Source organism: Struthio camelus, chromosome 17 (assembly GCF_040807025.1).
Source record: "Struthio camelus isolate bStrCam1 chromosome 17, bStrCam1.hap1, whole genome shotgun sequence".
NCBI classification, from domain to species: domain Eukaryota; kingdom Metazoa; phylum Chordata; class Aves; order Struthioniformes; family Struthionidae; genus Struthio; species Struthio camelus.
The window spans coordinates 6,801,869-6,941,988 of NC_090958.1; the positions used below are offsets into that span (position 1 = coordinate 6,801,869).

Genomic DNA, 140,120 nt, shown 5'->3' on the forward strand with positions numbered 1-140,120 from the left:
GTCCAGGGTGGATTTTGGCCAAATGGCAATGACTAGGTCTCTTTGGAAGAAAAACAGCTGTTTTCAGAAAACAGCAGCTCCTCAGGGTGTTGAGGCAGCCCTAGCAGGGAAGCATGGAGCACTGGTGGAAGGGGTGTTTTGGAGCAGGAGACGGGGACAGGGAGCTCTTAGCTACAAGCCCTTCTGTGCAAGGAGGTGGGATACCTGGGTTTCTTCTGGAGGCTTCAGAGAAAATGGACTATGTATGGTGCATACTGGGAAGGAAGCACAAGACAGCTCAGCAGCCAGTCTCTGCAGTCCCTGCAGTATGTGCTTAGGGCAAAATGGTAAGCTCTTGTGATCCAGCAGTCAGGGGCTGAGGGACTTCCCAAGCCACAGAAGGCAGCCAGCCCGTCAAGCTCGGGGGCCACAGTGGGCTTGTCCTCCTTGAACTTCTCTAATCTCTCTCTCTCTCTGAGCTCTTTGTTGGTACCTGCATCTTGTGGCAGGGAGTTCCCCAGATGGGTCATGCGCTTAAGGTAAAAGACTGTCTTTCCTGCTTGAAATCTGCATCCCAGTCAGCTCACTGGGGTCCCCTCTTGCACTGTGAGAAACGGCGAAAGCCCTGTTTGCTCTCTCTGATCTGCATGTGCTGTAAATCCAAAGCTAAGGCTCTGCATTTGAACACCAAGATGCAATTGGGGTTGCAAAGCTGGGGCCGCCAGGCAGCCAGTGTCCCGACCCAAGGGAGGGCTTTTAGGTAGGAAATAACTATTTGGCATCTTTGCCCTGTACGGCTCTTCATTGGTTTGTCTCCTGAACTCTGCTGTGGACAAGGGGGAGAGGAAAGGATTAAGCTCTGTTTTTGCAGCAGGCAGGAGAAGCTGTGAATGCAGCGATGGGGCAAAGCCCCTTGAGCGCAGGCCCTGGCTGAACCAGTTGCGTGCAAAGGGCGCAGCCGCTCACTAGCTTATTCCCTTTCTGAGTCAATCAGTGCTCTCTCGAAGAGGCCAACATCCAAAGCGCTTAAACAAGCTCTGCTCCCTCCCTTCCAGCCCTTCTCCTCCTCTGCCTCCCATCGCAGGCAGCGGGATGGAAATCCTGAGGCACCCAGCCTGCTACATGCAGGGCTCAAGGATGGCCTGGCTGTGGCAAAACTCCTCATGAACTTGAACTGGGGAGGGAAAAACCCTCAGTTTGGCCTCTCTGAATCCCCACTGGTTCCCTTCTCTGCAACAGCCGCCCTCAATCCTTGGCTGCTCTTGTTCTCTGCAGCTTGAGCAGATCTTCTCGGCTTTGTGCCTGCCAAGGGGGGCCGTGAGCAGTGCAGGAAGACCTGTGGCCATTTTGCCTTCCCTATGTGCTTCTAGTATTTCACTTTCATGTCAAAATGTTCCCTGCATGTAAACTTTGAATTTGGAAAAGTTTGGGGTTTTTACTTGTTGGGTGGCTTTCTACTTCCTACAAAGGCAGGGAGAGGAAAGGGTGTCACTACAGAAAATGCAGGTTTGTGTACTAAAACTGAGGTTGGTGTGCAGTTTTCATAAGCATTTTTAGTTGGGGGGTGTGGGGAAAAAGGATTAGCTTTATGGGAATGTTCTGGGAATACTGGTCCCTTTGACGTACTGATCTAGGACAATCTGATTCCCCAAAAGTCAAAACTGATCCCCTCTTCATATTTTCAGAACAGTTGTTTCAGAACGTTTCTGTATTGAAGTAATCTTCCCCTTAAATTTGTTTCTTTCTATCTTTAAATTTGAGCTTCAGGTTGTTCATATTAAGTGAATTATTTTGGAACAAAATAGCTGGATCAAGCCTAGCCTAATGCAACTTCCAGTGTGCTTATATTTGCAAAAAAACAGTTTTTTTTCTGAATTGGGATAATACTACACAAAAAAAACTCTGTATTCATTCAGCTTAATGTTTCCTTGGACAGCTGTCCAATTGCATTTCTGAGACTGAAAGCTTATAATTAATAGATTGAAAGCAATTTATTTCACTCACTGGTCATCTAAGAGTTCTGGGTCCCAGGTCTCTGGATGGACAAAAAGTTTAAGCAAAAAAGTCCCAGTTCACAAATGGTTCAGAATTCAAAGTGGCCTCGAGTATGACTATGAGGGCTGGTCCTTTCACCGCAGAGCTCTGCAGCTCCTCTCGCTCACCCGTGTTGGCCGGGGTGGCGGACCCGCGCAGAGCGTCGGGAGCATCCTGCCTGGCTCTGGCCACCCAGCAGGATGCTGTAGCTGGGAGGTTTCCATGGTAACGGTGGGACGATGCTGAGTTTGAGCTGCGGTTTTGTCCTCCTTCCTCGCTATTCCAGGGGCTGAGGCAGCAGGGCCAGGGAGAGCCTTCTCCAGGTGGTTTTTCCCTCCACCTTGGCTCGGGAAAGCAGCCCCATGGGGGCTTTTGGGGGGCTCTGGGCTTTTGGGGAAGGGTGCGGGTGACATCTTGTGGTGACGGCTCTGCTCCAGGCCCATGCAGTGATGCTGCTATAACAGCAGAGGCTGCTCAGCCATTTCAGCTCAAATCCCAGAGCTGGAGACAGGGAGAGCTCCTGTTGCAGCAACCTGGCTTTAACCCAAAGTATGCAATGATGTTGGTGAAGCTTTGTTCCTAGGCTTTGCTCACCTGTGTCAGTGAGCAAAGCTCTCGGTCACCCTAATAAGCACAGACATGGCCAAACTTTCACAGGCCAAAGGGTTTGTGGCTTGACGCAGACACCTTGGTTTAGTCTGTCCTGAAGCTTTACAGTGAGACCTTGTCCTACCTAGTGAACCTGAGAGCCACTGGAGGGTTTGTAATCAGAGATGAACTCCCTGCTGCAAGCTGCCATGAAAGATAAATATAAGTCGGTTCAAAAAGGGGTTAGAAATCTTCAGGAAGAAGAGGTTGGTCTATCAGGAGATGTTAAACATAATAGTTTGGAGGTAATTTCTGCCTTGGGAACTCCTTTGGCCACTGACTGCCAGAAGGTGAGGCAGCAATAACTCTATACATGTGATGTTTCCTATCTGCTTCCTTGAGTATCTGAAGCTGGCTAGTGTGAGAAGGAGGACACTGAGCTATCTGGATGTCTGCCCTGATCTCTTGTTGCTGCTTTTGTGGACTTTGTGTCTCTTGAAATCTATCTCAGTTCCAGGTGTTGAGATATTACATCAAGGCAGAGCTCTGAAAATTCATCACGAACCTGAAATGGCAGCAAGTGCCTGTCCCTGATTTCTGGCCAGCGAAGGACTACCAGACCCTGCTTTCTTAGGAGATGTGGTGCACTTAAGTGTCAGGTTCTTTAGGATTTAGCTCTCATTGCTTATTCTGCCAAGGAAAAGGTTAATCCCCGGGCAGGGGTGATGTCTGGGACTGCGCTACCGCTGAGCAGCTCCAGTATTCTCTCATTCCCCTTGAGAGTGTCTTGTCCCCTGGCTCCCACCAGCCTCCTGCGACCGTCTCTGTACCTGTGAGTGACAGGGAGCAGTTTCCTTTGAGCTGGCGTGGAAAAAGCCTCGACCTTTCCAGTCAGGGATGCCAAACGTGTCCTTGACGTGGCAGCGCTGGGACCCGCGGGGTGGGCAGGGGTTGTCAGATGCTAGGCCATCGCTCCCTCTCACAGGTGGTGACACAAACATTCAAAGCAAGCCTGCAAACAAGGGCAAAAGGAGAGCGAGGAGGGATGTGCGAGGCCTGCAAGGTACCCAAGGCTGACTGGAAGCTTCTCAGCATGTCGCTTGTTCCCAGCTACCTTGGCTCACTGCAGCTGCCAAGGGGCCTGCTTGCCCTTCCTCATATCTCTTGATGATGGAAACAGAAATCCACCTCTGTATGTGCTATTTGCCCTCTTCCAGGCCCAGGCTCAAAGGGCAGGGCTTCAGCAACAAATCAAGTGCCATTATGGGGCTTTTGGTGCCTGGAAGTCACTAGGCACCTGCTCTCTCAGCTCTGGTGTAATTTGGGGCAGCAGGCAGCTGTGGTGCATGGACAGGTGGGCTCTCCTTGAGGAGAGGCAGGCAGCATGTTGCCAAGGGCTAGCTGGGTTGGGGGGGGGGGGTGTGATTGCAAATGCTTTCCCCCTGTTTAGGGATGTTTGGAGATCCCTGGGGTTGGGATGGGGCTAAACCTCACTCCCACAACCTGCCCATCTGAGGGACCCCCTCCATAGGTACCCAAGGGATCAGGTGCTGCAGCCAGCGTTGGTGCTTGCCTGCCCTCCCCAGTAATCCCAGCTTCATCAGGGCACATCTGCTGCCTGCGTTGGCCTGCCTTCGCCCAGCCCTTCTGGGGACACCACCTCCAACCCCTTTCAGCTCCAGCAGAGAGGCTGGAGGTGATGGTAAGAGAGCTGGGGACAGTGCCAGGCTGGAGGCATCCAGCCCAGGTCCCTGTTTGCAGGTCGTTGGGCGTGCTGCAGGCAGCACCTGAGGAAGGTGCCTGGGGTGGGCGTGTGATTTATTGGCGTGAGTGACGATGCTCATGTGGCACAGCTCGGATCCTGCACATCTCCATGGCCTGGGCATTTTCCAGCTTTGGCAAAGGCAGATGTGTTCCTAGTGTCACTCCCCCACCTCAGTTTCCCTTTCCTAGTGTCTCACCTTAGCCATGTGAAGCAGGGCCCCTCTCCCACTCTGCATGTCTCCTCTCAGCTGCATGAGGGACCTGATCCGAGTCCTCACAGCCAGGAGCAATTTGGGGCTTGGACCATCTGGATTCGTGCAGCCTGGAGCACAGCAGGGCTTGGCGGGCAGCTGGGCTTTTGAATGCTGTGAGGGCTGCGGAGGCTGTCAGGCTACAATTAACCAAGTGGGCTTTGCAGTGCTGTAGGAAAGGGAATCTGGGGTGAATCCTTGTTTTGGGGGCCCCACGTAGCCTCCTGGCTGCATGGGCAGCTTTGGAGAGCAACTCTTTAGGTGGCTGAGTTAGCAGAGGGTTAATCGGTTGCGAAGGCCTGCTGCTTCCTTGGTGGTTTGAAAGGTTAACTCTAGCCTGCCTTAGCCACCATTTTTCTGGTCGGGTGGGCAGGAGGCTTAAAATGGCACTTTGGCTGGCAGAAAGATGGAGGCCAAGGGAAGGGTGAAGAAAAAAGCTTTTACTTTCAAAAATAACCCTGGAACAAAATGAAGAGGTCAGAGGGTGAGCAGGGAAAAGGAGCAGTAACTTCCCCAAGGGCCAGCACTGAAGCTTTCTTCCTCCAAATACCCGAGGAAGGAAAGCTCGGCGGTGTTAAAGGCCACCCCCCTGCTGCCAGGGCTAAAACAAGCCATGATGGAGAGCGCAGGCATGCGTGAGAGCAGCCGGGTGATCGTGGCATTGAGGAGCTACCTGTCTTTCCTTCACACTTGCTGTTTGCAATGAGACTCCCTCAGCCCCTTGTTTAAGTGTTTTTTCTCTTCTGCAAGGTCAGAGCAGGAGGGAGACCAAGGGACGGGCTGGCACCTGAGAGACCATGTGTCTCCTCCTGCCCTCCTGCTTCACCAGTCCCTTGCTGGCACGTGAGCTGGTCCGTGCCCAGGTATGCTCACATCTGAGATGCTGGTGGGTCGATTTCTTTACATTGCCACAGCCTTCTTGGGTCTTGGGGCTGGTGTAGGTATTCGGTCAGAAGAAAGGAGCCTGTGGGCAAGACCTGGCTCTGGGCAGAGATGGGTGGGCTGTGTTCACCCATCCACGATTCCTGGCCCGAGCGTTTGCTATTGCTAAAAGGGACTCTGACCCATTTCCCTCTGAAATGAGACCACCTGGCGGCTATGTGCTTCTGGGGCTGCATCAGGCTCTGCCCCCACTGGAGGGGATGAAGGATTTGGGTCTGCTTTGCATAAGCCCGAGCAGATGAGGACATCTGTTCAAATGTTGTCCCTTAGCTGGCATGAAATAACCCATGGTGAATGGGCTCCCAGTCCATCGCAAAGGCAGAGCGAGCCAAGCGGGAGCTTGAGCTGGTCTCTCCTGTGTTGCACTGGGTTGCGAGTCTCTGTGCAGATGGCTTCTCCATCTCCCTCCCGGCTCTGGGTTTCTTATTGCTCTGCTTTCCAGGACAGAAAAGGAGGGGGTGGCCAGACAGACTAAATCTGTGTCATTTTACCCAGGAAATTAAACCAAAGATGCAGAAATACCTTATTCTGAACGACCACCTGAAAAAACAGATATGAGTAAGAGAAACCTATCTGCTCTTCTGCTGTGTGCACAGGCTCTGCAGGGCTCTTGGGCTCTGCTGAGCTTTGGTCTGGTCTCTTGCTGTGTATGGACATTGTGTCTGTATGTTCAGAGCTGGCCAGGTTCCCCTATCTGACTGGTGAGGTTATCTCCCATGTTGCCCTCCTTCCTTGAGGGACAGGAGTGCCAGTCATGTGAACGGGAGTATTTGCCCAGCAGCTAGCAGAGGACACTGGGGGATGAGCCTGGGGGTGTGCTCATCCTCCCCTGGGGACCCCTGCTCCCACCTCCACTTTTCAGAGCGTGACCCAGTTTGGACAGAGCGAGGGGCCAGGGCTGGGTCTCTGCTGGCTACAGGGAAGATCTGGGTGGAAATGCTACAGGTAGTGGAAATAGGAAATAGCTGCTTTGCTGGGTTTTTTCACTCGATATCTAAACACCAACTTCCTATCTTTACACCAAGGGCTGAGTTTCTTGGGTGAGCTGTTCCCTCTGGCTTGGCACTGAGCAGATTGGGGAGATCCAAGAGCTGGCACAGCCCTAGGCTGAGAGGATGTGGGGAAAATGCCACGCTAAAGAAGAAAAAAATCGTGGAATAACACCCTAAAAGATGCTCCCTGGCCAGGGCTGGCCACACAGCATCCCGTGAGCCATCGTGGGCCAGCTGCCCGGGGTTCTTCACCAGCTGGCAACGTGAGTGCAACAGCCGTGTTGTTCTCCACCCTGGCACCTAATTGGTGCGGTGGCACCCAGACCAGCACCCATCCGCTGGTCCCCTGCAGGGCTGCCTGCCTGCAGGTCCCAGCACCTGATGTTGCCAAAGCCACCTCCAGTGAATGCGGCTTTCCCAAAATAAAGGCATTGGCAAAAGAGGAGGCCATCGAGGGTATTTCCTGGAGCAAGTGTTGGGTGGGCATTTTATCGCCAGTGGTGGCCAGCGTGCCAGGAAATACTGTTAGTTCTTCCCTTTGCAAAGCTGAGAGATGATAAACACTAGGATCTGCCTTCATTCAGCTGCTATCCATCAAGGCGGGGGGGCTCTTTGCACCAGAGAGCGGGTGAAGGGAGGTCAGTGATTGTGTAAACAGGCACTTTAGAGTTCACCCCGAGCTGGTATTACTGTAATTCATTAGAGGTGTCAGCCCTCTTTGTAGTTCCTCGCTCGGAGAGCCCCTTGCCTGGCAACTTATAACATCCAGCCTTGCCAGCAGAAAAATAAACAGTGGGAGCAGTCTTAGCGGGAGAAGGGGGCTTCCCTGGAGCTGGGGTGAAGAGCTGTTTTGGGGCCCCCCAAAGCCCCTCCAGCAGCAGGACAGGCCACGTGGGAAATGCCTGCGCGTTGCGGAGCGCGGGAGCCTGCTCCCTGCCTGGGCACCGTCAGCTCCCGTGACCCGCGGCTCGACGCACGCTGCTCGGGCTGTCGTACCGTGCCGTGCGTTGCCTTTCCAGCTCGGACTGAACTTTGCAGTGGGTTTAAAAAAAAAAAGAAAAGCAATTGCTATTCTGCCTGGTCCTGAACCGCTGCAGGTGCCCCCTGCCCGCATGCTGCCCTCCAGGCAGCCGGCCGCGTGTTCCTCGTCGCAAGCTGCCACCCGTACCGCGGCATGGGGCGGTGTTCGTGCCACCGGGCTCCCGCGGCCGCTGGGATCTCCGCGGAGCCTGCGCGCTCCCTCCTGCAGCTCGCCTGGCTGCGGCGGCTCCGCGCGAGCCTCGATTCCTGTTTGCGAGCCTCCGGGGACGGAGCGGCGCTCCGCACGCCGAGCCCCCGCGCCGGGGAAAGCTGCCACGGTTCCCCCAGCTGGAACAGCTCGTTCCCATCCCCTGGCTGGGCTGGGCTGCTGGAACGCTTAACTGGACTTAAAAGGGCACTAAAATTCCCACTACCAGTGGCAGGGAGCCCCGGTGCAGTATATAAACTGCTGGAGGTGTGCAGTGAGCGGTTCGCGTGCTGCCTTACAGGGCTGCAAGCACCAGGGAGGGTGCAGCGCAGCCGAGGGGGGCTGCGGAGGAGCACACGGGAGCGTGGGGAAGGTGCCTGCGGCCGCGGAGCCGGGTCCCGCCGCGGAGCCCGGGCCTTGGGGCTGCCCGATGGCCGCGGGAGGCTGATCAGCTCCCGTAGTGCCAGGCTGAGCTCCTGCACGTGCAGAGTCAGAGCTTGTCTGCAGTAAATCCAGCGAGGTGCTGGGGCGGTTTTGCTTGGTTATGCTGCCCCATCAGTGCCGCAGCAGAGGGAAGCCCCTGCCTGCAGGGCACAGCTTGGCTGAGGTCCCAGATCGTCCCAGCGAGGCCATAGCATTTCACCAGTGCTACCGGTGCCTCCCATAACCCCCTGAGGCAGGGGGCTGTGGGCACCGGCAGCCCGGGGAGATGCCCGTTCGCCCCCGTGGGTGTGCGGAGGGGTTTGTGCAGCTCAGCGGGGAAGCGCGGCAGGCTGCATCGCTGGAGGCTGGTGCTGAGCTGTAGGGAAAGGAGGGAGCCACGCGTTTCGCTCTGCCCGGGGGGGATTAACACCGCCCAGGCAAGATGCAACTGCTCCCTCCCAGGCAAAAACGCGCTTCCAGGTGTGATCTATAAAGCTGAGGGTGCAGCTTTCCAGACGAAAGCGTGCAGAGGGCCGGTCCCACTGCGGCTTCTGTGCTCTCCTCCTGAGGTCTGCCTCCCTGCGCGGGGCCGGCGTCCCACGCGTGCAAGCAACGCGAGTCGCAAACAGGCACGGTACGTGAGAGGGAGTGGGTTTTTGCATCCTTTGTGCGTTGAATGCAAGCCCAGATTGTGGAAAAACTCATCTGTCAGGCCTCAGAAAGTTACAACAGAGCTTTGAAATCTTTTCTTTCGGAAACATAATACACTTTTCTACTTGTAATGAACATTTGAGACTTGCATAACATCAGCAGCTGGTGCCTTACAAAAGGCAGGCCCGTGAAAGGAACCGATGGTAGAAATGGGAGATTTAGTAATTCTGCAAAGCCCAACAGGTCAGAAACTGCATCAGAGAAGCTGCTTTGGGGAGACAAGCTAATGGTCTTAGGCAGTCAATACCCCCCTAAATACTTCAGTTTGAAAATCTTCCAGCAGGTTTCCTGTTTTTTTCTTTTTTTTTTTTTTATTTAATAGTAGCCTTTGTGAATGCAACAAATCAATCTTTTCCATGTGGGCAGCCTGGTGTTGAAGGCCTATTTGCAAGCGTGAGGACAGTGAACACGCTTCGACTTGAGGTGCCTTGACTCTGTGCTGCAGGCCTGTGAAAAAGCCAGTGTTTCATCGCGCCTGGTTGGAGGGGAGGGAGCTGGGCTGACTCGCGGCAGGGAAGAGGCACGCGTTGCCGATGGGGTGGGAGGAAGAAATGACCCTGGATGCCACGGAGCTTGTACCACTAGCGGTCTTCACGTCAAGCCCTGATGCTCCTCTAGAAAACGTGCTCGGGAGGGGCTGAGGCAGCCAGCGGCGGCAGCAAAACAGCCCATTTGGCCTTTAACTCTGCAAACGCGCGATTATTAACTGATACTGTGATTTACACTGCTCCCTTATCTGCCTTGTTAATGCAATAATCTAATTTCATCCCATCCTTTCGCTTGATGAACTCATTCCTGCAGTATCCGAGTGCCGCATTTCAACATAAATCAAACATCTCCTGCCCCTTTGTGTAGTGTGTGTGTGTGTGTGTGTGTGTGCGCGCGCACGCGCTTGCAGGGGCTCTGGGGGGAAACGTGTCCGCGATAGACCCGCTTCTGATACGTTCACGCTGGAACATGAAAGCAAGTGTCGGCCCCCAGCTCTGTAGTCGCTAATAAACCATCTGGCATTGCTTATTTTAATTGCATTGTGCTCCAATTTAGGGCCTGCAAGTAGAGAGGGTGCCCTAAATTCTTGCATCTAGCATTTGGTCCGGGATAATTGTGCTGCGCAACCAGCAGGATCCCAGCGCCGAGGCCTTTGATTGCTGTCCAAGGGAGGCAGGTGCTTTCAATATTCACCCTGCTAAGCCTCCCTGATAGGGAAAAGTGTTTGCAAGATGCATATGGCGCAGGAGGGTCTGAGGAGGAAGTTAAACCTCGTTGGGAGCTGGCAGGGAGTCCTCGGTGCTGCCATGAGTGAGGTCCCCAGCCTGTGCCCGTGGGGGACGGCTGAGGCCGCGTGGGGCACTGCCAACGGCGGTGGCTCCTGAGGCAGGTCCGGGCTGCTCCGTGGCCTCGTGCCACCACAGCTCTCGTTGCGCCTTGCGCTTCTCATGCTGCTCCCCACCGTGCCGAGGCGTCGGCAGGGGACCTGTCCCCCGTGCCACCCAAAGCATCGTGAGTGGTGGGGAGGTGTTTCGGCAGTTCTGGAAACCTCCAGCAGCCTCTGGAAACTATAAGAAACTGAGCATCTCGGCACAGTCCTTGGGCTGCTCCTCGTGCAGGAATGAAAATAGGTAAGCCGCTGAAGGGGGACGGGCGACTGCGGCTCTGGCCCTAGTTGTGTTGCCGGCCACATGATTTCCCGCCTTGTGCCTCCGTTTCCCTTTCTGCTGTTTGCTTTTCATGCTTGGACTTCGAGCACTGAGGCCAGGACTGTGTGTGTGGACAGGACTGTGAACTAGGACTGCGGGTCTTCAGCTTGTTATCGGGTGAAGAACAGCATTTTGTGGCCTGCGGGGTACGTTGGCACGTGGATCCTTTGGGTTGAGACTTGCATTATGTGATGGCGCTCGTGGTGACCTGAGGATGCTGCTCAGGCAGTCCTTCGTTTCCTCCACACCTTGCCAGAGATCTCAGTTTCTTGCAGACCTTTCCCAGTGCTATTCAGCTTCGTTCATGCCCCAGAGCGATGCAGCAACCCCGGCCCGGTGCCGTGCCAGACCCAGCAGTGTGAATAAAGCTGGGCGTTGCACAGCCTGCCTGAACCACCTTGTCCCACCAGTGCAAGATTCGGGTCTGGCTCACATGGAGCTCCCTTTCCAGCTGCCACACCATCCTGGTCCAGAGTAGGACACCTCAGCCACTTACGTTTCCCAAGTGTGTTTTGTGGGGTACCTGTGTTTTCACCGCAGCCTTGCAGCGCTCTGGCCGCAGGGGTTAGCAGCACCAAGGCGCAGAGCATTGCTGCTCTGTAAATAAGCCTGAAGCACAACCCTCGAGCTGCCTGTCTGCTCCTGCTGCTCTCTGCCTCCCACGTAACTCTGTGCTAGCTGCATCAGCTTTTAAGCCCGGAGCCCTCTGTCCATGCACAAAGGCTCGCCCCTTCCAGTTCTCCCCAGCTTGGTGAATTAGCAGATATTTTCACGTCTTAATTTTCCCAGGGTTTGCTGATAAATCCTGTCTCCATAAACTCAGCCTTGATTGACTCATTATCAGGCAATGCGCTGCAAGGAAGCGACCTGTGACCCTGCCCGGGTAGACGGGGGCGACCCTGAGGGAATAGCCCTTATCGAACCTTTAAAAGCTTCCCTTTTTAACATGACAGAGGAGCCTTGTCCAAGCAAAGAAATACCTAAATGGAGCTGGGCTAGAGGAAAGCGCAAGGAGGTGAGGCAGGCATTTGCTTTTCATTCTGTGCAAGTTGCCTGGGTGCGGCAGGGGATGAGGACAAGGGGGCAGCAGGAACGCGGGATGCTCGCAGGAACGCGGGATGCTCGGGGTGGGATGATCTCTGCTGGCAGAGCTTGAGACCACTTGCTGAGTATGGCTGAGGTTAGGAAGAGCAAGTGGCAGTAGGAGAGATCTATCGGCTGGGCAACACAGTGAGGTCATTGGCATGGCAAGGCTGTCCATGCTGGTCCTTGAGTGCGTCCATGTTTGTGTAGGATGCTCCGTGCTCACGTGGTCTTCCCAGGGGTCCGCAGGAGGGAGGCCAGCCCTTCATTGTAGCTCTCCATCTCTACATTTGTGGCAGCTGGAGTTTTGAGTGAGGATTTCCGATTCTACCTTTTCAGCTTGGCCATTATCTATTTGATGTGAATTTGAACTGAAGCCCTGAACCCATGGGTGGATATTTCCATCTCTCAGGGTGAGAAGACCACACAGTTTTGGGGCAATGTTGGGTCTGACCCAGCTGAGAAGGTGGAAATATCTGCCACGGGAGACAAGAGAGCTGGGGTTCCCGGCTGAAGGCAGGGGTAGCAGCATGGGAAATGTCTGCCTGGGTGAAACCACTGACCTGGTTCCCATCGAACAAACCAAGCCCTCCCGGCATCCCTGTAGTTTGCTGCTGTCCCCTGCTGGGGCCAGCCTGTGGCTTAGGAGGGCCAAGAGCTTGCCCTCACCTAACACCTTGCCTGAGTCCACCTGCTCCGGACAGATGGGTTTCCCAGCTTCACACCCAAGGTTATCAAGATAAAGTCGAAAGGGAGATAAGAGTGCCTGTGGGTATAAGGTGACATCAGACAGGCTCACGGGGTTGGATTCAAACCCACAAAGCAGGCAATCTTACACCACTGCCCTATGTGCCTGGGACAGAGGGGAGAACATGAATCGTGTCTTTACTTTCCCTGAACCCCAGCTGTCTATCAGGAGGAGGTTAATTTATCTTCCCTTTGCCTCTGAGTTGTTTTTATAGCAAGTGACCTTTCAACCTGAGCCTCATCTTTATGGAGGTGATAAAAGTGTTAGGACATCACTGCTCCACTTTCCCTTGGGTGTCCCCTCTGCGAGGGAGGCACAGGGCACGCAGGGAGCAGGCCAGACACGCACCGTGCTCCCGTAATGGGGCAGAGCCAACACTCCAGCGCCCTGTCACTCCCTGCCCACCTCCGGGTTTCTCCTCCTCCTCTGAAGGAGTTTGCCCAACAGTGAGGAGTCTGAGTGAAGCTAAATTAATTGCCTCTGCCTCTGCCAGCGTAAAAATGGTGTCAAATCTCCACAGTGAGATTTAAGCCTGGCTTCAGAGCCTGGCATGCTGACCTCAGGCCATGGTGACATGGGAAGGAGTGGGGACGCTGCGGTGCAGTGGTGCAGGAACAAGGGCTACAGGTTTGGGGGAGACTAGGCGGCCTCTGGGCTGCTGCTGGCACAGGGGCTGGCAGGGTGCCGCAGCTGGCATGCGGGTTGGGTGTTGTCACCCTGTTATGGAGGCTAAGGGAGTTTAGGAGCAGGGATGCAGGCTGCTCTTTCAGGTGGCCTCAGTGCCAGGGACCGCTTGGAGTGTGTTTAGCTTAGCACATGCTGGGCTGGTGAAGGCGGCTGGCAGTTAGGCAGGACGGAAGCGAGCTCGCAGCGCCATGTGGGTTGCTTCGTGCGCAGGAACAAGATTGAAGCCACAGAGGACAAAAGAAGAGATGGAAATCCCATTGCAGGCCATTGAGACAGGATAAAGCCCTGATTGGGAGAGAGCCCGGAGCGGTCCCCTGCTGCCCCATGGGGCGGATGGCTGCGACCCTCTACCGTGGCCTCCTGCCCCTCTCCCTGCTTTGGGGGCAGAGCTCTCCCCCTTCGATGGGTCACTAGCCAGCCTGCCAGAGTGAGTTGCTGATCCTACCCCCGCCAGCTCCCAGGCGGGGATTAACCGGGATGGGTTTTTGCCAAGTCCCGGCTGTCACTGTGTTCCCACCTTTGATCAGGAGTCGGCATTCCTGAAGTGCTCCATCTCCCACATGTTGCACTGATCAAAGGCAGCTGTTGCCTAGACCCTCCCCTGAGTCCATTTACACACACAACCAAAAATACAGAAATACAAAGGAAGGAGGTGGAAGGGCTGAGATGGATGGAGGAGAGACCAAGCAAGGGGCAGCAGCAGGCAAAATCCTCCTCCCCAGTCTCCCTGCAAAGGGTCCCTTCCAAAGCCACCAGAAAGGCCAGTGGTGAGATCTTTCACGGGACTGAAGAGAGATGCTGAAGGCTGGCTCAGGGTACTGTGCAAAGGGGCTGGACCTTGCCTGCGACCTGAAAGAAATCGTCTCATTGTGCAAGCCTCTGCTCTGTAAATCTGGGTGACCTCCTGGCCTGCCTGCTCTGGGAGGTGTGAAGGTAGATGAGCTGCTCAGATGTCATGTATAAAATTACCTGGACCAAATACAACAGTATGACCAGCAGAGCACAGCCAACATCTTCCATGACTTATGGTGGGGTAATAAGGGGGACCAGGTGACTCTCTCTTTTTAAGACCACTCTGATCCTGGCGGTTCCTGTGTGCCCAATGTCAAGGTCCACTCAGTTTCCTCTAGAAGACTATGGATGGCTCTGGTAGGAGGAGGTGCATCCACTGTTCCTGAAGCGAGAGTCCCACGGGCTAGAGGGGAATGAATGTTCCTCACCAGCCCATGGGCAGAGTGATGCCATGCAGGGTTTGACCTCATGGACCATCTCCTCTGGCTTGGCCTGCCACCAGCATCAGCCACTTCAATGGGAGAGGAAGGAGGTCTGTGAATTGGTGTGATGGTGGCTCTTCTGTGTGGTGCTGTGATAGTGGCTCTGCTCCATGCAAAGTTTGGTCCTGTTAGCTGTATTTTGGCAGATGCCTGATCGCTCATGCACATGATGTTTTATCTCTGCTCCCCAACTCATGTTACTCAAAGGACTTGTACTATTCGGATTTCCAAGTCCTTTCTGAATCCTTTTCCGTGGCAATCCTAGCTGGTGTCAGTGGCTTTCCCTGGCTAGTTCAAGCTCAGAGACCTGAGGCTCTCCTGTCCTTCCTCAAACACCTGACTGTTTGTTGCTCATCATTGCAATTTAACCTTAAGACTATTTAGCGTGCTAGAAAAGACACATTCTCTACCCCAAAATTGCAGACAGAAAAAGGGCAGAGAACAGGACTATGGGACACAGTTGTGGACCATTTCCTTAGCTGAACTGGGCATACTCATGTGATGGTTTACCTGCTTGAAAGCTGAATTCTGCTACCCATGGTGACACTGCAGCAATCAAATCTGCCCCAAGCAAGGACAAAACATCCTCTCTCTCTAGCAAAGAGTCCTGACAGGTCCAGCTGGGCAGAGTACCAGCTGCCCAAGGGAATGAGGAGCTCAGTAGCCTCCTATCTTGTACTCTGCAGTGAAGTGAAGCCTGGGGATAAGGCCTTTCAGAAAAGTAGCTTGTTCTTCTGCCCCTGCATTTGGCCCCCTCTTGCTATGCAGTGTGAGAGAGGCCAGATGTATCAGGCACCACATTTCCAAGCACCGGCTACCATTAAACAGAGTTTTTTGTTCCCTTTCTCTGGGACAAAGCAGGACAGTTTGCTGATATGAGACAGGTCAGACCCATCTCTGTTCTGAAGGACCAACATCTCCAGCAGCCTGGAGCCGCCTGCAGCAAAAATAAGAGGTTCAGGCAGCATTTCTAATAGTGATGTTAATGCAGCATTACCTGCACATACAGGGCACCTTTTGGGGTGTGAGGGTGCCAAACAAAGCCAGAAGATAGTGCTGGGTCATATTCATCCCTGACCTCACTGGTACCTGTGAGTTAATTTAAGCAGGTGGAAAACACTATTAGTCAGATCATAGCTCTCAGCGGACCCTTGCCCTCCCAGGCTGAATTTTGCCCATTATCTACATGTAACAGAAAAGGGAGGGATCCAAAGCCTGACTGTTAGGGAAGCTAAGCACCTCTAGTGCCTGCTGTCATCGTGGGGCCTGGGTATGCTCAGCACCTCTGCACGGTGTGCAACTCCCCACAGAGCTCAGCAGCATCCCACTGGCACCAGAGCAAGAGCAGAGCTGCCCGGAAAGGTGCTGTGTGTGAGACTGTCCCAGCAAGGGTGACCCCAGCTTAGGCAGTTCCTACCTTCCCTGTTCACCTTCCCAGCTGTCCAGCCGTGGACAAGGCGTTCCTGATCAGACAAGCATGAAGGGCTCCTCGAGGCTGCATTTGCCCTTCTCAGGGAGGGCTGGCAGCGTGTGCCTCCATCCCGGAGGAGTCAAGGACAGGCTGGCTCGGTGTCCCACTTGCAGCAGCAGCCATCCTGATTCAGGGTCACGGCTCTGCCTGCCTGGGATGGCAGGACTGACAGACTGTGCTGTGACACCTAGGTAAATTGGGAGAAAACTTCTGGTTCCCCCTTTGGACACCGCAGGCACCACAAACCAAGAGAAATGTCTCTCCAGATACCTCAGTAGACTTTGCAGCAGGCTCTGACCTCTCTGTTGTCAAACCTACTGATAGAGAGGCTCTGCAGCAGCTTCTTTCCTTCTCTTCTTCTCAACAGTGCCTTATTCCTGGTGTTTCACCTCTCAAAGAACAGCTTTAAGGCCAGCTCTCCCCCTCCACCCGCGCCGCCTTCTCCCTACTGAAAAATGCCCGACACCACAGTCCTTTCTTCTAAACATGCTTTCCAAAGTTCAGCCGCTTGGCTGCAGGCAACCCATAATACTATTTTACAGCAAGGTGACCCCTGCTCTTTTGCGCTGTGCAATTCCCTGTCCGGCCTATGCGATGAACTGGCCACCTAATGCTTTGTGACAGGTCGGCTTGCACTCACAGGGGGACCACGTCTCCCCCCTCCTGTTGGGAGTGAGATTCGACACCAGCATTTGGTCCACCTCATCCAACCACAGAGGAAGGATCTGGAGGAGTAATGGTGAAGGGCCAGTCACCCCTGGGACCCTGGTGGCCAGCCCCATGCTCGTCCCAGCATGGAGCTAACTGGGGGGACAGGAGAGCAAAACCCACCACTCCTGGTGCTCTCTCTGGATGGCACTCAGGCAGTAGGTTGGTGTTTCATTACCTTTGCCAGGAATGTCACCTTCCAGCTGCCTGCTGCCCTTCGCTGTTATGAACCAGTTTAAAAAAAAAAAAGAATTGGTTAAGTGTTGTTTTTCCTTCACCTCCTGATCCATTTTCCAGCCTGGCCTCCTCCATCAATCCCATCTGATGCTGGCGACTCCTTCGCTAGGAGCAGGTCTGGTCTCTGGTGGGTGCCACTATTGCAGGCACGGTTTGTGGTCCGGGGCAGGGGTTTCTCCCATTGTCAAAAGGCAGTACCATCAAACCACGGTGTGTGGCACCCAAGGAGCCTGTTTGAAGGATGAGAGGAGAAGACATGCTCACACTCATAGCCACACACGCATCCCACCTCTCCACAGTAAGCACCTGGTTCAAGAAACGATCGTGTCAACAGCAGCACCATGACATCAGTTTTCCTGTGGCTTTACATCTCATGGTTGGACTCCTGGAAGGGACCTCCATCACTTTGTGGGCCCCAAACACCGTTTGTCTGTGTGGGTTCTCTGCTGTCTAATGTGACTGAGTTCATCCTTCAGCCTCTTCTTCAGTGGGGGTGTTCAACAGATTTATTTCCTTGATTGTGTTGCCTGTTTGCCCCAAACTCCTAAGAATGTGAAACACTCTCAGATTTGGTTAGTGTGCCCAACAGTTCCAAAGCTAATGTGGTGTGGGGACAGCGGGCCAGAAAGACTCCTACACGGACGTGCCCCCATGACTGTCTTAGATATATTTCCACGGGAAAAGAGGCTGAAAACCAATTTATTCAAGCTCTTCAACAACCTCGGCTTTGGGTTTGGGAGTATGGCCTGTTTGACCTACACTCAGTGAGCTATCCAAGCTGGCTGTACAACACCTGGTCTATCCCATACCCATGCTGTTTGTCTTACACCAGCAAAAGGGGTAAAGGATCGTCTTCAGGTCAGATCTGTCAAGCACTGGGAGCTGCTTTTCAAAACAGGTTCCTTTGAGTCTTCTCAAGCAAGGGTCCTCTTGTCTGCCAAGGGCTGGGATCTCTGAGCAGAAACGAGCCTGGCTTGGAGAAGGACCTTCCACTGTGCAGCAGAACCATCTGAAGGAGCAACTCTCTTACCTCTCTGCTGCTCTGGAAATCTCAAGTTTTGCGAGAAAAAAGGATGCTGTTCTATTTCTCACAGTTGCACAGAAAAACCTAAAAATTTGACCCAGAGGTAATTGAAGCAGCAGAAACCACAAAGGAAACCCATCCTAAAGTCAATGTCTTTAAACTTATGTTTCTCCAGCTAGAGTTTTGAGGGGGTGGGCCTAGGCTAAAATATGTCATTGTCAAAGGAGTAGGAGTATCAGTGGTTAGTATCTCCATGGTCTTTCACAAAGGTCATGTCCCCTGATGGACACTGAGGCTTTTCTGCCGGAACTGACAGTCAGCCCAGGCATCTGTCCCAGATTCTGGCTTGGTTAAGCATGTCTCTCTCAAGCTTCAATGGAGAACCAGTTCTTCTGTCTGCTACCAGGCACCCCTAGAGGATACAGCCTCAGCAGTAAAGTGCTGGGGCCAAGCTCTCAGCTGGAGTAAATCAGCCCCAATTGCAGGAGATGCTATTAGGAGACTGCAAGGTGGCAGAGGGAAATTGCTGCCCCATGTGATATCGTGGTTGGGATAGGTGAGGATGTATTGCAGGGCAGAATGGCTGGCTATGACTGGGGTATGTCTCTGTCCTTGCTGTCCCAGCTGCCTGGTTAAGAGGCAGGAAGCAGCAAAGGCTGCTGTTCTCTGGGGCCCTTGCGGCCAGCATGGTCTTTGTGCTGGAGCTGGACGCTGCTGCAGGCTGTGAGCAGCAGGTGAGGAGGACATCAGGAGGGAGAGAGGGGGGGAAACTGTCTTGGAGAGGACAGGAGTGACAAGGACAAGGTCTGGATGTGTTAGTGATGGTGTGAGTGTGGCCCTGTCAGTGTCAGCCTTCATCCCAAGTGACAGGCCTGACAGCCCTGCCAAGGATGAGGCAGGGAGCAGAGGGTGAGAAGAGGGAGGAGGAGAGGGAGCTGGGTCCCTGGTGCTGTGACACCTTGCAGAAACTCTGCTGCTGGGTGGGGGAGAAGGGCAGGATTAAATAATCCTGGCACCCCCACCATGACCAAGAATGGGGGAGAGGTTTGTCCTATGTGCTTTTCCTTTGAGGAGGGCACCAAATAGCCATCTTGGGAGCATCCCACCCTCTCCTGTTGTCCCTTTGGGCAGAGCCTGTGCGTTGCCCCCATCTCTCCTTGCCTGGAAAAAGCAAGCGTGTTTCCCTTGCTGCTTGCCTCAGGGGAGAGCATGGCCTCAGACCAGGTTCTCCACTTAGCTGCACTCCTGGGGTAAACCAGGTGTGGAGCCAAACTGGGGTGAAAACTAGAGAGGGCAGGACTAGGCTCTTGTGATGAGGTTGAGAGCTGCCTCCTCTGGGCATTTAGGTGTAAAGCGGGATTTTTGGGCCCCTCATGTAAAACAGGCAGAGCTGGACCACAGGGCCATGAGCAAGAGGTGTTTAAAGGAGAATAGTCCTGCTTCCCCAGAATACGTTTGCTCTTCAGCAATGGTGCTGAGGGCAGGGGAGAGAGCTCTCTGTATCTAATAGCCCTCAGAGGATTTTTCTTCGATGAGACAAACAAATAGGTGTGTATATATATTTGCCTCTCCTCTTATTGCCCACAAGAACTCCTGCAACCTGCTGGCTGCGCGGCGCGAGCAGACAGCTGCTCTGCCTCCTGCCTGCTGAGGAGAGGCAGCCGCCTGCGTCGCGCTCTCCCCCTCGGCGGTCCCCCGTGCCAGCTGAAGGCCCCGGCTCTGAGGAGCTCCTCCTCGGCGGGAAGCCCCTCTTGCTCAGGCCCGTTACCCTGCCCTCCTCCCTCGCCCCTTCCGCCGGCGGCGGCCTGAGGCGGGAGAGCCGGGCTGCACGCCGTGGCTTTGCCCCTCGGCCTGACGACGAGGCCCCAGCGGTCCCAACAGCGTTTCGGCCTTGGCGTTTTCCCCGCGTCCGCCGGGCCCTGAGCTAAAGCGACCCCGGCCCGGCCCGGCCCGGCCCAGGGGGGCGCAGGCCGCCGCCGCCGGCTCGGGCCCCGGAGCGCTCGGGCTCTGCGCGCCGCCCATCGGCTGGCGGGGAGCTCCCTCCTCCGGCGCCGCGGCGCAGCGCGGCTGCACGCCCAGGCAAGGCCGCTCGGCTGCAGCGCGCAGCGCCGCCCGACCGCGGCGCGGCGCGCCGGGGAGCTGCGCCTTTGCCCCGGGGGAGCGGCCGGCCCGGCCGAAGGGGGCTCAGGCGCGGCCGCAGGCCCCGCGCCCCCTCTCTAGGCCCCGTTGCCAAGGCCCGCTGCCGGGTCGCCGCGCCGCGCAGGCGCGCTGCCCTCCCGCTCCCACGTGACGAGGGCCGCGGGAAGATGGCGGCGCCCAGGGGCCGGCGTGCGGGGCGCTGAGCGCGGTCGGGCCCGGCGCGGCCGCCCCTCGCCGACATGTCGCGGCTCATCGTGAAGAACCTCCCCAACGGGGTGAGCGTGCGGCCCCGGCGGGCTGGGGGGTCGTCGTGGGCCTAGAGCAGGGAGATGGCCTGGAGAGGCTGGGCGGGAGGAGCCGGCGGACGGCGCGGCGCAGGGCCGCGGGGTGGCGGGGAGGGTCCTCGGGGGGAGCAGGGGAGGCCCCTGGGGAGCAGAGATAGGACTCGAAGAGGCGGGCCTTGGCGGGGGGGAGGAAGCCAGGAGAGGCTCTGAGGTTGGGGGGAGGTCCTTGGAGGCCACGGAGAGAGGCCACGGGAGCGGGGTTATTGGGAAGGGGGGAGCGGAGAGAGGCCCCGGGGGGAGGTGGGGTTCGAGGGGGGAGCCGGGAGAGGCCTTGGGGAAGGGTATTTTTTGGTGGGAGGGAGCAGGCAGAAGCCCCGAGGGAGGAGGCCCTTGGTTGGGGAAGAGCAGGGAGAGGCCTTGGGGTGGGGGGATTCTCAGTGAGGAGGAAGTAGAGAGATGCCCCGGTGCGTGTGGGGTGCCTTTGGTGAGTGGGAACAGGGAGATGTCATGGGGGAAAGGGGTTTCGGGGTGAGGAAGGAGACCCTTTGGGGATGGGGGAGGGAGTCTTGGACAGGGAGAGGCACCAGAAGGGAGCCTTTATTGGGAAGGGTTAGGGAAGTGCCCGAGGTGGTAGGAGGCAGGGTGTGGGGGGCGTGGGATGGGGGAAGCCTCCCAGGAGGGGAGAGTGGGTAGCCCCCAGAGAGGTGGAGGAGAGCTGGTCATGGGTATTGCCCTCTCCTCCTTCCCAGGGAGCTGAGTGAGGGTGTGCACGGTGCTGCTCTGCTGTCCGGGTTCCCTTAGGGGTACCAGAAGCTGCCTCTGGTTGAACTAGGTGCTTGATCGTAGCAGGTAGCGCTGCAGGGCCTTGGGCTTTTTGAGAGCTGGGTGCGTTCTCATAGCCGGGGAGATTTTGCAGAGGGAAATCTGTAGATGTACTGGATTCATGGGGGAGATGAAGGGGTGCAGTAGCTGAAGCACGTCAGTCTTGCCACGATGCTCTGTGGTTTCTACGCTTCAGAAGTCCTTTGACAGAAAACGTTTTGTTTTGGACTTATCCATAAAGCATTTCTCTAGTCGTGTTGCGCTGCTGATTTGCCATCCTGTTGCGTCGCTGTTTTCCCCAGATGAATGAAAAGCGCTTTAGGAAACTCTTTGCAGCCTTTGGCACCCTGACCGATTGTTGCCTGAAGTTCACCAAGGATGGCAAGTTCCGGAAATTTGGCTTCATTGGTTACAAGTCTGAAGATGAAGCTAAAACGGCAATGAACCATTTTAACAGAAGTTTCATAGACACCTCCAGAGTCACAGTGAGTTGACCTTTATACACATCATCTTTTTATTCTTAAGAAAGTTTATTAAGCTTGAACAGCCAGGGGCCAAGAAAGCCTAAAAATTGTCTTCTGCAACAAAATAGCAAAACATGATGCCAGGCCTCACTGCTGGAGTCTCAAAGAGGTGTTTAACTCGGATGGGCTCCCTTCTTTGCACTAGCCATGATTTCAGTGCTGGTCGAATCGATAGTGTCAAGTTTTGAGCTGCAATAATCTGAACTTTTGAGCTTGTGCTTTCCTTTTGTTTCTTTAAAGGCACTCCTCTTTCTCTCCTGGACAGAGGATGCAGAAATTCGTGATAAACAGGATAACTTAATTGACTGTGCTTAAATGGACACTGTCACGGTTCTTCCACATGTTGAGCGAACTGCGGCTACACACTTCTAAAGCAAACGTTTGCGCGGAGTGACCTTTTCTCCCCCCCCCCCCCCCCCCCCCCTTCCTCAGTGGTATAAGGAAGGTTTTTGAGGGAGGCTTATCCTGCTGTTGCTGAACTAGACTGTTGAAAATATGTTTAGTCAAAGACCTGTTTTATTCTTTTCAGGTTGAATTATGCAAGTCTTTTGGTGACCCTTCAAAACCCAAAGCGTGGAGTAAACACTCTCAGAAGCTCCCTGCCCCAGAAAAGCAGACTGAGGAACCTGTGACAAAAGCAGCTCCTGCAGGCGCAAAGAAAGTAAGTCCTGCTTGTTTCCTTGAGGATCTGACGTATGTCAGTGACTTGGCAGACTGAGCCTTGACAAAGAGAAGGGTAGCCTGGTGTGTGCAAAAGGGGACAGGGTAGCTGTGACAGCTGATGGTGGAGTCCTGGTTTTTGGCACTTAAGACCTATGTTCCCTGTACTCTTACGTTACCTGAGAAGTGATCTTGGCTGTAGTTCTAACAAGAATTTCTAAAAATGATTTCTCTTTCTAGGATAAAAAGAAGAAAAATCCAGCGGGAGACCTACAGGAGGTGAGTTGAGATTGAGTTGCAGTCCCCAGCTTGTGACCAGGGAATGATAAAAATAGCTGCTTTTATTCCCAGCTACCTGTCCTGCTCTGCGAAGTGAGAATGCTGGGTTCTTGTCCCAGTTGCTGTGATAATGATAAGTTGCATAGCTAAAATGTTTCCCTGGTGGCTTCTACGTTGTTTCCAGCTTGTATTAAGAGCAATAGTCGAATAGCTCTTTATTGTACAGCTTCCAATTTTATTAATTCAAACAAGGTGTATGGTTTAACCTAGCTCCATGATGTACGGTTCAACTGCACTGTAACAAACCATAATTTTTAACAAAATGAGGGGCTCGTTTGTGTATTAAGTAGTCCTAGGCGAACAAACACTGCACCCAGGTTAGTCCTGTCTCAGGAATCTATTTTTTTCCTACTGTATACAAAGTTCTGCCATGTTTAAGTTGTACGCTTTTTTCCTTTTTAGTGCTTTTTTTACTTCTTTAAAGTGCTGTTTAAATATTGATTAAAACAAAGTATAAGAGATCTTGTAGACTTTAGTCGCTTTCGTCCTTATCTTGTGAATGTAAAGCAGACTCCCACTTAAGTAGTTCTTTTTTTTTTTAATTTCACTAGAAGTCAGATCATGTCTTTGAAGTGAGACTGATCACTAGCTGTCCTGTGTCTGTCTTCACAGATTGTTTACTTTGTTTCTTTTTCAACAGCTGGAACAAGATAAAACGTTCCAGGAGTTCTTGCTGGTTCACCAGAAACGCTCTCAGGTGGCCACTTGGGCTAATGACGCTTTGGTGGAAGAGCCCAAGAAGGGAAAATCAAAGCCACCATCCGATTACCTCAACTTTGATTCAGATGAGTCTGAGGAACTAAGCGAGGAGGAGAATGAGGATGAACCCTCTGAAGACGAGGAGGAAGCCAAAGGTACCAACATGACTATCACCCTTTGCTTGTCTCTTGTTTCAGGGAATGTGAGGGCAGTTGTACTGATTAGACTAAAGATCCACCCAAACTAGTGTCCTGCCTCCAGAGAAAGACGTTGTGGTCTGGAAGGTAGTTTCCCTAGCTTGAGGCTTGCTCTGTGGATATATGGCTGCCTCCAGTTTTCTTGAACATGGGGAAATGTGGGAAATATGACTTCCAGCCCTGAGGGGATGGCATTTGTGGTTTCTCCTGAGCCCTTAAGTCAGAACTTAAGGAAGAGTGAAGGGATAAACGTTATCCTCTCCCTTAATGCTCTCCTAGCCTGTAGCCACTTTGAGCAGCAGGACTTCCTGAGCTGGATGTAGCTTCTGTGTATTAGTAAGCCCTTAATTGATTTCTGTGAACTTATCTGGTCTGCCTTTGAGCGATGTGTATTTCTGGAAATGGCTGGGGCCCTTGGGCACTGTCAGAATTGATAGGAACGGCCAGAGCTGAGCACCTTAGATCCTGAAAAGAAAACTGTAGCCAGTGGAGCCATGATTTAGTAGTGGGATAACATATAGAAGATTGAGAAACCTGAACTGCAATCTGATCCATCTACCTTGTTAGTCTCCAGTGTTCCTGCGGTGACCCAGCGGTACAATGATTAGTCTGTTTTTTAGATCCTTTCTCCCTCCCTTTATCGTGCTTCTCCTTGCATCTGTTTGGGCAATTGAAACACAGGTATGATTGGTTGACTTCTGTGGGAATTTTTTTTTGAGAAATGGTCTCCATCCCTTCCCCTGCAAAACTGAACAACTGAAAATCACCTTTGGGGTCAGTTGCAAGTATTTTATTGAAACTGAGACAAAATTCACTATGGAGTTCCTTGAGCTCCTTTCTGATTTGATTTATACATAAAAAGTGTTGCTTTGGAAAAAAAAGATGACCCATCAGCCTGGAAGCAGTAAGATGAGATTACCCTGCTGTTCTCAGTTCGTTCCTCCATGTGTAAAGGGCGAAGAGGAGGAAAGTTATTGTAGTAATTCTGGCTGTTTTCACCTTTTATGTGGTTGGAGAGAGAGCAGGAGTATTTGTGTGCAAGACTTCACTGTTCTGTCCTCTCTTACAGCAAAGAAAAGCCAGAAGGCAGCAGCTGCCAGAGGAGACCTCTCAGATATGGATTACCTGAAATCTAAAGTGGTGGAGGGTTCCTCCTCCTCCTCATCCAGTACAGAAGAAGAGACAGATAGTGAAAAGCTGGAAGAGGAAAGTGAGAGTGAGGAGGATTCAGGCATTGCGGAAACCATCAGTGCCCACACAGAGAAAAAGGAGCAAGAGATACCAGTAGAGAAGAAGAAGAAGAAAGGTTCCACACCAGAGGTATAACTGAACTAGATTTTTGTCTTATCTAAAGCAGAAACCCTGTGGGATAATATATATCTGTCAATTGCTCCAAGAAAGAAGCTGAACACTTGAAGTCTGCATGACTCCTAGGTGCCAGCTTTCTTGATTCACAGGGAGGAAGCTAATGAAGTTTGCCAGATCGCCTCTTTGTGCTAACTGAATTCCCCTCTTCAGGAAACAGACTTCCTAACAAGTGCTGTCAATCCCCGTTCAGAGGTTTTTCTTCTCCTTCCTGTGTCCACCTCTGAATGCCTGCAGGGAATGCTATTCTGCAGAGCTCAGTATTCAGCGACTGAGTTTAAGTGTGTCCCAGCCAAACCTTGCACCCTCATCTGGCGCCTCCTGCCCAGGCTGATGCCGTAATGAGAGAATCACTCAGTATTCTCTCCCACTCTTCAGCCTCCTGCTTGCTGGACAAAACCAACTTGTTGTACTGTGGCTTCTGCTGTTTCATAGGCATCTTACTTTCTTCTGTCCTTTTATTCAGCGGAAGAACCAAGTCAGCTTGGTGGAGGCCACCACACCATACACAGTGAAACTACGTGGTGCCCCATTGAACATCACTGAGGTAAGTGAGTCCTCAAGCTGGGAATGGTGGTTCAAGGGTGTTCCCAGTTTGTAACTCGCTATCTTTGCGACGGTGCAAAGATATCTTCACATGGTAGAACTGTTCTGAGAATTATATGGGCAACTGGGGGAATCTTTTGAACTCGGTCTGTCCAGAAACGTTGCATGTGATGTCTTTATAGCACTTTAGAAAGAGATATCTGAAACTTGACACTGTCTGAATCCAAGAATTCATTTAAACAATCATTATTCTCCTCCGCAGCAAAAAGTTCGGGAATTCCTCTTGCCTCTGAAGCCAGTGGCAATCCGGATAGGAAAAAATGCCCAGGGGAAAAAGACAGGTAATGTGTTTGCGTGGAAGGGGATTGGATCTGTGAGTTAGAGGACCTCTTTCAATCTCAACCTCTGCTCTTGTCATCTGTGGTTCCAAATCACTGGCTTCTGCCCCAATTCCTACACACCCTTCTGTGACTTCACAGCACACCTGCCCTCGTTGCTATCTGTAGGATGCTGAGGGCAGAATGATGTTGGCTGTGCTTCCCCTATAGCGGTGCAGCACACAGCAGCAGGAGCTTTTTCTTTGATTTACCTCTGGAGCTTCCCTAAACATCCCCAACAATACCAAGGAAAGGTCTCCTTTTTTGGGACAGCTGCATCAGCACCCAGCTGATGTGTGCGTATCAGCCACAGGGCTGCTGTAGCAGATTGATCTTTAGCCAAAATGGGTCTCCTTGGGGGCTGTGATTATTGGAGGTACCTGTTAGAAAGGGTTTTGGAGCAGGTCCTTGGAGCTGGCACGGAACTTTGCTAGATGCTACTTTCCTTTTATAGCCTTACAGCAGACTTGCCTTTTCTTTGCTGTCATAGGCTTGAGGACACCTGTGAAAGGCTACTTTGGCTGTTAAATTGGGCTTGTTTGATCTCTACATAGAGAATGAGCTTTTAAAAGCCAGCCTTCCAATTTGAGATCTGACATGGCCATTTTCAGGCTGGATTGAAACTTTAATGGGAGCTGAATGCTTTATCTATAGGAATCTATAGAGGAAACACTGATTCACTGTTAATTAGCCAATTAGTGGCTGTTTTCCCCACATGATGCTCAGTTGAACCTTTCCTTCCTCCAAGGTTATATCTTTGTTGACTTGAAGAGTGAAGCAGACGTGCAAAAGGCCTTGAAGCGAAATAAAGAATACATAGGTAAGGGCTATTTGTTCCTCCTTGTTCTGGCTGAAGTAGATGGCGTGGTGCTCAGCTGCTGAAGTGTTCACCTCTAAAGTATCTCACATTGCCTTAATTTTTTCCAGGCGGATGGTGGGGGTGGTTTCCTCTGCTTAACTGACGTGGGATAACCAGGTGCTGTGTTAATGCCCTTGGAAGCAGCAGAGAATAGGCAAGGAACTGAGCTGTGTGTTGCTCTTTGGCCCTCGTTTTTGTTGTGTGCCTGAAGTGTATCTTGCTCTTGGTATAGAAATGATATTGTTTAAATCTGGCTGGGATAGCGCAGCGGATTTGTAAAAATGATTCTGTAAGCCTGTGTTTGAATCCTGTTCTTTGGCCTAGTCCTTAATAGAACTAGACTTATATTCGCAAAAATCCTGCGCGGAATGGGAGCATCTACTTAAAGGCCTGTGGACTAGGTTGGCAGAGCTGCAAGGCTTGGAGCTCTATGTCCTGGCTGAGGGAAAGGGAACTGTGAATTGTCTAGCAAATGTTATGCTGCTTTTCATGAAGACTGATCTCTCTCGCAGCCTCCTGCCCCACCTGTTTGTTTTTATTAATCAGGCTGAGTTCTCCTCAAGTTTGTGGAGTTGGAACTGCTTATGTTACTGCTGTAAGCCCAGGCTCTTCAAGCACAGATACTGATTGCCTGTGGCTCTGAATGATGCGTGGCCTTGGGAAGTGTCTAACGTACCTCTGTATGTGTTTGCGGATTAGGTGGGCGATACATTGAAGTATTGCGATATGAGAACACCCCGAAAAAAGAAGTTACAGCAAAAACTGCTGACCAGCCATGGCAAAGAAGGAAAAAGGATGATGAGGAAGAAGAGGACTTGTCTGAATCAGGGAGACTCTTTGTCAGAAATCTTCCCTTTACCAGCACTGAGGAGGACTTGGAGAAGATTTTCTCCAAGTACGGTAAGCAGCCGTTGCAGGATGGGGATTTGCAGGACTGCATCATTTCTTCTTGCACGTGGAGGTTTGCTTGGTGGATACAGATGGACGAAGTGATCTGTGTTCTGCACCTCTCAGATGTGGACCAACTCCCCTCATTTTTATTGCCTGGCATGCCAGTATGTGGCTACTTGGTGTTAGTACTGGTGCTGTCTTCATGCTGCTTAGCTCAGGGCATGTATTGTTGTGTGTCTCTGCCCTCATCCCTCTAATCATCTCTCTGATCCAACAGTAAAAACTCTTCCCAGTCAGATTAGGATCTAATGGGTTCTAGTGGGTTGGGAAGAAGAAGGTAACTGAGAGTGCCTGCTGCATGAAAGCATTTCCTCCTGCAGGAGATTGCTAGACGCTGTAGATAAGAAGTGAATCTCTATGGCTGAGATGCAGCCCAAACTTGTGTTCATTTGATGTGTCAGGTGGGAATCCCAGGCTGCTGTTTTCTAGCTTGAAGCTGAACAAATTTGTGTTCCTCTTGGCTTTAGATCCTCCAGGGGAGGGGAGAGGGTTAGCCTGTGGACATCTTTCTTCCTGACTTTAGGTAAATGCAGCTGCCCAGAATTTGCTTTTCTGTGGACTGAGTGTGGCTGTTCCACTCACGCGTCAAAGCCCCTGAGCTGCAATGCACTGCAGATCTGGCCTTGGGTGGTTTTGCTGGGCCTGCCTTGTCGCTCTCCAGGCAGCAGCTCTTTACGCAGACTAGTGTCTCGCTGCCCACCTTTCTGTAATGTGCAGAGCTGCTCTGCCCTCCCTGGCTCCCTTCCTCCCCTGGCTTTGGCAGCAGATGCTAGTTCGGAACACTGTGGTAGCAGGTGATGGCTGTACAAGGGACATCTCTCATGGAAAGGCCTTGCCTTTTGCAGGGCCCATCTCGGAGATCCATTTCCCTATAGACAGACTGACCAAGAAACCCAAAGGATTTGCTTTCGTCACATATATGATTCCCGAGCATGCAGTGAAGGCCTATGCGGAAATGGATGGGCAGGTGTTCCAGGTACGGTGATTCATGGTTTCCTGTGCTGTCGGACTGCGGCTGGTCGGGGGGCGTTTGTTAGTAATGTGGCCAAGTATTTGCTTCTGTGCTTTGCCAAAATGGATACCTCTGGGCGCAAGAGAGTGGGGTCTGTTTTGCCCTGCTATATGGGAAGCACAGTTGCTATGGTAGAGCAGCGCTGATGTGAACAGCCTTGCAGCTACCAAAGTCTGAGCTAGAGGTCATGGAACGAGATCCGAGTCCCACAGTCTCTCACGTTGTGTGGCTGCTTAGAATTGCTGTGGTGTCATCTTTGAGCAAAAGGGGAGGAAGGTTTCTTTTTCCACCTCTGTCACTTGACTGAGAGGAAGTTTCCTGGCAGCTTTCTCTTCTGTTTAGTTCATGAGCTTCTGGGTATTAATTTCAGAGCTGCTGATCCTGTTCTTCTTTTCTTCTAGGGCAGAATGATGCATCTTTTGCCCTCCACTATCAAAAAAGAAAAAAAGGAAGATGCAGATGCAGAAGAATCCTCCTCCTACAAGAAGCAGAAAGAGGCTAAGGACAAAGCCAACAGGGCCAGGTACAGAGGTGTCTTGTAGCGGGGTAAGAACGCAACCTGCCAAATTCTCAAATGGCCAGAATGCATATGGGTTCTTTGCAGGGCTTATGTAGATGACCAAAGTCAATAAAACACTTGCTGCGCAGCTTTGTTTCCTTTATCTCTTACTTGCTTGGTTCTTTTTCTTCCTTTCTCCAAGTAACTCAGTAGTTCAGGTTTCTCAGAGTTTCTGCCGCTCACTGATTTTTTTTTCAATGACTTTGTGTATGAATTGGATGCGGCAGTGTCTAAAAAAAAGTTGTTCTAATACCGTGACTCTTCAGAGTAGTGGTTCCGAGTTGGCTGGGTCTTTCTCCTCTGCTTGATCATGTATATTTCTAAAGCTCGTAGAAACTTTGAGGTATCTTCCCCTCTGGCAGATTTGCTTGGAAGTGGACAATGCTTTCAAACTTTAAGGGGAAGGAACACAGCATTGCTCATGTGGGCTTTGTGCCAGATGAAAAACCATAAGTGTGTTCTGGTTTGCAGTGATGTGTTCCTCTGAGCCAACATCTGAACTTCCAGCAGTGATCTCTGTAACTGCATAGCAGTGGCTGATAACCACGTAGGGAAGAAGAGCTAAGCTGCATGCGCTCCCTCATCCTGTCCCTCGTCTAAGGATCTTTACCCTTGTTTCCCTCTAGCTTATCCCCCTGGCTGCTAGCGATGACGTTCAAAGCTGTTTTTTCTCAGGGCTGTTGAATAGAGAAATGCCAGGGGAGGAAGGTCCTGGGTGACTCTGAACCTGACCTTTTTTTTTTTGTCTCTTCAGCTCTCACAATTGGAACACACTGTTTGTCGGGACAAATGCCGTGGCTGATGCCATTGCTCAGAAATACAATGCTTCCAAAAGCCAAGTGCTGGATCATGTGAGTTGGGTTATTGATCAGCTCAGGGATGGCAGATCGTTTTGCTATCTACATGTTTCTTCACCCCCAGAGCCTGCCTGGTCTTTTTGTGCTGCAGAAGCCTCTGTGCAGTCACAACTGCCAGTCAGTCAGATTGAAAGATCCATGATCCTGTAGCTTCTCTGTGGGATCTGAGCCCGACAACCCCTTTGTCATTGGAAGACAAAATGACTGCCCTCATCCTGGGTTGCCTGGCTGAATTTTGCATTTCTGCATGACTAGAAGCTGCTGGAAATTTATACCCTATAGCGTAGATTCTTCCTGGAAACTTCACTTTGCCTTTGGGACCGTTTTCTGGCTCCAACGGCAAAACTTCCAGCAGCTTTAAAGAAGCTAGAGCTTTCTACCTTCAAGCTCTCTGCAGCGTTCCCTCTGGATCTGATTCAGAGAGCAGCAGGAAAAACAAGTGCCCAGCACCTTCCTGGATCAAGCCCTTTGCTTCTCTGTTTTGACCAGTGTCACGTTGTTGGTTGATTGTCCTTGCCTACAGGAGAGCAAAGACAGTGTGGCAGTGAGGATTGCTCTGGGAGAAACTGAGCTGGTCCAGGAAATCCGCCGGTTCCTCATCGAAAATGGAGTCAGCCTGGATTCCTTCAGTCAGGTAGATGCCCAGCAGCAAAGTGGAGCTACCTCTTTGAAATGATGGTGTGGTTCTGAGGCCCTTAGCTCTCAAAGAAATTAGTAATTAAATCTTTGACATCTTGCAGGATTGAACCCTCAGATGGGTTAGGAACTGTTCTGTCCGTTTGAATATGCAAACCCCCCCCCCGCCACCCGAATGACTGAATGTGTCACAGTGTGACAGTTGGCTGTAGGCAGAGAGCAAGTTCTGTGTCTGTACCAGGGTGGACCTGGAGCTGAAATCACTGAGTATGAGCATGTGTGGAACAGGGGTTTTGTGTTGGGGTGTGGATCTTGTTGATAGGAAGTGTATTCTAAAAGGCTGGGTTGGCCCTTTTGTATCCTAGAAAGGTGTGATATGGAGTGAGAGAGCATGTTACGTTGGATCTGAAATCTTCAGTTATTAAAAGAGGTTGGTTTTTACTACTTTTATTCTCTCTCCCCTTCCTCCTTCCCCTCCAAACGTCATAGGCCGCTGGTGAGCGGAGTAAAACTGTAATCCTGGTGAAGAACCTCCCTGCTGGTACAAGAGTAGCAGAGCTAGAGGAGGTTTTTGGCAAACATGGCAGCCTGGGCCGGGTGCTACTCCCAGAAGGTGGCATCACAGCTATTGTGGAGTTCCTGGAGCCAGCTGAGGCCAAGCAAGCTTTCACCAGGCTGGCCTACTCCAAGGTGAGCATGGCGCGGAGCAGGCAGCTGCCCAGAGAGTCTTGTCTGGTAAGACATCCTACCAGGCTGGCAGAAGGAGCTGGAGCACCGAATTCTGCCAGGTTGCCTGGCAGAAATTGGTTTGTCTTTGTAAAGTCTTGAGAATGAGCACGAGCAGTTCACCTGAGTGAATGTGATACAGGATCTTGGTTAGCTGTGATTCTGCAGAAAGGAGTACTTGCTACAGATGTGAGATCCAAAGGGCTTTTGAAGGAAATAAGTTACCCCAGAAGGAGTAACTGCTGTTATCCTCTGGTCACTTGGATTTAGAGAGATGCCCAGTGCATCCCTATGTGACAGTGACTGAGTAGGGTTCTCAGCCTGCAAAGACAGCTAGGGAGAGAAGGCTGTGGTAAGTCTACAAAATCCTCAGTGGCTTGAAGAAGGTTTCTGTCACCTCTAGTGATGCAGGAGTATGGTTCTGAAGCCAGGAGCGCCCCTTGAAAACCATTTGCCTAGCCTTGGCCTTGCTCCATGACCTCTAGTTGTCGTATGACAGGCTGTGGTCCTGTGTGCAGTTTCACTTCAGTGAAAGAGAATTCAGTCAGCTGGAAATGCTGCTCAGCTTTCCACTCCAGTTTCGCATAATAGTGTTTGCTGCGAACAGACCTTTCTTCAGGCCTTGCCCTCCGCTCTTTATTTTACTGTTGTGTTGTCTTTACAGTTTCATTCAGTGCCACTGTATCTGGAATGGGCTCCAATGGGTGTCTTTTCTGGGCCAGCCCCTCAGAGAAAAACCCTTGAAGCTCCAGAAGAGGAAGGGAAGGCAAAACTGGAATCAGGTAAGAGCTTTGACTTTGAAACAGAAGCATCTCTGACTGTTTTCCTGCTCTTTCACGTATTCAGTGGCAACACTGAGGTTTCTGACACTTTTGGGATGGAACCAATGTTATCTGAAGCCCTCTGTATGGTTCTTAGGGGCATCTGTCTCTCTGCAGTGCGTTTGTTGACCTTACATACAAGCGTTGCGCTTATTCTTGTCTCTGCTCTCATTGCTGCGTGGATGAGGCATGGAGAGTCCAGCGCTGCTCTCAGCGCACAGGACGCAATCCAGTTTGGGTTGGGCTGATGTGAGCTCTTGCTTTGGCAATGAGAAGAGATTTTTGTTCTTTGTCCAATGCTGGCAAGTTGCAATATGGCAGGTAATTCTGTCGCATGTATTTATCCTCACTTGGACAGTAGTGAGAGCGATCTAATACAACCTAATGCTGCGTAGTCTCCCAGATAGTGTAGTGCTGAGGGACTTGGAAATGCTTGGACGTGTACTTGGATAGGAGCGCAGATGCCATTATCAGCTGTGACGATGGTCCGGCCCAGACTGGCGGTGTCTTAGCAGTGACTTGCCAAAGGATAAGCCCTGCAGTACCAGATTGAGCCCTTCCTCCCTGTCACTAGGACAAGGCTTGGTCTTGGCAGCAGCTGTTGGGAGAGCATTAGCTGCTCTGTGTAAGCAAGGCCTTACCCCAGCTGAGTGTGTGTGCAGTTGTGTGCTGTGCAAGGATACAGGCAGTGCCTGCAAGCAGCCAGGCTCGAAGGAACAGCGGGCGCGCCCAGCAGCAGTGGATGGAGCAGCTGAGTTGCCCGTGGCAGGCTGTGGGTCCCTGCACGTATTTCTTTGTGCTCTCTTGTTTCAAGCCTTGCTGTACGCTTTGTCTGGGTGATTTCCCACTGCTCCTGCTGCAAGGACACATCCTGCTCTTCCCCCAGTATACCTCTTTCTCCCCATCCCAGGGCCTGTGAAAACTAGATCTTTCCTATATCATTAAAACCTTTAAAGATCTCTTTTTTATGTTTTAATTTTTTAAAAATTTTTTTAATTTTTTATTTTTGTGCAGGGGCTGGAGAACCATAGCTTTATGTAGGTTTCTTTGCTGGAAGCTATTTCAGGACTCTGAGGTTTGGGGAGGGGGGAGGAAAGCTGATGAAAAGCACCTTCCCGGGCTGCAATTCTGCATGCAGGTCACAGGGGAGGGCTAGAGTCGGGGAGGTGGGGGAACCATTTTATCTCCCTGTAACCGAGACCCTCACCTCGAGATAAAGGGCTTTAAGCGCCGGAGCTCCTGGAAGGCTGCTCGGGGCTGATAATGGTCTTTGCTGCCAGTGTCTGGCGCTCTGCATCGGGGAGAGGGAAAGGGAGGGGATTTGCAGTAAACTCTTCGACTCGCCTACAATAGGGCCCCGTGTGGTGGTGCATGGCTGCATTTTATTGCGCCAGCCACAGATGGAGGCACCTTTTCATCCTTCCCCCATCTCACTAAATCTCTTCCCTCTCCCTCCCTCAAATGAGTTTGGTTTTTTTTTTTTTGGAAGGTGATGGGGGGGGGGGTTTCCCTTTAATGTTGACAAATATCCAGCCTGTGTGGGTGAGAGGGATTTGACCACCCAACTGAAAAGGCTTGGGCTGCGTGATGCCAGCGGGCCAGGGAGGCCAAGCAAATGGAGCCGTGTGGGGAAAAGCTGCTCTTGGGATGGAGCGAGGGGTCTCGGAGTGCCCTTGACCCCAGTGCGGATTCCCTTCAGGTGGAATGAGAGAGAACTAAGCCTAGAAAAATCACAGAGGGGAGATGTGTTAATGCCAAAGAGAGATGATTAGCTTGGCCCTGCTGAGCACAGCATCAGCTGTGCTGTAGGGGATGAAGCCAATCTGAAAGATGAGTTGTCTAGCAAGTAAAGGAGTGGGTGAGGCAAAGGATGAAAGCTCGTGTGTACTCTCTGGTGTCTAATAAGGTCCTAGGCCCACTGCAGCCTTTGCTTCAGTGAGGGGACTAGCAGCCCTCTCCTCTCCCCACCTTTCTTTGTTGGTGAAATGTGCAGCCACCCAGTAGCTTCGAGGTCTCTTCATTTCGTTAAATATGATAGAAATTATTAAGCCATTTTAGAAGCTTGGAAGAGAGGGAAATGAATGGATGGACAGCAACAAAGAGCAGTTGCCCAAGCCTCCTTCCCTAGTAAGGCAAAGGCAAACCACGGATACCAGCAGACTTGCCCATTGATCCTCGTTAAGCCCTCTAGAGTAGGTAGATTTCTGTTAACTTCCCTTACTTTGGACAAGGCCTCAAAACTCAACAGTGGGGCTTAGATGCCCCAGAGGAAGTTGTTATACTGAATTGCTGCTTGATTACTTGGCTTTCTGTGATCCAGCATGTTCAGTGGGACGTACTGAGGCCTGGAGTGAGCTGCTGCGTACCAAGATGTCAGGAGAGGCTGCATGTTTTAGTAGATAAAGCTCAGGGCCAGCTAAGGATCGTCCCACCTCAGTGCAGGAGGTAGAGCTGGAAGGCATCAGTGGGGGGGGTTTGGAGCATTTTGGTCTGTATGAGGACTGGCAGATGCTGATTTTCGTCTTACTCCTCTGGAGTTGGTGGTGTAAGGATAGTCTCTTGTGTTGGCACTGATGATTTTCAGCACATTGTACATCTCAGCTGACTGATTTCTTTCTTGTTCCTCTCCATCTTTGTGATCTGCCATACCTTCCACTTACCCTTTGTTTAACAGGCGAGAATGAAAGGGCCATCTAGGGAAATGTGGGTTTGTTCCTCCCTCTCTGCCTGACCTTCCCTTTGTCCCTCTGCTTTGAGGCAGAGACCCCTTGCATAGTTCAGCAGGTGTCTGGCTAGGTTTGATGCGCGGGTGTTTGACCGCTGGGGAAGAAGGTTCGTGGAACTGTACGTTCAGAGAACAGGCAGTGTTTCACTTTCCACAGGGACGTGTTCACATACCATGTGTCGAGTGTGCTTCAGTCTGTGCTCGCCTACGAAGAGCCAGTAGAGAAGCGGCTTGTTCCTGCTGCAACTAGGAGCTTGGAGCAGGGGGCAAGCTCACCCCAAATTTGGCTTTGCTACGTTTTACGATGTTGGGTTTGTTCTCTCTGTATCAGGTAATGATGCTGACACAGCTATAAAGGGCTCAGAGGTAACAGCAGCACCAGAAGAGGAGGAGGAGGAAGAGGAGGAAGAGGAAGAAAGCGTTCCAGGGTGTACCTTGTTCATCAAAAACCTCAACTTTGCCACCACAGAAGACACGTTGAAGGAGGTGAGCCGTGAGCAAAGGGGAGGGACTAGGTTTTGCCAAGCACAGTCTGCTCAGAGGACCAGGAAGGCATTGAGCGTGTGGTTGAGGACCAGATTGTGATGTCTGTTGGAGTGAAGTCCCTGCTCCCTGCACAGGCTTGGGAGCGCTGGCTCTAGTCTTTTGCAAAGTGGAAGGGACTAGCTAGCTGTTCTGCAACTGTGATGTGGTGAGGACGAGGTGTTTCAAGGAGGTACATTGCAGCCACTGTGACCTTCTGATGATGGAAGAGAGATTATGCTGGGACTCAGAACCTCCACTTTTGGGTTTTGAGCATCCATTAGACAAACATGTCTGAAACAGTTTTAAGGGGGATTAAACAGTTCCCATATTGGAACAGGTGGGAGCGACAGAGAATCTTCTAAGATTCTCCGCCACCCATGCTTTCAGTAATGCTTTTCCTTGGGGCCGGCACTTCTGCAGCTGTGATACTGCTTTGTGTGTTATTGCATTTAATGCATAATTTCACCCAGATGCACTTTTCATCTAAATTTCTACCAATGTCGAGCTGCCTGTGCCCTCACAGGAGAGACTGTGCTGCTTTACCTCAGCAAAGGGAGATATAGCGTTTCTGAAGCGATGTGGGATGTTAAAAGCAGAGCCAGGATAGTTCTAACTTAATTGCCCCAAAACCTACTAGTTTATAATCTCCTACCTGCCCTTGAAGTCTGAGCAGTTTTTGTACCCTAGTTCTCTGTTAAGGGAGACTTCTTTCTCTGCTGAGGACATGGCAGCAAAACGGATGTCCAAATTGTCTTTTTTTACAGATAGCAACTGAGCTTGGTTTATGTGTGGGTGCCAGAGGGGCAGAGCCTAGCACATTCAGCCTGTGTTGTCGTTCATGGAGCCTGGACAGACTGGGAGCAGAAAGGGCTGAGTGATTTGTGGTCCCAGTACCTTGGCAGGTGTCTCAAGCATTTAACTTTGTAAGAGCAGCATGGAAACTTTGATGCAGATGACAGCAAAGCTGGCAATGTACAGATCCTGGGGCTCGGCATGCCTCCACGTGCTCTTGGCTGCACGGCAGGTGCCTGCGCTGTGCCAAAATCCTCCTGCAGGACATGATCAGGAATAGAGGAAATGCACTATACAAGCCAGTGCCCACACCAACACCTTGTACCTTGGTTCTAGAATGTGTCTGCCACAGCAGGACAGCTCCTGCTACCTTGCAATTCCTCTTGAATGGGTTTAGAAGGAGCGGTCTAGAATATTGCCTCCATGGCAGTCACCCTCCTCTAAGGTCCATACCTGGGTGAGGGCGTTTTGTAATCTGTAGCGTTCCTCCAAAGCTGTTCCAGGTCTCTGTGCAGTTATTGAGGAGTGGTGGAGAGTTTCTGGGAGTAAATATGTATATATTTGTTTAAAAGTGTGTATGTGTTTGTGTGTATATGTATTTGTATAGAAATAACTTTATAAGAGAAGACACAGCTGCACTGACTCTTTGTTAGGTGTGGGGAGCGGGGGAGGTGGGCCTGTGAGTGTGTGTTCCTGGCTCTGGAAGAGGGCCACGTTGTCACTTGAGTTGAGTTGCAAGCCTTTGACAAAGAGAATTAAGTCACGTGTCCAAATTCCTTGCAGACATTCTCCAAAGTGGGAGCTGTGAAGAGCTGCACAATATCCAAGAAGAAAGACAAAGCAGGTACTCTAGATGTTGCTGTTCAATTCCTTCCCTCGGCTGGTTGCTGAGGGCTCAGGTGTGGCGTTGCTTTAGCATTCATCTGGCGGAGCGTTTGTCTGTTGTTGGTGAAATCCTCAATATGTCTAGAAGTATGCCTGCTGAAATGGCTGAAAACAGCAACCAAAAATACCCCAGGGTTCAATCTAGAAGGTTAAGCTCAATTGTGGGATATGTAGAGACGTGGCCTTCTCTTGAGATCAGGATAGAGAAGCCAACTCCTTCAGGATCATAGAAGAGAGCAGAATGAAAGTTGAATGGAACCAGTGCCCTGTGTTGATTAAACTTGTGCATGAAATACTTTATACGCAGTAGCGACCAGGATCTTCAAGGGTGTCTGGTTGAGTACTGTGCTGAATGTAGTTAGTTTGCCTTCTGCCTGCCTCCTTTGAACCCCAGCATGCTGCTGTGATGAGTGGTTATGTCTGTTGTACTGACTGCCTGGCTTCTGGGTGGTTGGACAGGAAGGAGTTTGCTTACAGCAAGTACTGACTATATGGGCTATGTCTTGTTCCCAGATTTTAAACTAGGGAGTTGTGCAGCTTTATGGGGATTTGTCGTAGGAAGTGGCTGTACAGAGCTCTTGCATGGGATGCTTGAAAACTCTGATCCATTGAAAGAAAAAGAAATAAAATAAAGGAAACTCTGTAGGACTGCTCAAAAGTACAGCTATAGGCACACACATGACCAGTCTGCAACACTTGAGTTTAGGCTGACCTCATTCTCCTTTCTGAAGTGATCTGCTTCTATCACTGTGGGGTGATCTCTGTTAGCCTGCTGCCATTGAAGTTTTGAAGTCAGAAACCAAGTGTTGTGTTTTCAGTTGTGGGTTTTTCCTTTCCTCATCCAGCCTTATTTATGGGCTTTTGAAGTTGTCGCTGTGTTCTTAAGAAACACGACGTGACTGGGGCTGCTGCCAGCTTTTACTGGTTCAGGGAAGAACTAAAGGGCTGTGTAAGAGGTCTCATCTTTGGCTTGGAAGCTGGAGCTGCCCATCCAGGCTTATATAAGCATTTGCTAGTTGTGTCTTGGAGACTGCAAAGGCATTTTGCCTCTCAGGTGAAACATAGGGCTTGCACTTCATGATAGTGGGAAATACAGCACGCAACAGTCTGAATTTAAGCAGATCTCAGTTCCCAATGTTGTTTAGTAAACTGACTTTCAAGTATTGACCAAAATGAATGCCTGAATGCGTTGTGGATTAGAAAAGTATCATCTTGGGGCCAACCTACAGCCTGTGCATTTTTATCCCAGGGCAAAAGTCATACCCATTTCCGGATTGTTGGCAAACTTTCCAAATGAAGGCCTCAGTCATGAGGAGAAAGTCCTGGGTATTTAAAAAAAAAAAAAAAAAAAAAAAAAGTATTCGTAATAGGATCACTCACCCTGAATATGATCAGCAGCTGTTTTGCAGGACCTGTAAATAATGTTTTAGTTAACATGGTTGCACTGAAATTATGCAAAGCAGAACTCTATTGTGTGTGCAACTTCAGTTATCCCCTGACATCAGCACCAAAACAAGAAAGGCCAGGCTATTCAAGTAGAGCATCCATCCTAGAATAGTATCTTGCTCAAAATCAATGAAGCATGATCTCCTGCTTAGTGTCGTCTCTGATTCCTACTAATTTAACGAGTTTCCTTTCTTTTCTGATAGGTGCTTTGCTTTCAATGGGCTTTGGGTTTGTGGAGTACAAGAAGCCAGAGAATGCTCAGAAGGCCCTACGTCGGCTTCAGGTAAGCTTAGGTACTGTTAGTCCAGATTTCTTTCCACAGATGATGGACAAAGGCTTGGATGAACTGTGAAGTTCAGAATCTAGCTGAGGTTGTCAGTACTACAAGTGATAGTGTACTGATGGAGCGGTCTCTAAAATGGGCTAGGCCTGCAAGGGAAGAGGGTATGTAAGGGAAAAGACCTCATGCAGCAAAGAGTTTTCTAGCATTGATCCAGTACGGAGCTGGCAGAAAATGTGGAATGCTTGAAGTTTAATATGTTTGTTCTGGAAGGTTTCCTTTGCAGAGGTGACAGAGACCCAGGCCCCAACTTAAAAAGAATTAAATACTGCTTAGTGTTGAGTGCTGTGGAGTTCACAGTTTTATCCTCTGTGAATCTGCCATTGCTCCAGGGTCTTTTAGCCTCATGCCTTCTCCTTGACGTACTGTAGGGTTGGGCTGCACTCCGAAGGAAAGAATCGTTCCCTCTGTTGGTGGAAAAACCTAATTGAACCATTTGGCCCGTGTTACCTGGGTGGTACAGGCCAGAGAGTTGGAATGATCCTTTTCTAGATGGATTTGAAGGAACCGCTTCGTACGCGTGTATAATCTGTTTGCGTTCAGTGACCACAATGCATGAATCCCAGCTTCAACAGGTGGTGATTACATATTCCACAGGCTATGTAGTCTTATAGTAGATGTGAAGAGAGAAAGCAAGAAAGTGATGTTTTGCAGAGGGAGTGGACAATGAGTGAACAGCAGAGCTCTGGGTTCCCAGTGTAATGCCCTTGCATGTTGTGTGCCCTGCCAGGACTGCTTAGACAAAACGCTGTTTGTTTTCTGTGCTGAATCACAAAGGGGCAGGAAGCAAGAGCTGAAAGACTTTCTTGCTGTTTTGGCTGCTGGCTGTAAATGAGACATCCTTGGCTTGGTGCAGGAGAAATAGTAAGGTGGTCCCTGCCTTGAAGAGTTTGCAGTCTAGAGGGAGAGGAAACAGTAGGTCAAGTGAAGTGGCTTGCCTTTGCCAGTTTAGTGGTGGAGCTGAGGCTGATGGGCAGCTAGATCAGGGATGTTGACTGCTCCTTTGGTTAGTCAAGCAGTCTCTAACCTCATATCAAAAACCTAGCCTTGCACAAATGGTGTTCAGCAGAGAGCTTTGGTGGGGGGAAAGAGGAATATATGTGGAGGAGCGAAGATTTGAAATGCTGTACTCCATGTCCTGGAAGCTAAAAGCTGTTGTGACTTCAGTGCTTTTCTGTTTTTGTTTTGACTTTTAGGGCTGCTCTGTAGATGGCCATAAGCTGGAAGTGAAAATCTCGGAGAGAGCTGTCAGGTAAAGCTGTGTCTCGCCTCTGTGCTGTGGTTAAGTTTAAGCTGCTGAAGTTCTTGACAGGTTCTTCATGTCTTTAGCTAGCATTTCTGCATCGTGAGGGCTGCGATCAGTAGCACTTTGATTGCTAAACACATCAGCCTTTGTAATGCTGTACCAGGAATTGCCTTACTTAGTCTTATTTGGGTGGTGGTGGGGGGAACAGTGATGAAGAGTGATGCAAAGGTGTTAGCTCAGCTGTTCTCAGCAGTAATTGATTTATTCTCACGTAAAACCCATACGCAGCATGCAGTGGTGTGACCCCAAAAGTGAGCCTGAACCAGGCACTCGATGCTTCCTTTACTGTCAAGAAAAAGGCTCCTCTAAAAGATGCTTTTGAGTTGGTACCTCAGATGAGACTGACTTTTCTCTGGAGGTGCCTTTTTTGTTGTTGAATAGAGGATGACTAGCTCAGATTTATACCTTTAACGCTGAAGCCTGCATGACTCTTGCCCCATGCGGTTTTGATGAAATGCACCCATGAAATTGCAGTTCATCTGGGACTAGGTCTAGTCCCTTCCTTTGTATCAGCTGCAGAGATGGTGCAGCCAAAAGGCAGGGGGACCAGCGGTCAAAAAAGCTGCTACAGGAAGAACGTAGCAATGGGACAAGAAGGGACTGGAACATGGCGAGGGCTGGAGGCGTTGCCTGGGGCCAATTACGATGCTGCAGCCTGGGAAGAAGGCTAAGAGGTGCTGTGTGACCGAGAGGTGACCTTTTCTGGCACTACAGTATCAGTCTCTACCCTGTGATCAGTGGCTAAGGTTATCCGCAAGCCTCTCTGATGTGGCCTGCAGCCTCAAGGAGTTAAACACTGAAACAGAGGCTGCTGTTGCTGCAGTCCAAGTTGAACTTGAAGGTGGAGTTCATTGCCCACAGTGTGTTACTACTTGGCAGTTGCACACAAATGAAGGTGAGAGACCTTAACATAAGGGGACTGAAGGAGGGATATAAGTAGTGTTCTTTGATGCCTGTCCCGCTCTGTGGCCCCTGGCTGCTGGATCAGTGCAGGAGATATAAGCCTGGCTGCAGGGAGTGAGAGCTAGTTCTGCAAAGTCTCCTGCCTGGGGCCCCACATGTGATGGGTCTATCCCCTTTCCAGGGGGGATAACCCAATCCTTATTGAGGGTTAGAAGAGGTATCTGCAGAGCTTCCGGATTTTGGAGAGTTAGGAGGCAGCTGGGGAAAGAAGTTCAGTGGCCTCACACAGCTGTGGGAGGTGGTTATACCCTTCCCAGCTTCTGAAATACAGTGGGAAGGCAAGTCTTCTGGCACAACCTATACTGTAGTGACAACTTCGTGAGCATCGCAAAATCAACAGGTATTTAAGTTTGAGTAGGCTTAAAGAGTTCTTGGGAAGATAAATATTATCTGGGTAATAAAATTAATCAAAGAAACCAGGGACTTGATAATCTGCTGTAGTTAAAACAAATGCATGTGTTTTCTTGTTTGAAAAATTTTGGCTTTAACTTCTCTTGTTTGGGCTGCCAGGTGCAAAGGGGATGGTTTCTTTTGGAGGAAATGAGTTGGAGTCCTGCTTTAGGGTTTTCTTTGTAGTTTTTATTAATTTTAAAGTGGAAGCTTGAAAATGAACCCAGATGTTTAAAGGTGCGTATTGGCACCTGAAAATTGTCTTTTAGAGTCTTTGGAAACCCTACTGGAGGATATATTTCTTAAATGTCAGAATTGCTTTGAAAATCTGGTCCCTGGGGACCAAAAGCAGTCTTGACAGTTCACTATCTACAGCTTGTATTTCAGTCCTTTAATAAGCCATTTTTATCCATTTTGCATTTCAGAATTCCTTTGGTTGGTATCCAGCCTATAACGCAGAGTGCTTTGCTTTATGAAACAAGCTGCTGTTTTTTGTATTGGATAAATTTTTATCTTGTGCAAATGCAGCCAATCCTAAGCAAAAGAAAAAAATCTGTTCTAAAGTTTCATTAGCTATTTTCTAAATCAGTATGAAAAAAGATCAAAATTAGCATACATTAATCATTTAAATATGTCAAAATAGCTCACATCCTTCTGACAATAGAATATACAAGATTTGCTGTCAACACAAAAGTTAGTGCCAGACGTGAGTACAGGCACGATGCGTGACCTTTTCTTTGGGAGAGTAACCAAGTATACGTGTGAAACTAGATTAAATATTATATTTAAAAACTGTGATTCCGATCAGAAAGCTGAAAACTTTGAATTTTAGATGTAGGATTTAAAATGGTACATTAAATTCATTCCTTCTCCATCTACTCTTTGAAATTTCCATTGTTGCCAGTAAAATGCCAGTGGGGATGTCAATTGTGAGCTACTGGGCTAATTTTTCTAGATTCCTAACTTTAAAGGAGCCAGAATGCTCTGGATGTGTTGCTTTGTAATGGTCTTTAACTGCCCTTTACTGTTGACTTCTTAGGTCCACTGTGAAATCATCCCGAAAGAAACAAACTCTCAAGAAGCAGACGACTTCCAAGATCTTGGTCCGAAATATCCCATTCCAGGCTACTGTGAGGGAAATCAGGGAACTCTTCAGGTAGGAAAGTGTTTTTCATCAGTTTGTGGAGTGCTCCATGCTGGAGCTGATGTATTTTAATAAGGGATCTTTCTATGAGATACGGATTTGTTTGTGGGAGTAAATGAGCCTTTGCTGAAAGTAAAAAAAATATTTTAGTAGATTATACCAATATAGAAATTCTGCTTGCAAGAAAGAGCTTGCATTAGGCCATGGTTGGGGTAGAGCCACTGGGAGTTGTCAGGGTTGGGTGGCTTTGTCACACTGTGCAGTGGACATCAGCAGAGTTGGGAGACCTCCCAGCTTGTCGAACAAATGACATAGCACTGATCTTTTTCCTTTTGCGTGAGGCATGTGCAGCAGCTTTCCTGGTGCTTGGCACACCTGGCTGAGGAGGAGCACCAGGAGAGCTGCTGTGGACAGCTGGTATGATTGGTTTTTATCAAGAACTGGCTCCGTCCACCATCTGTCTTGCACACATGACAGTGTATTTCCTTTGCCTCGTGGAAGGAGCACTTAAATCTTGGTTTGCCTTCCAGGAGCATTTTACTGTGTACACATGGATGTGTTTGACTTATTCAGTGTGGTGTTGCCCTGTCATCAGCACGCCTGTGACAGGAGCGATGTGAAACTGTGCTGTCTGTAATAGCCTCTCCAGCAAGAATTATCTCGTCAGACTTGAGATCCGCCTGGGGTAGCACTGATTTTAGGATCCTAGCCTGCAGGATAGCAGTGACTACGTTCTTCTGTATGTTGGCTGATCTCTGTTTTATTTGTATCCTCAGCCTTTTGTGCAGTGACTTACAAGGCCTCGTAATGCATCCCAGAATAGAGGTAAAAACTTTGTAAAGTATAGCGTAAGGCATGTTTCTTGCTCCCAGGAAGAGAATGTTATTTTGATTGCTGAGCAACCCATGCTAGGGTCTGCACTCTGCTGCTGACCTGCAGAGGAAAGCTGGGGGAATCAGTGTCCGTTTCGGTACCTTGGTTTTTCCATCAGGAAAATAAGGGTGATAGCTTCCGTCTGCAGGGCAGAATTCAGTACTGTGTGAGGAGGTGGCTTTTCTCTTGGGTTAGGGTGAATCTATCTAAGCAGAAGGCAGGCCGTTTAGGCTTGTCAAGGCTATGGTGTTTGTTTCCAAGGGGACTGGGTTGGTTGTGGAATAGCTTAACCCATTAAAACCTCGCAAGACCAAGCATTGAAAACTGCCTTGCAAGGAGCCGTTGTGCAGCAATTTGTTGGGAACAGGGGAAGCAATGCATTTCCATATATGCAGTAAACTCTACCGATTTTTATTAAAGTGTAATGTTTGCCTGGCTTGACCGCAGGTAAGGACAGTGGTTTCTTTGCTGCTGCTAGTCTGTTTTTTCTGGCAGGGTGGAGGAAAGGTGCGAGATTGCAAGGAAAGCTGTATGTTGCAGCAGTGTTTTGGGGTGTGCTCCTTGGGTTTAACTGGACTCAGGTTGAGACTCAGCTCTCACACACGCTTTGTTGCTAAAAGGGAGGTGGTAGGCACAACAAAAGTATCCCTGCAGAACAGCAAAAGGTTTTAAAAGGGAGGTGGTAGGCACAACAAAAGTATCCCTGCAGAACAGCAAAAGGTTTTAAAAGGGAGGTGGTAGGCACAACAAAAGTATCCCTGCAGAACAGCAAAAGGTTTTTTTCTTTCTAGTGCTCTGCAGCTTTAAAGGTCTCGGGTGCTTTTGCTTTCTCACTGCTGTGAGAGATCCTCTTGGACCAGAGCAAAAAAATTGGCCGTTGAAGCTCTGTGCTGAGTTTTGTCAGCACATGGGACAGCACTAGTTTGAAACTGCAGTTTGGCAGCAGTTGTAACACTAAAGCAAACAAAACCAGGGGGATCTATTTGGCTTTTAGGGCCCTGTGTTAAGTGCAAAGAGCTGGGAGACTTAGGTACTTATGCTAGAGGACAGAATTGCCCAGCAGAGACGGTTTTTTCTTTTTTTTCTGTCTTGTTGTCTGGCACCTTAGTGCTGCGGAGAGGAGCAATCTGATTAATATTGCAAGGAACGTGCAGCTTCTAGCCGTGCGCGCTGCTGACAGCGTTTTAAGAACAATGCGTGAACATCCGTTTCATTTACTTAAGATATTCAGAGATGTGTTTTTATCCTCAAAACAAAAGCCAGCAGCTGGGGTGGGGGGGGCTCACAATCCTTCCTCTACCCCTGCCATACCTCCCTCTCTTCAGAGAGGCTAAAACTCGGCATGACGGAGCGCCACGAAGCACTTCATCCTCCGAGATTGCTTTTTGTGGTTTTAAATCAGATGCCTTTGCTCTAGAGCTTTTAGCTCTTTCTGCATTTAGGAACCTGTCTTATTTATATTTCGTTATTTATGTATTTGAAATTGTGAACAATTGTTTGGCAGCAGAGGCGGCACGGACGTGAGGGCTGCAGGGGGCACTCTTAGCCTACCCAGCAAACGCGGGCTGGGGACGGTGGGGCTGGGGACCGCCGGCCCGCTGCCAGGCACGCCGCACAGGCCTGCGAAGGTAGGAGGCTTTGCAGGACAAGCATCTCCTCTCTTGTTTTGCATGTTCAAAAGCTACTTTGCAGCCACGCGGCTGATATTATTTCTTTGCCTGCTCTCTTTTTGTGCTTTTTTTTTTTCCCCTCAATTGTCTAGTCAGGAGAAAACTATTTAATCTTTCTTTATCCCAAACAAATATTTTCATGTTTTGAGCTTTGTCCAGGAGATACGTCTTCCTTTTTAAATCTAGCCCAAAGTAGGTGTTAATGACACTGAAACGCAGCAAAACAAGGGAGTTGAGTGTTTTGAATGGCGAGTTTTGAAAGCTTCCCTATGTATGGGGTTCAGCATTGGTGGTTCAGGAAATCCTGCCCTGGTTGTCTTCATGCTTTTTGATGTCACTGTTTATGGATCCATCACTTAAATGCTTGAACTTGCCTTAAGAAGGATGGTGCAGGGCCCTGGGTTGGCAGCCTAAGTTAGGCTGGGGCTGCCTGGTGTGTGCCCTTCCTTGCTGCTGCCTTTTCCCAGCTCCTTCAAGCTAACCGTGCAAACCGCGGGGGGAAAAACCTTGCCATGGTTCAGAAGTGGCTGGCGACGCATGTCCTTCCCAGCGTGCGACCACAGGCGCGTTCTCCATCAGAAGCCACCAGTAGGTTCAGGGATGCTGTGCTCCCGAGAGCTTCCTCCTTGCCTGTTCCTGGTGGCAGGGTGGACCACTGGGAGGAAGCAGGCCTTTGGAAAGATCTGTGTGTGGGTGTGAAATTCAAATTGATTTTTTTCCCCAAGCTCATAGTTCACAGGAGATTCAAAGCAAACATGTTTCTTTTGATTTCAGAGTTTGGGGATGTTAGAGTTTTAATCCTTGGGTTGGAGAGAGACGATGCTTAATTTTCTCTGCACTTGAAAGTCATGAATGCTCAGGTTAATGGCCTCAAAGGCTGAAGTCCTCTGCCTGCAAAATAAATTTCTTGCATGCAGGACTCTAGCAAACTTTACTTGTTGCCCACCTTCCACAAAGGACCTGGGCCAGGAGAACCAGCCGTTCTGGTCAGGATGGCCCAGCCCTCCGAGATGGCTTTGTTGGGGCCGCCAGGCGTGTGGCGCTCGGCTCGGAACGTTTTCTGCCGGGTGCTTGTGCTAAAGCTGTCAGGCTCTGTCACTCTGCCCCGGGGATTTTTTTGAGACCCGTTTGGTGTTATTTCCTTCAAGGGAGAAACACTTTTCAATTACAGTGGCTGCTTTTGGGCTAGGTGTGAAGATTTAGCTCTTGTGGGTGGGTTCCCCCCCCCCCCATTTTTGTTCTTTATTAGACTCTGCTCTTATCTTCACTACCTGGAAAAATAACAAAAGATAAATCGTCCTTTGACAGCTCTTTCCAAAGAGCCATGGTTAGGAGAGGAGAGACAAAAGGACTGATATCCCATGAAGGCTGTTAATTTTTGCTACCAAATTGGGGGGCTTTTATGGCAAGACTTTTTTTCAAAAGGAACGCTAGATGTGGCATGCTGAATTGGAGACCTGTGAAAGGCCACATTTTCACAGATTGGAGCTCTGGCAATTTCTGAAAATTAGGCTCCTTTAAAATCTATCACATTAGATCTGTGCAATGCTCATTTGAAGTTCCAATTAACTGTTTGTTTCATAGTATCCTCTTCTCTCCTCCTCCTCCCTATCTATGCCAACTTTCTTGAATCTTAAAAACAAAGGTGGTGTTGCAACTGCTATATAACGTCGCAAGGAGAGAGAGATATATTTTGCCAAAAGGAATAACTAGATTTAGAAAAGGGCTTCTTCGAGATTTCTACCCAATCAAATGCAACCCAAGGAATAAACACTATAGTCTTCCTAGAATTTGACATACCTGATAGTTGTACCATCAAAAGAAACAGTTATTGGAGAGTCTCTCCAGTTTCCTATTTTGGGGCTGGAACAGTTTCCTTCGGTCTGCTTTATAAAATGTAGCTGAGAATCGGTAATTGGGCCTTCATGTATAAATTCTCCTGAAATTGCAATGACCATCACTTCCAGAAAATGAAGCAGCCCTTCTCTGCCAATTAGTTACAATAGTCACTAATCCTCAAAATTCAGGGTGCTATTCAGAACAAGACCAGGGGTCAGAAGTCACAGAAGATGTTTCACTGTACATCTGGCCATCCCTTGTCTTTGACCTGTAGGCATTGAGTTCAAGCACACTGTGTAAAGCTGTTAAATCGTAAACTTATAATCAACTGAAAGACTGGACTTTAGTTTGACTAAGGAAACAGCTACCAGAAAAAGCAATTGAAAGATAACCTGTTCTGCGCTCTGGTATATCAGGTATGTTTATCCTTGTATTCTGACTTTCCTTTAAAAAAAAAAAAGTAATACTGCTTCTTAGGCAGACCTTTGAGGATGGGTGTCTCTCTTAATTTTAACTTCTTTGTTGAGTAGTTTCTTGCTCTTGACAAAGACATGGCATTTATTGCATCTGGCAAAACAAGTGCCTGAGACTGATTAGAAGAAAACAGATCTATTCCTTCTGATAGAGGGTAAAAGTGAAAACAGAGTCAGTGGGACAAGATTTTTGGAATCATGTCTCCTAGAAGAAGAAAAATCTCTGAAAGAAAGATACAGTGGATAAACTGGGCAGAGATTTTTTTTTTCTTTTTTGAGGCAGTCTTTATGAAGTTAATCTTATAAGATGATGCCTTTCACTTCTTCTGACCTATTATAATAAAGTGTAGTTATCAGAATGGGCTTTTCATTTCCCATTATAAAGGACACGGTGGTATAATGAATCCGTCTGCCAGACATGCTTGCTGTTCACACCTTTCTCCCAGTAATGGAGTCTACATGACTGGAGACAATTTCTCCTTCCCTGAGTATTGCTGTTCTGTTGAAGCCATGGAAATCTCTGCTACCTAAAAGCAGAGGAGGAAAAAAGGAGTCCTGTCGTAAACATGGGAGTTCCTCCCAAAGCAATTACTGGGCAGTATTAATTAGAATATTCAGTGCAAACAGCCCTAGGATGCATAATGGTGCAAACACTTGTTGAACAGTCTAATGTCAAAGTACTTGCTAAGTGCTGCTTTCACTGTTAAAGCCCTAAATGTTGTGTTAAAAAATATATTTTGAAATGCATTGCTGCTTAACATTTTTCTCTCCATACTGTCGCCCACCAGTCAGATGGCCCTTGAACGTGGGGGAGCTGCAGAAGTCAGTCAGCAGCACCCTCCTCATGATAAGCCTGCTGGGCTAGGGCAAGGACTGCAGAGCTACAGCTGGGAAGATGAAACTGGCTGAGGAATGCTGGGGAGAAGCCCAGGAACTGCTGAGTCCATGCTGGAGGCCCTCTCTGGAGACAGAGGGATGGGCTTGATGGTTCCCAGTAACCATGGGTTCATTCGGTTGCCTGTTGTTTCTGCAGTCCTACCTTGTCAGCAGACCTGTCCTAGAGCAGTCTTTTCTTCTTGGCTGAATCTCCTGCTTAGCTCCTCCACTATCTGCTGAGAATGAGGTCCCCCAACACATCCTGTGCCCTCCTGTAAAAAGCCAGTTAAAACCAAAGTGCAGATCCTTCTCCAGTCTTTAACAGTTGGAAACTTCCTCGTAGCACACTGGAGTTTAGGTAAGGGTACATGCCTTACAAAAATGATTGAGATTCATAGGACTGTAAAACCTTTTGTTTATTACGCTATTAGCCCTTTAAAGCTGAAGCAAAATCAAATCAGCATAGATAAAATATGTTGGGAACGTTACGTGAGTGTCAGAGGGAGACAGGGGAAAGTAGTTACACGTGCAGCTGTTAGGCACACTAGAAAGCAAAACTGGTGGAAGGATGTGAAACGGGTTATCCACCCTGTATGAGAAGGGTTGGAAGAAACTGCTGTTGGGTTGGTGGGTTGTTTATCTGGGTCACATCCGTGAGCAGACTAAACTATATTTCTGTGTCATTTTAGCACGAGGGTCCAGCTGTCGGTCTGCAGCTAGACCCACCCTGAAGGACTCTCACTGCAGAGAAGAGGAGGGTCGCTGCTTGGGTAGCAAGCAAAGCCCATCAACTAAATGTCTCTTATCTTACTAACATGCAGTTGCTGATTTAAAGCCAATACTTTCTGCTCCCCCAGTAGAGAATAGAGAGATGTTCCCCAGAACAACCCGCAGCCCTTGTCACCAGGAGGGCTTCTTTGCCAAGAGAAGAGCCTGTTGGTCTCTTCTGAAATCTGATGCGTGTGGCCCAGAAAACTCCCCTGTTGCTTGGTGCAAAGTCAGATTAACAAAATCCTGTACTGGAGCAATCTGCAGATGAGGAGAGAAAAGCTGGGCCTGCGGGCCAGGGACTGTTTGGATGCATTCCTCAATTCTTTGCTCGTGTTATTTAGGCCTCTATTGATCATTCTCTTAACTGCCTTTGCGGTTTGGGGCTTCGGTGCCTTGAAGAAAGGGACGCTGTACTCCTGAGAGACTGTGAGAGTAAGTATGTTAAAACAGTTGCTCAGATGCAACAGTAGCAGGGCTGTGCGGTGCCAGCAGGGTTCTGCAGAGAGCTGAATCGCCCCTGGGCGGGCCAGGAAGCGTCTTGTGCTCCAGTTGCAGTAAGCTGTGGTAGAAACATGCTGACCTAGCCTTTGGCTGAGCAAGTGGTAAGCTGGATGAGGGTGCCAGGGAGGCCGCGAAGTGTGCCAGCTACTCTGCAATATTCACACCTTTGTCTATCTCGTGATACTGTGCTTGTGAGCCTATGCCCAGAAGGAGTTGTCTAAAAATAAGTCTGAACAAGCAGAAACAGCCCGTGGAATTGCTAGACTCTCTGCACCCAACTGTCAGGCCTGCGTATGATCCCAGCTTTCTGGCTTCACTTGTGGATCAGGATATTGGCAGCAGCACATGGAAGTACTGTGGCACGTAGATCTTGCCGAGAGGCACGCGTTCAGATGGAAACCTGTCAGAAGCAGTTCTAGGAACAAGAATATGTCTCATTAAAGGGGAGAGCCTGTTTACATTCGAGTGCCCGCAGCACTAATGGTGCCTCCTGAGTTTGATTTGGTGTTTAGTGGGATGGCTCTATCGTGTTCTTGAGGAAGCAGATAGGTGGTTTAAAAACGTGACCGATTCTTCTCTTGAAACTCCAGAGAAATCCCTAGGCCGAACGCCTAGCCGGATAAGTCTGTTTTGAACTGGCTGATGGCAGCATGAGTGTCCTGTACTGCAAGCACACGCTCTGCTTGGTATTGAACTGTTGAGTGGGAAGCGATGGTGATTAGCTGGGAACGTGAGTTTACCTGAGTGGTTTCCAATGGCTGTGGCTATATCAAACACTTGTTTCAAGTGGCATGCCTTCTTAATTGCACATGGAGCTCAGATGAGACAGCAAAGCTGTGGACAAATGAGGAGCCAAAAGGCTCCCCTTCCGTCTTCGTTGCTGGTGGTAAATCTGTGGCTGTTGCAGAGGGAGAGAATTTGATATGTTGGGAAGAAAGTCCTCTGTTCAAAGCATGAGACGGAAAACAGGCTGAGCCTATTGCTTGAGAGGGAAATGTGGTTAGAGCAAGATGGGGAGAACAAGACCCTCTGGGAGCATGGAGAGAGTTTGAGGCCACATAATGGGAAGCCACAGCTGAGAGCGAGCTGCCAAGGGTGCCCTGGAAAGGGGATGGGAATTGAGAGGAAGCAGCGGGCTGGAAAGATGAGACCTGGAAGAGAGTACAGCGAGCAAGGCAGTGGTTACTGAAAAAGGATTTGGGAAGGGGGAGGCTGGGGTTCAGGGGTGCAGCAGAATAGCCAAGGTTCTGCAGGGATGTAGCCGCTTTCCATCGCTCAGGTGAATGCACTAGAAGACAGAATTCCTAAACTAGTAACTGAAACAGCCTGATGGCCAGTGGGGACAGCACAGTTCACATCTGCAGCAAGTATCCCCTGAACCAGGCCCCAGTAAAAGGAGGGGTTGGCCTGGATCAGAGCTGAGCTGGGAACATGTTACTGGTGAAGCAGTCTGGACCCTCACAGTCAAGCAGTTGAGCTCGGACTCCAACCCCATGGAGCTTACCAGTTTGCTGCGTTTACAGCTTGAGCCTGTGCAGCTATGTTGGTGGTAGGTGGCAGGTCATGTCCAAACACGTGCATAGGTGCATGTATGTGATGTGATGTCTTCAGCGTGCAGGTAGATTCACCTGCCAACGGCATTTTCACCCTGCTTTGGCCTATCTCTAAAGGAAAAGCCCTGTGCTGTAAGACTCCCGTTTTAAAGGTGGCTTTCTGAACACAGTGCAAATCCAGCCGTTGTGCGCTGCAGGGCTGCATGCATTGGAAAGAGTATCTGTGAACTAGTTCAAGGCCATATCCTCAGGAGGTGTAAATGAAAGCAGCTTCAGATGGTGCCAGCAGATGATGTGGCACTCTGTTAATGCTAGATTTCAGCTCCCTAATTAGGATGCGAGGTCTGTGCGTCAGCCTCTTGAGCGTCTGAGCAGGAGCGTGTCTGATATCTGGGGCATTTTGGGCTGCTGCTCTGGCGTTGCAGCTGGGGTCTGGTTAACAACACCCTTTTTCAACCCTGGTGCTTCCAGTCCAGCTCTGCACCTCTCGCCCACTTGCTTTGCAGGCCCCAATCTGCAAAGCAACTCGAAGGCACTTGTAAAAATGCAAATGCATCTTTGGACATGTTTTCTTTGGTGGTGTTAGGAAGCTGCTTTGTTGACTGCTCCGTCTTTGCTGTCTGAACCTCCATCCGACCGGTGTCCTTCAGTGGCTTTTAGGTTTGTGAGGGGAAGGTGGATTTCCTCCGCTCTGTTACGTTCCCTACTGCCCTCCGGTGTGCCTTGAGCGATGAGTCGTCCCTGGAGTCTGCTGGGAGACTCAGTGGTGTTGGCGATGGGTCCTGGATGCGCAATGTCATTGTGTCAGGCTGCAGCAGTCTCCCCTGTGATCCCGCTGCATAGTCTGGATCTCTTCCCTCCCTTTGTCTCTTATCACCCCATTTTCTCTCCCTGCTGGAAGCTGTTGGAAGATTAAAGTCTTGCCTCTTGTGGGCTATGTCTGTCATATCTGATAGTCCTCCCTCTGCATGCAAAACTTGCTTACTCCTGCAGTTCAGGGGTGTTGAAGCCCTTCAGGTCACGTTCATATGGCACCTAAAATATTCCGACTCAGAGCCTGGTTGCACCGTCCCAACCAGGAAATAGGAAGGCAAGGTAACCTGGCATGGTTCAGCTGGCAGCACCTCGGCTGGGAACAGCAGTCTCGGCAGCTGAGCGCCCCTGCCTGCTGCTGTGGCAGGGGGATGGCCCCAGCCTCCGGATGCGGCCCGTGCAGCTGCCAGAGTTAGACCACCCCGTGTAATCCGCTCTTCCGACGCGTTTGGATTGTGTGACCTTGTTCTCTGCTGCACAATCTACCCCAGGTGCGTGCTTACAGCCCGGCTTAGCGCAGAGGATTTACTCAGCATTGTTTGCACCCGCTTCCAAATTCCAGGTCGCCAGGAGCAGCGCACATGGAAGTGCAGGATGCAGGTGCCTTTCTGGGCAGCAGCTTGCAGATATGTGCATTAATGTTGTGAGCTCAGAAATCCAGATGAGAAAGCAGGGATCTGCTGGGCTGGTTTATTTTTCTCAGTATATTTAAAAGTGTAAATGAAACATTTGGGGAGGGGGGGGGGGCTTCTTTCAGTCACTTTCTTCTTTGTTGGAAATCCAAACACAGCAATATTGGACTAATATTCAGAGGCCAGCAGTGTAACTGCCCAGTTAATTTGACTATCCGAAATGAGCCACTGGGTAGGGGAGAGTGAAACAGGTTTTTGGGGCTGTTTTTCAGTTTGAATTATAAAGGTGTTTAACATAGATAAGGAAATGTTTAACTCCTGTGTTATCTTGACAGGGTTGCTTTAAAAGGTGGATCTTCCCAAGAGCAGAAGGAAGACTTTTCTATACATCTCTTCCCCTGTCTTGAATATTCATTGCAATACTTGATTTGATTTTTTCCCCCCCCCCTCTTCTTCTGCACTCCAAATATTCCGTATCCGCAGGTCCCCTTCCTGCTTGCCTGAAACCTCTGCTGAGGAGTTTTCAGCTGCTTGCTTCTGCTCAGTCCGGGTGCCCAATGCAAACTGAGGGAATTTGTAGGCTGCTTCATTCTGGCTTTTGCAGAAGTGTCTCTCACCAAGGGCACTGAGCTGAACCTGCGGATGGAACTTAGTTTTATGCACAGACTTGGTTGCTCATCAGGGTAGGGGGGCTCGGGGAAGTGAGGAGAGATGGGGAAGGGGCTGTTGTGAAATGTCTTATTCAAATGCAGCCCTGGTATTTTGCTTTGGCATAGAAAAGTGCCAAAAACCCCAAATGGGACTACAAGTGCATGCACATGTGTGCATGTGTGATTATTTTTTTCTCCATGATTGGAAACAAGCAGCAAAGCCTATAGTAACCCTGCGTGCCATCTCCTATAAATATCCTACTGAGTGCAATTAGTATTATAAGGTCTCCTTTTGTCTGAATTGTGAAAAATATGTGTGTATGTGTCTGTATATAAGAAGGACAGACACATGTTGTTTTTGTCTTAGGTTGCAGCCTTTTTTTGTTCATTTTCAAAATTGTCCCTTTGCCAAGCTACCTTTCAGGCTACCTTTGGGTTGGCAGTGGGCGGCTGCAGAATCTGCTGTGCCAGAACTGCACTGGGCCAACTTTTAAGCTGATGTCTTAGCTTTGAACTCGGCAAACAATCAAAATGATTTTTTTCTTGATCTTAAACTTCTTCTCTATATTAAATTTCTTAACTGCAGTTCTTAGCATAGTGACACAGACCCATCCACCTTTTGGTTCTTTTGCTGACCTGTATGTGTGGGTAGTTTGTGGTCTCACTTCATGAGAAGGTCCTGAACAAGCCTCTAATGAGTCACAGTTTTCTGCTCAGGATGACACTGTGTCCTGTATTTGCCTCTCTCTTTGCATTATTAGCATTTTTTTTAACCTCAAGCCTGCTATAGCATTTCTGCCTCTTTTAATCTAGTGGGTTTTAAGCCTTTCGGATACGGCTATGACTGTCCACCTTTCATTATATGAACTCTTGCCTGCCCCAGAGCAAATCCCCCACCGAAGGCTTGCTGTGCCCTGGGGCTTGGAGCCATATTGGCTTTTGCAGTTTGTGGCACTGTGAATCTTTGTCTGTGCTCCTGCCCACTTCTTGCTTTTCCATAAGAAACTAAGCTAAGGCAGATCACGCTGATCATCTGTCATCTTGCCTCCCTTCCTCTTCCCCCAGTAATATCTGAACCAGCTGACCAACTCCAAGCATCTGGCAGAGGAGAAGAGCTCTTAAATCTGAGAACTTGGTAAAAATAAGTGTTGGAAGAAACTGCTGAGGCTTGTCGTTAGGGGAAGATGACTGTGTGGAAGTGACGTCTATTAGATGGCCAGGAGTTCACAGAAGGACCCCCCCTTAAGTATTTCCTACAGAAGAAACATCTTTCTGAGCAAGTTCTCATCTTGCTGGATACCAGGGAAACCAGCCCTGGGAAAATGATCTATAGGAGAGTGGCTTTCTCTGATCTGCTTCTTGCAAACCAGCCTCTTAGCAGAGGGGTTACCCTCTGGTGCCCTGGGCATGTCAGGCTGTTCCCCTCCCGGGTGGCCTTTTGGGATTTGCCCGGTGAGGGTTTGGAGGAAAGGCTTGGTCCTCTTCCGCCCTCCGTTGTTTCTGACGTCTTCTTGTAGAGCTTGACGTGTAGAAAGCCGCTTGGACGAGGACAAGGCTCAATGTCACAGTTCCTGCGTTTCCGAGCCCAGCAGCACTGGTTTCGGCATCTTTGCACGCTGGGCCTCATGGCAAGCAGCACCCTCTGGATTTGTGCCAAAACTTGCCCTGCGAATGCAGTTGCGAGGTGGGAGCTTGAGCCCTCCTTGGTTTTCTTTAGCCCAGGTTTGAATTCCCCCCCGGTCCTCGATCCTGCTCTGGTTGCGCCAAGCTAGCAACCAAAGGGTTAAAGGAGTTTGGGGGGGACGAGGGGGTGGAGATGAGGTATTTCAGCTGCTCATTACTCACTGCCAACTTTCCCCAAAATCATATTAATTTCACGCTGTCACGCAGGACTGCGCTGTCTCCCTCGTCAGCACCCGAGAGGGTGGCGTGGCGAGAGCGGGGGGAGGCGCGCGGCTCCCCTCGGCACCACGGCTGGGCTTTGGAGAGCCCGCTGGTAGCCTCGTTCGTCACCGCGCCGCTGGCCCGGCGTGCCCAGGTCCGGGCTGCCCGCCTCACGCTGTGCTGGTGGGGGACCTGGGGACCCGGGCTGGGGCGGAGGGGTGCTTCTCCACGCGCTGCCTCCCGGTGATCGTTTTCCACCCCGCTGCTTGTGCAGAAACCCCATGAAATTAGGTCCGCTCTAGCAGCACGAGCGGACGCTGTTTTAAAAGTTGGTGTTTAAACTGGTTGCCTGCCTCCCCCTTTTTAGCAGAAGCAGGTGCAGTCTGTCTCTGCCTTCAGCGGCCGCTTCCCTCACGGCCGTTGCCTCCTCTCTCGTTTCTTCCGCTCTTTGCAGCATCTTCGGCCGCTTGCTTACTGTGTCTGTCGGAGCCGTGGCCTCCGCAGGGACATCTTTTTTTTTTTTTTTTTTTTAACTTTTTGTAGGTTGAGGGTGAAAGAACTGTCTCCTCTCCTTTTCTCCTGCTGCATTACCTACAGCTGCAGTTCTTCCAGTACTTGGCAAAACGCAGCCCCTTTGGAGGAGTGGCAGCAGCTCGGTGTGCCCTGCGTTTGCACAGCGGAGAAGGAAGATGGCACGTCAGAGGGAAGAGCCCTCTCAGCGTTGGTCAGTGTTAGTCTACCCTCAGTAGAGAGCTGGTGGGCCTTGCTATTGAAGGCTGAAAAGCTTTGTAATAAACTTTGGGAAGGGGGTTACTTCCTTCCTCCAGAGGCAGGTACCCTTGAGGTCTGGGGCTCTAGAGCCTGCAGAGCCCTGGTAGTGGACGATGGTGTCGGCGAAGCCTGTGCCACGGGCAGCATCAACCTCCGCTCCCCGCGGCTCGGAGCGCAGCAGCGTCCTGTGGCCCCAAGCGATGTTTGGGGGAATAATGCGGTTTTACGTGCGGTTTGAAGACCGCTCTGAGCTGGCTTCCCTTGGTGAACCCCCTTTTCTTTCTTTGCTGTTTGCTGTCATATTTGCCTCTCTCTCTGCCCACAATAACTTTTAACCCCCAGGTAGGTGGGGGGTTGGAGGAGAGTGGGTTCCTACAAGTATCATAAAGCCAAACAATTGGCTGGAAGATAAGAATGCAGCTTTGTGTTTCCAGGGTGCCAAGTACTAAGCCTGATTAGTGCTCACACTTATTAAACGTCCCTGAATCCATAAATATATTTTATTAGTCACCTCTGAGCATCAAACTAGTGCTTTCTTGACTCCCATTGTTTTCAAAGTCCTTTCTCCCTTGAAAAGGCCATCCACTAACGCGCGCATTGAGAGCAGGATCTTTCTACGTAGCCACATCCCTCGGTGACGTTGGCATCTCTGTGGTGCAGTGTATTTCCCCACCCATGCGTTGACCTCGTGAGAAGGGATAGCTTGCAGGACAGCTGTCTGAACTACCTTTTTACGAGGCTAAAGCACCACACATAGCAGCTAGCTGTCATCAGGCTCGTTGTATGTGACCAATCTGCAGTGACAATTCTTAGCATCGACTTTTACCCTTTCCTGCATCAGGGATCCTGGTCTCTCCTGCGTGCCGCCGCTTGTTGCGTGTCCCACTGTTTAGAGGCAACAAGGATGTGCCTTCAGTTCTTCTGCAGACGTCAGGCATCTGCTGGAGAAATGGTTTTTTTTCCAGCACTCCATTGGAATAGTCAAGCCTGTTTCCATCTGACTGGCTGCTAGTAAGTCTCATCATGAAGCTGTGCCTTGCTTTCCCTCTGGGTGATACGAAAGGGATGTTTGCCACTTTGTGCTCGTGGGGTTTGTGTATGCAGAGGAGTCCCTCGGAAATGTTAAATACTAAAGTGGTGGTAGGCACAGTATTTAAGATTACATTTTCAAATGTTTTTATCCCTTCTGGAGGAAAAGCGATCTATGATCATGCTGTTGGTATCCTCTGCCTGGCAGCAAAAGGAGCTACAGTATTAAGTTGCTATGAATTTTAGGCAAAGAGATGGTCAAGTAAGAGAGGCCAAACTTAGTATCCCCCAGCACAGGGATGGCTTCAGGATATATGCAGTTCTTAGTAGAAGAATCCACTTGGCAGCCAGCTAGAAACTTAGATTTGATACGAGAAACGAGTGGCAGCTGAATTGATTCGAGGAACAAGCGGCAGCTCCTAATGTTCCAGATTGTCCCAAAAAGAATTTGCATCTTTTTAAATCAGAAGCTCTTTGCATTTAGCTCGTCATCTGTCAGGTGGATTTAGCATCTAGCATGCTTCGGGGACATCATCAACGGAAGATATAGACACTTTATGCTTTACGCATGTCCCGGTTTACAGCTGACATTGGAGCGCAGACTTGGTCATTGGGGCAGAAATAAGCAGGAGAGATATTGCTTCTGGGATCTCTGTGGGTTTGGTTCTGGTCCAACCCACAGAGTAGCAGGCATTCAGAAGTGGCCAAGCCATGGTGGTGGTGGTCCAGAGTCCTACTGCTTAGTATTGGTGCAAGAGTCTAAAGAAAGCTTGTAACTTAGCAAGTGCGTCTATTCAAGCTGAACATGTCTTCTTGGGGAGTCATTGCTTGTTCTCATCTCAACCAGGCCCTCAACTCCAGCATGTAACCACAGCTTGTGTACCAGCTCAGGTGGCAATACCTATTTGTTCTGCCGCTAAAAGTTAGGATCTTCAGTGGAAAATCACTGAGGGGGAAGCGTCACAGCACATTCCCCAGACAGAGAAACGAGCTCCCTGCTCTGCCTTTAACTCTCTGCAAGGTGGGGGTGAAATTTTCCCTGTGTTGCCAATGTGGAAAGTCATTCCCCTCCCCTGCTTTGAAATAGCATCGATACGAACGTGCTCCAGGTACAGCGTGATCTGTCTCAGCCTGTGCTAGAAGTGGCTGCATTTCACCGGGGTGGATCGAGCTCCGTCACGCTGGCGATGTGTGGTGTGGCTAGGGCCTGCCCAGGCAGCCAGGAAACAAAAGTGTGTCATTGCCCTTGGTTTTTCCTCTGGGCGTCCATGTGTGCATTGCAGCTCTTGCAGGTTAGCTGGTGCGTGCGTGGCCGGCAGACTGAGAAGAACGTGGTTCCCCTTCCTCTCCGGTAGCCCCTTCTTTGTATCTCGTGTTCACGTTCTCATTAAGCCCACGATAGTGAAGCTGTTTTGGTGGCATCTGTCAGCAAGGTACAAGCGTCTGCTCTTGCCTGCAGTCGATGCTGACCACCCATGGCGTTGTGCTGAGCGTTTCTGCAGGCTTGGGGTTTTTTTGTGGAGGGAGCAGCAGCAGGAAGGGGAGGATGAAGAGGGCTTAAACCTAAACGCGCCGGTCCTCGGTTCAGCGTTTGGAGCTGTCTTTGAACCGTTCTTCCAAGCTCTGGCCTCGTTTGCATTTTTCTGACTCCCGCCGGAGACCAGAGCTGTAAAACGCTCAGGCTGTGTGTTTTCGTTGGGTGGTTTAATTTATTTTATTTAAGAGGCTTCGAGCTGGGAGGGGGCCGGGCCGGAGGAGAGGGATGGGGAAGCAGCGAAGCAGGTACTTAGCCTTGTCAAAGTCCATTTATTAAATTAGCGAGGTTACGGCGGCAGGGTTCGCGGCTGCCGTGGTTTGCCAGGCTCTGCCTCTCGCCACGCGCCAACACGGCGAGACCCCGGCGAGAAAGGCGCGTGCGCCCCTGCCTCGCTGGTTCCTGCCTCCGTGCCCTCGAAGGCTGTCCCGAGACATCTTCTGCTGTTAATGGCCAAGGAAAGAGTAAAACTTCTCCTTCCTGTTTTCGTTGCCTAAAAACTTAAGCCCTGTGAAGGAGCAGGCGTTTTGGGTTTATGCCTGCCTACTCGGTGCAGCAGATGGGAAGCACGTGGGAGCCCTGCTGCGGGTGCCTGCGTAGAGGAAGCGAATTTGGTGGCCCGACTTAGGCCACCGTTTCCTGAGGAATCTCCTCCTGAACGTGCGGTTCCTGGACTCCTTTCTCAGGCTGCTGTTTTCGCTTCCACGTTGCAGTGTGTTAGGAGTGTGAGCAGGCAGCTCTGCTGGCGGGTGGAAACTCGTGCAGCTGGGGTGACGCGGCCGCTCGCCCTGTCCATCCGTCGCAGCGGGATCTCCCTCTCTGCAAGCAGTGTAAAATCTACATAAATCCTGCTTATATCCACCTCCCGCAACGCCTGTCTTCAGAAGAGTGTTGATGAGACTGGAGTTCGCCAGCGTAACTAGGCATGGAGATACGTGGTCCGGCTTCTTCAGTTGAGTTGCGCTCTTCCAGCCAAAACTGGGATTCTGCTGGGCTGGTGGAGGTCACGTTCACTTGGAGTCTTGGCCCTGACGACCTCTGTGTTTAATGAGCTGGGCAGTGTTTCCTGGAACCAGTTGTTGCCCTAGAGGTAGAGGTGTGAGGCAGAGGCGATGTGCCTACAGTCGTGTGGGAAGTCAGTGGCAGAGCCTGGCACCGTGTTTCGTGCTCAACTCCACCTTCATTAGCATCTGCTGTCTACCTTAGGCCTTTCTCTAGGCCTGCTTGGGCTGCAGTCGTGCGTGCCTTTGGGTGTTATCCACATCAGAACCTGCTTAAAGGACCTTTTAGCGATGTTAAGCTGTGACACGGCATGCAAATAATGGGAGTATTTGGGTTGTTGCCTCTCTTAGACCGGTGTTTTAATTGGTTACTTGGGCTGGGTTATATTCTCTCTTTATACGGAACCATTCTAATTGCAACTCTTGACTTGGCCAATGAGCTTGATGAGCCCTTGCTGCCCCAATAACGTTCTTCTGTTTTTACAAGGCTGAGACATAGATAAGGAAGTAAATTTAAACAAACAAAAAATTACTTCCATTGCAGTTTTCCTTGCCCGGAAAGTTCTGCAGTCCTGGATCAGCCTGGGTTGTCTGACTTCCTTTCTAGACTCTGCCGCTCCTTTTCCTGGCTGCCTTGGAACAAATCCTCTCGTATCCAGATGTTGCAAGCTTTCCCAGACCTGTTGGTGAAAAATGACAATTCCTTTTTTTTGTAGAAATACAATCAAAACATTGTCTTTGAATCCCATACTTGCTCAAATAATGTTTGCACCATGTGGCTGCTCCTGCTCCTTCCCTTCTGTCTTCTGAGTTTTTCAAGTGACCTGTAAGGATGTGCCCCACTGAACAAAATAACCTCTGAGGTTTAGCAGGTGTTGTAGTTGTTGCAGGTTAGGAAAGAGCAACCAAGTGGCAGAGCAACCTGTGTTGCCATAACCCTAGAACGGACTTGGGTAACGGCTACACCTTGATTTTTGAGGGCAAGCTGGAGGGGTCAGGACCGTTATCAGAGTAAATACAATACCTTAAAAATATTCCTACATATGTAACAGAGTGCTTCTAAGTTGCATCCAGCAATGATAAAATCTAAATTTTTGCTGTTGGTTGTTTTGCTGGAGCGGACAGCATTGGACGGTCAAAGTGCAATCATGTGGGAAGTTTCAGCCTGCCAGCTGTAGGGAGGGGAAAGCGTTGAGCCCTACCTGATGATTAGATATGTGCCTATTTTTAATGCTTTGTCTCACTCTGATCTGTCAAAGACTTATGGTGTCGTTAGAGTAGACTCTTTAGAGACAATTCTGTGCTAGGGAGATCTCACGATTCTTATTGTTTTTGAGTAACCAGAACAGAAGCCCTTCACTTGAGCATCCAAGTTCTTAATGCATTTGCATGCATTTGATCTTCCCTACATGTTTCTCTGTTCTCCTGATGAAAATAATTAATCTGGTTATTTTTTTTAAGTCGCTCTGCAGCTTTACTGAGACAAGACTTAAATAAGGATTCTCTTTAAAGCAGAGCTATGTTAAAATAGCTGTCTGCCTATAAATATCTCATTGCTTCTATATTTATTCTCCTTCAGCTTAGTGCAGGAGGTTCTACAGTTGAATCTGATTTTCCTTTTTTTTTTTTTTTTTTTTTTGGACTACTGGTACAGTCATTTCAGCCTCATATTTTAACTGCGAAGCTGCTTTTTCGGAAGTATACACAAGGTACCCCTTTGAGGGCCCATGAGGCATGACTGAATCTCCATTCTGTGTTTACTGCTCTGCTAGTTGTTTGAATTTCCTCTTCTGTCTTTGCAGCTAGCTGACTCATAAGAATCATAGGGAAGAGTAGATTTGTACTGGGCCCTCCTGTGAATACTATTTTTAGCATAACTTATTTTTGACCATAGCTGCACTCTGATCAGGATTTTCAAAAGAGCCCAGGAGAGATAAATCCCCAAATCTCAATGCTGTTCAAGCTGTGGGTTCCTTTGAAATCCTGACCTGCTGGTGATTACTGCGGTGACTTGGTAACTCCTAAGCCCTGGTCCTGCAAGGTGCTGCATACAGGGAGAATTATGGCTTAGGACCACAAGCTCTGTGAAACGCTTTGCAAGTGTGGAGGCTCTCACTGACATCCATGCAAGGATTTGCCTGGTGGAGATTTCGTGGGGTTTGAGGTATAAGGGTCACAACTCTGTTCGCTTGTACATCTCAGTGAGAATGAGCATGGGAGCTGCAGATCAGAGTTTGACCTGACAGACATTTGTAGTTTGGCCTGATTGATAGGTGTTTGCTCCTGCAGTAGTCCTTAGAGGTTGGTGTGATATCAGGATGGGAAAGCTCAAGACAAGTCCTCTCCTGGTTGTCCTGATAGAGATGGTCTTCTCTTGCAAGGAAAATCTCTTCTGTATTGGTTTCGACTATGCCTGAATATCTTTTCTTTTCTCTAGAAAGAAAAATTTACTGTAGCCTCAAAGAGAAAGCAGTCAGTTAGGTGAAATCACAGAATTTGAGAGTAGCCAAGAAGGCAGAGCGCCGGCTTTGAAAAACAGTTACCACGAACAAAACTGGTGGATTAGCTCTTTTCCGCATAATCAGCTCCAGCCCTAGCCCTTTGGTTATAAATTGTGTATATACAGAATAAATTGTGTGATATACAGTCTTCCCCCAAAATTGTTACTGTTAGGATAGGTGTGTGTTAGTGGCTCTACCAGATGGGGACCCTTGGTGACATCTTTTGAAACAAAAATTTTTTTTTGCCCAAGTGCAAATAGCAGAGTCTGTGCAGTAGTTGAAATGCAGTGGCACAGGAAGGGTCTTACGGCGACAAGGCTTGGGTACTGAGCGAGTTCGCCTTTTTGTAAGATGGCAAAAGTGGATAAGAGCAACAAATCTAAATAAAATTAGAGGGAGATTTTCAACCTCTCTGCTGGGTTTGAATGACGGCTTCTGTCACAGATGTGCAATACCTGTTATTTTTAAGTCTAAGTCACCCACTCACACATTTTCAGACCACTAGACAGCTTTGAATCCTCAGTTTTCTTGCAGAGTTCAATTTAAGTCCAACGGTAGCATTTAAACCAGCGGCTTCCTAAAGCTTATGAAGTTGCCTGTGCCAGCTGTGCACCTTTCACCGTGTCCTTCCTCAGGGTCTGTGCCGTGGGAGCTGCCTGAGGTGGCTTTGAAATTTTGAGCCTCGAGATGTAAGGTTTCAGAACAAAATCTTATCACGCTTAACTAAATAATGAATCGCTGGAGTCTTTAAAGCATGAAAATAAATGCGGCTAATAAGCAGGTATCGTCTCAGGGAGTTGTAAGCATGCTCAGTAAGTCCTGAGTGCTTTTCTTTGATCTTGCCAACTCTAAAATAGATGTATAACAATAGGTAGATTAAAAAAACTCCCCACTGTATGTTTCACCCCATGGCACATGCTGCTCCAGCAGCAGGGATGAGGAAACAAAGGTAGGACAGATGTTAATCTGGTTGTGCAACACACTGTGGGATGCGCTCAGCTATTAAGGCGAGGAGCTCAGAAGGAAGGGACCTGCAGAAGAGATCTAGCTTTTAAGTATAACCAGAAGGAAAATAGGAACAAATCGGAGATTGCTGTGTCCAATCCTCTCTTAGAAAGGTGCACAAAGGCAGTGTGCGGGTTTGTCGAGACAGAACAACAGGGTTAGCTAGACGTTTTTATGCACGTCTGTTCCAGAGGCTACAGCCTGGGTGTTAAATTCTCTTGCAGCAAAAGTCTGATTGCTTGAGCTCCACCACCCAGCGCTCCCCACCTTTCTTCTTGCCACGTTGCCCAGTTAAATTATTCTGTGGGAGCCAGCACGGTAGGGCTAAATTACTGTGACAGTTGTACCATAGCAACTGTACCTGTCTGCGGCTGTCGTTCTCCTCCAGCTGCAGCTGAGAAGCTGTTGAAAAATAATCGTTATTTGGGAGGAGAGGGGAGACTAGGGGAGGCAAAGGGAGACTATAAGACAATGCAGACCTCCTTCCATGAGCACTGCAAATCTGTACGGACCGTGGAAGGGAAATACCCCTTTTAACACTAGCCTTAAAGAAAATCTCTTTAAGGAATTGAATCTCTTGCGCAACGTTAAACCGTACAAAGCAGGATTAAATGAACCCAAATGAGGAAACCAAACCTGGTTCTAGCACCTGTTTAAAAATGAGTTAAGTGGAGAGATATTAAAATTCTAAAACCTGCCACTATGCTGCTGATGAAGGATTTAAAAATAATAATTACTGGGTTTTTTTTCTTTTTGCTTGGTTTTCAGAATTGGTTTCTTTCTGTTTAGCATGCAGCCTAATTGCGTAATTACACGATAGACTGGAGTAGAATTTAGTGCATGTAATACCAGTTATAAAGAAGAGCCCTAATTATGTATATCTTCTCAGGTAAATAATACATCAGGGGCATGGAGTGGCCTAATTACTGTTCTGAAAACCTGCCTAATGACTAATTTACTTGGAATTTCAGAAAGCTTTTGATAAGGTCCCTTATAAGCAACTGTTAAGGATAATAAATTGAGAAGGGGTAAAATGTTTTGCTACATTTTTAACAAGCGCTTTAAGCAATGGGAAACAGGCGTTGAATTCCTGTCTTGTGTCTTGAGAAGGGGGAAAGTCCTGTGGTTACATGTTGGTCGGGGGCCAAGGCAATTGCAGTTCTGATTTTGCTTTACCGTGAGCTCCAAGGGAGGCTGCTGCTGAATGAGCCTGCTCCGGAAAAATGGTCTTAATACTTCTTGAGCATGAGTGGGTAAATTCATAACACCCTGGAAAAAGCACATCTATGACCATATAATCTGTGACATTGGAATATTTATAGTGTTGAGTATCTAAACATCTTTTGAAGATCTGGGCCAAAATTCAGGAGGAATCCAGAAAAAACTGAACTCTGTTTAGTTTCCGCTACTCAAAGCAAAAGGGGTTCAGAGATGGGGAGCAAGGGCGATCTAAGGATGGACCAGCTTTCCCAGAGGCTGAGACTAAGTGGGCCCCAGGCTGTTTTTACATCGATCCTGTGAGCTCCCTGTGCATCCTGGAGCCGTGAGCAGCGTGCCGTGCTTGGGAGCAGCTGCTGCATTTCGTGGAGCATAGAGCTAAAGAATCTGGATTAAAGAATCCAGAGAGTGTGGGAAGGCATATCAGAAAGGCACCGCAATGAAACTTAAATCAACAGCGCAAACAAACGAGTCAACTGGTGGTCGCAAGCGAGAAGAGAGCGCAGAGCTGACAAGGAAAGGGAAAGCAAGAGACATCAACTCATTAACAGGAGCATTAAGAGAAAGAAGGTTTGACGTGACATCCCGAAAACAGGGATGACAGATCCAAAGACTTGCAGCTGGAAGAGGAAGAGAGAGAGGAGAGTCCTGGCAAAGCTTGTGACAGTGGTATCCTGAACCAGGGGAAGGTGAAGATGGGAATGAAAGAAGGATGGGTTTGGTCAGGTGTATCGAACAGGAGAGGTGAGCGTTCCCAGGTGGCAGGTTCTGGGTGCTGCGAGGCAGCGAAGCAAGGAGTGGGATGAGGGAGACATGACCAGCAAGGCTGAGCAGATGTGCTAAGCCCTCCCAGGGCCAAAGAGGCGAATTTGGAAGCGTGCCGTTGGGATGGAGATGGAGACGCAGGAGCGTGGCGTTGCAAACTCCTCTCCCACCGCGCAGCACCCCAGCCCCTGCTGTTCTGCCGGGTTGATTTTTGCATGTATTTGTTGGCAAAGTGTTGTTTTATTTTGCCACCTGGAGGCAGGTCTGACTGGCTAGGTGCCTGCCTCTTCCCCCCCCCCCCTTTTTTTTTTTTCTTAAAAAAAAAAAAACACTCTATTTGCAAGCCCCTGTAGCATGCATAGCCCAAAGAATTACCCTTGTTACTATGTCTTGGGCTGTCCTTTGTGCACCGCTCTGCCCCACTGCCTCTTGACATCTCCCCAGGCCGGGAAACCCTTCGGAGTGCTGTTTATTCCTTCCCGTGGTGTTTGGGAAGCAGGTGGGAAGGAACTGTGCGAAAGCAGTCTTGGTTTTTGGCAGCTCTGGCTAGCTTCCAGCCTCTGCCCCCTCCCTCTGCTATCTCGCAGGTTTGCTTTGGGTTTTTTTATGTCTCCCCCCCCCCCCCTTGGAGAAACTGCAAAAGCATGTTTCTTACTGGAGGAGCCAAAGCGAGAGAGTGGAAGGAGGGAGTGAGTGTTTGCAGAGGGGAGCGAGAGGGGGAATTAGCGTGAAAGGGTCCTCTGCTGAGCTGCGGAGAGGGAGCCACGGCAGAGATAAAGTGAGAGGGTCCTTTGTGCCTCGCCGGCGACATGCTAATTGGCTTTTCCTTCCTAGCAAACTTTGCAAATGATGCTCTTTAAGTCGTCGGTAAGATAAACAGTTGCTGTGGCAGGTGTGCCGAAAGCGCCGTCTGGATGTAATTAGGCATGTTCGCGAGAGAGCACCCGGAGAAATCGAACGGTGCCATTCGTTCCGGGCACGTCCCAGAGGGCTCTTAGCGCTCCTTCCCTCCCCTGCCGCCGGCGATGCTGCTTTTGGAAATCGTTGGCCTTTTTCAGCCAGATTTGGGGAGTGGAAATCTGGCTGGTGTTAATTTGAAAATAAAGCCCAAGAAAAGGAGAAAGATATTATTTGTGCCACAGTGACAGAAAGGTGAAAAATTCCTGTGTACAAACCATCAGAGAAGCTCCGTGTAGGAGCAAGAGGAGAGAGAGAAAGGCCTACTGGAAACTAGATGTTCCCTTCTCCGGGTCCCACCGAGCCTTCACGCCTTTCTCTGGCCCTCGTACTCTCGTCAGAGGAGAGGAGAGGTGTCCTGCTGGCCAAATGCCTGCAAAGCACGGCCGTGCTCATGCCATGAGGTCATCACAAGCTGCTCTCGGTTGCAGAGCCTCCTTCAGCCAGCCACTTCCATGCTGTGCCAAGCTCCTCGGCTAGCTTCTCTTCCTTGCAAAGCGAAATCACCCTCTTATATAACTTACACTTTTTCTGCTGCTTTTGCAGTGGATCTTTTATTTTGTTTCTCGTACCAAAGATGTGCACGTTCACATTGCACCTCCTTTTTTTAATCCAAAATCCCTCTGCTGCCTTCATGGGTTGACTGAAACCTTGCATGACTGCATGGTTTTGTAGGCAACGAGCTTGAAAAATGCGAAAGATGGGGCTTTTGCAAGGTCACCAGCACATGGGAAGCTGAGACTGAAACAGAGCCCAGGAGTCCTCGTTTCACTCCCCAGCATTGCTGCAGGGCGATCAGCTCCCTGGGAGCCTCCGCAGCTGCTCAAGGGCTGCAGTCTCTCTTGGTGTTTGGTCCAGCCTGACTGTCACCCCTGACGGCTGGCATCGATCCCAGAGAACCTTGTGGTTTGAAACAGCCATTCCTGATTTTTGTGGTCTCTTTATGTAGGACTGAATTAAATGGTGCTCTGTATTTAAAGCCCTGTTTCAGAGACAAATCTGTGTCCTGGACAAACTTGGTGTTTCTTTGAGACCCATGACTCTTTCACCTCGCTTCGTTGTCTTATTTTACTGCCCCATTGAGGGTTGTTTTTTTTTTTTAAACTTCCAAGGAATTAGTTACATGTGTTTTTGGGGGCATACAAAGGTATGTACTATGTGTAGGGCAAGATCATGTCATCTTGGGAAGGCAGCTGTCTCTGCCGTTACCTAAAGGGGTAGGTGTGAAATACCTGTACGCAGATAAAAACGCTGGAGGCGTTTGAATCTTCATGATATCATGTGAAGTGAGGGTACGGGCTTGAATACCTCTGAAATCTTGTCACGGAGAGAGTTGATGAAACTCCTAACCCAAGGAGATAGTGCTACTTCATTTGTGTGATGTAGAAAAGGTACCCCGCTGCATCTGTGAGCACAACCCAGGCAGCAGCTTGTGCCTGGACATGCTTAGTGCTGAAAGGGTGAATCCCGGCGATCTGCTTCTGCTGCTTTGTGCAGAGCCAGTGGCTGACGCTGGAGATGTCCCATCCACACTAGCTGTGTTGTGCTTTACTCATCATGTGTGACCACAGTAGGTAGCAGCGGGTGAATCTGACTTTAGGCTTGCTGCATCCTAGTACAGAAGTTTCTGTGCAAGGTGGGATCTGTTTCCTTAGGTCTCCCCTGGAAGAGTGGGTCTTAGTTAGGGACTTCTGTTGCTTTGAAAGGTAGCTGCGTCTGCAGTAGAAAGCGGCAGTTACCCCAGAGGCACTATCTGCCAGTGCTGGAAGTGAAGAACAAGTAGTTACTAAGCGAAAACCCAGTTTTACTGCAGCACCAGATCAAGAGGCCTCCAAACAAAGGTAACGGTGACGGGTAAAAGGGGAGAGGAAGCCTGAAGGACTGAAGGTCTGTGTAATAAAGAGCAAGGAGCGCGCACGCCTTTACCATTTGGTTTTCATAGGGGCTTTGAGGTGGTTTGATCATCCAGCGCATCTCCGGCAGGACTGTCCAGTGTGGACAGAGCAGTAGGTGAGGAGCTACTGCAGGAACTGAAGGATTAGGTTTTTAGGTTGGCTCAAGGTGGGAACAAGGCAGGCAGGGATTTGCTTTTCAGAATTGCTTCAGCCATGCAGCCTGTGCGCCGAGGAACTGCCAGGGCGCTTGAGCAACTGCAGAGACCCTTCAGCCGTCGTCTTTCCCCGTTTTCTCTGCCGGAGGTGGAAGCAGCAGCAGTAATGCACTTTTTTCAGCGTATCAGGAGGCTTTACTCCTTCAGTGCCCACCTGCACATTCATTTATTAATTTTCAGAGGTTACCGAGGAGACGTTATTGATGATGATGATGATGATAATGGTAAGAGGGGAGATAGGTGGCAGATTAATTCCTGAACTCTCTAATAGGATTTAAGCTAACAAGAGAGGAGGGCTTTCTCTCCCTCTCTCTCTCTCTCCCTCCCTCCCCCCTTTCCCTTCCTCTTTTCAGATATTTCCTGTGCTGGGGATAACAACACCAACGAGTGTTAAATTGGCTCTGAATGTCCACCCCTGGCTGTCCACATTCTTGTAACGATTTCATTAGCTTGAATTATCCACGTTATTTTCTTGTAATGGGATTAGCTGTACTGGAGTCAGCTGAAGTCCTGGAGCAGGAGGCGGGGAGGGACCTTCCGCTGGGTATTTCATTAACTCTCTCATGCAGGGGGTGGAACTGACCATGACTCAGCCCAGGGGCAAAACCATTTGGCAGAGTCCTGCATTCCTAAAGGAAGAAGAAAGAAAAAAGGGCCTTTTTTTTTTCTCCCCTATAATCAGCAAATCAGTGCAGAAGCAGAGACTGTCAGGGAAGTAATTTGTTGGGGGAGGGAAGGTCCTATTTGGGGGCTATAGAAAAAAATAAAATTAAGAGGACCATTGCAAAGCGATTGAATAAATTGTGCTAGATTGAAGCGCAGCTGAGGCCTGCTGCTGGAGAAGGTGTGCAGCATGGGAACAGCAGGGAAGGATTTGCATCTTTTTTGGACTCTGTGTTTCCTGCCCAGTGTCGCTGCTGGTGAACACTTTCAAGTGGTGGAGCGTAGAGCAGAGCCCATGTCCCAGTCTGCCTGGCTTTCTTGTTTGAGCTCCCTCCTAGAGCTTCCAGCAGTCACAAAGGGAGGGTATAGGCAGTGGCACATCATTGGGGATGACAGGACAGCCTTTATGACTCCGCAGGAAAGGAGCAGGGAGAGGAGAAGATGGTGGATAGAAAGAGCAACCCATGAGAAGGTTGGCAAGCTACGTGCCAGAGGTTATCATGACCAGGTTTCAATGTGATTATTGTTGGTTTCTTTCTCAAAGGGAGATAAACCAGGGAAGGTTTAGGACTGTTCCCTTCAGTGGGACATCTGTCCCAGTATGTTTGGAGAAATGTAAGGACTTTTTGTTTGTTAATTTTGTGCGAAGTTCTTCTATTCTGGGAATGGACAACACTTGAATTTGCATGGTTTGGAGATGTCTGTTGTGTTCCTCCCTGTGGAGCTTTGCAACCAGAGTCTTTGATCAGTTTGTAGCTAAGGGCATATCAAGATTAAGCAGAAGGAAGGCAACTTTGTGTTTGAGACTTGAAAATAATGATCTGATTTTAGCATTTTCTCATCTTAATGGTCTGAACTACCTACGTAATCGTCTGATCCAGTCTTCAGCGATACTGCTGTAGTACTGAAGACACGATAGGTGCTTGGCAAAGAGAAAAGACCTGTCACAAAGCTGGCAGTTTAAATACTCCTATTTCAGACAGAGAATGGTACGGAGTAGGTAAGAACAGGTAGAGCAGGAAGGGTCAGAAGGTATCTGGCTGGGCTCTTTAGCTCAGCAAGTGTTTGGCTGGTTTTCTTGTGAGCATCTGCAACTTTGGATCTTGAGTTTGGAGTAAAAAATGGTGCAGGCATAGGTTTGGAATGATTTGTGCCTATTTCGTAGCAGTGCTAGATTCCTGTGTTTGGTAGATGGGGGAGGTTTTCCAGCTGGATTAGTGTTCAGCCTGATCTATAGGTGTCTGTCACATGAGAAATAGCGGAGTTATAAAACATGAGCAAACAGGCAGTCACTGCTGACTGGGGCAGCAGAGGCAGTGCGGTGGGAGAGCGGGTCTGGGCCTCAGGAGGGTGGCTGAGGGTAGGAAGAGGCTTGGAAGCAAGGGGCAGAAATTCATACAAGACGTGATGGGAAAAGAAAAGCTCTTTAAAAAAAGAGGTAATGGAGTCAGTGATGGATGACAGTGCTGGCAGTTGCGTGCCTGGCAATACTGAGGTGGAAACCCTGGAAGGAGTTTTGGCAGTGCTGTTAGCAGAACGATGAAGGAAGTTGAGGGAGCTGCAGAGTGTGAACATTGCAGGGACATCTAGGGAAGCAGTCGTGTTGGCAGAGGAAGCGGGTTTCTGGAGAAAACCTGCATTCCGGTACTTTCATACCTCTGCGTCCTTCAGGTTCTTTGTCATGTTGAATGAGGATGCCCAAACACCTTCTAGTAAACAGTCAGGCAAAGCCAAATGAGCAGTATGTTATCTACTAAGCTAGACTGTGCCCTGTGTAACAGCAATATAATGTCCTATAATTAGCAGGCAAAGGACTTGCTTCCCAGCTGGCCTGTGCCAGAAGGATATAATTACAATCCCAAGGAGTGATGTTCCTCTGACCTGCAGCCAGCCAGAGGGTTACATCTTGCAGCGTGGAGGAGAAATGTTCTTCCCTCTGCTTAGCCAGGAAAGTGAGGGGATAACTGCACAACCACTGGAAGAGTTGCCAAAGCAACAGGGAAGTTGTCGATACGCAGGAATGCCGTGTAGGCAGTGCTCAAGCCCCTGTGGCAGTGGTGAGTGCCGGTGGTGGGGAGGGTAATTCCTACGTTCAGCCAGTCTCTCCTGGCTTCCCTGGGCCGATCCTCTAGAGCCAACTGGAAGATCTTCTATTTCTGTTCAGTTCTGGGATCAGTAACTTGTTGGGGAAGGGTTGTGACTGTCTTGATCTATATCCATGTTGACAGTTGTTCAGACAGGGCCAATACAAGTTTTTTTTCCCCTCTCCCATTGTAAACGTGGGTCAGCTGAAAACAAAGGTTCTGGTTTAGGAAATATTTTGCTGCAGTATTTGGTCAGGGCTGTCATCCCTTCTAGCTAGTGGAATGAAAACATGCCAAGCCTGGGACAGCAAGTTCAGGCTTGAGCGCAGATTTTGCCAGCCTGGTTGGCAAGCTGCCTGCGGTGTGCGGGGAATGCAGACAGGCTAAGGCTGGGAAAGCCGAATCCTCCAAACCCACCCCACACTTCTACCTGGGCTCTACTTTCCACCCTAACCCCGCATTTGCTGGCTTCCATTTCACCGCACTTCCAGGGAGTTAATTCTCTCTCCCCGGGTAGCAGCTTTTGCTAAAGTTGAGGAGTGAAATCGCTGTGATTGCAAAGAACTGCCTTTCAGACACCATTTTTCCAGAATACACAGGCAGGAAAGCAGAAAGGCGGTGAACCAGCTGAGCGCACTGCAGGTTGCTGGACGGTTTGCAAACCTGCTGCCTCCGCGGCAAAGTTCTTGCTGTTTGCTTTTGCCTTCTGAACTGCCTGTGCTAATCGCGAGCGGTTCCACGTGGGAGTCATTTACATAAAACATTGTGCATTTGTTTTTGCTGCACACCTTGGCTCCAGGAGCACACGCAAGAGCACTGGTTACCGATGATTTCACAGAGCAGCGCGGTGCAATGTGCCACTAAGTGTCCTGCCAGAAATCCATCTCTGGGCTAGGTTTGTGGGTCTGGCAGGGGCAGGATTCACCCAAAGGGAATTTGCAATCTTATGCAAAGTAAAACTGGGCTAACTGCAAGCAAGTTGGTATCTTAGGAAGGAAAGGACTTTGCTCCTGTGGCCTCCAAGTCCTTCAGCACTTAGGCTGTAGCAAAGCCTTGGCACTGGTGCACAGAGGACCATGGAGCAGTTGGAAAATGTGTTGATGCAGGTGGGTACAAATCCAAGCTGCTGTGCCTGGGCTGAGCTGTCTGGATCAATGCCAGTTTGGGTCTGGAAGCTGTGTAACCATGTTAGCTGCATGTCAGGCACAGCGCCACGTTAACGTGGCCGTACTCCTTTTGCCCTGGAAGGGCTCTGCCTCATATCCAGCAGGCTCAGAGTGCCAGTAAGGCTTACGCCCATCTGTCTCCATCCATACGTGCAAACAGATGCAGAGATTTTCATCATAGCGCTGGAGCTTCACGGTGCACCAGGGCAAGCGACACTGGAGTCACTGACTTGAACTTTCTGCTCCAGGCTGACAGCAAAGCCTCAACCAGGATGCTCTTATGTCCTTGGAGCTCAGTTTCTCCTTAGCACCAAGACTTTGGAGCTCAGGTCCTGGTTGCAAGTATCTCTGTTCAGAAAGAGTCTGTGACCACTGGAGACTCACACTTTCATGCTAATGCCACAGACTTCCTTGCAAGCCGTTGTGCACAGGGAGGGGAGCCGGCACGGCACGGCGCTGTGCTCTGCGTGAGCCGCTCCGACAGCTGGGTGTGACGCCAGCGCTTTCTGATCTCCATCCAATTTGCCACCGAGAGAGGAGAGAGACATCAGTCTCCAAAAGGAAACCCCCCACTCCCGGGGTGGGCGCTGCATTTTCACACTTGTGTTGGCAGGCGGGAGGATTTGCATACATCAGAGCTGCCAGTGCTGCAAGGGGAAGGAGGTGGCAGATATAACGGAGCTGAGTTGCTGGGAGCCCACCCACCTCCCCAGCCGTCCCCGCTTCTGGGGAAGCACACGTTTTAAAGCAGCTCAACTGGAACTTACGGACAAGCTGCAGTCTAGGTGTTCACATACTGGTCTGTGTGAAAACTGCTTTCTTCCCTCCCGTAGTCTTGCTTGCATGTTGCCTGGCTGGTGGGCTACGTCCCTTTCCCATCCACCAGCCCCGCATCCTGTGCAGTTTGCCCTTGGCAGCTGTGGCATGACTCGGTGCACGACTGTTCGGGAGCTCCATGGCTGCGGCCGTGGCATCGATGCAGCCAGCATGGGAGCGAATGCGGTGGCGCCTGGCTTCCCTGCGTAAGACAAACCTCGCGCCGCAGGAGGTAATTGGGTTCCCTCCGCCTCGGCTCCCCGCCTCCCAAATCTGAAGGAAATAATTGGAAAAAAGAAGTGTGAGTCTCTGCCTTGTGCTTGGAGAGGAGAACATTAAAGGCCCGCTCTCGCCACTTCATTCACAGTTCCTTGGTTGGTAATTGCTGTGTTGTGGTTTCTAATTAGCGCCACAGTGGGAGGGAGGGTGTTTTACTCCTCAGCCCCAGTGGGGTCAGCTCTGTCTCTGAGCAGTGTCTGTTACGCCCCTCTGTTTTCCTTACCCTCCCTCTTTGCCTGCTCCTTGTTGAAAGTTGTGCTGTGGTTTCAGCTGACGGTCACGTCTCTCTGGGAGCCCTGGGTGGCTACTGCTGTTCTTGCTTGGGCTCGTGCCTGTCCCTCACCCTTCATCCCCCCAGCCCTCACCTTGAAATGCATGATGCTTCTTGGCCAGTTCTGGTCTGGATTGGGTCCAGATCAGGGCTGCCATGCTCTCTGCACCGTCTTTGGGCACGTCTCCCATTGCAGAGTGACACTGGGTCCTTGGAGCGCCACCCAAGGCATGTGGTGCCCTACTGTGTTCTTGATCCTCGTTCTTCCAGTCACAGGAACAAGGGGTGGCAGGGCTAGGTGCACTGTGATCTGCTCCACCAGCAGAGATCTTTGGCTGATGGTCGCAGTGTGGCAGCTGGTCAGACCAAGCTTTGGTCCTGTCTCTACCTCATAGCATAGATGTAAGCAGAGCGTGTTGTGAAGCTCATCTGCGATGCCCAAGATTCCCAGAAGGGAATTAACGGGGGGGGGTTAACAAACGTGTGACAATTCACTGGAGCTATGGGAGAGTGGTGGTCAGGCAGGGCATTGGGTGGACATGTCTGCCCATAGGAAACAGCGCGAGGTGACGTGTCACATGTCCAGCAGCTACCTCACGCTCAGGCTGCTCTGAGGGACGAGGAGCCTCGTGGCTGCGGCTGACGTTCTTCTCCCATCTCTGTCTTGGCTGATGTGCGTGACCGTGACTTCCCTTCTGGCGCCCTGACCCCCTGTGGTCTGTAACTGCCTTAACTCCTGCTGCATATTGCTGAGGTGTCTTTGTAGAGTTGTCCCATTTGTGCCTCTATTTGCCCATCATGTGAAATCGGGTCTTGGTGTCATGTGAAAGGGAGGTGGTGTTTCAGTGCGTACCAGAGCCAGGTGTTCTCTAATAAATCCTCCCTGGTGCTCTGAGTCCTTTAGCCGCTGTTCTGTTCCTCTCCAGGCAATGTCCATGGCACAGTTCATGTTTTCCATGGTGTGGTAGATCAGCGCAAGGCCTCCCCTGCCCACGCTACCCGCTGTCTGTCTTTTCTAGTTAGGTATTAATCTGTTTGGGACAGGAGCTCGTTATCGATCCTTTTATCCCAGTTAAGGCATCCAAGATCCTACAAGGCTGCAGCAAATGAAAAAAGCCATCTGCAGAGCTCCCATGTCCCCTGTCATCTGTGGCCACCTTGCAGGAGGATCTTTCTGCTGCAGGAAGCCACGCAGCATTCCTGCTGCTCCCAGAGCTGAGTATCCCTGCTTCCCCAGGCTGCTCTGGCTCCACCGCTTGATTTTGTTTGTTTGTTTGCGTAGCGTCATCTCGAAAGGGGCAGGAGGGAGGCAGGGAGAGCGAGGAAGGCTCCGAGGAGGAGACGTGCGGATTCATTTTGAGGCTTCATAATGGTACATTTACACACCACGTTGCCTAAGGAAATTGGGTAGATGAATGCCTGGTCATGTTGCCAGTGCACCAGGTTAACTCCCAGGATTTAGCTTATATCATTTCACGAGAGCATTTATGGCCTTTACTGTGTTTATTCCTGGGTGCTCCTTGGCACTGCCGCATCCCAGGCTGCTTTTGTGTATGTGCGTGTGTGTGCAGATTTTCAAATAAAATAACACATCTATTCAGACCCGGTCTACATTAAATATTTATTGCTTGCAGTTTGTGCATATGCGTTTGATAAATGGCCGTAAGGGGAGGGGAGGAGAAAAGGAAGCTAGAGCTTGGATGCAGGGAAAACATCTCCTTTGTCTGGGAGTTTCTCTGAGGGATTGTATCTGAGAGGGCTTGTGGAGGGGTGGGCTCGACCGTATGAGTTGCGAGCCCTCTCTCAAGCTGAGCTCTCCCTCAGGTTCTGTTTCCAAGTTTTATGGACAAGATCCAGGTCGATGGGCTGGCCGCACGCTTTAGCGTTCAAGTGACAAGTTCATTCTCAGAGGACATGCACAGTGTGATGAGGCATCCCAAAGGCATAGCCTGCCTTTTCAGTGCACCGTGTCCAACACCCGATGTTGCCAGCCCTAACGCACACTCTTCAGCAAAATGGGAACCCCCTTTATTTCCCTGTTCCTGCCTTTCCGTGCTGTTGGCACTCAAAAACTTGTCTGAAAACGTTGCTGGATCTGGGGGTTGTTTCCTCTGGAGCAAGTGCAGGTCTTCGGTCTGATAGGTTCAGCTGTTCTGCTTTATACGCTCAGCAAGCTTAAATACAAACAGTTTTATTCTAGCAAATGACAGAGATCAGATTCCTGGCTACGGAATGAGAAATGTAGTTACCAAAGGAAAAGGGAAAAGTGAGGAAATCCAGCCTGAAAAATCATAGCTAGCATCAGCAGAGCAGAGCGATCATACCGTTGTGAACACGGCACGTAGACCAGGCCCCTGGGGACAGAGGGAGCTGTTTGGGAATGAGCCTGCTCGCAGAGCGATATTCAGGCGCTGGCTCGCATCAGTGCCCTGTGCGCTGCAGCACAGATCTTCAAAGGTACAGACAAGTCTCCCTTAATTACAGTCAGGAGCACCCCTGCGTAGTGTTAACGTCATGCTACAGGAGATGTGTTTTGCCCAGCTGGAGCAGGGTGTGGACATACAGGTTGTGGGTCCTTGGTTTCCGCAGGTTTCCTAGGGGAGGGGAATTACAGCAGTTTAAATGGGGAAGGTTTTTGCTGGGTTAAGGTTTGTAACCAGAAAGGATGGCCCTTGAAATCCAAGCTGAGTTTTTATCCTTTACTAGGTGCTTTGGACATGCAGCTCACAGGAAAGTGGAGTGGCCGCATTTCTCTGTGCCAAGAAGCCAGAAACGTTTATCTGTAATTGATAGCGCCGTGGTTTGTGATAAAAAGCCAATTCTTTCCTTGATCTCAAAGTATCTTTGCTTTTTGCTCTGTCTTTAATTTACAGCACCTTTGGAGAGCTGAAGACTGTCCGGCTGCCCAAGAAGATGGCAGGAACAGGATCTCACCGTGGCTTTGGCTTTGTGGATTTCCTCACCAAGCAGGATGCGAAGGTGAGACTTAAATCTGCCGGGTTCTCTTCCCCCTCTGGCTCCTTCCCAGACTGGTCTCAGACTAGAAGGTGAGGAAGTGAGACGGGAGGCTCTGTCACATTGAGGGGTTTGGGCAGTCTGTTACCAGCCACCAGCAAAGCTGTAGTGAGGCTAAAACCTCCAGGTAGGCAACTGCTGAAGGCTATTTCTCTCCCCGTCTACACTTGGATTTGCAGCCCGTGGGGGGTCTGGCCAGTGAAGGTTGAGATATGGGCAAATTGTCACCTGAGGTAAAACTAAAAGCTAGGATCATTCTCCAGTTCTGTCTGGTCAACCAGCTTTTCATCTGTGGCAGTAAAGAAAGAGGAGGAAGAGCTGTTTGGGCATCCAGATTCCTTGCTTTGCCCTGCTTTGAGAGCTGCAAGCTGCTGTCTTTGGGAGAAAAGGCTCACAAAAATGATAGTGATGGTAGTGCAGTCTCAGCACTCTGTGATGGAGTCACAGGCTGGGGTAGCTCGGAGCATATGCGGATGGGTGGCAGAAAAGCCTAATCCCTAAACACAGGAACAAAGATCAAGTTCTGTAATGCAGTCGTTTTCGTGGACCAAAGAGTGGGGATAAATACGTTGACAAAGCCAAAAGAGTGGCTGATCTAGGTGAGACAAGGATGCTTTCTCAAGATGGCGGTTTAAAGGCAATATGGAAAACGTCCACCACAGGCAGCTGTGCTCAGGGAAACTCCTTTCTGAGCACCAAGAGCTGAGCCAAGGGACTCCTGAAACCTACAGGTCAAAAATACATTTTGCTTTAACCAAAAAAGGTCAAAAACCTATTGCTACAGTGTCGTGATATTTTTGCAGTCGACATGCACTTTATGCTGGAAAATATTTCATAGTATTTTAAGCCGTGATAGACTGCAGTTCAAAATGTCCTACCCATTCTCAGTTTTCTTACGTGGTTAAGTTCTATATTTCCAGAAGTAGCAAGGAGATCAAAGCCTGTCTGATCGTACCCTTTACCAGAAGAATAAACCAGGCGTGCTCGGTCTCATGCATTTGGCAGAAGAGGGCCTTGGCCGGTTGTATCCCATTGTATGAGTATTCCCACAGCTAGAGCAGTGCTGGTTTCAGCTCTGCCACTGGCTCCTGGGGGTTTGCTCCATATCTGGAAGTGGAACACTTGTGGGTACAAACCAAGGGATGATATCACTGACATAAAGGAACCAAGTGGCACCACTGACTTACAGAGACTCCAAATTTTCAAGACAGTGAGCAGAGGGGAAGGAGAGAGGAGGAGGGAATAAGTGTAGCCTGTGTTTATGTTTTTAGACAGGATTCATTGATTGGAGATCACAAGGGACTATTAGATCATCTCTTCCAGTCTGACCTCCTGTATAACACAGTGCATAGAGTTTCTTTGTTAGTCCTGTATTGATCGTAATTCAAACTTCCTTCAGCTTACTGTTCGTCCTCCCCTCCCAGGCTGGCTCGTTCGGTGGTGTATGGTCTTGAAGTGTGGTTCCCCTCCCTGTTTTGCATATTTTGCATGGGGCTCTTTGCTAAAATTGAGTCTCTGGTCAAATTTGCTCTAACCTCTGGTTCACGCCAGAGTCCTTCTTTCCGGCTTTGTTCCTGGTATTCTTTCAGAGAATGAATCTTTCCTGAGGAAACTTGTAAATATTTAACAGAAAGGCTTATATGGGAATCTAACTTATTCTGTATTGCTATTGTATAATATTCTCAGTGCCTGTCTCCAGTCCCTCTCAGTCACTTATGAACCTGTTGGCTAATTTCAGCTGCACTGGACAGAGATTTCAAAGATAGGAAATTCTTCTGTACTTGGCGAAACCGGGTAGCCAGATAGAAAAGAGAGGTTCTGGTAGGGCCCTTGTTCAGGGAACTGCAAGTAAGTGCACCTTTTCTTAGTTTGCATATGAAATAGTCCACAGAGAAGAGAGCCCCAGCGCAGAGGCCTCCCTAGCTCCAGCGCTCAGGGTACAAGAGGTTTAAACGTTATGATCACAGCAAAGAGATGGAGGAACCAGTGTCTGAGCAGCCTAGTTAATGCTGGACGATTTTGCAGTGCTGCGATACTGCAGGATGGCCTTTAACGGCTCTGTGCAGCATGCTGGTGGGTATGAACCTAACAAGCTCCATCCTCCAAACGTTGACGCTGCCTCTGCTGGCGCTCTTCTCCTCGGAGCTCTTCCCATGCTTTCTGTCCTGACCACCCCTTCTGAGTCTTCATTCCTCACTGGGGCTGACCGGGAAGCAGTGTGCAAAGGCCCGGATGCACTGCCCACGGGAGGCAAGCGTGCAGCGAGTGAGTCACCCTGCGAAAGATCGCTTGGTGGATTTTTCTTCCCTGCAGCAAAGCAGCTTTTCTTCCTTCTAGGGTTTTTTTTTTTTTTTTGCCATCATCTTTTTGAGGGATTTAATTGTCTCACAAGAGGCACATCAAGTGCTCTCCATTGGCTGTCTGGAAAAGGATGTGGTGTGGATTGATGAATAGGATTCTGAATATTGTAAACACAGGCATAATTGGCTTAGAGTTTATTGCTAAGTGAGAGAGAAGGGGAGCAGGCCTAGAGACCTCTGAGCTGAATAGCTGTGGGCTATCAATGACGTTTTTGCTCAGAGTGGTAATTTGGAAATAGCTTATAAATGTCTTATAAAACATGATGTTTTTGTAATAGGATAGTTACGGTGGCTTTGTTGGGCATTTAAAGCCTGTGGCCTTCCATGTTTGTCTTTTTTCCTGGGCAGTTATGGTTGCTGTGGGAGGGCGCGCAGAGATTTTCCAAAGCTGGAGCAGAGATGTGGGGCTCCCCTTCAGAAATCCCTGGTGTTGGGCCTGGAAGACCTATCTTGAAGGTCTCAATTTTGTTCCCTTGGCTTCCACTGGGGCACCGCAGCCAGCTCGAGGAGAGTCTGAAAGGTGCTGTTGTGAGAGGGGTGGACACCTGAACTGTGCTCATGGGGCAGCAAGTAAGATGCTGCCATCACTTGGTCATGTACCTGCAGGGGAGGTAACAACCTCCAGGCAGGGCACAGGATACTGTGGGGCACCTTCTCTCTGCTCGTCCATCAGAGCCCCGAATCCCATAGCTGTCTTGTCCACAGTAAGGTCCGAGGCCGGGGTTATCTCTAGGTTTGCTGGAATTAGTTCCCTGCGTGATGGATGATGATGAACCGGGAGCGTTTCATTGCCATCCAATGCAATTGGTAGCCTTCTCGCTTGTATGTGGTGAGCGTGCTTGTAACAGACCACAGCACACATGTATGTGCTGGGATAGAAAATGGGAAGGAAGCCATGTCATAGAAAGGAAGGGCAGGGACAAAGTTTCTGAAGGGAGCCAGGACAGCTGGAGGGCCGTAGCCCATGCACTGTGCCATTGCATGGGATACCATCCGTCCATCCATCCTGCTTCTCCTGCAACCCCCAGCAGCTCTCCTACCTTGTTCTTTCTAATACCTTGGCTTCATAATATTCACAAAAAGGGCTTGCATACACTGATCAAGCCTTTAATTTGAAATCTCTGAAGAAAGATGATCACTGGCTGGGAATGTATGGAGTTTGTGGGGAAGAGAAGGGCCACCTTGATTTTCTGGAAATAACAAATTAACTCTGGTTAAGGAAGCATTAACTACGTGGTGTGTTTCCTGAAGCCCCCAGTGCAGAATTGTTGTGGGATTGTTTTTATTTTTAAACTATTAACTGCAAGCAGAGTTTCCACTGTTCTCCCCTGTTGATATAAAAATACATCTGGTCTCCAAATAGAAATTATCCATTCAGAAAAGACAGTCAACCCTTTTAAAAAAAACACAGGCATGGAAGAAAAAAATCTCTGTGTGCAGCTGGCATTGCAGAGAACATCCTCAGTTGTGACTTTCTTTTGAGGAATAGAAATTTATCAGTCTCCTAATGTTGTTGACCCTTTGTCCCTCTAATAACTCTGGCCCTGAGGCTCTTTGGCTTGAGCGTTTAATAGGGCAAGGGGGAAGCTATAGGCAGAGCAGTACTGTCCTCAAAATTAATACAGCGTTTGGGGATGGTGAGCCATAGCACTCGGGGGAGATGAGTGCAGTGGTCCAGCCTCTTGATCTCTGACTTTGCAAAGTCCCAGCACAGCAGGCTCTGCTCCAGCGGTGTCTGTCTTGTCGCTGCAGCCCAGTCTTCAGGTAAGTTTATCAGCCATCCCTTAATTTTGAAATTCCCTTTCTAGATCTCCAAAATGGTTTTCACACTATTGTTCCAGCCTCTCTCCTTCCTCCTCTGCTTTTCCCTTGCTCCTTTTGCCTCTCAAGTAACTGCCGGGGCTCTAAGCCTGCCCAAGCCCTAGCCACCAGCAATTTAAAGTGCTGCTTTACATCATTCCGGTTCAGTAGCTCAGTTCCCAAAAGGATGTTTTGAGCATGCGTGTGCTACGTTTCCTGGCTCTGATTTAGATGTAGCCAGCTGAGTTTCTTTAGGCCATCACATGTGTGCGCACACACACACACACACGCACACACACAGAAAGAGATGCCTTCTAGTAAGTGCCCTGGGAGTCACTGCCATAGGTGAACAATATCTCCAAGCTCGGTAACAAAGGATGAGCACCTGAAGGTGCAGTGTGCATTGCTGCAGAAAGCTGAGGCTAGTCTGTTCGTAGCGCATGGGGAGCCTCTCGGTAGCGGTCGGCTGACTCTCCTAAAGCCCCACTGTCATTTTAGGATTGTCAGGAGCACTTAGCTCACGAGGAATTCCTGCCGTATCGAGCTATTACATTAAGCTTGAACCAAACTGTGCAAAATCATACTCGTGAGGGCTCAGAAGCAAAGTTTTCGAGCATGCTCACATTCTATTTTTTAGGGAGACCAGGCCGTGATTTTCATGCAAAGCCTAAGGTATTTGGAAAGCATGGGAGACCTGGGAGGAGGTTGGACAGGGCACGTGAGCTTTTCAAGTTGCCTAGTGATGGGTACATTACCAAATGCAGCAGCTGCAACGAGATCTTTTTTTTTCAACGGTTAAGGATAGCAAGCCCTTGTGGTGAAGGGTGCCCCTTTTTTAAAGACACCTAATGATGCAAAGCTGTAATAATTAGAGGTCTCTTCCAGTGAATCTATCTCCTGGATGAATGGACAGCCACAGCTCTGTCTATCAATAGTTGAGATGTAACTAAATAAGCCTCTGGTGATTCGACAGTTTGATCTTCAAAGGAGGTATCCTGGGGAGAAAGACTCTCAGGTGGAGGGACAGAACCCTGAGAATATCCAATGCTTCCAGCCCCACTGTCTTTGGAAACTAGTCTGCCTTTGCTCATTTCCTTTCGTATTTCTCATGTAATTAAAATATATTTTCTCCTACCTAATTTTTTATTTGGAATAGCATCAGTGGCCAGTTTCCTCCTCTAGCTGGAAGATTTCCAGTGATGTGGATATACAGGAATAGCCGTCTTCACCCTCATCGCTTTGTTAATCAGTTGTCTTTTAAAGCGTGGATGTATTCTTTTTTTTTTTTTTTCCCCCCTGGTGAAAAATTCCTAATTCCTCTCCGAGCAATGAACGTGCAAGTTTTAGTTCGGAGCTGTTTTCCGAAGGAAATGATACGTTAGATGTTTGTTTTTAAATCTGAAATGCCCAACTTCTCTTCTACTGCCCCTACCTGGGAAGCGTTTTTCTATGTAGGTTACAACAGCGGGCGAGGTGGCCAGCGTGCTGGGACCATCCATGTGGCCTGACCCAGCCTCCCAAACTTAGTGTCTTCCTGGGTGTGAAACCACTTGTTTCGGGGGTGTGTTAGGCTGGGAAAGGCCCATATGACCAGGCTGCTGGGAGATCCGTCTCCCAGCAGATTTCTTTCATGCTCCACAACTTGATGGCAGCATCTGGCTTCTCTCTTGCTCTGTGACCTTTCCCCATGCTCCTTGCAAATGCACGCCACATCCTGGATTGGGCTGACCAGCTGCACGAGGGGGCTCCGGAGGAGGCGCGGAGGCAATCCTGCAAAGAGGAAGATGTGAGGAAGGAGGTGACGGAGCAAACTGCTCGGAGCACGGCAGCCCACGGGTCGGTCCTAAGCACAGCACTTTGAACCCGTAGTTGCCGTTACCGGCAGTTGCTTTTTAGGCAGTGTCCCCCCACCGGGACCTGCTGCAAGAGCAAAACAAGGTTGCCGTGGCCATACCTGGTTCATTCCTGGCTGTTCCCCTGTTCCCATCCTCCAGCCTTTGTCTTCCTCATGCTGCGGGGAGTGAGAAATTAAAAAAGTATAAATTAACAAATGAGACCCAGCGATTAGAGCTGCAGTTTGTTTGCCAGGCTTTGGAAATGGCTCTTTGTGCCAACGTAAACAGCCATCACAACTCCCCACTGCCACCTCCCCCCGAGTGTTTATTTAAGCCAACACATTGCTCTGCTAATTGGATACCATTCCAAGTGAAAATAGGCCTTTAAAACAACAGCAGCAGCAAATAAAAACAGCTGTAGCTGCAAAAGCACCGGCGAGGCTGCAGCCTTTCAGGAGGGAATACACCCCCTGAAAACGAGGCGCGCTGCCTTGCGTGGTTTCGGGAGAGTCTGGCGAGGCGCTGAACGCAGGACGATGGGAAACAGCAGTAAATTAGTGAATGCTACAGAGGAGGTGGAGCTGGTGTTTCTCTTTCCTCTTTCTCATAATGAATGAGAATGATATGAGTGAAAGAGAATCAGACTGAGGGGGAAATGCAAGGTGTGGAAAACTAATCGCTGGAAATGCTTTGTTTGGGGGTTTATAAATCTCTGGAACTCGGTACCATGAGATGGCATGGCAGCAAAAGCTTTCCGTAGGATAAAGACATATCCTACAGCCTTTTGCATGGTAGTACAAAGCAGCCCTTAGCCGAGCTGGACTGGAAGGCAACGTGGTGAACAGGATCCTGTTGGCAAGTGCGTTGCTAATTATCCGGCACTGCAAATTCTTGTGCCTTCATTGAAGCAGCTGGGCGCAAAAGCCACCGGAGACAGGACTCCAAATACGCCAGCTCGGCAGTTCAGGCAAAGCTCTGGCTGCCTAGGCGCTGGGGTAGCCAGCCAAAGCTCCTTGCGAGAGCAGCGAGCGTGCCCAGAGCCACGCCGTTTGGGGGCAACCTCAGTCATTCAGAATTCCTGTGCGGCAAACCACTTGGAGGAGAATCCTGGGCTTTTTCAGTACGATTTTGGATTTTTTTGCAGTGAAACTTTTTTCTTTCAAAATTGACCTAAATTTTATAAGGCATTCAACCTAAATCCAAAAAGCAGGCAGTAGAGATGATTAACTCAACATGTTTTCTTTTGTTGTCAACAAAACATTTGGATCGACTGAAAGGGCGCTTGTGGTGTCCGTGCCATCTGCCTGCAGTATTGAACGGCTTGATGTGCCTCTGTAGGATTAACTGCATGGCTCTTCCAGTCTTACCCTTCACATTGGTGCTCCTTTAGGGGCTTCCAGATGTGAGGACGTTTCCCTATTGGACAAAGGGATGTGCTCTAGTCTAGTCTGTGTTTGTGTATGCTGCTATATTTGATCCACAGATGCTAGTTTCCAGACTTTATGAGCCTATTTAATCTCAGTCTTAGCTGAGGTTTTTAAAAAGAGCATTTTGGACTCCTTTGCTCTATCCCTGTGCCTAGCCATGTATAGGATTGCCGTGAAGCACTTTGAACTTTGTGGACCCCTGGGGATGAATGGTTCTGTAAAGATGTTTGCCTTAGGTGTTTGTATATTTGCATTATGGGCTCAATCCTGGATTCTCTTGAAAGTCTTTGGGAACTGAAGACAAAGTAAACCTTCCCTAGATCCGGTCAGTATTTCCTGAACGCATCTGTTGGTTAGCTAAAGAAAGCTCTCTGAGTTAATGCGCTAGCCAATGTGCTTGTATTCAGTGTTAGTAGAGGTTATAGTCATACTGATGTTGTTAAGCAGTATCTAATAATCAGGATACATCCTGATCTCTGTAATACATGAAACCACTGGCTTCTGGCAGTTCCCATGTCTGCTCCCATCTTGGCCAGCATCACCAAAAGGTTGGTGAGAAGAAGGCAACTTTCCCTGGAGAGCTTGGGGTTCTGGAAACATGTTGCCCCGGCTGATGCCTTGCAAAGCACCGCTGAGCAGAAAGCAACTTCTTGACTCATACTTGTGTTGTGCCGGACTATGTGGGCAGCACAGCGCGGTGTGGACTGGCGTTTCCCAGATGTACCAGGCTATTGGATCTTTCTTCCACTCTTCAAGGATATCTGCCTAGCTGGGTGAGTGGAGAGTTGTGAGGTTGCTCTACCCATGCTAACCCAGTGCTGCGGCCCTCACCCATGAGGGACCTGCTTTGTGTTCAGACCTGGTGCAATTTAACCACATTAGCTAGTGCTGCACCAAGTCTAGTCAGCCTCCCTAAGTTGGGGCTTTCCTGACTGAGGCATGGTCCCAGGCTAACACAAGGTTGCATCCAACGCTAGTGCTGGATTTCAACCTGTTCCCTAGCAAGGGACAGCAGCCTGCAGGAATTGCAATGGACATTTGCTCTTCTGCAAGTATATAGAAAGTAGATGATCAAGCCAGAGTCGATCTTAGTGATGGGAGATGAATCCCACCCCATCAGGGAAAAATGTTCGCAGTAGGATGTTCTCTGGTGGCCTTTTAGATTCAGGGTGGAGGGATGGGCATCTTTGATTTTCCCCTATGAGTCTGTTTTTATTTTCTTCCTTTTCTCCAAATCCGCAGAAAGCATTCAACGCCCTGTGCCACAGCACTCATTTGTACGGCCGGAGGCTGGTCTTGGAGTGGGCAGACACAGAGGAGACGGTGGAGGCCCTGAGACGGAAAACGGCAGAACATTTCCACGGTAACGTAGCGGCATCCTTCTGGCCTGGCGATACAGCTTTGGCTGGCGTTGTCCCATCTGGCATACGCTGCCAGTCCACGCCAGCCCTTTCCCGGCAGCTGTGTGCTTGCAGGGGCTGGCAGATAGATGCCGGAGCCTGGCAGCCCCCCAGCGTGAGGGGTCTCACGCAGCAAAGGCAGACACAGCCCACTGAGGCAGGAAAGCCGGAGGAAATCTCCTCTGCCTGGGGAGGAAACTGTGCCGAGATGCTGCAGAGAGAAGCCAGCGATGGAGGGCTGCGCTCTGTCCCCAGACAGGGTGAAGCAGGAGGAATCCAGGCTGGCTTCTCCTTTGTCTGCAGCAGCTCTCTGAGCGCACGTGAGCGTGTTAACTCTCCATCTGCTGGCAGGGCTGAGGCATCTTGTGATGCCACATGGCCGCTCAAATGCTTTGGCTCTGTCTGCCTGCACCCCGGGGCGCTCTGTAAATGTGAACAGGCTGATGAGGGCATGATGGGGAAAGCACCTTTGATGCCCCTGGTTCTGCGCGAGTGGTGAGACGTGGGGTACTGAGCTGGTCAGATGCCACTTCGGACATTGCAGTGCGCTGAGATAACCCCTTTCGTTTCCCAGCGAGGGTCATTTCTCATGAAAGGCAGGCGCGTGGGAGGGGGGTGATGGCGTTCATCTCCCCCACAGAGCGTAAGAACCCTATTAAAAAGGGCAAATAAGTTGACTGTTGGTTGAGAGCCGGAGAGTCTCGTTTGGATCAGGTTCCGGAGAATGACAGCTCCACAGATAACAGCGCTGCAGGCTTCTATTGACAGCCATCGACAGGTACAAACGCATTGCTTAGCAAATATTTATGTAGGAAGTGATCCCCTGGGCTGGAGGACTAAGCTGGAGATCAATGCTCCTCCTTCCGCATCCCTTCCCAGCCTCCCCTCTCCATCATGTGCATGCCCGTCGCCAAGGAGGTTGGCATAAGCGGTTCTGGGGCTGCACTCCCCAATCCGCGGTGGTGGAAAACGCCGCACGCCTTGCTTATTCAGTGAGCCTGCCTCCAGCGGGACCTGTCCTCGTGTTTGTGAAGTGCTGTGCGCAGTGCTGATTATTGCAGACCGGCAGCAGGTTGGAAAAGGTGCAGTTTGGCTGGAGAGTGGATGAGGGTGGATTCTGCCGCAGCCAGGTGTGGGGCAAACCGGAGTATGCTGAGCTGGGAGAGCGCGAGGAACAGCGGGCTGATCTCCAAAGTGGTGCCGAAAAGGGGACCAAAATGCACCGCGCTGTCTAGGCATACGTACAACTGTGTCTCTGGGGGCGTGTGTGAGACAGCAGGGAGGATGGGCACTGTTTGGGGACAGATGTGGCCACCCAGCGTTAGAGGGGGAACGCGTTGTGTCTGATCAGAGTAACGTGACTCTCCACCTGTCAGGGAGCAGATGTGATGTTTCATGCACCCCATTTTATATCTGGGCTCTCTTTTCCCCGTTTTTTCTCTGCCCAGTGATGGGGAGGAAACGATCTTGGCTTGATGATAGTTGCAGACTTGCAGCAGATGCTGGCTGCTGCCCACGAGCTCTGCCGCTTCCACGTCTCCCCCAGGCTCAGCTTCTGTCTTAATTTCTCCCTGCATTTACTCCAGCCCCCTTGTCGAGGGTCTTCCTCATGGAGGTGGGACCTCGCGGAGACCTGCAAAAAGTGTTTTTATATCCTGTGAGGAATACAGCTTTGAAGCTGAGGTGGCTCCAGGGTCTTGGCTGAAAAAAACAGGAGCGAGTTTATCATTCCCCATCTTTAGGGACTGAAAATATGATTGAAGAAGGCAGTCGTCTCTGGTCGCCAACCCATCTCAAGGCAGCAGAGAGAGGGAGAGAGAAATAATATCCAATGACTTCAGCCCTATCTTGTGTACACGCGCGTTCCCGCTCCCTCTTGAGCTGCGATACTGCTGGTGGCTAATCCTGCCGCAGAAGGGGGCCTGCCAGGGCCGGATCTCCGTAACAAAGCCTGTCTGGGGCACACAGAGAGGGCACCGAGAGCTGGGCCGTGCCTGGAAGCAGGGAGGGCTTAGCCTGCCTATGCTGTGTTTGCAGGCTAGAGTCTCGCAGATGGGATTTTATTTCTTTGGGTGCCAGTTTACAGGGTTCCCTCTCCTGATTTCGCGGCAGGGTTGCCACGGGATTTCTAAAAGCAGTGCCCGGGGGCGCTGAGAAGAGCGGGAGCTGGGTCCTGTCCCAGTTGCTGTGGTTGTGTAGGAAATGCTAGTGACAGCAGCGAAGAGAGAAACGCTGCAGATCGCTCTCTCCTGCCAGCTATCCTGGGGATGCCGCTCTGCGTTTTACTTCGTGCTTCCTCCCCCTCTTAGCTGGAGGCTGATTTTCTGGAGTGGAGCCCAGGGTGGAGAGGATAGGCGCAAAGCTGGTAAAGCTCTGCAGCCCTGCTTTGACTCCTCCGCCTTCCCTTTAACCTACCTAAGCAGCTGGGCTGAGACCGCCCATCTCATTTCACTGACGATGGAGACTGGATTCTGTAAGCTAGAAACCGAGCTTGCTTTTTCCTGCCGATCCCTGTTTCCCTCCCCTCTCTTGTCCCTGCAAGGTGCAGAAGCATCCCTGAGACCCCTGCGCCGGGCGGCCTGCAAGCTAAGCGAGGCGCCGAGCAGAGCCCTTCCCATCTGCTGCCCGTCACAAGCGCTCCCGCTCGGGGGCACGCGCACCGCGGCCAGCCAGCCGCCACCTGAACCTGCCGTGCTCTGCCCAGGCCCCAGCTGCCTCCGCGGGCGCTGGGGTCGGCTCTCTCCTCCTTTGCCGTCGGAGCATGTGGCCGCCGGCTCAGTCGCTTCCCCCCTCCTGCCTTGGCGCTTTCCGAAGGACGGGCAGGGTTTTTCTTTGCTGTCCCAGTAGGGTGCATGTTTATCTCACCTGAAGGGCAGCTCGTATTGGGCTTCGTGCTTGCCAGGTTCATGCTCTGGGCCACAGAGATCAGAGCTGTGTTTTCTTTCGGTCTCCCGAGAGCCCAGGAACGTGCTTCGTGCAAGGCAGTAGACACTTACTCTGCCTTTGAAAGCGCTCTGGAGAGCAGCAAGGTAACCAGGGAGGGGAAAGCTTTGCTAGCGAAGGGGAGAGCTTTTTCTTTCCTTTCGCTCGCCCGGTTTCTGCTGTCCTTTTATGCCGAACCTCCTCCTTCCCTGTTCTTTGTTTCCAGCTTCCTGCTGGAAGTGAGCCCTCCTGTCTGGCCAAGCCGAGGCTGTGCTCGCCGGGGCAGGAGGGTGAGGGAAGCGGAGGAAAGGGAGCTTGTTCCCGGCTGCCACCGCTCGTCCAGACGTGGCTCTGACAGCAGGTTGGTGGCAGAGGAACGCTTTTGGTCCTGCCTCAGGCCATGGCACCTGTGAATTCACGGAGGAGGCGTGATGGGGTGGAAATGATCTGATGCGAAAATACACTTATATATCTTCTCTTGCTGGTGTCTCAGGCAGAAGGAAAATGGCTTGGTATTTGGCTGCTTTCTCAGGTGTTTCACCCTCCTCCTCCTCTTGTTTAAAGCAAGGCAGTGGGTTTAGTGTGCCTACATCTCACCTGGGACACCGAGGTTCAGCTATTGCTTTTGCTGGTGGGAGCCACGGCCCTTCCCAGCATATGGCCGTGATCTCCCCAGATCTTTACAGACAGGTCAGGGGCATGTTCCAGTCCTAGGGATCCAGGGCTCCTTGCAGGGAAAAGGTGGTCTTCCATCTTTTGGGCCCTCTGCTGTAGAGGGCAGTGACCTCTTTTTCCCCATGAGTTTCCTCACCCACCACTGTGTGGACAACTTGTGAGGTGGTTCTTATGTTTTTGCGGGCTGCAGAGGCCAGGCCCACATGGTCACTGATCTGCAGGTAGGAAGGGACCCGTCTGAAAATGGTGGAGGTGGCGGGACAGAAGATTATTTTGGGTCTTCAAGGCTCCAGGAAACCCAAAGGAAACATTGAGTCAAGACCAAGATTCCTGGTACCACCCATCTCTCAGCTGCTCTTTGACGCTAAAAAGCCACTGCTCTGTTCATCTTATTTTGCTACCAAAGCTAAGCTGAATGGTCTAGGTCAGAAAAGCAGAACTTGGAGACGGATGCCTTCAAAAGCAGCAGCGCAGTGGATGGGATGAGTTTCATCCCACCATCCAGCTCAGCTTATTTCTCATTTCCTGCCCCCAAATTCTGTCCAGTGGTGTGCATTGCCATCCCACAAGAGAGTTTTTCCCCTGCCCAAAGCCTCTTCTGGGTCTGGAGCCCTCCAGCACCACAGGCTGCCTGTGCCATTTGGAGATGGTGGTCACGTGAGGCACAGGCTTACTGTAACAGTGTCGCGTGTTTATATCAAGCCGCATTGGCAGGGCTGTGCCATCAGTACTGGGTGACATATGGGCTCTGCTGCTGCTTCTGGCTCTCTTCCTAGTTATTCCACAGAAATAAAAGCAACCAGGGAACGTGCTGAGGAGAGTTTTCTGCACGTATCAGAAGAAGGTGAAGGTGTCAAACTAGGACAAACAGCTCTGATATTCCTCATCTCATGGGGATTTCAGGAGACATTTCTTCCAGGTTTTATGTAATTGGAATTTTAGAATTTTGAAAAGCTGCTCCTTTCTCTTCTTCTATTTTCTTTTTTCGAAGTAGTTTTTGGTTAGTGGTGGGCATGACAGTGGTACACAGGTGTTTCCAAAGGTAGTACATGGTGGTTCTGTATGTAGGAGAGGCAGCAGAATGCTAATGGAGAGGGCGAGAAGTTTGCAGTAAGACTTTGAGGGTTATCTCACTCCATGTCCAGTGAGATGACACGTTGGTCTCTAGTTCCATTGGCTTGATGACAAGTTTGACTTGAATGAGCAATGAACTCATCCTGCTGTCTTGTTGCACAGGTCTCACTACAATCTCAGCAGATTCCAACCTCTCCAGGTTTGAAAGAACCGTCTTGATCATTCAGGCTGGTATTTTGAGTAGCACAGGCCAAAACCCCTCACCCAGCAGGGTGATTATAGGCCTGTAATTTTTGTCTTAGCGATAAAATACTTTCTGAAAGTCTAGACTTGGGCTGTGAGAGGCAGAGAATCTGTCCCGTTACTGACTTCTCTTGGGTGCAATTATGCACCCGATTTCTGGACACCATTTATATAGATTTGGCTTCCAGCTCTCAGGTCTCACTTTGCTGTTATTTGATAGGTTAAAGAGAGGTCTGATCTCCTAAATCTTTTCTCCTTGCAAGCATTTGTCATTGCAATCAGGCCACTTCTGAGCCATCTTTTCAATAGGTCTAATAGATGCAATAAAATGGAATAAGCTTCCTTCCCATTTTGTGTATTTTTCAGGTCATTCTTAAGGCTTGTTCTGAATCTTTGTAATGTTCCAAGAGAAAGTGGGGACCCCAGAAGTGGCCACAGTCTGCCAGAAGTGGTTTCACTAATGCTATCAGGCGAAGTAAGACCACAGCCCAATCCAGATTGCTGTGACTGTCATAACATGCTGCGTGCTTACACTCTCGTCTCCAGGCAGACTGTGTAAAGGATTAAATCCTTTTCTCACTTCTGGGTCTACTTTCTTTTCATCCTGAGACAAGAGAGTGTTGTATCAGCCAAAACACTTTATTTTCTTGGGTTTTAAGCACTCCTCAGAGCGTGTTGTTAATCTGTGGAGCCCACTGCCACAGGATAGCTGGAGAGACTGACAGCTTTGCGGGTTTCAAGGGAGGATTGGATGCTGCTGTGGATGGAGAAACCATCTAGTGTAATATTCAAGAAGGTAAAAATTTAAAAAAAAAAAAAAAAAAAAAAGGTAAAGGATAGGAACTTTTTTGCTTAAGGGCATGAAACCAGCCGCAGGCAGGGAGGGAGTTAGGAGAAAGGTAGCTGAGGAGGATAAGGAGAAGCCACAGTTGGTTGATGGTTGGTGTTGGGGGCTGCTAAACCGGCCTCTCGGGCAAAGCAGGATTGTGGCGAACAGACTACATCAGGGCAGCGACAGCGGGACGAGTCCTTTCCCCAGCTGTCTGCTACCAACGGCCTGTCTCTTTGCGCTAGTTTTGGGGGGGTGATCCCCAAGAGCAATTGTGTTAATCTTCCCCTTGGAAAACAGGGATCACAGATGACTTCAGAGCCAACAGGGACAATATGTTGGCTCTGCTGCTCTAGAGAGGCTAATAGCTAGAGACGACGGGGTCCCAACCCCCTGTGGCTGATCTGGCCAGCCTTGGGGCGAGGGGCAAATCTGCGTCTGCCCTGCTCCCGGGTCTCCTGCGGAGCCCTGATGCAAACCTGCAATTCTCGTACGTGAGAACTGCCCCACAATCACATCACCGCCCTGTACAAAGCGTAGGTGAATGAAACCTCCCTTTCTTCTTTTTTGCCTTCGCGACGCGCTTGCCGCGGGCCGAGCGTTGCGGGTGCAGCCCCCGAGCTCGGCCCCCTCCCGGCCCAGCGGGCTGTGTTTGGGAAGCACTGCCGAGCGAGCCGGCGATACCCTCCGCGTGCGCGCGCTCCCTCTCTCCCGGGAGTTTGCAGTCCGTGCAGAGAAGGTACTTGCTCCCAATCCAGCTAAATTACTATTGACTTGTGTTCTCTGCGCTTCACAAACATTTCACTCAGCCGTCACCAGCGGGGCTGGCGGTACCCTACCAGGGCTAACTTGGGAAGCCAGCTGTGCTGGGCCGTTTTTCCTGCTCTTTCCCATCGATCAAAGAATTAAATTGACAGATGGGGAATTTTGCACTAGACTCGGGAAGGGGAAAGAGAGACTTTATATATATATATATATATATGTATATAAAAAAAGGAGAGGGTGGAAAGAGGGGTGAGCAGAGGCTTCGGGAAGGGCAGCAGCTATGCGGATGAATGAAATTGGGTGAGCTCTGTCGGAGGCGGGGGGACCTATTTCACGTTTCAATCTGAAGAGCCGCAGGGAGAGGGCGAGAAAGGAGAGGGCAGCGAAGCAGAACCGTTTCTAACGAGCCCCTGCGTCTCAGCAGAAGGCTGTGGGGCTGGCGTAAATCAGAGGAGCCCCACTGCGGCTCGCTCCGGCGAGATGAGGAGCCCGCTGGTTATTTATAGTTGGTTGCTGGAAGCCGGGAGGATTTGCCGGGGGAAGGAGCGCTCTGTTCTTGACCCGTTTCTCGTCCTCTGCCGCGCAGCCGCTGCTGACGGCGGTCGGAGGCAGAGCGGTCCGGCCGAGGGAGAGGAGCTCTCGCCGTCAGCAGTCTGCGCCGGTGGAGCGATGCCGATGCTCGGTGCAGTCACCTCCTTTTATGTCTTCGTTTAGTTTGCAGAGGGAGCCTCGCCAGCACCCTGGCGCCCGTCCTGGCTGCCGTCGGTGGGCACAGGCTGGTTGCGGCCGGCTCCTGGGCTGCGAAGGGTCAGGATGCCGGAGTCAGAGCCGACGTGGCCAGGTCCTGTGAGAAGGGTCTTCTCCCCCTGCCCGGTGCCCAGAAGCTTTTCTAGGCTGCTCCTGCTTTGCGCGGCCCCCCTCAAAGCTCTGCCTTTGCCTTTGGGCTGAGTTACAGGCCTTCTCTCCCTTTTGGCTCCCTTTGTATTTCTTATTTCCTTCTTTCTTCGTTTCTGCTTATTTATGTATTTTTTTAGAGAGCATCTGTAACTAATGCAAACACATGCCGTAGCCAGAGAGTAAAAACCCTGCAGGATTAGCGTGGCATCCGCAACCCTGCCACGCTATAATCCCGCGGTAATCCCCCTCTCGGCCCACCCCTGCCGGCTTGGGCTATTGTTTAAAGGAAGCAAACGGGATCGTTAGCGGGCAAACCTTCACCAGCTTGGAGCGGCAGAACGGCAGTCGCACCCGTTCGCGTCCCCCCACCCCTGCTTTTTTCCCCTGCTTGTTAGGAAGCCGCGTGGCAGTTGGCCGTGCTGCCGGGCCCAGCCCGGGGGGTCTCGAGACCCGATACCGGCGGCCAGTTTGCACTGGGAATTAGGTGCAGCCTGCCCAGGTTTTCTCCGCCGTCGGCGGCCCCGTCGCACAGGGCTGAACTGGGCGCTGCGGGGCCAGAGCGCCGTTGCGGGGAGAAGGGACGGCTCCGTCGCGGGGATTTGGGTGCTGCCGTTGCTGGGAGGGCACCGAGCTCCTCTCGGGGTCCAGCGGAAGGGGGCTGAGCGGGAATCGGGGCGTAAGCGCGTGCGGGGCACTGCTCTGGCTGACCTTACCTTCATTTGTTTCATACCCGAAATCCCAAATCTCGAGTCAGACCTCCTGCTGTTCATGGGCGCTCTCAATCAAACCGCTTGGTTTCGTACCAGCCCTTCCTCGCTTTGCCGCTCGCTCTGCCCAGAGCGTGACGGAGCAGAGCCGTGCGAACCCCCAAGGCGCCCGGCTGCAGGACTCCTGGGCCCGGCTGCCCGGCGCTGCTGGGCCGGGCAAGCAGGGTGGCTTCTCCCGCTGCCTGGCCGTAGCGTTGGGAGACGCGTGAGAGCCGGGGGGCACGAGAAGCGCCGGGCTGCGTGCCCATCCCAGCGGGGCGGATGGCTCCGAGCCCCTGCCCGGGGGGGGTCACTGCAGTCGTGGCCTCCGGCTCCCGGCCGCGAAGGTGAGTTGCCCTCCTCGGTGGCGGTCCTGGGGGCATCTCGGCGCTTGCGTTCTCGGTTTGCGTTTTCCATTTGCGTTCGCCTTTCAGTTGCGTTGGAGTTTCCTTTCTGTTTGCGACGTGCCAGCGCCCGGCTGCCCCAAACGCGCAGCTTCTGCTGCTCTGTGGCGAAGCCCCTTCCTGTCGAGCAGGTCGGGTCCTGTTTTGCAGCGGTCTGAAACGTAACCGCAATCGTGTGTGTGTGCACGTCCGCTCCCGCTCCTCTGCGCAGACCCCTGATCGTTGCAGGGATCTCTGCAAGGATCTGGCGTGGAAGGGGTGGCAGGTGGGGGGAAAACTATATCTGCAAAGAATTTAGAAATAAAGACCACAATTGACGCCACGATTTCTCATTGCTGAACACTCGTGCGGGGACAGCCAGGGGGAACGGGAGGTGTCGGGAGCTGGTGCCGGAGCCGGGCTCGGCGGGCAGAGTAAAGGGGACGGCTGACTGCGGAGCTTCCCCGCGATTTCGATTTGTCCCTTGCTCCTCCTGCCGTCGGAGCTGCAAAGAGCTGCTGCTGGGCTCCTTGCTTTAATACTGCAGGTTTCCTCCTCTCCTGATGGGACCCTGCAGCTTTCCGCCGCCCGCCAAAGGTCGGCTCCAGGTAGGAGGCGCGAGGCGGATACGCACGCTCGGCACCCCCGTCTCCCCCGCCGCCGCGCTCGGGAGAGGAGGGAGCCGGATCCTGGCATTCTGTCAAGGAATTAATTGAAAAATAAAATCATTAGATGGGAACTCCAGAAATGCAAAATTGTTTGGAGTTGGGAGGGGGGAGGCAGAGGAGGGGGGACGTGAGCTTTTGTCAGGTTAATTTCTTCTGTATTGATGTTTTGTGACATTTACTTGTTGTTTATCTCCCGCAGCAGCTGTAATACTAAAAGAAAATGCACAGCTTGTTCCATTTATTTATTTTACACCTTTTCTTCAGTCCTCTGGTATGTTTGTTTGTTTGAGAAACCCAGCGAGGCTTTTGATGTCTGAGAGCGGGATTTCAGCAGCTGTTCGCCATGTGCTTCGCGGGAGCGAGAGCCGCTGGGTGGGGGGAGCGGGGCTGCCGGCTGGCTCCTGCCCGCAGGGCCTTTCTCGCCCTTCGGGGGCAAGGCAGCACCGATTTTCCCGTCAGCGTCAGCGCGCGGGCCAAGTGGCTTTGTTGCCACCTCGACCAGGTGCCGATTTTGAGGTTGGGACACTCGCTCAGGGTGCAGATTTTGTCCTGGTGCTTTGCGCCCCTTGACACCCCGGTAGGCATCGGTACCCGGGGGCTCGGGAGCGTGTCGTGCCGCGTGTCCGCAGCGGATCGGACCGCGGCCGGAAAGCTCCGTGCCGCTTTCGTGGCCGACCTCAGCCTGAGGACGCTGGTGTGGCCGCGGGGACGGTGCCGCCGGCCAGCAGCATGGGAGCGAGCAAGGAGGATAGGTCCTCGGGCACGATGGGGGTGGGCTCGCTGGCGGCAGCGTGGAGGACCGAGGGGTGAGACAGCCCCTGGGGCTTCTCACCAAACGTGGGAGACACGGGCTATGCCGCAGGGTCTGGAGGTCGTTGTGCGTCTCCACAACCGTGTGGAAGGCTCTGTGCCCTGAAGAGCCTTGCTGAACCCAGCTTTGTGTCTAGGTAGGTCCTGCGACCTCTCCTTGACGTGGGGTCAGTGAATTGGGGTGAATGGGAAGGGCTAGCGTCACTGAGGGGTTTAAAGATGAGCCTGAGTACATAATGTGGCAGTTTACTTCCCAGCAAAGCCTTAGAGCTGCGAACGAAGCTGCTCTCCGTGGCCGAGTCCCACTGCTGATGCCGGCCAGGTGGTGACCAGCCCGTATTTGATGCTTTGCCGCATCTGCCCTTTGCATTTCCACCTACTGCAGCCGCCACAGTTCCCATTAGCTTCCTGCAAATCCAATTTCCAGAGGCTGTTGTGCCCTGCCAGAGCCTGCTTATTACGAAAGAGGAAATGATAGTTGAGAGGCTTTAACTGGGAAGGGGAGGAGGAGGGCTGGAGATGGAGCTAACGAGGAGATGGGCTGGCAGTGGCTGCCCGGGGCCTGGAGCTGCTCCAGGGCTTGACAATGCCCTCGTCTCCCCATCTGGTGAGGAAGGTGTCGCCTTCTCGCTTTCTCTCCCAACATGTTCTTGTTTCCTCTTACCTCTGACTGGGGAATTCTTCTCTGCCTCTCCCAAACACCCCTGTCCCCCCAAGAAGGGGGACCACACGAGATCCCAACTCCTTTTGCACAGTTCCTGAGGGGAGGGATCTGTCCGGCTGCCCAGATCCCCTCCGCGGAGCTGCTCTGCTCTCTCCAGTGCTGTGATGACCAGGGACAGCCACCCCCAGCTCCAGCACGCTCCTGCCCTGTTCTCTCCCCGTTGCAGGCGCTACCGTCATAGGGGAGGAGGCTGGAACAGGCCGTGCCTGGGCTTCTGCTATCCCAAGTCTCCATCCCACATCATAGTGCTGGTGTGGTCTTCTCGGTACTTTCACCTAAGATGCAGCCTACAAACAGAGCATGTTGGAGGTAGTTTTGCTGCAAGGTCGATGGCTTCAAGCAGAGAAGCAGGAGGCAGCAGGGATTTCCCCTGCTAAATCTGCCGGGAATAACAGGTTCTGCCCAGCTCAGACAGATCCCACACAGCTTTGGGCTGGGGTATCTCCTTGCCAGTGGTGTACCACGAGACCTGGCTTGTAATTGTTGCCTTTCTTTTTCTCCCATGTCGTCTTCTGTACCATCTGGCCCTGGACAGATTCCCCAAAGAAGAAAAAACGATCAGAGGTTTTGGATGAAATCATGGAGCAGCTGGAAGAGGAGGAAAACATCAAAGATGGGAACGACTAGCTGGTCTTCAGCAACTGCCAGGCATCCGGAGAGGTGGGTACCCTGCGCACTGGGGTCAGTGGCAGGAACAGTTAGCTCTGCAGACAGAAATGTACAGGGTTGCGTCAAAGTTGCAACACCGGGTGACACTGGAGGAGAGCAAGACTCTTGGGACATGTGTGGCATGAGCATACAGCCCAAGAAAGGTGTGAATATGCAGCTGTGGGGATTGAGGCAAGCACGTCAGTACAGGCGTGCTGGTGATGAGAGCGCTACTTGACAGCAGTTCAGAAATGGGTGACTCTTTGGTGAGCTGCACAACCTCGGGGCTCTGCACAGGAGGAGGACAAGCCTCCTTTGCACATGGCAACAGCTCCTGATTTGCTTAACGGTGCACATCCGCACATCCACACATCCCAAAGCACTTTGGAAAGATTATGCCCAGGGCTGCCCTGTGACCCCAGAGCTCTCAGCTGGGGAAATGCAGGGTGTTAAGTACCTGGGATGGAGCAGACGTGCTGTGAAATCTCAGAGCAAGTCAGAGGAACAAGGTGTTTCCAGATCCTGGTGCCTGTTGGTGGTGTTGCAAAAGCTGGCCAGTGGATCACACCCCGCTGCCTGTCTTCACTTTCACCCCGGCGGGCTTTTTGCCATGGTATTATGGGATACGGCCCAGAATCGTGCTCAGTTCTGCCATTTGGGCTCCAAAGTGAAGCGAGTGCATGCACTGCTTGTGTTTTTATGTGCTCCCCAGCCTCTCTTCCTTCCCACAAGGAAAGCCAGCAGAGCTGTCAAATCACAAATTGTCCCTCACTCTGTTTGTGGGAGAACCAATGGGCTGCCAAAAAAGAGCCTGTCTGGAGACCAACCTGCAGCTGCTGCCACAAAACGGACGGTTTGACAAATGCCTTTTCCCTGCTACCGTTGGTGACCTCCGTGGCTCACCCCAAGGGGACTGTTTGCCCCAGGGTCACTTGGATACTTGGCGGGGTGCTGGCTGGTGCTTGTGGGGGCTGGCTGGGAGCTGGGCTTTTGGGCACAGCTGGGCTGTTCTTCTACTACCCATCCAGAAAGCAGGCTAGTCCTGTCATTGCCCTTTGAAGAGATCAGCTAGCTCAGGGGCTGGCCAGATGTCCCTTGATTCTGGGTTTGTAGCAGCCAGACATCTCTTGATAGCAGTTTCATGGCAGTTGCAGTTATTTCTGCTTAGTTGGCCAGAATGAAGCGGTCAAGCACCTGTAGAGAAGGTGCTGGTGGCAGAATGAGCTGCAGCGAGGTCCAGTTTGGACCTTGACAAAGGCACTGTGGGGGAGAGCTGCAGGACTGACTTCTCCATGTCTGGGTAACCTGGCAGGGCAGTGTGAAGGGGAACGTTGTGCTCTGCGCTAGCGAGATGTGCCAGTTTGGCAGAGAGGAATACTCGTCGATCCCATTGGGAGACAGCTCTCAGAAGAAAAATAAGTCAAGGGGATACGATAAAACAAAACAGAAGGTACAGAGGCCTGAGTGACATGCAACAGGCCTCCAGCAGTTGCATTACGTTCTCCCTTTGACTGGTTAAGCTACTTACAGTATCTGGTTCATGCTGTCTTGAGTAGTGATTGGCTTTGCTGCTTCTTGGTACGTGTCTTCTTTTAGTTGCATCACTTGAGGCTTCCAAGCCAGAGATGACACAGATTGGCAAGAGGGAGCCAGGCCTCCAGAACTCTCCTGCAGTCAAATGTTGTACAGTTTAGCTACCCTTCCACCTCATCCTGAGACAACCTCGCAAATCCTGCAGGGGTTCAAAAGAGACTAGACAAGTTCATGAAGAATGAGTCCATCAGTAGCTATTAAAAAACTGTAGTCGAGATGGAATTGCTGGCTTGGGGGTGTCCTTGAACTGCTGTTAGCTGGCAGCTTGGAGAGAAAACGGGCACATGCGCCCTTTTCTTAACCCTCTTCACCCCTTCAAAACATCCACTACTGCTCTTGAGCTTCTTTGTAGCTGGTGGGTTTCTGAGGCTTGCTGGACTTTAGTGTAATTTGTGTTTTTAATTGTGAGGATTTATGGTCAGCTGCTCTTAGTGCAACTGCCCTTGGATCTGCCATACCGGCTGGTCTGCAGCCAGCTGAAACCTCTTCCACGTGCGGTTGTGGCCAGGGTGGAAACTTTAGTGTTAGCAGGAAACCCATTTACTGATTGCCATCCAGAAGAGTGCTACAATGAGTCCCATGTCTGAAAAACATCAGGGTGGGTTATAGACCTCTTTGAACCACACAGGGCATGTGTGCAGGTGTTGTTGCTGTGATTTCTCCCCGTGCCCGTGTGTGCTGCCCCATGGAAATGTGCACGCAGGGAAGGGAGAGCTGTGGCAGTGCTGTGCGTGTGCCTGTGCCGCTTCACGCTCTTGTGCGAGGACCGGGACAGCAGAGCCAGCTCCACTGCCTCGTCCTTCCCTACCCCGTGGCCATGAGACTGGCATCTGTCCAGCTTCACAATCAGCCCTGCTTGCCCCTTTTTGGGGGAAGAATCTTAACTTCTGTGGTTTTTGGATTGATTTTAATTAGATACGTCCTCCAAAAGGAAGAGTAGGGGAACACAGCGGTAATCCAGACCTCGCTCTGCTCCCTGTTTCAGTCTGTTTATCTGTCTGCTTGCCTGGCCTCATCTCCCTTGCTGGTGGGCAGAATAGCTGGTGCTTTCCGATGGGGTGAAAACCCTGCTGTCCTGTGCAGAGAAACTCGTGTAGGGGAAGACAGTTACGTGTACCCCACTGGTCCGTTGCCCGCCAGGAGGTGATGCAGGGTGTTGGGTTGACAAATCCTGCTTGCTGGAGGAGAAGTTATTGCCTTGCTTTCTCCAGCAGGACTGTATTGTTTTCCCAAAAAAATCAGGAATGAATTTGACACGTTCTGGCTCTAATTTTTATAGCCACATAAATGATGCAGGTTCCTAAAGCTCATCAAAATGGAACATGGGCCACAGGATGCTTTTGGGAAGGGCACCTGGAGTGTGGCTCCGTTTGGGGGGCAGCTCAGGAAAGGCTTCTGCCCATAAACCTGCTGTTTATAAGGGGGGGGGGGGCTGTTATTGCATGCGCTGCCACTCCGAACACTCCCAAAGGGACGCTGGGCTGCCCCTGCGAAGGGGGGAAATCTGAGCTGTCCTCCGTGCCGCCGGCAGGAAATCGCCCTGCGCTCCATGGCGTGTGTTTGTGTGTGCGATCTGTATTACAGCCAGGGAGGCTGTTTTCCTCCCAGCAATATCTGCCTATTGTTGCAAGGCGGTACCCAATACACCTAGCAGTGGGATGCTCATAACCTTACTTATTATTGGACTTTTGTTAAACCCACAACACTGCTGGCCTCCTGAATAGCGAGCGCATCTGGGCCTAGAGCCGACCAATAACCTTTCTAATGCGCCTGCCTTCCCGGGCTGCCGTAAGTGACGGAAACATGCGCAGCACCGGGGCTCTTCTGATAAAGGGGAAGGTGGTTACGTGACCACAGGAATAATCCGAGTTGGGTTAAATAACTGTCTGCTTCATGCAGTGCATCTGGAATAAGTACCGGGGCCTCGAGATAACATTTGTTCCCTTGGAACAGCTCTAATTTAAGGATGCCTCCAGATGAACGGGCTGTTAACACCTTCCTGAGAAGTCAGCCGGAGGAGAGGCATGGGGAGGGGAAGGAGCAGCGCAAGGAGGGGAGGAGAGGTAGCGTTGCTTACGCTGAGGCAAGCCCAGTGCTTTCAGACACGTCCCTGCTGCCGCCCGTCCCGGGTCCCCAGGGTTTCGTGGTCCCTGCGCCGTTTGCCAAAGCCTCATTGCAGCTTTGGTATCTGCAAACCTACCCCCCAGCCTTGCCCTTCCAATCAGGGCGACTGCCCTGCAGGGCCCGGTGCTCACCAGATGCTGCCTTGAGGCTCGCAGACTCTGCCTGGCTTTTCGGGAGGGCCCGGGGAAGGCAGCTGTGCGTTGCAGCGGAGGTGGCTGCAGTGGGATACGCTACCCCTGTGATTCAGGCTGCAGCTCAGCGCTGAGACCTGCTGCAGCTTTAACGCCCTGCCCCAGCCCCCCCAAACCGCGCAGCACCTCAAGAGCTCCGCTGCTGCGTCCCAGCGGCTTCCAGGCCCCAAACGTACCGTGCTTTTCCGCCGCGGGGACCTGATGCTGCTGGCTTGAGGGACAGACCTCCAAAATTTGGGGGTGCCCCCTTGAGACCTCTGCAGTGTAGCAAAGCCTGTCCCTCATTGCAGCCCAGCGCAGTGTTTGAGCATCAGCCCTGCCCCACAGCAGGCAGATAGTTGCGCTCATTATACAGGTGGGTAAACTGAGGCACAGGTGTTGGAGCAGTGCTGTCAAAGGGGTGTCAGCATGTCAGGTAGCTGGGATGGGACCTCAAAATGGCGATGAGCTCATCAGGGAGCAGGGGATCTCTTTTTTCCTTTTCTGCTTGGCGTTGATAAGTGGCGTTCCCGTCTCCTGATGCATCCACTGCTCCCTGCCGCCTTTACCATCTGTGCGACGGCGGGGGGCCATCGACGGCGGGACCCGCCGCTGGTCCCACAATGGCTCTGAGGTCGTCGAGAGCACGATGGCTTCACAGCGGGAAAACGAGGCAGACAGCGAAGATGCAGTTTTTTGGTGGGTGAGTTTCCGCCTGGCTCGAGCAGGGGGACTTGCATGCTCGGGAACGAGATGGCGAAAGGTGCGGAAGGATGGGAAACGTATGGCACCGTGCAAGGGGGATGGCGGTGAAAAACCACCCAGGGTTCACGGGGAAAAAATGTTTCTGGGTAAAAGACTGGACAGAGTCAGATCAGACCCGAAAGATGGCTCAGCATCCAGAAGGTAAAAGGAACAAACAGCGGCGTTCAGTTCGTCTGACAATCAGCCCGGAGTGAGCAGAGGACGCAGGAGCTGAGCAGGGTCCTTTGCAGGAACGTGTCACGCAGCAGACCATTTAAGCAAAGCTTTGCAGGGTTGCAGGTTGGGGTTATTTTTTCCTGGATTTCCCCCCCCCCCCTTTTTTTTTTTTTCTTTTCCCCTCCCCTCATTGTCTTTTGTGGCGGGGCAGGTTTCTTGCTGAGCATCTCTGAGGTCTGCAGCAGCGACGAAAAGGATTAGCGCAAGCAGAGCATGTAGGCTTTAGAGAACAGAGCAGAGTTTGGTTTCAACATCTAATTCAATTTGTTCTGCCGAGATTGAAATATGAAATGGTTGCCAGTCAGACGTTCAAAGGGGGAGGAGGGAGGGAAGAAGAGAGGGAGCCTTCTCAAATTTAAATTTTAATGAAAATTAATTTAACCCTTTGATATGTTTTAAAACATGTTATTTCCTTGTCTGGAAACAGGCTAGAAAACATTCATGAGGGTTTTTTTTTTCCCCATACCTTCAAACATAATGAAGATTTTCTTTTTCCCTTAATGATACTTATCTCGTTGAGCAGTTTGACATTGGTTAATTTTTCAGGCAATTTGGTATCAAAGAAATCTGTTTGATGTGTACTGGGGGGACTGTGTATGTGTGTACAGATATATGCATGTACATTAATTATGAAAGTGCTGATCACAGCTCTGGAGTACAGTTGGAGTAAATTCCTCCTCTGCAAGCAAAGACCCGACTTCTTTGTTATATAGTAAGATCTCACATAATGCACCCCTAAAATGACAGCACGTTTGACATGAATTTTCTGAGAACAGGCATATATCTGCTAATTAATTGGAATTCATATGAAAGCCTAAGTAGGTCTTCATGAAATTCCTCACTCCCCACTGCCTTTTTTTTTTTGGTCTGAAATGATCCTAATGATAAAATAATGCAAACTCTTTAACTGTCCACGTAGTAAAACATGGGAAATAGTCTCTCATTGGTCCCTAACCTTTGCAGTACTTCTCAGGCTGAATACTATCTTAACAGGCGTATTTTGTTCAGGAGTAGTAATAGTTACTTTTAGCCTGGGCAGTAACAATTATGCCTAAAAGCTGTGTTTCTAACAAATGATAATATAATAGCTATTGTAATTAGGCTATGGGAGCACTGATGAGGTCTAACCCTGGCCACTATACTGACCCACTTGTGGCTCTGAGAGCTGCCCTTTGGGGGTCGACAGCTTGTTTGCTGAGGCTTCGTTATATGTCAGCAGAGGACCCGGCGCTGTTGGGCGTCAGGAGGCAGGGAAATGTAGAACAGTTACAGTGGGAGGAAGCGGGACAACTAATTCAGTTGAAAAACCACAAATTAGCAGCCGACCCCATTTCGTGCAGGCTGCAGAGCAAGCTCCAGTCGTGGCTGTGGTTTGGGCTCTAGACATGAGTTTTTTCCCATCCCCGTTTGCAGATGTAACGTGTGATGGAGGGAGGAGGGCTCGGCTGAGCCTTTTCTAAAGCTTTTTGAAAGCGGGTGCTGGAGGCTGGCGTAAGGCTTTCCCCCACCTCCACACACTTGGTTTTGATATTCTGAGTATTGCAGGTGAAAGTCTGGCTGTCTGGAAGATGAGGGCAGGACTTCCCGCTGAAGTTAGCAGAGCTGCCCTGTGACTTTGCAGATCTTTCTGCAGACCAGGAGCAACGCAGGAGGCTGTAGTCTGAGGCATACAGCACTTGAGCAAAAAGGGCTTTTATTCACACTGTTTAAAATATGTCGGCAGGGTATCTAAGCAAACCGCTGGGACAAAAAGCAGTCCTTTCACTCAGGGCTGGGATAGATGCAGCTCAGACCCTTTTCCATTGCACTCCTCCAGCTGCTCCTCTCGATTGAGTGTGGCGCTCCATTTGCCAGCCCATTGCCAGGGATGCAGGAAGAGCAGGAAGAGCTTAAATCTCCGTCCTTGGAGATGTCCAAAAGCTGCCTGGATACAGTCCTGGGCAACGTGCTCTAGGTGGCCCTGCTTCAGCAGGGGTTTGGACTAGGTGATCTCCAGAGGTCCCTTCCAGCTTCAACCGTTCTGTGATTCTGTGCTTCACACTTTCTCTCTCATTTGGTCTTTCCCCATCTGTAAGGACCTCTGGCAGGAGATGAGGCGTGGGCCCTGTGCGTTGGCTTTGAGTCATTCAGGTTGAGAGGAAGAGCGGACTCGGAGTGACGGTGGTTTGCCACAGCATGCTGTGTGCTGCGGAGAAGTTGGCAATACCAGAAAGCACCTGCAACACAGTTGGATGTTCCCTGCCTGGAGTCGGCCTGGGAATAGCTCAGTGCAGTTCCCGTTGGGTTCAGCTGTGATTGAAAGTGCGTAAGGTTTCAGTTTTGAGAGAAAATAGCAGTTCAAACAGGTTCTCGGTTGATTCCTTGATCATCCAGACATCCTTCAGTGCATGGCTGTCATGGAGGTTATCTCCAGGGGTAGCAGTGGAGAGATACGTGGTAGCAGGAGATATTTCTGAGTGTATATAAATTAGAAGGAAGTGTGTTATCAGCAAAATAGTGCACTACAGAGGAGTGAGGGCACTACAGTGAGTGCTTGCACAGAACTTGGGTCACTGGCAACCATCTCCTTCCTCTGCCACTGTTGTCTTCATAACCTTGGGCACGCGACTGATGGTGACCTTCTGCCTCACTTGCGCTTTCAGTGTAGGTGCCACCCTGTGACCAGTCACCCCTAGGCTGCCTTGTGGTCCATGTAGAGATTTGGGTACTTTTTAGGGTACAATGCTGATCTGTTTTGCAAGTCGACCTTAGGATGAGATGCACTGTGTCCAGGATGTGCTGATTTCTCCCCACTGACTGTAGAAGGCTGAACAGCCCTGTTTCAAGCTTCTGGTCTTGGCCAGGTTATTGCACCTTTCAGTCTGTAGGTGAGAGAACCACAGGTGCTAGAGATGTTGCAGTCTTGGGGGCTGCAGGACTCCAGCAGGACTCCAGCAGGAGAGGTCTGGAGAGTCTCTCCTGGCTAGCTTACGGCACCACTGTGCTGGGTGTCCACCTTGCCGTCTCCTGGGAACTACTGCCCATGGGCCAGGGGTGGGGAAGGGAGCAGTTAAGAGTGGTTAATATTAGCTGAGAGCATGGGTGGTTTTGTGCTGATCTGAGCTGGGGAGGACTGACATTGTGTTTTCACCTCTGCCATACCAAGGCACAGCTGCGTCCCTAATTGTCCATGTTCTGCCCATCAGAGAACTCAAATTGGTGATTTTTGCTCTCGTGATTCACGTTCCTTCTCACTGCCTTTCCAGCGGTGTGGATCCCTGCACAGCCAAGTAAAGCCCTGCTGACAAGCACCTTGCTTGTCTCTTAATTCCTGCAACCCCTGGGATATGGTGCATGATCCCTGTGGGGTCCGCAGATCCCCCAATGAAAGCTCCTGCCCCAGCAGGCAGATTTTGACCGTGGTGCGATGGCTACACGCAAGGGGAGACCCTGGAAGGATGGACAGCAGCAGGAGCTGTGACGGCTGCTGACTCTTCCCTGGGCACCCGTCGTATCCCCCTCTCAGGGCTTTCTTTGGAATTGGATTAGGATATTATTCAAATGCAGCCTTTTTACTGAATTAGAGGGTTAACGGATTTTAATGTAAAACTAGCTTTACTTTATTGCTGCCTGTTGCCAGAGGCCTCTGTGGGCTGTTATCTACTTAAGGGGACAGCAACCAAGTTAACGCAGAGAGAATACTGAATGTGCCCAGATTTTTCTAGGTGCTGCAGGTCCCTCCATTTTCAGGGCTGCGCATTTCGGAGGAGTGACGGTTCTCGCCGCTCTCTCCAAGTCAGGCTGTGTTAAGGTGCCCTATTTGATTACTCAAAATGACTCATTGCCTTTGGAAAAGCCTTGACCACAATCTGTGTTGTTTTTCTGAACTGTCCTGCACCTCAGACCGGAGGAGGTGGGGGACTCTGTGCGCACACGGACAGGCAGGTAGCATCCAGGATTGTGAGCTGTTGTTTTCCTGAGCTGCGTGCTTGAATTGCTGGTGCTCACAAAGTGCTATGTGATCTGCCAGAGTCCTTCACCTGCCATCGTTGTGCCCAGATCCAGGTGATTTCTTTTCATCTCCATTGCACTGGTGCTGGCCAGAGCATAAATCATAAATTTCAACTGTTCTCCTCTCTCTAGTCCACTCCTGCCTTTGCAAAAGGGAGAGTCTTCTCTCCAGACGTCCGCCTGACTTGCAGAAGAGAGCTCTAGGAAGCACTGAGAAAGAAAACCAAGTGTGTGTGTTTGCAGCAGACGCTGTAGATGCCATTTGCCAGTCCATTGCCAGGGATGCAGGAAGAGCTTAAATCTCCCTGCGTTACTGCATCGTGCTTGCTGCTTTCCAGCCCCTGAGCTGCAGCCAGCTGCCGGCTCCTTGCAGGAGCTATGTTATCTCAAGCCTTTCTTCCTGCCTTTCGGTGTTGGCAGCCATTCCCGTCTCTCTTGTAACTCCGCTAGCTTTGCTTGTCTGCTCACAGAAGCAGTGAATGCAGTGTCTGTATATACCTGAAGTTCTCTTCCTGAGCAAGACGTGGCAGGAAAAATCCAGTAAGGCTTTAAAAGACCAGATACGCTAGTGCTTTGGTTGCTGCTCCTTTGTGACGGTGTGGATCAGAAGATAGGGTCCTAAGGCAGATGTGCTGCTGCCTGACTAGCATGATTTCACATGGAGACCTTCCCCTCACTGCCTCAATTTCCCCACTTGTAAAATATCATGCAGACCTGCAGGTGGAAGCAGCTGGGTAACGTGCGCATTACCTAAATCTCTGCTGCATGCAGTCCAGGTCCCTGCTGGGTGTGCAGGTGTGCTGCAAACTTATTTTTTAACTAGCAGTCGAGGCTTGCTTTTCTGCAGCTCATAGTTGTATTCCTTCCTTGTGCTCTTTGCAATTCCACACCCCGTTTGCTTCTTCCCTGCTGGAGAATTAGCGAAGACGACGACATAGTCCGCTAATACCCCCTATCCGCCAGCCTCACGTGCCCGGGCTGCCTGTGCTGGGCACCGAGTCCCTTCTTTACATTTCCTCTAGCCGGCATTAAAATATTCTGACTGTGTCTAAGGGATCAGACACACAGACAAGCTACCACTGGGTAACCAATTACCATGGATCAGCCAGTCCATAGTACCTGACTGTCCTCCGGCATGCTCTTAGCTTAAACCAAAGCCAAGGTGACTCAAGATAGTTTGACCCTTTAATGGAAGGGGACAGCAGCAAACTCGAATCGCCTCAGGCTACAACTGCACCCAAGGACAGCGCTCTCAGATGCTGGCTGGTGATTTGCTCAAGACTTAGGGAACGTGAACTTCTGCTTCACGTTACAGCATATCTGGACCTTACCCTGGGGTCACACCACGACTAACGTCTTGCCTGGCACCATCACGTTCCACCTTAAGCGAGCGCAGATATTGGTTGCAGCAGGTCTGAGTACCCTCACTGGAAAATGAAATAGGGTAGTGAGAAGCCACTTTACAGCTTTCCTTTCTCTGGAGTGTGGCTGCGTGTGACTGAGACATGCTGCCTCCTGTTTTCCCTAAATATATGCATTTGAGAGGGAGAGAAATCGCATGGCAGGGCTTGAGATTTCAGACTTATCCATTCATGAATAATAATCAGGCTCAGTAATTCACAGTAAATGGGTATCCAAATTGGCTAATAAGGGAGGCTTTCACCCCAAACTGGAGCTAGGAGGAGAGGCAGAGAGAATATCAACAAACGTTGGCTGAGGCATATGTGTACAAGATGTGACCTGAATCAATGAAATATGCAAACCAGTGCCAAACGCCAGTGAAACAGCATAAAAATCTGTCAGCAAGACCTCGGAACAGTGAGGGAATGGAGGAATTTGGAGAAAGGCAGGCAACCGAGTTCCCCTTACGTAGGATTTCAACAGCCAGTATCTTCCAGCAGGAGCCGATGCTCCGGCCTGGATAGGAGCACAACCCAGGGCAGATCTCTTGGTGCCACGGTCCATAATTTTTGCCATGTTATTAGTATCAGCTCTTTTGGGGTCGTTGCTGTGCACGGCTGGGTTGTAGCTGTCCCAGTGGGGTTATCGGGAACGAAGATGGGGAGAAGGCAGGCCAGGAGAGTGGGCACGGCAGTTCCCCCGCAGGCTGTGCTGTGGCGTTGGGCGAGTGGTGGCCGAGGGAGGTCCGTGTGGTGGGAGCAGTAGCTGGGGGACCCCAGCCTGTGTCCCAACCCTCATCCTCCTCATCGCGGGAGGGCCCTGGGCCCTAAGTGACCTGCAGGCTGCCCGTCCCGTGCAGCTAACCAGCACCCCTGCCCTCCTGCCCCGTTGTACGAATGGGCTGTAAGAGGGAGGTCACTAGCATATGTTAGTAGAGGTTATGTGAGGGAAAAGAATTTTTTTCATATTCATCCAACTAAAAATTAGATTTTACTTTGTTTGGTAGTTAATTTTCTCCTGTAAGAGAGAGTGAGATAACGTTGGGAGCTCCATTCAGGTGGAATGAGGTGGGTTATCAGTCTTCATCTGCCAGCAGCAGACTCCAATTAGGAGGAAGTGTTGCCCCATGGGTGCTGTTGAGTGGCTGGTGATATTAATGGGAAATGTGGGAAACTTCTCTCCGGTGTCTTACACCTTACGGAGCAGCAGTGGAAGGGAGCTCAGGAGGTCACATAGTCCTTCCCTGCGGCAGATCAGCTGCGTGTTCCCAACAAATGTTTCTCTAACGTGGTCTTAAAAGCCTTTATGGCACAGGCTGCCCTACCTTTGTGTCGTCAGGCTTTCCCTCCCACCCTGCTGTTGGAGCCTGCCCTGTCCGAACCCCAGTGGATTCAGAGGACAGTTTATTCCCTTCTTCTTGCTGTCTCCAAGGGCTGTGACCATGCTCGCCTTGGCCGCGTTGGAGGTGAGCTCCCAGAATCGATGCTACCAAGGCGCAGGGGAGCTCCACTGACCCTGTCAGCCTCGGCCCCGTCCGAGGCAGGGACGCTACGTGGGCGCTCGTAGTCCTGCCAGGCCCTCGGTGATGCTGCTCCAGCTCAGAGGCACCTTAGGTATTTGTGCGAGAAATAATGTGTTCAAAAAAGTCTAAACGAACTCGAGGTCTGTTTCCAGAGGCAGCTAAAATAGCTGGGAATCCAATCGCGTGATAGGACTCCCAAGTCACGCTGCTGCCTTCAGAAAGTTTTGTCCAAAGTGCCTCTCGTTCAGGGTCCGAGGCTCTTCCATGGTCTGTGATGTTTGAAAAGAAAGTAGGGAGGCGGGAGAGGAGCCTGCTTTCCTGGAGGTCAGAGTCCAATCTGGTACCTGAAGGCCCAGAAAGGGCTTTTCTCGCTTGCTGTGTCTGCGTCTGTGGTCACATCTGTATCCTCTGCCATCCAGGTGGGAGGAAAACAGCTCTTGGAGGGGGAAGTAAGGCTATAACTGTATCAGTGCTGTATAGGAAAGGGGTAAAAAGCTGCACAGGGCATCGTTGTTTTCTGAAGGGGGCATCTCTGATAATGAAAGAAACCACCGAAAAGAAAGGAAAGCAGAGAGACTGCTGTATTAGGACACCCAAAGAAAAAAAAAAATCACGAAGCACCTATGCGGATCTCTGGGTGCCTCAATCCATAATTAATGCTATTTAAACACGTATAATAGAATCTGAAAATCCAGCCAGCGACTAGTTAAAGAAAGGATCCCCCTCGGAGGCCTGGCTGTTGTCAGGCAGTGTTTTGCAGCTGCTAAATGACTTTTTAAATTGCGGAGAAACCTACAGCCACTTTTACAGTCCCCTTAGCTCACTTATATAGGGCAGCGCAATGGCTTGAGAGCACCACGCTGCCGCTTGGCTGAGTCACCCGATATTACAGTCCCGGTGTCCTACAGCAAGGAGTTGCAATGGATTCAAAATAAACTGCAGCTACTCTTTCCAAAGGCGATTTTCCTCCTGCCCTTCCATCCCCTTCCCCACGCTTCTGGTTTGAGGACACTTAGAAAATTTAGCACACTGGGAGGCATGAAGCAAAGGAGCCTTGTCTTTTTTTATTTTTTTTCTTTCCCCTTTTCCCTGTGACTTGGCTTATTTGAGTGTGTTGGAAAGTCATTTCGGGGCATGCAGGCAAAATGTTTTTCCCCGGGATATAACTGATGTGCTAGACACCCCAGCAGCTAAAGCACTGCAGCGTTGGTGGCCAGAGCCCGCCCTGCATGCCTCCATCCCTCTCTTCCGGCTTAAACCTTCCCTTACGGTCCAAAAGCGGGGATGGGATTTAGCAGGTGTAATGAGGACATCCTTATAAGCCGCTAGAGAAGGGAAGGAAATTGTGCACTTGCCTCTCCCGCGTTTGGTGACCTAAAATAAAACGCCCCGTCTTTTGTGAGGCAAGGAGATTTTTGAGCCGTCCGTTCAGATGCAGGCCGAGTTAGCAGCTGTGATTTTCAGGACGCGCACCATTGCGCCGTCTCGGAGGAGCTGGGAGGTGCTGGGGTGCGGCGATGCAACCGGGCCGGTGCCCTCAGCCCCGGGCCGGGTTTGCAGCAGGACGGCCAGCCCCAGGCGGGCGAGGGAAGCGGAGGACTAGCCGTCCCCCTCCACCAGTCGTCCTCGCCGCCGGCCCCAGGGCTGCGCCTCTCAGCTGGCTTTGGGCTGCTAACTCGCTAACGGCTTTTCCAAGGCTCAGCGTGACAAGCTCCCGTCCTCCTCTCCCAAACTTTGGCAGCCCAAACTTTGGCCCTGAGCCTCTTGCGATAACGGGTGGGAAGGGAAGGAAGAGACCAAGTTTAAGCCAGGCTGTGTTACCGCCCGGTGCAGCCCAGCCGGTCGCGCCGAGAGATGCTCTCCGTGGGATACGGCGTCCCGCGTTGGGGCACTCTGCTCGTGAGGAGGTCGGCGTGACCCGTGCGTTGGCCGAAACGTCCCCCAGGCTGGCTGCGGGCCGCTCTCGCAGCTCAGCTAACGCACGGCGCGTCTGCGCGTTGGGGTCCGCCGGGCGTCGAGCCAAACGGCCCCCCGGCCCGCGCGCTTCCCCAGCGCGAGGGCGGCGGACGGCCCCGTGGGAACGGTCTCGTCCTGCGGTCAGGGCAGAGACCTCTCCAGACGCTTGGGGTAAGAGTTCATTTTGCAGGTTGTGTGGTCTGATCTATGAGCCAGCGAAGGAGAAAACAGGACAATTTCTTTTCTCCCTAGAGCTCCGGTCAGGTGTGCCGCTCCGGCCGCAGGTGAGACGAAAGAGCTCCCGCCACCAGCTCTGCTGGCGCAACCGCTCCCTTGGCTGCTCCCACGAAATGACCCGGCCTGGGAGAATCCTCCTGGTGTCCACGTTACCCCAGATGATTGTGACAGTCAAGCCCCAGGGAAAGATGACACATGCAGTTGTGCTGGCAGAGCTGGAGGCTCGGCAACCTCTGACAGGGAGGCAGAGATGGGCAGATTGGAGGCAGGAACCTCTTTATTTCATTTTGGCTGAATCCAGACCAGCGTGTGTGGCTGGGCTAAGACACGGGAAACGGGAAGGCAGACTCCGTTGCAAGAGCATTACAAATTAAGAACGTGTCCAAAGAACCAGTTAAAACGCCCCATCTCTCAGAGCCTGCAAGGCAGCGGAGGGCTCACTGCCGAAGGATCTCGAATCACGAATCCTGCCCCCGGCAGGAGAAACGGGATGGAAACGCAGGCACGCTGCGATCCGGGCAGCTGCTTCGCCAGGCAGCTGAAAACCAGGGCAGGCGCTCCTCCCACCAGAAATTTGGAAATGAAAAATCAAAACTGGGAAGTTTTTAGAAAGGAAAGCAGCAGGAAAAAAAAAAGAAGCAGCAGCAGCAGCCGTGTTTAAGCTGCTGTGCCTCGAGTCCCTCGCGAGCGGCAGAGATTGCGTTTGCATTAGATGAAAGGGGGGTGGCGGGGGGCGAGAGCAGACAGGGTGGCTGAAGGCAAGAGCCTTGGACTTAGTTAGAATTCAGCCGTTAGATCTCTCCTTTCTCTCTGATGACTGAGTGTGATTGACACTTACAAATTACCCAGCCAAAAGTGTCGAGTCTTTGACCCCTGAGTAACATCTTTGGCAAGCCTGAGATTTGCCAGCATTTTGTCATCTAATTACTACAAATCCCTTGAAAATTCACTGGCTGGTGAATTTTTAATGCGGGACAATTTCAATGTGATGCATCGCCCAGATGGGCACCCGCGCGTGCTCTTTCTGTCTCCCCCTCCTCCTCTTCTTGTTCCCTTCTTCTCTTCCTCTCCTTTCTTTTTTCTCTTCCTCCCCCCATCCCGTTTGCTTAGCCTGTGCCTGCATGCAGGACTTAGCCCCACTGCACAGCATTCGCAGCCAGCAGGAAACGCACGCTGGCATCTCGCCTCTTGCCCCCGGGCTTGACGTCCCTCCGGAAGACGGGGCTGGCCGTTCCCGTCCTGTCCCGTTCCCCCCCGCAACGCACCTCGCCTGGCCCCGTCACAGCACGGCCAAACCTGGGGAAATCAAACCTGATGGCAGCACGTTTGATTCTGGGTCACTGTCTTGTCAGTGATGACAGGTAACTGCTACGTGTCGTTAAATTTTCTTCCTTCTTCTCAGGTCACCTACTGATGGACAGAGGGAGAAACCTCCGCTGGCTATTGTGCGGTAAACACACTTGTTGCCGTCTGACTCCGTTCGTCCGTCCTGTGGACCAGAGGGCTGGTTTGTGCTTCAAGTCCAGCTCTTAGTACTCGTAGCCTTTCAAACGGACCTTGAATTCAGAGCAGGAAGAAGAGCCCTTGTCTGTGGACGGCTCATACCTGAGCAAATCCTCTTAAATCGGGAGCAGATACTGGGCAGGAATGTGACTTCCTTCATCTCAGAAAACTCCGTATCTGTTGGCACAGAAATTTGGACATTTGATGGAAGGTCCCCCGCTGGCCCCCGGAGACTCCAGCAGAATTTACTCTTAATGTTTGAATTAATAATTTGTGTACATTAAAAGACATACATTTATTTTAAGAGTTTTCCAAAATCGGTCGACTCTCAGGTTTGTTTACATTCGTTTTTGAATTTCTGTTCACCACAGCTAGGTAGTTATTTCAGTCTGATAGGAAGATAAACAGATTTTAGGAGCAAGGCCCAGGGTTTACTGTATTCAGCTTTGTGCCTGTGTCATTTCTGTCCACGCTCTTAGGCAATTGCCTCCCGTCTTTCCCTTCCTTGCTTTCAAAGGGAAAGAGGCTTTGCTTTTCAACCAGGGTACCGCTTTACATATGTACGCAGCTGATAAAGTATTTTCACTTCGCCCCTTTACCCTCTGGGAATCGCTGTCTTACGGCAAAACTGTTTTGTCTGACAAGGACTGCAACAGATTACACGTGTTGGCTGCAAACACTGGGCCTTTTTTTTTCCCTGAGAACTGCATACCTTTAAAAAAAAATCTCTGCAAAACCTCCCTATCTCTCCGCTACCATGATGAGCTCTGCCTTCTGCCTCGTTTCCCCAAGAACTAGATATGATCCCAGCATCCTCAGTTTTTAGATTTGTTTGTGGGAGCATAGCATAAGACATCCTTGGGAGATTACATCTCTCCAAGCTGCGTATCTGTATTGGTTTTCTCTTAGGATCTTGGTTTGAGCCCAAGGCCACAGAAGTGCCACTTCTGTGGCACTGGTGGTTTTGGTGGGGGCTGAGCCCTTCAGTGCCTATGGGCATTTATCACCTTCCCTGGACCTGTACTCCCTGACATCTGATGATGGAAAATCCAGGAGGATTTCCTGGTTTTGGTTTTCAAAAGTGGCCAAAGAGATTAGGCACCAGGGCTGAGTCGGGCCCAGATTTCAGAAGGAGAAAAATTAGGACCTTCTGCAGTGTCCAACATCAAGCATCCAAAGCTGGAGATGTCTGAGGATGATTTGGAGAAGGTGAGCTGTTCTGCCCGAGTGCCGTGGGAAGGGTGCGGTGTGCATGTGTTCAGCACTGACTAATCTAGGGCAGCACTTTCCTTCAAGGGAGGCCTACTTTAAAGGCAAGGTACAAAATATTGAGCAATTTGTTTGCATAACTATAAAGAGCCCATCACCGTCAATGGCTTTTGATACTAATAAATGAAAGGCAGCTCAAAAGGAAGCTCTCCTCCAAGAAGGAAATCTAGCTGGATGGTGATGTTTGAGACAGGGACTCCAGAGGAGTGCATGGATGTCATGGGGAAGTGTGAACGGCTGAAAGCATGAGGGTAAGACCCAGAGTTCAGTTTGTCTAGAAACAAGCCGAAACCACGTCCTTTTGCGCTGTGTTTCCTGTGACACAAAGGACCCAGAATCACACAAAGGTGACTGGAAGGGACCCAAGGGAGGAACACATCTCCCTGTGCTGGTGCTAGTCCTGTCTGCTCTTAAAGACCTCTGGTGACCTCCAGCATCAACCAGACTTCGTACCCAGGTGCTATCTGTGAGTTGTGTCACCACTGGCAAGGGGGATGCTTAGACCAAAGGAGGAGAAGTTTGTTTATTTGAAGTGTTGATGAGCTTGGCAAATCCAATTGGCCAGAGGAATTTTAACTGTGATTTCTGTGGGAGACAGATCACCAGCACCACAGTCTGACTCCAGAATAAGGACACCTTCTTTTCAGTGATCTCCATTTGAGGCTTCACACCAGAAGATACCCATAAAGGACGTGAATTCTAACCTGCTCTTCTCCAAGTTAGTGCGCTGTCTTTTTTTTCCCATCTCTGCAGCTTTGCACGTGAAATCCCATTGAAGCAACAGGTCAAGGTCCAGGGAATACTTTGTTTCCCTTGAGTTGTTTGTGGAGATAATTAACTGTGTGCTCTCTCAGCTGAAACTCGTCGTGGTTGTGCTGAATGAAGGGAGCCCGAGGCATGCAGCGTAAATGGGGAAGAGCTGTGGGAGAAGAGTGAATGGAAAATATGTAGAATTGAACAGGTGAAGAGTGAATATTGCTACAGCGTTAGCTGCCATTGGGGGCCAGCCATCAAACTGGCTTGTACAGAGTCTAGCACAGCAGCCTAGGGCAGGTGTGTATAATGCACCCCTCTCCCAGTAGTCTCACCACAGCCTTCGGTGAGCTTGGCTCCAAGGGTTTTCCCAAGCTGAAATTGGGGTGGTTAATGGTCTTCCATGGATTTTGCTCCCGGGAGTTGTTCTAACCTCCTTTGGCATCAGTAACACCCTGCAGCGAGGAGTTTCGCGGCTTAACAATGCCTTTCGTTTTGAACCTGCCACTACTAGTTCATTGGATGTCTTCCCGTTTTTGTAGTAGAGAGCTAGTAGGAAAATATCCCTTATTCACCATCTTCAGGCCACTCATTATTTCCCTCTGTCACATTCTCCTCAGCTGTCTCTTTTCTGGCCCCAAAAGTCCCAGTCTGTGTAATAGTCCCTCTCTCCAACTTGGTGCTTTTTCCAGCTTTACTGTGCCCAGTTCGAGATGGGGGGCCAGAACTGCACACTGGCTTCTGGATGTGGGCGCACTGTTGATTTATACGGTGAAATAACAATTATACCTGCTTTGTTCTCTATTCTTTTCCCAATAATTTTTGACGTTCAGCCTCCCGTGGCTTTGCCTTCCAGCACCAAAGACCAGCCCTTTAACTGAGCAGTGGCAAGTTGAAGTCTGTGACACTGTGAGTCAGTTGTGGCACTGGAGCATCCCTGTTCTGTTTTAGAGCTCTGTTCCTCCAGGAAGGATTTGCTTGAAACTTTTCTCTCTTTTTTTGGTATATCCATGTGACTTCCCACTGCTTCCCAGATCTGTGCTTCAACTGGCAACCTGTCATGGCTCGTCACCAGACCCCAGAGCCACCTTGGAGAGGAGGTGACCATTTGCAGGGGGGAAGGTGGGTGCCTTGACTCACCTCTAGTCACGCAGGATGGAGTTGGCCAGACGGAGTTGGCCAAGGTGTGCTCCTGTCTCCTTTGCACAATCCGTAGGGCTATGTGGTGTCCTCTCTCAGGCAGGAGTGAGTGGGGAGCCAGCACTGCTGGCTCAGTGCTGTTGATGTTTGTTCCTTGGCCACCTGAAAGCCCTGAAAAAGAGTGGGGTAAGGGCTGGGGTATGATTCCTTGATGGGTTCTCTTTGGGGCCAAGAATCACCTTGTAACAAATATCTGCCTGGCATTTGCACTGCTTCCCAAGACAGCCAAAGACTGAGGCATGGGTCCACACCCCTCCTTCATCACTGGCTTCCTGCAGGATATGGGACTGGAAAGTCCCTGTGTCTCCAAACTCATCAGACAGGAAAAGAAGGGTATTTCTGCTCCTGTTTACTGTTCTGTTTTGGAGCAGTGGTTCTTCCCCCGTTATCTTTTCCTTTTTGCAGGAATTAGCCAACCTTGCCCAGACACCGAGGGCAGAGAATTATGCAGAGGAGATCATTTCTACGGGACTTGTGCATTCTCGCCTGTCGTCTCTGCAGGAGGAGGTGAAGTGGGGAGGGGAGGGAGATGTGATGATGAGAGGAAAAGCTGCCCCATGGGAGTCAGTAGCAACTCACTGCGAGAGGGGTTCAGAAACTGGGTAGCACGGAGGTGTTACGTGCACTGAGTTTGCTGGTCTCAGATGAGCATGAGGGATAAAGTGACAGATCTGTTAACTCTGGCACTGGAAAGCAGAGTGTTCAGATGGATTTGGAAGGAGAGCATTCAACCAGAGCTGGCTTCATCCCATGAAGCAGATCCAGATCTGGAAGAAAGCCACTCTCACAGCCACTAACCCAAGGCTGCCGTGCCAGCCTTTAGCAACAGGGCTGTGTTAGACCCTTCTCCCCTACAGAGGGGATGTCAGACCCGGAGAGGGCCAGCACCATGCCCTGGCAAATGGCTTCTCCTTCCTGCCTTCTCCCTCCAGTGCTGGCAGCTTTGTGTGTCACTGCCTGCTGCTGGAATGAAGCACCCTGGAATTAATCCCCGCAACTAAGGAGGGGGAAGGATCTGTTTTTGAGTCCTTGCTCTGCCACAGGCTTTCCGGGTGACGTAGGGCAAGTCACTTAAGAGTGTTATGCCTCGGTTTCCCTATCTGGGAAACGTGGATAGGAAGGGTGTGGTGACATGAGGGAGTTTGTGCTCTGGGAACAGAGCTCCTGACTGTGTTTTCAGTACTCCAATAGGATGAATGTGATGCTGACAGCAGAGATTTCCGCTTCAGAGGCTGGGGCTAGGCATTTCACCCCTATTTTCACCTATGCAGGAGAAGTGCAGGGCTTCGACTGAGTTTTAGCTATTTGCTTGCTGCTGCTCGATGAGTTCTCCATCTCCTGGGATGGGACACAGCAGACAGCATCAGCTGTAAGAGCAGCTGTGGGATCCTGCTGGAGAAACTGTCCTTCAGCTCATCAGTGTTGCATATTATGGCAGGACCTGGATCAGCCTGGACAGAAATCCCCTTGCGCTAGATGCTCTGAGCAGAAAAGGGACATGTCTTAGTATGCTCCCAATCTGATAGAGATGCTGAAATCCTCCACCATCATCTCTTTATCCCCTGGCCTTAGCAGCTCTGTCTTTTCCTCCTCCCCTGTTCTAGTAGGGAGAAGTGAGGCTGTGATGGCTCCTTTGGGGGATGTCTGAGGAGACAGGCTATAGTCAGAGGAACTGGCTGGGAACTAATACCTGGGGCATGATGCGTGCAGGCCAGTCAGCTGATGAGCTCCCCTCTGAATACAACTTCTGGTCATGCTTTGAAGGTCCCTTGAAAACCTCTGGGCAAGGAACAATGACAGGCTTCCCAGTGTAACAGCTTTAGATAAAGCTCTGGTTGATGCTAGTGCATCACCTGCTTCCAAGTGGGTTTATTTTACCCAGCTGTTTTATAAAGAGCCAGGTCTGATGACCTTTAATGCTCCTAGAGGTCAATGGGGACACTGGGGGACACCATCAATGTTGGTTCTTGCACGTTAGCATCTGTAGGAAGAGGAGAAAGACAGGAGTGTCATCAGCATTGCCATAAGGATCAACTGGCTATGGTGGAGACAGCCTGGCTACGCCCCTTTTAACACTAAAGCTGCGATGGTTGCAGAGGGACCTGCAAAGGAGGAACATCTGGGCAGATGTGCCGAGGTCTAGGCGCCAGCTGGCCCAACAGGCTTAGAGCAGAAGCCCAGATGTGCTTCAAAGCCCATCACAGCTGATTGAGCTCAATTGCCTGTGCTCAGGTAGCTCCTCCAAGGTGGTGGGGATGCATGGCTGCATGTGTATCTGCCCGTCGGGGCAGTGTCTCCCTTATGGAGGGAGGTTGCCAGCTGTAAAGGGCATCAGCTGCTGCTCTGCCGGGCAGTGTGTTCAAGGGCCAAGGGCCATCTTCCTCCTCTGACCGTAAAAACCCCAAAGGTGCCCTAACGAGGTCACCCAGCCCCAAACCCCATGCCTACCAATGGGCATATGCAGACACTTAGAGAAAGGACGCAGGGAAATGCATAGGGTGACCTTTCCTGGAAGGTCTTCCGGGGGTGGTAAATAGTTTAGGGGGGTTGAGATGCCTCCAGAGCATCAAGTTTAATGGCCCCTGGTGGACTATCCTCCCCGAATCTATCTAAACTCCCTTTGGCCCTGTCGCCACCCTTGGCCTCCCCATGGGCGTGTGTCAGTGGATCGGCTCAGGATGGCACTATGTCCGCATCAGGTGATGCTCTCCGGGGAGGTCTTGGCCCCATGTCCATCAGACTGAGTGCAGGGCCGAGCTGGGCCCCCACGGGGGTGGCCTCCACAGGGATTTTCCTGTGACTTTTTCAGGCCTGGAAGCTGCACGCTTCTCACCGAGCAATTACAGCCTGTAGCACTCCATAAAACCCCGCGCTCCGGTTACACTGCAACTCCTGTGTAACTAAGAAGTAATTAGTGCCGCTTTCTACAGCGAGTAAAACCCAAATGTCAAACAATAGCAAAGCTATTAAGACCTGTTTTTACTGCACGTTTGCAGCCGAACTGTGTGCGTGTACATCTCCTCGCCACCTAAGCATGGTTTTCTTTGACTCAGCTCTGTCAGGGGCATCCCAGTCCCTCCCCAGCCTGCTCAGCACAGGGACGCGGGCACGCGGGCTCCCAGCACCGCCGTTTTGCTACGACTGGCTGGGAGCAGCTCTCCAAAACAAGGTTCAAACTCGTATTTCTGGTGTATGTAGTGAGATCTCTTGAACATGCACCATCTCCTCTTTGCGTTTAGGGTCTCCCTTTCGCTGACGGACAGCAGGGCCGTTTCTGCCCTGCTTTGCAAGCAGTCGCGGCCATGCAGAAGCAGCCCTGCGCGGCAGCGTCATTGCGCATCCCTGGCCCAGGAACCCTCTCTTCCAGACTGGTCCCTCCTTGCTCTTTGCCCCCACGGCCGATCCACTGCTTCCCAGCTCCCCGGACCAGCCCGACCTCATCCGCGAGCAGACGGCAGGCCACAGAGTGCCTTGCAAAACCCTCATCCGTTGCCAAGGCAGCAGCGCTGGTGTCGCAGAGGCAGGCGTGAGTTATGGCTGGAGCGTATGCCCCCAAGGCTTTCTCCATAAAGCCCGCGTGCCGCGAGCAGGATCCGGGGAGCAGGGCTGCCGCGACAGCCATAAATCACCCCTGGGGCTGGTGCACGGCCCCTCTGTCCTGCCCGCTGAGTGGTGGCCCCGCGTGGGGACAGCAGGCAGCACACGCAGCCAGGCGTGAGCTGCCCGGGAACCAGCGCGGTGGCCGTCCCTGCGGCTCCCCTCTGCTGCTTTCCACTTGCCCAGCTCCTCCCCAGCCCTCCCCGCGTTTTTCTCCTGGGCTTCCCTTTCCTCCAAGCGTGGAAAGGTTAAAAAATGAAGCGTTGGTCTGGGGAAGGGAGGGGGAATTCAGCTGCTGCTGCAAAGCCCAAATTGCCCATGCTGTTGGGCTGCTGTTGTCACCAGTAGGAGTTTAGAAGCGTTGAGTTGCTTTTGTTTTCCCATCTGAAACAGGACATTTTCTCTGCTGTGAACGGCAGCTGCTGTAGGTCGTACAAACCCAGCTCGGGATAGGAGTGGGCACCCAAAGGCCAAGCATCCCCTGATGCCTCTGCTCCAGGCCCGGCATCCCTGTCGCTGCGGCTCGTGCCTGCAGTGATTCATGCAGAGTATGGGCACCCTGAGGGGAGGGATGGGGATGCTGGCTTGGATAGGATCCCTAGTGGTGATCTGTCTGAAATTCAGGGATATTAATCCTACCCAAAGCTTTGGACTAAGTATCTTTTTCTAGCTCCACTACCGACCTGGCAAGTCCTTTCCCAGCTCCCTGCCTCAGTTTCCCCTGCCACCCCTTGCCTTGTTAGTGAGGCCACAAGCTCCTTGGAGCTCATGAGTGGTCTGCACCATGCACAAGGCCACTTGTCAGAGAGAGCCTCGTGGCTTGAACCTCATACAGAGGAGAGGATATATTGAAAATATAAACTCGGGCTGGGTGGGGGGGGGTACAGCATCAGCCATAAAAAGGAGCATTAATGTCTTTAAGAGAAGAGAGGGTGGTGTGGGGGCAGAAGTCAGCGACCGGCATGCAGCCTCCTCCCCTATGGGGAGGAAAAGCAGGCAGTGGTGTCCAAACGGGACGGGCCAGATCCTGCCCGTGCTGAGGGCGACAGCGGAGTGTCGCCAGCTGAGGAGGGGTGCTGCACGGCTCCGCAGCCAGCGGGATTTCTAATTTCAATCTTAAGAATGCTATCAGCCGTAATAAGCTGAAGCGGTCTTCCTGCCCCTGCTCTGGCCATCGCTTCTAATCAAGGTGTTTTATCTTGACAGGGTCCCTTTTGAATATGTCTAAGATTATACAAACTGTAGCTTCTTTTAAATGATTCATGAGTCAGAAAAGAGCCATTGCGTGGTGGCCATGGGTGTTGGAAATGGACTGCAGCCAGAAAGGGAGTCCCAGACCAGGCCACGGGATTTTGCACACCTTTTCCATCAGCTGTGCCGATGCAGGGCCCTCATGCCGGTCCCCGGGGAGGAAGGGGCTGGGGCACATGGGGCAGGGGGCACCCATGACTTTGCTGCCCCAGCAGCTCCTGAGCTGCAGGGAGTGGGGCTGAGGCGGTGGGAGGTGCACAGCTCTGCTTACTGCCCCCGAGGTGCCCCAGCCTCAACAGGGTGCCATGGACACCCTGGTCTCCAGGTCAAGCCTGGGGGGCTGTCACGCTCCCAAGGCTTCAGGCACGTCTTGCGAGCCAGGGTTTGTGCATTGCAGGGCTGTTCACTGCAAGGGATAAAACGCTTTGGGGAGAAACTCCCTCCTTTCCACTATTTCTTGGCCGTTTCTCATTGACTTGGATTTTCTCCTCCCTGCTGGCCCAAGGAGGCTGGAGGAGGGCATTGCGAAAGTGTTGGACATGGGAGACAACACCATGTTTGGGTCACTCCTCTTCCCTCCACCACATCCGCCCTGCTGTGGGCATCAGCACCCAAGAGGAGAAACAGGTTTGGCCAGGGCCCCGTGAGCGGCACCTTTACTGGCTTGTCCGACCGCGGTGCCGCAAGGTGGACCTGGCCCTGCAGAGCGAGGAACGGCATGGGAACAGCACCACAACCTGCTGCCGTGGAACGGGGCTGATGGCAACCCGATGTCCCCGGAGCCTCCATGCCAAGAGCCAAAGGAGCTAAAGGAGGTGAGCCCTGGTCTTCAGAGGGCTGTGCCTGGCTCGGGCTTTAGGAAGGTGGTGGCATGGATATGGCTGCCAGGACATGAGGGCTATCTGCAGGCATGTGCTCGGGGGCTGCGTTTCCCCTGTAACCGCGGGGTGGGACGAGCCTGGGCCTGGGACGCGTCAGCAGCTCAGCCTCTTTGGGGGTAGCTGTGTCTGGGTGCTGGAGCAGCGCTGCCGCGTCCTCCAGATGGAAACACGTTTTACGGAGGCCCCCAAAGGCCGCTGGGAACCTGGAGGGCAAGCGGCTTCGGGTTTCCAGAGGGTTTTTCAGCAATAACAGACAGCAACGACTGAACTAGGAGGGAAGGTAAGTAACCGCTGGACTCCTATGAACAATTTTGGTCTCTGTCACTGGCAGTGTCAGAGTTTTCCTCCCAAAGCAGAGCTTGAGCGACGGTGCTGCGTGTCTGTCCGTCCTGCCCAGTCCCCCTCTCCGCACCCTGCAAATCCCTGCAGCAGTTCGCAATAATTTGGCAGCTCAACTTGGTGCGTGGGAAACCTCCCAGCAGTGCCTCCCGCCCAGCTCGACCCTTAGCAGACGGCAGAAGATCCACACTGCCGTTCGTCTGCCGGGAAGGTGACAAGCAACAGGGAAGCTCCCGGGTGGGCAGCAGCCCTCGGCCATCCATCTCCCAGCCTCGGCCCCGCACAGCTGGTGGCAGCCGGGGTGACAGGGACGAGTGGCCCGGCTTCCTAGACGCGCACCGAGTCAGAGAGAGTGAGAGCAAGTGAGAGGGAAAGGACATGTCAAATCAATCATATTTAAACAAAAGCCTCTTCGGCCCAAGGGCCCTTTTAAAAGCTGCTTATTTAATTAAAAGTCCCATTTTCCATATTTATGGCCCTTATTCAGTTAAATATTAACCGCCTGGGCCAGGGCTGGTTTATTCTTTGGGAAGAGCAAGTGTTGGGAGGTTCATTACGGCTGCCGGGATTTATCAGATAGCTGAGACGCCCGGCAGATGGATCAATGTGGGACGGCGGTCGCTGCACATGGGCCCGCGCAGGCGCGCTCGCCCCAGCGCCGCACAGGGACGGAGACACGGCCAGCACTGCAGGGGTGGGGACATGGCCGGCCAGTAATTTGCTGTCCCAGCACCATGCCCTGGGAGGGCCAGAGGGGAACGGGAAGGTTGAGGACAGAATAGGGGAACCAGGACTTTGGCCCAAATCCTGCTGCCCAGGGAAGCTCGAGATGGGGAAGTTTGGGTGCACTGGAAGTAGGATGTTGGTGGCCAGCCTGGGTTTGGTAGGGGACAGGATGGGAGGTGGAAGAAGATGTGTAGGAGGGAGGGAGCCACAGTGGAAGAGAGCAGATGGGAGATGGCCTTGTCTGCTGGGGAGTGAGCACGGTGGGAAGGGGATTTCTCACAGCACGTTGGGAAATGCTGAGGGGAGGCTGGAGAAAAAAGTCACTTTGAGCCCTGGAGCCGCTGTCAGCCCTGCCTTGCCGGGGGAGCCCGGACAGCGGGTGCCTGTGTGGAAACGAAATTGCTTGCGAGAAGTGAAGTTCCCAGAGAGACATGAAGCATCAGGGAGGCCAGGCTACGTGGCCTGGGCTAAATTTTTCTGCCAGGAAGCTAACACCAGTGTGAGACCATATCACTCCTGAATGCTGGGACTCTCCCAGCAAAAGTCCCAGCAAGGCCAATTTTTCCAGTATTGACGGTGTGCAACAGAGCTGTTTTATGAGGGTGAGCCCCAAGGCCTCAACACACACCTTACGTGCATCGAGCTGACCTCGATGGGGACACCAAAACAATCCTTGCCTGCTCTCTGTCTCTGAGTATTTACAGGACTTGCAGGAATGCAAAGGCAATGAAGACCTCAGCCCCTCTGTCAAATTGGCCCGTGAGTTGAGAAAGGAGGCTGAGAGACGGCCTAATAGACAAACAGACACAGTCTAGAGTTTGGAAGATGGAGGCAAGGAGCAAGCCACAGGAGACAGCTGTGTACACTAAGCATGATGACAGCAATGAGAAGAGCCTTGTGACCACCATGTTGAGGAGAAGGTGGAGAGCTGGGGTCTTTCTGCCCCTGGTCTGAAGGCTTTGTGTGGGGGTAGTGGCTCTGATCTAGCTCACGTTGAGTGAAGTGCCCATGCTCTCTTGTTGGTGACTCTTCTCCTTTCCCCTTGGTGGTTATGTGGCTGTAGCAGGTAGGGGCTTGGTGGTGCTGGAAGGCAATGGTTGAGTGCCCCCTAAGACAGCATCCTCCACCAGGGCTCCTCCTTAGTCCTTGGGGCCTCCCTGCCCCAGCGTGTACCTGTTTCTCTTAACTAAAGCTCTCCAAAGCAGCTCTCTCTGAGGCTGCCTCTGGCCTCTTGTATTGGGTGCTACATGCTCTGAAGTTGGCCTGTGTCCCGAGGCCCTCACAGCCTTACTGCCCACAGGTGTGCAATGGGCCAGTGCCTGTGCCTCTGCCCTCCTGCCCCTGGGCCGAGGTCCCACCCCAAACTGGCAAGGCCAGCCTGGAGCTTAGCCAAAAGTGCTCAAAAAATTTGGCCCACTTTGTTCTCCAGATGTAATCCAAAGCTCAATATGGCTGTGACCTTAATGAAAATCGCCTGATGTGATTTGATAATCTCTAGTGTTTTTTTTTTTCCTTTAGCCTGCCCTACTGCGTAGGTGTACCTGCTGGTACTGCATAAGCGGTGTGGGGTTTCTGCCTTGATCATGTAGTTTGTAGATCGTGATTAAGTGGCTCTTGTACGTCATTTTAAAGACAGTCTTCAAGTAATAGAGTAGACCTGAACTACTTAGCTTTTCTGGGAAGTAGGGAACTTGGTGTAATGTAGCTAGGAGCATTGCGTAGCTACAAAGCTAGCTCAGGAGGCCCATCCATCTTGAAAGAAAACTTGAAAAGATAAAACTTGAAAGATATCCTGGGAGAGAAGCTTCACTGTGCAAAGGTGGTCTTCCTCCATGAGCTGCCTGTTTGCCTCCAGGTGCCTTGCTGAAGTGCAAGCTTAAGGCTTGGTAGGAAAAGCTCAAAACAGCGGAGGCTGTGTTGTCCTCCCATGGCACAGTGTCCTACAGGGACAACCCGCTTTGGATGCTCTGGGAGATGCCCTTGGGAGGGGACCCCCCCCTCCCCACCACGACGAAGGCTAGGGGAGAGGGGGTCTTTCCCAGGCAGAAAGAGGAGCATTTTTGGAGCCCTGTGCCTCCCCTTTGCCCTCACCACTTGTTCGGGAAGGTGGTAAATAGTCTTGTGCAGCCCCTGTGCTCTGGCCCAACTGCACTCTGGTATGTCGGGTACCACTGTGCTGAGGCAGGGGGATGCAGCAGAGGAAAGACGGGAGCATCTCCTACTCTGCCCCGGCACGGTCAACAGAAAACAAGCTCTCATTTTCATATCTAGCAAAATAAAATGACACCAGACCACACAGCGGAGCCCAAAGGGGACCCTGCGCTGTCTGCATGGGAGGGTGGGGTTGGCAGGGCAAGTAATGAAATGGAGCCAGTCATTTTCTCCTGGGATGGAGGGTGGGGAGCTGCACGGCGAGGAGGGGGGAAGGCGGGCGCGAACCGTGGGGATGGTGGAAGGAGAGGGAGAGACACCAGGTTATCAGAGAAGTGTGAAGACAATAATGCAATCTGACATTTCTGAAATGAGACCCCCTGGTTGCCCTGGCAACGGCTCACGTGGGAGCAGTTCCCGGGAGACGGCTCCGAGATGTACTATAAATGATGTTTGATTAGAATTTAAATCATTTAGGCGGAGAGAAGATAGGCCTTTTGTCAGCAAGGAGACCTCTGGGGGTCAGCTGCCGAGCAGCTGGCTTTGAGTGTATTAGCCCCGGACGCGAATAACGCCAGGGCCGGGGTGAGGGGTCGCCCGGGGGGGTTGATTACTTTTGCCCTTCCTTCCTACGAGTTTACAGTAACCTTTCCAGCTGGACAAAGTGGGATCTTGAGGCCAAAGCAAACACCGGGCGGGCAGCGGGGGAGGACCAGCGGGAAGAGGGGAGAGAGATGATGTGTTCGCACTCTGGGAATGTAGCTGGCATCTCAGACTTGACAGCACCACCTGATTTTTTTTTTCCTTCCTTCTCCCTCCAGCTGGTGCAAAGCCACTGAGATCTTCCCATGGCTTACACCAGCTGAGAGCCTGGCCCTTGGCTCTTTCAGCAGTAGCAAATGTGCTCTCTAATTAAGATAATAACACTTAAGAATCAATTCTGCCTCCTTAAAAGTTTTCTTAAGGAGCAGGGAATGAAGCATGTTATTACCTTGAAGTGTAGTGGCATTCTCAGGGAGGACAGGACCAGGTTGCCTCTAGGTAGGGCTGCAAGGGACAGGCAGGTCCTGGCTTTTGCTGCAGCCTCTGGTCCAGCTTTGTTTCCAGCAAGCCGTTCTGCGTGGGTAGCACTCTGCACAGCTGTATAGGCATGGTCGAAGACCACTTCTTGGTGAGGGTGAGGGATCACATCTGCTTAAGCTTAGTGAGCTGAAAAAACACTGCTTAACTTCAGATTGGCTACCAAAACAACCAGCCATTTGGATATGACTCCTGGGAGCACCCTGGGATGGAGCCTGCTGGTTAGCACAGGCCATCCCTCCAGAGTGGTGGGAAGAGCCCTATTCCTGCCAATCTGATGCAGCTCCAGGGAATAATGAGGTCACCTATAGGTGCTGATGACTGTGTTCCTGATCATCCTACCAGGGTGGTTGTATGTTCCACTGTTCTCTCCAAACTCCTTCTCTGAGCTGCTCAAGGCCTTCTTCAAAATTGTATGAGGTGAAAGATCTGCCAGAAGCTCTGCCCTCAACTCTGACCCAGCTGGAATCACAAAGAGAAGGGGAAAGCTGCTCTCTGAGCTCTAAAACGTGGGAAAAGTCGGGGCTGGCTGAAGGGAAGTGTTGACTTCTAGGATCTGGTGCCTGAGGTGGAGTGAGAAATATTGGAATAACTTACAGAATGCAGAACTAAAGAATGATCTCCAAGGCCTTCCTTCCTGCCTCCTGAAGCTTGACAGCCTCAGAGCAGCCACATGCGCTTTGCAGCTCTTTGACATATGCAGTGGAGTATTCAAAATGTTCCTTATGGTGACATACTTTTTACAGATCCAAGGACTTGGAAGTTTCCATGCGTAGAGCAACTGAGATTGAGAGATGAAGTTGGCAGTTGTGGTTTACGATTTACGGTGCTGTTGTACCCAAACAACAGTTATTGAGCGAGGCCTCCATGTGATGATAATAAAATGTAGGAAAGTCTCAACTCAGGTGCGAAGTATCTGCTTAGCTGTGATCTCCTGGTGCAAAGAGGTTGTAGCTCACTCTGGTCTGCCACCAGAGGACAACACTCGGGTTGGCCCAGCACAGTCTGGCTTATCCAGTTCAGTTTGTACCAGCAGGATGAAGGTAACTTCAAAGCAAATGGAGCTTCTTCTGAGGTCTTACAGATAGCGTGCAGAGAAGGTCATAGACCTGTCAAAACCAGGAGACAACCCAGCTTTGGTAATGTTGATCCCCTAAGACAAAACTACCTGTGCTGACCTTCAGGAGATGGTTTAGCCGCACTGAATAATGCCTTCTTAATTCCAATTGCTGGTTCATGTGTACTGCATACTGACAGAGAGGCCTGGAAATGCCCCATCAGTGTGAGGTGCCAGTTCATCTCCACCTTGAGCTGAGGGAACCACAGCTGAAAAGCATTTGTACTTGAAGGCTATTAACAACAATATTAACTAAATTCAGACAGCTGTGTGAAATGAGCTTGTGAGTGAGGTAACAATTTCTGGCTGTTGGGTTGAAGTCAAACAAATGCCTGAGGGGAAGGGGCTTGATATTACCTCCCTCTCCTAAGTGTCCTGCTGTTGTGTTAGATTGAGGAGTTCTTGACTCGCTTTAATAATGCAAGGTGTGTGTGCTATGGTCTCGGATAAGGTAAGAAAGAAAAGATGCTGATTTCCCAGTTGAAGGGAGGATGGTGTAAAAAGCAAGCCAGCAACTTTCCATGGACTTTTTCTTCAGAAAATTTCTAAATCGCTTGTTTTTAATGCTGTGGTTTAGATTCCATGAATCTTTAGAGCTTGCTTTTCAACTTCCAGAAAATGCCATCTGATTGTGAAATTAGAGCTAAACTAATAAGTCTCAACAAATATTAATCTAATGAATTTAGCTTCTTTCTATTTGTGGACTAGTAATGAGGGAATTGCAATGTTCTCATATGTATTAATTATTTGAATGTATTCAACAAACCTTTCCTGGTTGTTTTAACCGTATGGCTTGATTGTGAATATTTTGACTCCAAGTTTTGTTTCTGAGTTGTGATTGCTTTGTAAATTGAAGTACAATTGCTGATCGGTTTGTGCTAAGAATTCAACCCAGTGGAGCACTGAGCGTTGCATGCGAACTTTGAATTTTGGGGGCCAATGGGTGTTCGTTTTCCATTTTTGGATAGTATTTCTTCCCCCCTTCCCCCTCCTCCCCCCCAATCTCAAGCATACTGTCCAAAAGTCTGGAAGATGAACAGGGTAGGAAGGCAAACATTACAAATGACTCTGCCTAAGACTGATCACAAGTTCTAGTTTTCTTCGCGGTCGGCCTTACCAAGGGCTAAGGGATGTGCAGGACTTTGCTTGGTGGCTGGGAGATGTTCTTCCCCCCCCACCCACCCCCAAGCCCTTTGCGGGGGGTTGGTGGGCCTCGTTCTGGTTATAATTTCACCAATATGTATCCGCAGTGTCTCCAGTGAAGGTGGTGGCATTGTACAACAAAAGTAAAACTATTGTAATTCCTTTCCATATATAATATGGAAAAATAGGAAAAAAAATGGCAGGCCTTTCATAAGCTTACATGTGGAGGCAAAATTGGTCTTAATATGTTGTTGCACTGTACTGAGTCCTTAGGGTCCATTGGCTTCTTTGGTGAACCTTGTAGTAGCAGTGCTTTGGGAGGTGTGCTTTTTGTGTCCGTCTTGTTTTTTCTCTGAACTAACCACACAGTGGATGCAAGGATGATCACTCATACTGCATACCCTGGCTTTCTAGTGGCACAAACACCCCACAGGCATCTACCAGTAGCAACATCTTCTGACTACAGCAGCTTTGTCCAGGCAAGGACGTGCCAGGTGGAGTGTCTGTGCTGGTAGAGGGATATGTGCTGTGCAGGGATACTGTTCCCAGGCATCTGCATGCAAATATTCATTGAACATGTGTTGTCTTTCCAGCTGCTTTAAGGAAAGGACTGAGCTGTGTGTGAGTACACAGAGCAGTTTGCTGTGTATGGCTTTGGAGAGGGAGAGTTGCCCTAGCTCATGGCCTGGGAGGTGGCTGAGGAAAGCTTTACCAAGTGGTACTGCTGCAAGTAGGTCATGTTTCTAGCAGGGGTTTCGGTCAAATAACAGGGTATTGGGAACTGTTCCCCAAAAGCACGTGAGCAAGGTGGGAACGTCACTGGCAGCAAAATCCCTGGTCCTTTGCTTGCATATGACTATAAAGCAGTATAGCTGAATGGTTTAACCAGTGTCAAACTAGGACGGCCAATTGCAGGAAACCTGGCAGTTAGTGCTGGTTCCCCCTCTTTATTGCTCTGCTTTTGCAAACAAAATGTGGGTTGCAAGTTAGAAACTGTCTCTGCACAAGATCTCTCCTTGTTTTCCTGAGCACCCTAAGGGGGAATGCGATGCTATTCCTTACTAGTTTGAAGCATATTTTAATTAAAAGCTTTTTGCTCAGTTTCTAAGAGTGTCTCTGCTTTTTCCCCTCACCCTGAAGTGACTCTCCTGTACTTCTGAAGTCAAAGCTGCTGGGGAGATGGCAGCAGAGAGCTATCCAAGGGCCTGGAGAGGCTCACACAGGGAGACCAGAGGGCAAGATGTGAAGGGTGCATTTTGGGTTGGACTCCTTTTTCCAGCCCAGCCTCTGGGAATTGCACACCCATGTGCTCAGAGAGGGGATAGATCTCTATTCTGCAAGTTGCCAAGAAAGTGGTGCTGGTGGAACAAAAGCCCCACAGAGCTGGGATGGGGCCCCAGGGAAGGCAGAAGATGCAAAGTGCTGATGTTTGCTCTGGGGACCAGCTGCGGTGATGACTAGGTGAGATCCCTTTAATTGCATACCTGCTAAAAGTGCAAAGCCGTTGCAGGAATGGGCTTGCTGTTGGCAGGCCTGCGCCCACCACGTTGCATGGAGGAGGTCTCCCGCAGCTTTTTGCCACCTGCGTTCCCTGATGTGTGCTGTTAGAGCTGCTGCAGGTCTCCCAACCTGGCAGTGGGGCAAGTGTTATAGGAGGGGGCTGTCAGCAGAGAAGTCAACTCAGTGGTGTGTATTATGAGTGTGCAAGGCAGCAACCCCCTGGGAGCCAGCTGGTCTCCATCCACCCTGCGGGCAGCCTCCCCTCCGTTTGCTGGGTGGCTGCACTGGCTGCCTGGCCCCATCCTGCTGCGGTAGGCTAGTCGGAGCATGCCTCGAGCTGTCAGCTGGAGGAAAGAGACTTGACAAACGTGTTGCTTTTCAAATTAACGCTGAATTGATTTGGTTTGTGAAATGGTAGCTCTGACTTCCAAAGGGCCTTGGTGGGCTGGCTCTCCTCTTGCGCTACCTATGTCGAGACGCTCAGGGATCCTAAATGGGCTCTGCAGAGGCTTGTGGGATGCATGCATGTGAAGGGACTGTCATTCTAGCAGGGACAGGCTACAAAACGGGAATCTTGAGATTTGCTTTTCCAAACTGCGTTGTTTCCAACCAGAGCAGTACAGTCTGTCCAGGACAGATAGGAAGACTGCAGCAGTGTGAGGTCAGTGTGAGGATGGTGGTGAGTCCAAGGGGTTTGGATGCACAGTGAAGAAGGGACACTCAGCTCCCCTTGTCTCCTGTTGAGAATTATCCTGGTGCTCTGTAGACTCAGCAATGATTCATATGTTCCCTTTCCCAGGGCCTCGGCCCTGCTCCGCGCTGCCCAGATCTGGTAGAGCAAGCCAAGTGCTCTCTTCCTAAAAGCAGGACTAGCCACAGATGATTGAGGGTGAGGAGGGGATCATGTCTCAGACAGTCTTTGCAGCTTGGTAAAGGGGAAGCAACATGTTAACCCCACCACCTCTAAACCAAATCGTGAGCTTTTGCCTCCTTGGTCACTCATGGGTCTCCTTGGGCTTCTTCCCAGGGTGGGGAAAAAGGGTGCAAAGACAACTGGGATGGGTGCAGGTTCCCATTGCCCGTTACAAAAGCTCCTGCCCCCTCTCCCCTACAGCTGCAGTCCCCAGGCCAGCTCCTCACTTCTGAAAAGTCCCTTTTGTCACTAATGTTGCTTACCCTGCTGCCTGTCCCTTGTCTGGAGTTTTTTTAGTCCTCAGCTGGCATGGCAACACTAAACCCATGCGCCCCCTCAGCTGCTGAGAGCCCGTCCCTTCCCTGCGTCTCTGCCCCACTTGCGTCGAGCTGGCCGCCGGCACGCGGTACAGAGAGCTGCCCGCCTCCCTCTGTGCAGGGATGAGAGCTGCCCATCAATCTTCCCTGAGAAATTGCTTGACACTCGAGTCTAAAGATTCCTCTTGATGGTGTTTGAAAACACCCCCTCTCTCCCCTCCCTCCAAATCAAACCACTTTGCTCTGTAGTGAATAAGGGTTAATCACACGCAGCTTGCCCTGCAGCTGAATGGGACTAAGTTAATCGGAGTATTTTAATCATGCCACATGAGCTCCTCATTATGGTAATTTTTTCCTGCCCCTTTTGTTACTGCCTGTGCAGGTTGCATCTCCCTCTCCCTTGAGTAAGACAATCACTGTTTTGATTTCTGCCTTTCCTCTGGGATCCAGGCAGGGTGGGAGGAAAAGCCTCGCCCCTGCTCAGGAAGGGTGAGCAGGCTCCAACCCCAGCTCTGAAGGACTCCTCCTTTGAACGGTGACAGCGGACCCTCCTGAATCAGCAGTGAGGGCAGAGGGATGCTCTGCAATGTGTGGACACTCTTTGGCATCCTCCATCTCCTGGAAGACCTCCAGCTTTGCAAGTGAGTGGCCCAACAGCAAAGTGGTTTGCTGGAGGAGGGCTGTCCCTCTAAGTGAAGACACAAGCCATGGTGTTTCACCTCTGTCAAGCCTATCTGCTCTCCTTGCTACACAGAGATCTATGCAACCTGCCAACAGTGGGTGTTGGCAAGCAGACGTAGAGATGTGAGAGATGAAAAGCAGATGCTGAGAGACAAGGAAGTCTCCTATGTGAGCATAGCCTCCTGCCGTGCTCTCCACCCTTGGAGCTATCTCCAGATTGTTCTTCCTGCTGCATTTAACTGCCTTCATGTTAATGCTTGAAATCCAAGGCTTCTGGACTACCTGTATCTCACCCCGCTTCCCTTAGAGGTCCTGTTTCAGGCTGAAGTCAGTCTCAGGCTTTGCAGCAGGACTTGTCACCAAATCGGGTGCTGGGGTCTACCTTCCCTTTGCTTGCAAATGGTGAAGACCCAGATAGCAAGGAGCTACCGCAGGGCTGTGGGCCTGCGAGTCCCTGCAGAGACCTCTGCACATCATGCCCCAAGGGTTTAAGAGCCCTCAGCAGGGCGGTAGCCAGGACAGATCCAGTCTTGCAGGTCTCCTGACCTTTCTGGAAGAGCTATTGCTCAAAATAACAGCAAACTACCTCAGAGAACTTGTTAAGAAATCTTCCAATGAAGTGATTCTTTCTGATGCTAAATGCTGGTATTGCCACATCACACCTTTCCAGTGGAAACTCCATTTTCCCAGAAATGGTTTAATTTAATTGAGCCAGAAGGCAGAAGTAACTTGTTTTGGTTCGAATCAGAAGTGAATTAGATATCTTCTCAAATACATTCAGCACATTAAGCTTCAAAGCACTTGACCGAAACACAAACTTACTTTCCTAGCAGCACGTTGCTTTCTGGGTGCTGTAGTTTGGAGTGCATCCTCCCCCTCGAGAACTGCATCCTCCAGGATGCTTCCCCCTGGCATTCACAGGGTACCATATGCATCAACCCTCAGCATCCAACTGGGATGCTGGCCCCTAGGTGACTGTGGAAGGGCACATTCCTGGGTTGAAATGATCAAAGTGATCAAAGGTAGATATTGAACAGACCTTAAAACTAAATGTATCACTTTGATTAAACCAAAATGACTTTTTGCAAATACTTTGTTCCAACAGAAATGTCACAAGGAACAATTTGGGCCCTCCTGGGATTTTGTTTCAAATTTTCTCTTATGCTTCTGGAGCTTTCAAACTGTGGGCCTCAGTTTGAGATTTCAAAGGCACAGTGATGTTTAGCGCAGTCCCTCCAAGGGAAGTGCAATCTTGAGCCCCTGCCTGGGGGATGAGGAAGGGTAAAGAAGGGTAAAGGCAGCTCTTCAGGTATCTCATCCCCCTCAGGGAAGGGGCTGTGGCACGAGTTGCTTCCCCTCTTTGCTCACCTGTAAAATGGTCACACTTAGCAACCTATGCGTTCACGGACCAACGCATGTTTGAAGCTTCCACTGTCTAAGACTGCTGCTGAGAAGGCTTTCCACAAAAAAACAGCCATAATGAGGAATGGAGAAGTTGGCAGCTTAGTTCTTAACAAACACCTCTTGACTTGAGTAGATGAAGCTGCTGAATGTTATGTTCTGGTCTTCTGAAAATACTGTCTGTGGCAACTGTTTCAGATAGCTGTGTGATTATGTTGTTAAACTGGCATAACCACATTAAAACGGTGCGGCTTTCTCAGCATCGTGTCTCTTTTGAAGTTTGTATCTTAGAAAACACTGTCTGTTTATACGCAGTGTGAAGGTGGACGTAGTGGGCTGAATCTGGCAAGAGCGCTGGGAAATTTGAAGGATTAGCTAAGTGGCAACCTCAAGCTGGGTTTGCAGGGGGAGTTTGCGTTTGCTAAGGAAATAGCATTGGAGGCTGATGGGAATATTGTGGAAGAGGTTTGCAGGGCTCTGATACCCAGCCCTGCCACATACACGCACGGCAGCACATGAGGAGAGCAGCTCTGAGGTCTCCGAATCTGCACACGACCCTTGCAAGATATGAGGACTCCCAGCTCTGTTTTCACAAAGGCTTTGATCAAAGCACAGAGAACTCGCAGTTGACATTTTCGTTTGAACAGGCAAATAACAGCGCCTGCCTTTCCCCAGACCTTGTCCGTTCGGGCTGGAAAGCGCCAAAGAATGTGACCTCCTGCCAAGGTTTTGTTCCTTGTCGTCTGCGAGATTTCCAGGAGGAGGAACAGCCATTTTCCCTCTTTGTTCTCTTCCTCACAGCTACAGATGCTGCGAGCCGGTGGCATAAAAATGAATGATAGTGGAGAAGGAGGGGATGCTGGACACGAGGACACCTGGGATGGTTTGGGATCAAGCGAGGAAATTTTGCAGAGCTGCTCTTCCCTCCCGCCGTGGCTGAGGGAACTCTCCCAGGCGATGCTCGGTCTGAAGCAGCCCTAGGCACCTCGGTGACCTGAGCACGCACAAGACTGATTTCCTGAAGCTCTTCTGATCCTGGTGTGTCTTGCTTTCCTGGCGGATGCCCATTTTTCAAGGAACGGTGCGGAGTGGTGATTAACCCCTTCCACACCACCTGGCAGTAACGAAACGGTGTCTGTTGAACCAGTCTCGCCTGCTGAACCCTCCTGCTTTTCTTCCCTCGTTGTCTCCAGGCTTTTGCTGCTTTCCCTTGTATTAATGGAGGCATCTTCCATCACCAAAAAGCCTCCAGGGCAGAGGCAAATGGCATCAATAGCTCTGAAGCCTGTCAGAAACACATGCCTGACAAAGATCCCTGGGAGGAGGGACAGCATGAAACGGGGACCAGATGGGGCTATTCCTCTCCCGTCACCCTTTGGCAGAAGCAGCTGAAGAAGGCGGCTTTGTCCATTCGGCGCCTCTCCCGGTTCAGACGGGGCTCTTCCCACCCTTGTCTTGGAGGCCGCTTGCTCTGCCTCTCTGTTGCGCTATGCTCACTGCAAATTTGATCTGTCTCTCCCGCTTCCTTAATGTCTCCCCTTCTTGCACGACCTGTTCACCCCTCTGCTGCAGAAATGGCCAGGCTGTTTGCTGTCCCCTTTGTGCCTTTTGCCCCTTCTCCCCTCGCTGTTCCCCCACCCCGGCCCCTCCAGCCAGGGGTGCAGCAGGCTGGGACCCAGTGAACAGGACTGGAGCAGAAAGTGAAGCAGGATGGAGGTGGAGGGGGCAAGGAATTGAGTGTCTTGCAAAGAGAAGACAGCTGTGCAATTGTCTCACAGCTCGGTGGCATAAATACCTTTATTTCTCCGTGGGAAACCAGGAGACAGCTCTGTGTTGCTGCTGCCTTTGGCAGAGCAGTGAGATCCTGCCGAGTCAACTGTCTGCAGGAGCAGGAGGTCTGCAAAGTGGGTACTTTGCCAGGCTTGGTTTGCGTGGGGCCTTGTCTGTTCTGTTGGTGCGAGGGGGTGATTTCTGAAGTGCAATGTGCAGAAGGATAACTTTGATCCCAGGGTGACTACAGCACCAGGCACTGATCCTGCTCCCTGCCATCCCTCCTGCCTCCGCTGGAGGAGAGGGGAGACCCAGAGGAGCCAGCACAGCTGATTTCTGAGGACACCGGGAAAGCTGCAAGGGGCCGAAGCAGTGGTGTTGAGATGGGATGCCAGGTGGAGGTGGCTGTGTTCAGTATCCAGAATGCTTTTCAGCTCATACTTTGTGATGTGTGTTTTGTACTCTGGAAAATTATCAAATCCCATTGGAGTAGAAGATGGGAGTGGAGGGAGGGGGGGAAAGTCGATTCAGGGAACAAGCCTCAAATTCTAAGTTTTCTTAATCATATTTAAGCAAGTTATTTCAAGTTAGTGGCTGCTAAATTGTTCTGATGAAGCAAGACTAGGCCTCCAAAAATCACATCCATGGAAATGTCTGCTCCAATGGCCACATTCAGCATTATTGCTCTAAACTCCCCCTGCTCTCTTACATGTGAAAAATACTTCCCAGCCGCTCAGACCCCGTTTTCTCCCATGCATGACTTGCAGAGGCTGTGCTGCAGCCAATGTGGTCAGCACAAAACTGTGACTGCTGGCAAATTCGCCGGGGGTCTGGGAAACCTGGGCATAACAAACAGCCAGCGGTTAGTGAAGCTGTTTTGCCAAATTTACACTCATTCCTTCAGATCAACGGGAGGAGAGGCAACGGGAGCCTTGCTGGAGCTGTTACCACTCTGCCTTGATAGCCGTATATATCACGGTGTATAAATGGATACGCTCTACAAAGTATTGAGCGGTGTTTGCAGGGAGACAGTGCTGGCTGTATCAGTCCCCTCTCGTTCATCACGCTGCCGGGGTGCCGGCAAAAGGGACGGGAGTGCCGGCTGTCACACGGCCGCCCTCCTCTCCTAAATGAAGTTGTCCTCCCGTTGGCTGGTAGGACTGTGCGTTATCCCGCACGCGTTCCCACCCGTGGCAGCAAAAGGGGAAGAGTTTGGTGATGCAGGAAGAGATGGGAGAGGCAGCAGCAATGCAGAGCTGGGTCTGGGAGCAGCAGCAGCTGGATGCACTAACTGTACAGCATGGTGAGCTGGAAGAAGGTGATGTTTATGATGAGATGCAGATAGATAGCCCTAGTAGAGCTAGAGGGGCAGAGCTGCAGATACGGAGCTCTGTTTGCATCCCGTTGCAGGGCAGAGATTGTAGAGGGTACTGCTGCAGGGGATGAGCTCTGGGGTTGCACGGATACAGCTGAGCAGCTGGGTCAGGTTCTCCTCGGAGATAAGCAGGGTGGGGAAGTGCATGGTAGACAACACACTGCCCCATTTCCCCCTGCTAATTTTCTGCTGAGGCTCCAGGGCAGGTCCTTCGCCCAGACAGGATGAAAAGTGTCCTGCTGTCAGAGGGCAGATGGATGCGGCTGTCCCCAGAGCTGTGACACATCTGGCACTCGGAGGCCTGGGCAGGCATTCCCCCACCGTAGCCAAACTCCTCACTCCTCCGCCCACTGCTGTTTTTGCTGGAGAGACCCTTGCCAGAGCCTCACGCGCTGGCTGTGGCTGATATGCATTGCGGATGGGCCAAAGGGTCAGGAGGACTGTGGGAAGGAAAGCATGGCAAGTGCCACTGCTCCAGCTCCCTAGTACCTGTTAGGTGGTTCCCAAAACGCTGCTCCAAGAGCTGGGGTCTCACGCAGGCTGGAGCAGCTCCCGCCCTCCGATGCTGCCGGCCCCGCGCTCCTCCTTCGCCTTTTGGCTCCCTGAGTACTTTTCACGCTCACGTGGTGCGGGAGGGAGCCGATGCGTGATGGCTGCGATGGAGAAGGGGGGAGTATCTTCAAGGAAGGCTTCGCCCTGGCACGGGGTGGGGAGCGTAAGGGCCGGCTCCTCTGGCGAGTGGGGCCGCGTGCTGTGCCGCAGCGTGGGGGCATGTTTCTTAAAGCAGAAAGTACCAAGCAGCTTCAGCGCATCGAGAAGTTCAAGCTGCAAAGGTCTGATGGAAAGGTTAATTTGAGACTTTCCACGTCTCCAAATCTTGCTTGGTAAAGGGAGCTGCTGCTGGCCAGCACGGCTCCCTGGAGGGCAGGTCTCAATATTCAAGCTGGTCGTCCATCGAATGACTAAGAGGAGATTTGAGGTTTTCAAAGGAGCAGAACCAGTAAAACCAGCATCTTGATTTTAAGAAGATGCATCTGGCTTTAGCAGGGCAGGCACAAGCCTCCCGCTGGCCAGACGTAGCCCGGGGGTGAGGGAGCAGGGCCAGCTCACAGAAGCAGGGCCGGTCTGCCACGCGCGAGGCAAGGCAGCCTCTCAGTCCACCCTGTCCGGGTCCATCTGTCCCCCAGCTAATGCTTTGGCTCTGCTTTCCGGTGCGCTACTAACGTCTGCAGGGGAGACTTTATTGTACACAGCCTTCTAAAGGGAATTTTATGGTGGCCGCTGTCAACTTTGCAAAGCGCCTCAACCGCACAGGAGTGCAGAGAAAGGGGAAGGATAAATGTTCATGAGCAGATGAAGCAGAAGTAGGTATTTTTTTATTCTTTTTACTTTTTTTAAAGCCATAGTGCCTCCTTCTGTCTTTCCAGCACTTGTTTTGTCTCAGTTCCTGCCTCCTCTTTGCACATATCATTCGAGTGGCTCTTGTCTATTTATTTTCTCTAATGGCATCAGGCTACAAGTGGCTGAACAGTTAAAATGAACACCATCAGGCTTTTCTTCTTATGTTCACAAAGGAAACGGGGGTCTGTGCTGCTCTCCAGCTTGATTCCCAGGGGAAGATGCTTACCCGGCAGTTTGCTCCCCCTTCCCGCGGTCCCCTTTTGAGCCCATGGACCACGCTTCTGCTGAAGTTGGCTAACGGTTAGAGGCTTGAGAAGAGGGTTCTTCTATATCTTTGGGATGCTAAGCGAATGGGTGGAGGAAGAAGATCCTATTGGTTCTTCCTGTTGATGTCTTCACCGAAAACCTACAGTATGAGCTAACTTTTTGTTACTACTGGAGGAACCAGGTGGGAAAGCGTTGCAGGAAGCAAGTAGCCACCACCCCTGTGATGGAGGTGCACTTCAGGCCTGGCTTCACCTCCAGCCAAACTTGGTGGCCCTGTGATAACTGTTTTGGTTGAAATAGTGGGAGGACTTCCAGGGTTAAATATGGCAGATTGTGCACTCATCCAGCAGCCTTCCCACTTTACAGTACGCAATTCCAGATAGCTTGGCGTGCCCTGCCTGCTGGCACCAGCACCCTGGTGTTCATGGCCCTTCCCCTTCCGGGTGTGTAGGGCTGTCGTGGTGCCTCCACCGCGAGCGCAAGGGCAGCCTTTCCAAAAGGTGGCAGTAGCAAAGACTGAACTTTGTGTCGTCAGAAGGAAGGTGTGCATGGATCAAATCTATCATGCTGTGCTCCTAGTGCTTTCCTTGCTTTGGCTTTAAATGACTGTGCATCTGCCCCTTGATTGTGGGGCAGGATGCTATTTTAATTGCTCTCATATGGTGCCGTACTCGTTGTAGGCGATGACGCTTGCTAAGTCTCTTCTGGCTGCTTGTGCAAAGGCTGCAAGGATGGAGAGGGCCTACATATGCCAGGAGAGAAGCTGGCGCTGTCCTTGCTAGGTAGCTCAGTGCTGTCTCTTCCCGGCCACGTGCCGCAGAGCTGGTCCCTCCAAGGGCTGCTGATGCTGAGGCACTTCTCTGCCCCTTGAGCTTTTCCTGTACTCCCTCCTGTAAATCTCTACCTGGATATTACAAAGTGACTTGGGAGTCATGATTAGAGTTAGGCTCCTACAAGCTCATTCCTCAGAACTTAAATTTACCAGCTTAAAGCAAGACATGGTTATTTCCGTGGCTCTGAACTATTTTTCCGCAGTGCTGGCAACCTGAGCATCACGGCAGACGAGAGTGGCAGAGTCAACCTGCCTTGAAACAGAAAATGAGTGACGGATCTTTTCCTCTGGCCAAGCTGAATGCAGAGCGAACGAGGGAAAAAACAAATGAGATTGCAATCAATCCTCTTGTTATTTGTGGGGTTAATCCAAACAGCGCAGCTGGATTTTTAAAGAAATATATGGTGTTGCCAAGCTGAAGCATTACGAATTAAGTCCCCTATCTCCAGTCTCTCACTGCCCCCCTTTGCCCCGAAACAAAAATTGTGATTGACTTTGCAGCCACAGGACTCTAAAACACTCAAAATTAAGTGATTGCTGAATATTGAGTACATGCACAGGCTGCATTTTTTCAAGTTTAACAGAGGAGGTGGCAGTAGATGGGAGCCAGTTGTTGAAGGAAAAATCTGGTCCGTCAGTTGAGGGCTGCCTCCTGCCCGGCACTCTGGGTCTGCTGCTGGTGCAAATGGGGTGGCGCAACCGTTCGCCGTGGGGCAGCGGGGCCTGGCGGCGATGCCCACGCTTCTCGGTGGGCTCTTATGGAGGTATTGCCTTTCCACAGCGGTTGGGTGAGGAAGTGCTGCACAGTGATGTTCCAACTCTGTCCATGCCACGGTGGGACCTCGGTCCTCTGGCTCTCCTCTTGGAGGTCTTCAGGGAGCCCAGGAGGCTGTTGTGGGGGCAAGTGGCATTTTGCAGCTGGGAGAGCCCAGTTCTGTCTTAGGAAGAGGTTGGCGATGGCGTGCCACCGCTTTGGCGTGGGGACGCTCCAATGGGCTCCAGGAGGCAGTGAGTATCGAGTGTCATGCCTAGCTTGTCCAGGTAGCCCAGAGAGACCACCAAGAGGGTCCTCAACCCCCGGAGCAGCGCTGCTGCAGGGGGGAAGGCTCCTCCAGCCCGCTGGTTGTCCTCCTGTGCCACCTCGCACGTCCCCACGGCCGCGGGGCCAGCGGCGGCAGCCCGAGCCGGCTGCAGCTCCACGCACGCCGTTCCCTGGTCCTCCTCCACCTCCGTTGTTTTGCCTGCTTTCTCACAGCTGCTTTCTCCTTCTGCTCCTGCTCCCCTCTCGCTCCCTCCACTCTGCCTCAGAGACATCCATAACTCTCCCGTGAAATATATACAGTGTAAATATATAAAAAGCCGGCGTTTGCCTGCTGCTTATGTATTCATGAAATAGTAAATAAATTTTATGGGATAATGTGAAGGCTGCCAGGGAGCAGGAGGATGAAAACTAACCCCTAATGAGCCTCGGTGTCAGCTTGGCACACGCGGGATCGATCTGCCCCTTCCATTTCGTGCCCGCGTGTGGGGGGGACGGGAGGCGCTTCCCCGGCGCCGAGACCCTCCAAGGGGAGGGGGACGGCACCGGCGGGGGAGCCGGAGGGGGAATCTGGGCATTTTGGTGTTTGTGCTGCTCAGGCTGAGACGGGGGACGGAGCGAGGGGGGGCTGCCGGCGGGGCTGCGTCGCGGCGAGGATGCTGCCTTGCAGCCAGCCCGGCCGCTGCCTTCAGGCGTCCCGGTGGCACAGGGACCGTCCCGGCTGCGAGATGCCGCCTTAGCCAAAGACAGGCTACGGGGGGGGCTTGCTTGCGCTTCCCCCCCCTTCCCCAGGGTGAAGGGGTTAAGCAGAGAGAGGAGGGTTATTTCTTCCCCCCTTCCCCGGCTGCCAAGCTGCCTGCGGTCCTGCCCGCGGGGAGGCAGGAGGGCGAAGGCTGCGCCCCGGGGCCGGCCCGCGTCGCCCCACGGCGATGGAGAGGGAAGCGGCGAGCAGCGCTGGCCTTCGCGAGGCTGCGGGGTTTGCAG

General features: G+C 51.0%; 1 protein-coding gene across 1 annotated transcript; it reads left to right on the forward strand.

The window, feature by feature from the left end:
* The first annotated feature begins 20,093 nt into the window (after positions 1 to 20,093).
* On the forward strand, positions 20,094 to 112,437 carry RBM19 (RNA binding motif protein 19). The gene is made up of 25 exons (XM_068910705.1): positions 20,094 to 20,255; positions 21,389 to 21,571; positions 22,140 to 22,271; positions 22,511 to 22,549; positions 23,250 to 23,463; positions 24,575 to 24,825; positions 25,337 to 25,417; positions 25,679 to 25,757; positions 26,542 to 26,613; positions 27,352 to 27,552; positions 28,449 to 28,579; positions 29,017 to 29,138; positions 29,929 to 30,025; positions 30,555 to 30,665; positions 31,157 to 31,357; positions 32,058 to 32,175; positions 35,271 to 35,425; positions 37,040 to 37,100; positions 38,791 to 38,870; positions 40,124 to 40,179; positions 42,626 to 42,742; positions 76,309 to 76,414; positions 85,115 to 85,235; positions 96,544 to 96,668; positions 112,033 to 112,437. The coding sequence occupies exons 1-24, from the start codon at positions 20,220 to 20,222 to the stop codon at positions 96,633 to 96,635; spliced, it is 2,856 nt and encodes a 951-aa protein (XP_068766806.1). The 5' UTR covers positions 20,094 to 20,219; the 3' UTR covers positions 96,636 to 96,668; positions 112,033 to 112,437.
* Positions 112,438 to 140,120: the final 27,683 nt, after the last annotated feature.

Excerpts from the sequence above, each read along its gene's own strand:
- RBM19 (XM_068910705.1), top strand. The coding sequence starts at position 20,220 with ATGTCGCGGCTCATCGTGAAGAACCTCCCCAACGGG. Across the intron at positions 25,418-25,678 it reads CCCCATTGAACATCACTGAG|CAAAAAGTTCGGGAATTCCT; the intron begins GTAAGTGAGTCC and ends TCTCCTCCGCAG. Across the intron at positions 29,139-29,928 it reads GACAAAGCCAACAGGGCCAG|CTCTCACAATTGGAACACAC; the intron begins GTACAGAGGTGT and ends TTGTCTCTTCAG.